A 144,179-nucleotide genomic window follows, 5' to 3' on the forward strand; every position below is an offset into this window, starting at 1 on the left:
TATCTGAACCCCTAATCGTCTTCTTCACCTCTATCAAGTCACCCTTAAACCTTCTTTTCTCCAATGAAAACAGCCCCAAGTGCCTCAGCCTTTCCTCATACGATCTTCCAACCATACCAGGCAACATCCTGGTAAACCTCCTCTGCACCCGTTCCAGTGCCTCCACATCCTTCCTATAGTATAGCGACCAAAACTGCACACAATACTCCAGATGCGGCCGCACCAGAGTCTTATACAACTGCAACATGACCTCAGGGCTCCGGAACTCAATTCTTCTACCAATAAAAGCCATTACGCCATATGCTTTCTTCACAGCACTATTTACCTGGGTGGCAACTTTCAGAGATCTGTGTACATGGGCACCAAGATCCCTCTGCTCATCCACACTACCAAGTATCCGACCATTAGCCCAGTACCCCATCTTTTTGTTACTCTTACCAAAGTGAATCACCTCACACTTACCTACATTGAACTCCATTTGCCACCTTTCTGCCCAGCTCTGCAGCTTATCTATATCCCGCTGTAACCTGCCACATCCTTCCTCACTGTCAACAACTCCACCGACTTTCGTATCATCCGCAAACTTGCTCACCCAACCTTCTAGCCCCTCCTCCAGGTCATTTATAAAAATGACAAACAGCAATGGTCCCAAAACAGATCTTTGCAGAATACCGCTAGTAACTGCACTCCAAGATGAACCTTTACCATCAACTACTACCCTCTGTCTTCTTCCAGTCAGCCAATTCCTAATACAAACCTCCAACTCACCCTCAATGCCATACCTCCGTATTTTTTGCATTAGCCTAACATGAATGAATAATGTCCTTATGCAGCTTCGTTTGTGGGTGTTGGGATGACTGCTTCTGTAGTTCAATATACGGTCCGTGTGTGTTGTTTTCCTGTAGATGCTGGTTTGAAGTTGCCCATTGGCTGTTCCGTCCACTGTGACATCTAGGAATGGCAGTTTATTGTTGCTTTCCTCCTCTTTAGTGAATTTATGCAAATAAGGGTATTATTGATGGTCTTGAAGGTTTCTTCTAATTGCTCCTTTTAGTAATGACAAATGTGTTTCCAAAGTTTGGGTTGGATGGTTGGCAGAACTGTTTGTTCAAGTCTCTGCATTACTGCTTCTGCGAAGAATCCTGATATCAGAGATCCCATGGGTGTTCCTTTGGTTTGTCTGTAGGTTTTGTTGTTGAAGGTGAAGTGTGTGGTAAGGCTTAGGTCCACTACTGTCCTTGCTGATGAAGTTGGTGGTGTTTTGTGTATGTGTCTTTGGGTCTCCTAATAGTGTAGTCAATGTTTCTTTGACCAGGTTGATTTTGATTGATGTGAACAGGGCTGTTGCATCAAAAGAGACCATAATTTCATCCTCTTCTATCTTGGGTGTCTTTGATGGTCTTCAGGAATTCTTGGGTGGAGTCTCCACCTATACAGCGCATTCAAAAAGAATGGATATCCAATGAACATAGTCCGCCAATTTCTCAGCACAAACCCAAGGAAGTAGACAAAACGCATCCCGAAACCCTCGCCACTCTCCCCTACACCAAAGACATCTCAGAAATGATTGCCGGACTACTCAGACCCCTTGGCATCATGGTAGCCCAAAACCCACCAACACACTAAAACAGCAGCTAATGAACTTGAAAGACCCTACACAGGCAACAAGCAAAACTAATGTCAATTACAAAATACTGTACAAGAACACTACATTGGACAAACAGGCAGAAAACTCTCCCCCAGAAAACATGAACATCAACTAGCCACAAAAAGACATGACCCTCTCTCACGAGTATCCTTACGTACAGATAATGGAGGACACCATTTTGACTGTGACAACACATCCATCCCTGGACAAGCCAAAGAGAGGCACGCATGAGAATTCCTGGAAGCATGGCATTCCAACCGGAACTCTAACAACAAACACATTGACTTGGACCGCATTTACCACCCCTTGAGAAGAAGAATATGAAATGACATCACCATTGGAAATGACGTCACCACAGGAAATGAAATCACCAACCCAAGGAAACCCAAATATATTAATCAAAAACAGGAAACGGCAGCAGTGCTTCATCCGAAGGCTCACTGAAGATGTTACCTAGCATGGTGACGAAACGTCTGAAAATGAACCTTCCAGCTCAGCGAGCAATCCTACATCCAGAAGGTAGATAGCTGACAGATTTTCCCCATGGTAGGGAAGTCTAAAACTAGAGAGAAAAAGATTTAAGGTGAGAGGCAACGATATCAAATTTTTTTCACACAGAGGATGGTGTGCATCTGGAATAGGATGCCAGAGGTGGTGGCACAGGCAAACAGAACTGAGGATGGAGTTCCTGTCACTGTGTTTGATTCAGACTTCACCAAGTCCCACCATCACACATGGTGGATCATCGTTTTCATCATTACGACAGGCACAAGTTTCACTTTAACATGAAATACTGAAGGAATGTGTGCGTGTGTGAGATAGTGTGTGTTCAAGAATGTGTGAGAGAGAATGTGTGTGAGTATATGTGTGTGAGAGTTTGTGAGACAGAGTGTGTGCATGTTTGTGAGTGTGTGTGAGAGTGTGTGTGGGGTGTGTAATGATGCGTGCGTGTGTGTGAGTATATGTCTGTGTGTATGTGAGTGTGAGAGATGAAAAGAGTGTGTGTGTGTGGGGAGATGTAATGTGTGTGAGTGTGGGGGATGTAATAATGCGTGTGTGCATGTGTGTGTGGGGGTAATGATCTGTGTTGGGGGGTAATTATGTGTGTGTGGGGGGGTGTAATGATGTGTGTGTGAGTATATGTTTGTGTGTAAATGAGTGTGAGAGATGAAGAGAGTATGTTTGTGTGGGGGTGTAATCATGTGTGTGTAATAATGTGTGTGTGTGGTGGTTGTAATGATGTGTGTGTGAGTATATGTCTGTGTGTATGTGAGAGATGAAGAGAGTATGTGTGTGTGGGGGGATGTAATGATGCGTTTGTGTGAGTATATGTCTGTGTATATGTGAGAGTGAGAGATGAAGAGAGTATGTGTGTGGGGGGTGATGATGTGTTTGTGTGGGGGCAGTAACAATGCGTGTGGGTGTGTAATGATGTGTGTGTGTGGGGGTTGTAATAATGTTTGTGTGGGTGGATGGGGTAATGATGTGTGTGTGGGGGTGTAATGATGTGTGTGTGTGTGCCTGTGTGTGTGTGGGTGAGTATATGTCTGTGTATATGTAAGTGTGGGAGATGAAGAGAGTATGTGTGTGTGTGTGGGGGGGGTGTAATGATGTGTGTGTGTGGGGGGGGGTGTAATGATGTGTGTGTGTGTGTGTGTGTGTGTGTGTGTGTGTGTGTGTGTGTGTGTGTGTGTGTGTGTGTGTGTGTGTCTGATTTTCATGCCATGTTTCCTGTATAACATTCCCACCCCCTCACAGGAGTATTTTGCTGGAAAGCGACTCCGCAGCCCCCGTTATTCACAGAGAGCTTCAGGAAAATTGAAAAAAATGAGAAAATCTGGGCACCACACCTTCAGAAGGAGAGGTTGGCCTCAGAGGGAGTACAGTGTAGGTGTCTCAGAACAACACCTGAACTGCATGGGTGATATGAAGTGAAGTGATTTTAGAAATGAGGCTAGATTTGTCTAGAATTTAGAAGGTTAAGGCATGATCTGATTGCAATCTTCAAGATAATAACAGCAAAAGACAGGATAGGTAAAGATACATGGCTCAGTGGGAAGCACTGCTGCCTCACAGTGCCAGGGACCCAGGTTCAATTCAACCCTCGGGCAACTGTCTGTGTGTGGAGTTTGCACATTCTCCCCATGTCTGCGTGGGCTTCCTTTGGGGGCTCCGGCTTCCTCCCACAATCCAAAGATGTGCAGGTTAAGCAACTTGGCCATAGTTAGCAGGAATGTGCAGGTTATGTGGATTAGCTTTGGGAAACACAAGAATTGGTTAATAGGGTTGGTCTAGGAGAAATGATTTTCAGAGAGTCAGTGAGGGCTAAAGGCGCTGAATGGTCTGCTCCCACACTGTAAGGATTCTATGATATAATATTCCCACTGGTTGGGGAAAATGGAGTCTGAGAATGAGGTCCAGAGTGTTCAGGAGAATTGTTAGGAAGCACTCCCACACACAAAGGATGGGAGAAGTTTGGAACTCTCTTCCACAAATGGCAGTGGATGCTGGATCAGTTGTTAATGAATATATGTTTGTTAAGCAAAGGGATGAAGGGATATGGGCCAAAGGCAGATAGATGGAATTGGACCTTGATCTTACTGAATGGCAGAATACGACAATGAATGGTAAGTGCCTTTTCCCACGGATGGGAGGTTCAATACTGGGTGCACATTTTTAAAGTGAGAGGAAAGAGATTTAAAACAGACAGGAGGGGCAACATTTTTACACAGAGGGTGGATCGGCTGTGGAATGAACTTCCTGAGGAAGTAGTGGATGTGGGCATAGTAACAATGTTTAAAAGACATTTGGATAAGTATGTGAATAGAAAAGATTTGGAGGGATATGATCCAGGAACAAGCAGGTGGGACTAGTTTAGTTTGGGATTATGTTTGGCATGGACGGCTTCGGCTGAAGGGTCTGTATCCATGTTTTATGACTCTATGACTCTTTGAATCACGAACAGGATTGAGGGGATGAATGGCCTTCACCAGTTCCCATGGAATAGACAGAGGCTGGCAGCCTTCAGGGAAGTACAGAGTGAGTGGGTAAACTCAGTTCATCCCATCTACCCCCTGACAGAATCCCGTCACTCACTGTTTGACACCATCCCTACAAATCTTCCAGACTTCATTAATTTTATAGTCACACATTGCCCATATCATCAATGGTCTCGGACCAGTGTTGAAACGCAAGGCTCTGCCTGGTTAACGCTGGTGAAACTTTGTGACACAGTTTGTGAATTTGTACTCTAAAGCAGAAGGAAATAGATTTGAGTTGTCAGTTCAGCGATTTTTATTTAAAAGTCACTTTTGAACAGTGAATTCATAGAACATAGAACAGGACAGCACAGGACAGGCCCTTCGGCCCTCGATGTTGCACCGACCTGTGGAACCAATCTGAAGCCCGTCAAACCGACACTATTCCATTCTCGTCCATATGTCTAACCAATGACCATTTGAACGCCCTTAAAGTTGCCGAGTCCACTACTGTTGCAGGCAGTGCATTCTGTGCCCCTGCTACACTCTGAGTAAAGAAACTACCTCTGACATCTGTCCTATATCTATCACCCCTCAATTTAAAACTATGTCCCCTCGTGCTAGCCATCACCATCTGAGGAAAAAGGCTCTCACTCTCCACCCTATAGAACCTTCTGATTATCTGATATGTCTCAATTAAGTCACCTCTCAACCTTCTCTCGAAAGAAACAGGCTCAAGACCCTCAGCCTTTCCTCATCAGACCTTTCTTCCATACCAGACAACATCTTAGCAAATCTCCTCTGAACCCTTTCCAATATTTCCACATCCCTCCTATAATGCAATGACCAGAACTGTACACAATACTCCAAATGTGGCCGCACCAGAGCTTTGTACAGCAGCAAAATGACCTAATGGTTCCAAAATGCAATCCCTCTACAATAAAAGCTAACACACCGTATGTCTTCTTACCAACCTTATCAACCTGGGTGGCAACCTTCAAGGATGTATGACTTGGGCACAGAGATCTCTCTGCTCAAGTACACTACCAAGAATGTTACTATTAGCCTAGTACTCCGCATTCCTGTTACACTTCCCGAAGTGAATCACCTCACGCTTTTCCACATTAAACTCCATTTGCCACCTTTTACCCCAGCTCTGCAGCTTATCTATGTCTCTCTGGAATCTAAAACCTTCTTTGTCACTATCCTCTACTCCACCGACCTCAGTGCCATCCACAGATTTACTAACCTATCCTTCTATGCCCTCATCCAGGTCATTTGTATAAATGGGAAACAACAGTGTACCCAAAACAGGTCCTTGCGGTACCCCACTAGTAACTGAACTCCAGGATAAATGTTTCCCATCAGCCACCACCCTCGGACTCTTTCAGCTGACCAATTTCTGATCCAAACCACTAAATCACCCTCAATTCCATGACTCCGTATTTTGTGCAATGGAGAACCTTATCAAATGCCTTACTGAAATCCATATGTACCACATCAAACACTTTACCCTCAGCCATCTGTTTGGTCATCTTCTCAAGTAATCAATGAGGCTTGTGAGGCATGACCTACCCTTCACCAAACCAAGTTGTCTATCTGTAATCAACCTATTCCTTTCTAGATTATTATAAATCCTATCTCTTATAACCGAAGTAAGGCTCACTGGTCTATAATTTCCAGAGTTGTCTCTACTCCCCTTCTTAAACAAGGGAACGACATTTACTAGCCTCCAGTCTACTGGCACTATTTCTCTTGACAATGGTGACATAAAGATCAAAGCCAAAGACTTGGCAATCTCCTCCCTGGCTTCCCAGAGAATCCTAGGATAAATCCCATCCGGCCCAGGAGACTTACCTATTTCTACACTTTCCCGAATTTCTAACACATCCTCCTTATGCACTTCAATCCCATCTAATCTAATAGCTTGTATCTCAGTACTCTCCTCGATAACATTGTCTTTTCAAGTGTAAATACTGATAAAAAGTGTTCATTTAGTTGTTCCCCTATCTCCTCTGACTCCACGCACAACCTCCCACTGCCATGCTTGATTGGCCTAATCTTACTGTCATTCTTTAAGTCCTGATAACGCTATAGAAAGCCTTTCGGGTTTGCCTTGATCGTATCTGCCAATGATTTCTCATGTCCCCTCCTGGCTCTTCTTAGCTCTCTCTTTAGGTCTTGCATGGCTAACTTGTAACTCTCAAGTGCCCTAACTGAGCCATCACATCTCATCCTAACTAAAGCCTTTTTCTTCACCTTGAAGAGAGATTTGACTTCCTTCGTAAACCATGGCTCCTGCACTCGACAACTTCGTCCCTGCCTGATAGGTAGATACTTATCAAGGACCCGCAGTATCTGGTCCTTGAATACGCTCCACATTTCAATTGTGCCCATCCCCTGCAGTTTCCTTCCCCATCCTATGCATCCTAAATCTTGTCTAATCGCATCATAATTGCCTTTTCCCCTGCAGTATATACCTATCCCTTTTCATCACTAAAGTAAAACTAACTTAATTGTGGTCACTATTACCAAAGTGCTCATCTACCTCCAAATCTAACACCTTACCAGGTTCATTACCCTGTACCAAATCAAATATAGCCTTGTCCCTTGTTGGTCTGTCTACACACTGTGTCTGGACACCCTCCTACACACATTGCACAAAAATTGACCCATCTAAAGTACTTCAACTTCAGTATTCCCAGTCAATAATTGGAAAGTTAAAGTCCCCCATAACAACTACCCTGTTACTCTCGCACCTATGGAGGATCATCTGTGCTATCCTTTCATCTACATCTCTGTATCTATTTGGAGGCCTACAGAAAATTTCCAACAGGGTAACCTCTCCTCTTCTGTTTCTAACCTCAGTCCTAACTACCTCAGCAGCTGACTCCTCAAATGTCCTTTCTGCAACTGTAATACTATCCTTGACTAACAATGCCACACCAGCCCTTCTTTTAACATTTTCTCTGTTCTTACTGAAATATCTGAATCCCGGAACCTGCAATAACCATTTCTGTCCCTCCTTTCGCCATATCTCTGAAATGCCCACAACATCGAAATCCCAGGTACAAACCCATGCTGCAAGTTCACCCATCTTATGCCGGATGCTCCTGATGTTGAAGTTCGCATTTCAAACCAACTTCTTGCCTTGCTGGAGTCTTATTACGATCTTGGAGTCTGAGTTCTGACCTCACAACTCTCATCCTACCGGATACTTGAACTACAGTTTTGGTTCCCAACCCCTGCTGAATTAGTTTAAACCTACCCGAAGAACATTAGTAAACTTTCCCCCTCCCAGGATATTGGTACACCACCGGTTCAGGTGAAGATCATCCTTTTGTAAAGGTCCCACCAACCCAGAAAGACCCCAATTATTCAGGAATCCAAGAGCCTCCCTCCTGTACAACCCTGTAGCCACGTGTTCAACTCCTCTCTCTCCCTGTTCCTCGCCTCACTTGCACATGGCATCGGCAACAAGCCAGAGATAATAACTCTGTTTGTTCTCGCTCTAAGATTCCACCCTAGCTCCCTGAATTTCTGCTTTAAATCTCTAAATCTCTTCCTACCTCTGTCGTGGGTGCCTATGTGGAACATGACTTGGGGCTGCTCCCCCTCCCACTCAAGGATCCGCAAAACACGATCAGAAACATCATGAACCCTAGTACCTGGGAGGCAACACAGCCACCATGAGTCTCTCTCGTTCCCACAGAACCTCCGTTCTGTCCCTCTCTACGGAGTCCCCAATGATGAATACATTACTGCTAAGATTGCCAATAACAAGAGAAAGATGGAGGAACAGGCTGTGTTAAGGAAGGGGGGAGGCTGCAGAAGGAATTGGACAGGCTGGGAGAATGAGCAAAGAAGTGACAGATAGAATACAAGGTGGGAAAGTGTGAGGTTATGCACTTTGTCAGACGTACAGAGGCATAGACGATTTTTAAATGGGATAAAGCTTCAGGAATATGAAGCAAAAAGTGACTTAATTCAGAATTCCTAATTCAGGGTTCTCTTCAGGTTAACACGTAATATGTGTTTGTGTAAGTGTACAAATTTCCTTGAGTTTGTCAGGGTCCAATCATTTTCAGTTGCTTCATCAATGACCTTCCCTCCATCACAAGGTCAGAAGTGGGGTGATCATCAATGATTTTAATGTATTCATGTGTGAGACGTGGGCATCGTTGGCTGACCGACATTTATTGCCTGTCCCTAATTGCCACCCCCACTTGAGAAGGTGGTGGTGAGCTGCCTTCTTGAACCCCTGGAATCCATTTGTTTTAGGTAGAGCCACAATGCCCTAGGTGGGTGGGTGGGGGTGGGGCGACGGAGGATTTCCAGGATTGTTACCCAGTGACACTGAAGGAACGATGATACATTTCCAAGTCAGGATGTTGAGTGGCTCCGTGGCGAACTTGCAGGGACTGATGTTCCCATGTATCTGCTGTCCTTATGGTCTGCCCTGAATAACCTCAGTAATAAAGACAGATGCAAAGTATCCATTTCACACCGCCGTGATGAATTGGAGATGGAGAGATCCCTTGGAGAAAGTGATGAGGTTAGTTCCTCTCATGGCAGTGGAATCATTGAACCTACATTTCCCCGGGAGCTCTTTCAAAAAGCTGCTCTCTCTTGTTTGTACAAAACTAAACTGACAAAATGCAGTTTTTCAAACCTCAGTCAGAACAAACTGGAGAAGGATTTGAATGTGACTGATACCTGACAATGGGCAGACAGTGAATGGGAGTTGGAAAACACTCTCACAATGTTAATCTCGACTGTACAGTAATTTCATTCCTGATTGTGTTGGTTCATTCCGGATTCCTCAATCTGTGTGTCATTGAGTAATATATCTGTCTTTGAGAGTTGCTCAATTGTTTTTCTGCATCATTTTACAAATCTCACTCCCTGAGGACATGTTCAGTCTGACAACATCATTCCAATTCATTACCGATGGGAACAAATAGCTTCAGACCTGCCCATACCTGTGACAGGAATTGTTTCACTGCTGTGAACTCCCAGGACTTTTACACAATGAGACACTCTCTGGGTGCGAGTGGAGCAAAGATTAGATTGGATTAGATTTATAAAGGCCATTCTTTCCAATGTGCCTCTAATGGCTCTTTACACCGTCAAATTAGACCCGTACCTAACCCCCTTCCTTTTTCCCTCAGCCGTACAAACCTTTTCCCAATTCTCAATTCCGAATACCAGCTCATGGTGGAACTGAGGAATGTGAAGCAATAAATTAGGCAGCTATTAGGCTGATGTAATCTGAATAGTCTACAATAAAATAAAGGTCAGGCGAGTTGGAGATGGGAAGCAATCCGAAAGTGCTGGAGAGAGATGATAGGTCTGGTAGCTGCTGGAGACAGAGAGACAGAGAGTGAGAGAGAGGCAGAGAGAAAGAGAGAGAGACAGAGACAGAGAGACAGAGTTAATATTTTGAGAATAGTGACACTTGTTCCAAAATGACCATCCCAAATCATGCTGGGGAAGTTGACACACCCTGCTATAATTACCACAATCATGTCACAATGTTAGTAAATACATAAAGCACACACATTTCATTACAGGCTCCACGATGGAGATCAAGAGAAATAGTGAGTCCTGGCTTGGTAAAAACAATGATAATTCAATATCAATCTGCTACTGCGTTCCAAAGGGAACCATTTATTCCCACTGCCATAACCTCTCACAAACTATTCACGCGATAGTGGCATCTAATCCCCACCCACTCACTGCATTCACAGAAAGCAGGTGGTGTTCATGTTTTGACAGAGATGCACATTGTACATCTGAGGGATGTGGGAGGTGTGGGTGTTTCTAAAAACCAGCCTCTACCTCCAACCTCATCGTTTACCTCAATCTTTACTCCGAGGCTGTGAGTAATGGGGCAACCACAATAGGCCAGGAGGAGGAACAACACAAAGTTACAGATAGTCCATTCTGTGAGTGAGTCAGTGCTGACGGAGTGCCACACTGTCAGAGGGTCAGTATTGACATAAGAAGTAGGAGCAGGAGTAAGCCACGCAGCCCTTTGACCCTGCTCTGCCATCAATAACATCATGGCTAATCTTTTCGTGGACTTAGCTCCACTTAGCCGTGTTTTCACCATATCCCTGAATTCCTTTATTTTCCAAAAAAGTATCTACCTTAGCTTCAAAAGCAATTGTTGAAGTCGCGTCAACTACTTTCCTGAGCAAGGAATTCCATGGATTAACAAACCTTTGAGTGAAGAAGCTCCTTCTCAGTTCAGTTCTAAACTTGCTTCCTCAAATCTTGAGGCCATGCCCTATCGTCATATTTTCACTATCGGTGGAAACATCCTACGTATTTCTATTTTATCGATTCCCTTCATAATTTAATATGTTTCTGTAAGATCCCCCCTCATTCTTCTGAATTCCAGTGAATATAATCCCAATCTACTCAGCCTCTCCTCATCAGCCAACCCACTCAACTCCAGAAAGAACCTAGTGAACCTCCTCTGCACCCGCTCCAGTGCATGCATCCTGAAGTAAGGAGACCAATTCTGCAAACAGTAATCCAGGTGTGGCCTCAGCAGCGCCTTGTACAGCTGTAACATTGTCTCTCTGATTTTAAACCAAACACCTTTAAAATTCCATTTGCCTTCCAAATTACTTCTTGCACCTGCAGACCTACCTTCTGTGATTCATGCACAACAACATCCAGATCCTCTTCAAATCAGCATGCCCCAACTTTTTACCTGTTGGTAAGCTGTTCAAGTCCATTATTAAGGATGAGCTTGTGGAGAACATGGTAGTAAGGATGAAGTCAGCACATCTCCATCTCGGGGAGGTCATGCCTCCCAAATCTGTTAGAATTCTTTGAGGATGTAATGAGCAAGTTCGACAAAGCAGAGACAGCGCACGTGACATATTACAATTTCCTGAAGGGCTTTGAAAGGTGCCGTACAGGAGTTTATAAATAAGATATGAGCCCATGGTGTTAGGGCAAGGTACTGGCTTGGATAGAGGATTGGCTGACTGGCAGATGGCAGACAGCAATGATAAAAAGGTCTTTTTTAGGATGGTTCTCAGTGACGAGTGGGGTTCCATAGTGCTCAGTGTTGGGATCACAGCGATTGATGTTATACAATAATGATCTGGAGAAAGGAACTGAAGGTATTGTTGCAAAGCTTCTGGATGACACAGAGATAGATGGAGGGACAGGCTGTGTTGTGAAAGCGGGCAGTCTGCAGAAGTACTTGGACAGGCTGGAAGAGTGAGCAAAGAAGTGGCAGATGGATTATAGTGTTGGAAAGTGTGAGGTTACGCACTTAGAACGATGAAGTGAGCCATAGACTGTTTTCTAAATGGGGAAAAGCTTCATAAATATCAATCCTAATTCAGGAATACCATTAGGTAAACATGCAGTATGTGGTCGTGTAAGTGTAATTTTTTTCCCTGAGTTTGTCAGGGTACAATCATTTTCACTTTCTCCATCAATGTCCTTCCCTCCATCACAAGGTTAGAAGTGGGGATGTTCACCAATGATTTTCTTTTACTCATTTGTGGGAGGTAGGCATCATTGTCTGACCAGAGTTTAACGCCCATCCCTAACTGCTCCCTTGGAAAGGTGGTGGTGAGATGCTCTCTTGAACCCCTGGAGTCTATTTCCTGTTGGTAGACCCTCAATGCCCTTGGTGGAGGGTGAGTTCCAGGATTGTGACCCAGCGACATTGAAGGAACGGTGATAATTTCCAAGTCAGGACGGTGAGTGGATCAGAGGGGAACGTGCAAGGAGTGGTGTTCCCATATATCTGCTGACCTGGATCTGGCCTGAATCCTACTCTTTAAGAAAGACAGATGCTAGTATCCATTTCACTGCTCCGTCATGAATTGGCGATGGGGAGATGTCTTTGACCAGCTGAGGATGTTGGTTCCTCCTGTTGTAAGGGAATTTTTGAACCGACATTTCCCCGGGAGCCCTTGAAAAGCTGCTCTCTTGCCTGTACAAAAGTGACCTGACAAAATGAAGTTTTTCCACACCCCAGGCAGAACAGGATGGAGGTGACCAGGATGTACCTGTTATCTGCAGGGTGCAGGTAGTGAATAGCAGTTTGAAAATTGCCTCCGCTATGTTAATCTAGACTGTACAGTAATTTTGTTCCTGACTATATTAGTTCATTCCATATTCCTCAATCTGTATGTCATTGAGTAATGTATCTGTCTTTAAGAGTTGCTCAATTATTTTTCTGCATCATTCTCCAAATCCCACAGCCTGAGGACACGTTCAGTCTTACAACATCATTCCAATTAATTACCAATAGGAACAAACAGTTTCAACTCAGGTTAGTGAGTGGCTTGGAGGGGAACCTGCAGGGGGTGGTGTTCTCATGTATCTCCTGCCTTTGTCCTTTTAGGATCAAAGTGGCTGTGCGTTTGGAAGGTGCTGTCTGAGGAGGTTCGATGAATTTCCCAGCCCATCTTGGAAACGGTACGCACTGCTGCTACTGAGCATTGGTGTGGAGGGAATGGACATTGGTGAATGTGGAGTCAATCAAGTGGGAGCTGATTTGTTCCCGGGTAGTGTCGATCCTCTTGAGTGTTTTGGGCATTTACAGGGTCAACAGGAGAAAGTTAACTTCTTGGTAGAGAGATCAGAAACCAGGAGACATCTTCCTGTGTGTTAGCATTGACCAGAAACCGAAATGGGCTCTTGACATTAACACAGTTGCTACAAGAGCAGGTCAGAGGCTGGAATACTGCAGTGCCCACAGCCTTTCCTGATGGGACACTTGTTAAAGGGAATTGTGAAGGAGCTGTTAATTATCTCACCACGTTAGTTCATAAATAGATAAAGGTGGGACCACTTTAACCAGCCGGTCAGCATGGTTTCAGGGTCTGAGGTTGTTTAGTCTGCTTGCTCAATAGCAGGAAGCTCATGTTTATTCTTTCCTGATGATGATGTGTGTAATTAATAACAAATCACCAATATCCTGCCCCTTATCTCACCCAAGCAGAACTCACTTTATCGAAAAGAGCGTGTGCTCCTGTCCTTCCAGAGATGATATTGTACAGCAGTTGGATTTAGTTCGGTTCAGCTCGTGCCTTGTGTGACACCAAACTTCAGAGCGGTCCCCCCCGCCCCACCCAACCAATACGATTCCCAGGAGTCAGTGTTAGGCATTTTGCTTTGCCAGATATTTATTAATGATTGGGATCTTGCTGTGCAGGGGACAAGTTCAAAGTTTGGAGATGGCACCAAACCAGGAAGAATTGCAAACTGTGACAGGTACAGTGCGGGACTGTAAAATGACTTTGACAATCTGGGGGAGTAGGGTGAGCGAGGGGGAAGATGGGGTTCAGTGCAGAGAAGTGGGAGGTGAAGCACTTTGTTGGGAAGGACATTGAGAGACAATATAAAATGGGGAGGCAATTCTAAGGGAAGTGCTGCAGAGGCAGGTAGAGTTGGGCGTTATGTGTGCACAGATAATTGAATCTGGTAGGACGGTAGAGAGAGCAGTGAATAAAGCACACGATGTCCCCAGTTTTATTAACAGGGGCACAGAGAGAGGGACAGACCCAGAAAGGGAGAGGTTGAAACAGTAAGAGTGACAGAGACACAGACAGTGAGAGAGATACAGAAACACAGACAGAAATAGACAGAGGGAGACTGACATGGACCGAGAGAGTGACAGAGAGAGAGAGCGAGTGGAACAGAGAGAGAGAGAGAAAAACAGGGGCAGACAGAGACTCAGGCAGAGAGACAGACAGAGAGATGGAGTGGAATAGCAGAGAGAGACAAAATACTACAATCTGTGATTTCGCAGGAATCGGTGAATGCTGTGGGAAATTGGTGACATTTTTCATGGAAATTGATAAGATGCATCCTTTGATGAAAAAGCCAGGAGTGTTTCAGAGAGAACAGGACGTCTGGCTGTCTACACCTGGTGCTCTGATATTCCACACTGTATTCGGTGTTCAATACCACATCATGGTAACCCTGGCAATGTTTACCACAGTAACTATACCAGCTCGGGTCTGTGATCAAATAAGTAGGTGGTACCTTAGTGCCAAGGGGAGCTCTGTTCTTAACACGGAGTGATGTGCTGGATCGGAATTATCTCTCAATTAAAATATTCTGTCCCGAGACTATGTTACAATATCAGAGATGAAGGTCATCAGAAATACTTGAATGTGATGCCCATGATACTGGGTGTGATCTGATGAACTTCTCCCTGTTCTGCCTTTCCGTTTCAATATTCCCAAGGCACAGGGAACAAAGCAGAGTGTTTTAACATTGAGGTAAGTCTCTGTCTCCCATCATCCACATCTCACAATCTTCCCTCCTGCACAGACTTAGCTATATAGTACAGTCCGGAAGATCGGGTTTGTAACTGAGTACACAGTCACAGACAACACTGACTGGGTGCTCTTTTAGCCAAGCTCTCCTCATGTTTCACTGAGGCATTTGGACAGGAACGGCCTGACACTCTGTAAACTCTCATGGATTCTCTTCATCCCTGTCTCTCACCCTCTTTCTCCATCGCTATCTCTTTCTTTGTCTTTCTCTCTCTGTCTCTCTCTGTCCTTATCTGTCAAACACTCTTTCTTTGTTCCCATCTCTCATACATTCTATCTCTCTCTGTATCTCTCACACACTCCCTACCCCTTCTCTCAATCCCTTTCTCTCTGTCCCTAACTTTCACATGCTCTCTCTCTGCCCCTATCTTTCAATCCCTCTCTCTCTGTCCCTATCTTTCACATACTCTCCCTCTGTTCTTACCTTTCACACACTCTCTTTGTCCATATCTTTCACATACTCTCTCTCTGTCCCTATCTTTCACACCCTCTCTCTCTGTTCATATCGTTCACATACTCTCCCTCTATCCTTACCTTTCATACACTCTCTCTCTGTCCCTATCTTTCGCATACTCTCTCTCTGTCCCTATCTCCCACACTCTCTTTCTGTCCCTATCTCTCACTCCCTCTCTCTCTGTCCTTACCTTTCACACTCTCTGTTCCACGCTTTCACACACTATCTCTCTGTCCCTCTCTCACTACCTCTATATCTGTCCCTATCTCTCACACACTCTGTGTCTGTCCCTATCTCCTATACTCTCTCTCTCTCCCTGTGCCTTCTCTCAGTACATCTCCCCGTTCCTCTCTTTTGCACACACTCTCTCTCTGTCCCTATCTACCATATTCTCTCTCTCTCCCGGTGCCTTCTCTCAGTCCCTCTCCTTCTGTCCCTATCTCTCACTCCCTCTCTCTCACTCCCTCTCTCTATCCCTTCTCTCACTACCTCTGTCTCTGTCCCTATCTCTCACACACTCTCTCTCTGTCCCTATCTCCCATACTCTCTCTCTCTCTCCCTGTGCCTTCTGTCAGTACCTCTCCCCCGTCCCTCTCTTTTACACACACTCTCTCTCTGTCCCCATCTCCCATACTCTCTCTCCCTGTGCCTTCCCTCAGTCCCTCTCCCTCTGTCCCTCTCTCTCTCTCTCTATGTCCCTCTCTCACACTGGAGAGGGTGGGATGGTAGCTCAGTGGTTAGCACTGTTGTCTCACAGTGCCAGAGACCCGGGTTTGATTCCAGCCTCAGGTGACTGTCTGTGTGGAGTTTGCACAGCCTCTCTCTGCCTGTGTGAGCTTCCTGCGAGTGCTCTGGTTTCCTCCCATAATCCAAAGATGTGCACGTTCGGTGGATTGGCCATGCTAAATTTTCCATAGTTTCCAGGGGTGTGCACGTGAGCTGGTTTCGACATTGTAAATGTGGGATTACATGGTTGGGGGTTGGGTCTCAGTGGGATGCTCTTCAGGAGGTCAGTGTGGGCAGAATGGCCTGTTTCCACACTATAGGATACTCTGCCCCTCTCCATCTGTCTCTCTCCATTATGGCGTTTGGATCATACTTTGTAAGGTTCTTTTAATTCCCAGGATCAGGGACTCAGCACAAATGAAAACGTGACATCACAGAAAAACTGTAAGTTAATTGTTTGCCAAATGTTATGAATTTAACTGTTTTATAATTTCAAATTTCATGTTTATTCACGGAAATATTTACAGGTCACAAAGTAAAAGGTGAGTCGCAAACATTTAAAGGGCTTTTGCCCGAAACGTCGACTTTCCTGCTCCTCGGATTCTGCCTGAACCCCAGCAAATCATTTCTGCACTTTTTCTCGTTTAACACTTTCCTTTCTACTGTAGGGTGACCAGAAATGCACAGTTCTCCAAATGTGGCCTCACCCCGTCTTGTTCAGCTGCAACAAGACATCCCAAATCCTGTACTCAATGCTCTGACTGATGAAAGCTTGCTTGCCAAAAGCCTTTGTCACCATTCTGTCTCCCTGTGAATCCACATTCAAGGAGCTTTGAACCTGTACTCCGAGACTGCTTTGTTCTATAGCGCACCCCAGGATCTTCCCATTGACTTTGTAAACCCTGCCCTGGTTTGTCCCAACAAAATGAAACACCTTACGTTTATCTAAATTAAACTCCATTTGGCATCCCTCAGCTCACTGGCCTAGTTTATCAAGACCTCGCTGCCTTCCCAGATAACCTTCTTCACTGTCCACTACAACATCAATATTGGTGTCATCCACAAACTTACGAACCATACCTCCGAAATTCTCATCCAAATCAGTTATATAAATAACAAATAACATCATTTGTTGTGGTGGTTCTGTTCGCCGAGCTGGGAATTTGTGTTGCAGACGTTACGTCCCCTGTCGAGGTGACATACTCAGTGCTTGGGAACCTCCTGTGAAGCGCTTCTGTGATCTTTTCTCCGGCATTTGTAGTGGTTTGAATCTACCGATCCCGGTTGTCAGCTCCAGCTGTCCACTGCAGTGGCCAGCATATTGGGTCCAGGTCGATGTGCTTGTTGATTGAATCAGTGGATGAGTGCCATGCCTCGAGGAATTCCCTGGCAGTTCTCTGTTTGGCTTGTCCTATAATAGGATGACTTACCAAGGGTATGCAGTGGGGTGCAGTCTCTGGAACCGATTCTGTCCCTGTTGCACAGAAGGGAAGCACGGTAAGGAGGAGAGTGTTAGTCATTGGGGACTCAATGGTGAGAGGGTCAGATGGAAGATTTGTTGGGAACGAAAGGGACTCATGGTTTGTGTGTTGCCTCCCAGGGGCTAGGGTCCGTGATGTCTCGGATTGTGTCTTTGGGGTCATGAAGGGAGAGGGTGATTAACTCTAACTCATAGTCCATATCGGTACCAATGTCAAAGGTACAAAGAGGGATAGGGATGTAATGCAGGATTTAGGGAGCGAGGGTGGAAGCTGAGAACTAGAACAAATAGAGTTGTTATCTCTTGTTTGTTAGCTGAAAATGTGTTGCTGGAAAAGCGCAGCAGGTCAGGCAGCATCCAAGGAACAGGAGAATCGACGTTTTGGGCATAAGCCCTTCTTCAGGAATCTATGGTTTGTTACCCGTGCCATGTGAGACTGAGGCGAAGAACAGGGAGAGATATCAGCTTGACACGTGGCTGCAGGGATGGTGCAGGAGGGAGGGTTTCAGGTATACAGATAATTGGGCTTCATTCTGGGGAAGGTGGGACCTGTACAAACCGGACGTTCTTCACTTGAACCAGAGAGGTATTAATATCATGAGTGGGAAATATGCTGGTGCTATTTTGGTGAGATAAACTAGCTCACCGGAGGTGGGTGTGTGTGTGTGTTCCAATAGACAGGTGGATAAGATTAGGAAGGACATGGACAAGATTTCATGGACACAGGAGCATGCTGGCAGACAGCAAACTGGTTTGAAGTGTATCTACTTCAACACCAAGAGTATCCGGAAACAGTTAGGTGAGCTTGCAGCATGGATAGGTACCTAGGACTTCAATGTTGTGATCATGACTGAGACATGCATAAAGCAAGATCAGGAATGGGTGTTGCAAGTTCCAGTGTTTAGATCTTTCAAAGAAATCAGGGAAGGCGGTAACAGAGAGGGTGGTGTGGCTTTGTTAGTCAAGGACAGTATAATGATGGATAGAAGAACTATTGACGTGGTCTAATCGACATGGGTGGCATGGGCTGAGGATAGAAACAGGAAAGGAGAGGTCACATCGCTGGGAGTTTTTTATAGTCCTCTGCAAAGTTCCTGGAATGTGGAGGAGAGGATTGGCAAATCGATTCTGGGCAGAAGTGAAAGGTACAAGGTGGTCATTATGGGGGAATTTAACTTCCCCAACATTGACTGGAAATGCCACAACTCTATTACGTCGGATGGATCAGCGTTTGTCCAATGTGTGCAGGAGGGTTTTCTGATACAGTACATCGAAGGGCCGACAAGTCGGGAGACCACATTAGATCTGGTGCTTGGTAATGAACAAGGCCAAGTGTTTGCTTTAGAAATAGGTAAGCACATTAGAGAGAGTGACTACAATTCAAAGTTAAAAATCACATAACACCAGGTTATACTCCAACAGGTTTAATTGGAAGCACTAGTTTTCGTAATGCTGCTCCTTCATCAGGTGGTGTAATTTTTAACTTTGTACGCCCCAGTCCAACACCGCCATCTCCAAATCATGACCATAATTCAGTTATATTTAGTTTAGTGATGGAAAAGAATACATACATGCCACAGGGCAAGAGTGATAGATAGGGAGAGGGCAATTATAAGGCGATTAGGCAGGACTAAGGAGGTTACGAATGAGGCAGCAAAATGCAGGGGATGGAGACAATCGAAATGTGGTACTGGCTTAAGGAACAGATATTGTGTGTCTTTGATAGATATGTCCCTGTCAGGCAAGGAGGAGGTGGTAAGAGAACTGAAAAGATGGTAAGGGAACCGTGGTTTAAGAAAAAAAAAGATATCTCTCATTCAGCAGAAGAGAGAGGCTAATGTGATGTTGGAATGAGATGGTTCAGATGAGGCGATGGTGAGTTACAGAAAAGCTAGATAGGATTTACAGGTAGAGTTAAGAAGAGCAAGGAGGGGACATGAGCAGTCTTTAGCAGGTACAATAAAGGAGAACACTAAAATTTACTCCAGATATGTGAGGAATAAAATGATGACTTAGGTAGGAAAAGGCCATGTCAAAGGCAGAAGTGGGAAGTTGTGTGTGGACCCTGTGGAGATTGAAGAGGTGCTGAATGAATATTTCCCATCTGTTCTCACTAAGGAAAAGGAGAATATTGTAGAGGAGAATACTAAGATACACATTATGAGACTTGAAAGGAGCTTAGTAAGGAGAAGGTGTTATTATTTCTAGAATGATTGAAAGTAGGTAAGTCCCTGGGCCAGATGGGATTTTTCTGAGAATTCACTGGGAATCTAGGAAAGAGATGGCAGAGCCTTTGGCCATGATGTTTGAGTCGTCATTGTCTACAGGTTTAGTACCAGAGCATTGGAGGATTGCAAATGTTGTGCCCATGTTCAAGAGGGGCTGTAGAGCTGACCTAGGTAATTGTAGACAAGTGAGCCTTATGTCTGTTGTAGGAAAAGTTTTAGAAAGGATTATAAGAGATAGGATTTATAATCATCTCACAAGCAACAATTTGATTGGATATAGTAGATATGGAATTGTCAAGAGCAGGTTGTGTCTCACAAACCTCATTGATTTTTTTGGGACGGTGACCAAGCGTATTGATGATGGTAGGACAGTTGACATAGTGTACATAGACATCAGTAAAGCTTTAATCGGATTCCACATGGTAGGCTACTGGATAAAATGCAGAGGCATGTGATCGAAGGTTAGTTAGCTTTTGGATTAGAAACTGGCTTTCTGTAAGAAGGCAACGAGTGATGGTTGATGGAAACTATTCAGCCTGGAATCCGGTTACTAGTAATGTGCCACAGGATCTGTTTTGTGACCATTGCTGTTTGCTATTTTTAGAAACGACTTGGACGCTGGCAGAGGTATGTTTGCAGATGGTACTAAGTTGGTGGAATGGTGGACAGTGTGGAAGAATGTTGCAGTTTGCAGAGAAACTTCAGAACTGGGCTGAAAGGTGGCAACTGGAGTTCAATGCAGATAAATGTGAGGTTATTCACTTTGGGAAGAATAACAGGAAGGCAGAATACTGGGTCAATGGAAAGATTCTTGGGAGTGTGGATTTGCAGAGTAAATTTGGTGTCCACATACTTAGATCCCTAAAAGTTTCCTCCCAGGGTTGATAGTGCTGTTAAGAAGGCATACAATATGTTAGGTTTTATTGGTAGAGGGATTGAGTTCAGCAGCTGTGTTGTAATGCTGCAACTGTGCAAAATGCTAATACTGACTCGGAATGCTGTGTATAGTTCTGGTCACCCCATTACAGGAGCGATGAGGAAGCATCAGAAAAGACGCAGAGGAGAGTTACCAGACTGTTTCCTGATCTGAAGCAAAGGTCTTATGAGGAATGGCTGAGGCACTTGGGTCTACAAAGTTAATTTCCAATTAAACCTGTTGGACTATAACCTGGTGCTGTGTGGTTTTTAATTTTGTACACCCCAGTCCAACACCGGCATCTCCAAATCAGGACTTGGGTCTGTTCTCATTGGAGAGGAGAAGGATAAGAGGTGATTTAATAGAAACACACAAGATGGTCCGAGGATTGGATATTGTGGACAATGAGAGTCGATTTCCGAGGATGATGACATTGGCTTTTACGAGCGGATGTAGCTGCAAATTGAGGGGTGATAGATTCAAGACAGATGTCAGAGTCAGGTTCTTTACTCAGAGAGTGGTAAGGGTGTGGAAGGCCCAGCCTGTCACTGTAGTTAACTCAGCCACATGAGGGGCATTTAAACAGTCTTTGCATAAGCACGTGGATGATAATGGGATTGTGTCGGAGAGGGGCTTAGATTAGTTCACAGTCGGCGCATTATCGAGGGCCAAAGGGCCTGTTCTGCCCTGTATTGTTCTATGTTCTATGTTCAACAAAGCCACTTGCAAACATCTGTGTTGGTCCTCATCAGAAACACTCTTTTGCCAGAAGCATTGCTTACCACCCGCTCCCTGAGTATCTCTGATTTGTCGATGAGATGTTTGTGATATTTGAATCGATAGCAGTGTCACAGAATTTCTTGACCCAGTATCACAACCTCCATCGAATGCAGCAAACACGTCAGCTCCCCTTCCACGGAGTGTCAGCTGAGAAATCTCACAAAGGGTTCTCAGATCCTACTCTGCTGACATCCCATGTTCACGGTCAACTTACACATCAGCTTCCCCAGAGTCCCATGTGTTACACCATCTCTTATTGACAACTCATGGAATCTTCCAGAAAACTCCAGACTTGTGCCTTGTTGATGATGGACAGGCTTTGGGGAGTCAGGAGGTGAGTTCCTTGATGTAGTATTCCCAGTCTCTGGCCTGATCTTATAGCTACTGTGTTTCTGTCGTGAGTCCAGTTGAGTTTCTGGTCAATGGTGACTCTCAGGATGTTGGTATTGAGGGACTATATAAAGGTAGCACGAGTGAATGTCAAGAGATGACTTTTCTTATCGGAGATGGTCATTCCCTGGCACGTGTCTGTGGCAAATATTACTTGCCACGTGTCAGCCCAAGCCTGGATATTGTCCAGGGCTTGCTGCCTTTGAACATGGACTCCATCAGTATCTGAGGTCTAGCGAATGGTGCTGAACATTGAACAATCATCAGTGAGCATTCCCACTTCTGACCTTAAGTTGGGGGGAATGTCGTTGATGAAGCAGCTGAAGAAGATTGGGCCCTGGAGAACTCAGAGATACAACCTCCAGAGAGTCCTAAACTCAGACTCATAAGATCCTTTTTGCTTCTTGTTTCTGAAGCTTTTCCCCTTTTAGAATATCGTCTATACCTCTATTCTTCCAAAGTGCATAACTTCACACTTTCCCACAGTGCATTCCATCTGCTACTTCTTTGCCCACTCTCCCAGTCTGTCCAAGTCCTTCTGCAGCCTCCCCATATCCTCGACAGGACCTGTCCCTCCACCTATCTCTGTGTCATCCACAAACTTAGTGACAATACCCTTTCGCCCAGAATGTTAATGTATAATGTGAACAGTTGTGGTCCCGACACTCACCCCTATAGGACTTCACTCGTCACTCAATGCCTTCCTGAAAAAAGACTCCTTTATCCCCACTCTCTACCACCTTCCAGCAGCCAATCCTCTATCCATGCCAGTACCTTGCCCCTAACACCATGGGCTCTTATCTGATTTAGCAGCCTCCTATATGGCACCCTTTCAAATATCTTCTGGAAATTCAAATAGATCACACCGAGTGGCTCTCCTTTGCCTCACTTACTTGTTCCCTCCTCAAAGTATTAAAACAGACTTGTCAGGCATGTCCCCCTCACCCCGATGAAGCCATTCTGACTCAGTCCGATTTTACCATGCACTCTGCAATCTAATCTTTAATAATGCACTCGAAAATCTTACCAATGACCGAGGTCAGGCTAACCGAACAATAGTTTCCAGGCTTCTGTCTTCCTCCTTCCTTCAACAGGAATGTTACATTAGCCATTTTCCAGATCCCTGGGATCCTCCCTGATCTCAGTGATTCCTGAAAGATCACCACCAATAGCTCCACAATCTCCTCAGCTATCCCCTGTTGCAATCCGTGTGGTCTGGGTGATCTATCGACCTTCAGACGTTTTAGGTTCCCCAGTACATTCTCCTTAGTGTTGGCCACCACCCTCACCTCTGCCACTAGCATGGCATGCTGTTGGTATCTTCCACCATGAAAACTGATGCAAAGCATCTGCTCAATTCCCTCTCTGTTTCTTTGTTCCCCATTTCTACTTCCCCAGTCTCAGTTTCCAGTGATCCAATGTCGACTCTTGCCTGTTCCTTTCTTTGTAAATATCTGCAAAAAGCTCTTTCCAATCAGCTTTTGTATAACGAGCTAGCTTACTCTCAGATTTCATTTTCTTCACCCTTATTGATTTTTTTAGTGATGCTCTGCCGCTTTCACAATCCTGTGGCTTCCCAATAATCTTCACTTTCTGTGTGCTTTACCTATAAATATAGACATGTTCACTGAGTCAAACATCAGCATGGAACGTAATGGTGTGCATTTTCAAAAACATATATCTACAAATGTGGACATCTACATTGCAACACACAGACACGTGCAGTGATAAGTGCTCACACACACACACACACGCAGAGATACACACACACACACATACAGGTAGATAGGGTATCTGGCATCTTGCCTTTATTTGTCGGGGAATTGAATTCAAGAGTCAGGATGTCATGTGGCCGTTTTATCAGCCTTTGTATCAGCCATATGTAGAGTACTGTGTTCACGTCTGTTTGTGGAAGCTTTGTAGAGGTCGCAGAAGATGTTTACCAGGATGCCTCAATGAGAGGGCATGCGCTACACGGAGAGACGTGAAAAATCTTGTGTTGTGTTCTCTGGAGCGGTTATGAGCTGCATAGGGTTGGTGTTCAGAACCTTTTTCCCAGAGTTGAAATGTCTCGTACTAAGGGTCATGCATTTAATGTTAGAGGGGAAAGTGTTTTACACAGAGAGAGGTAAGAGTGTGAGTGGCACTGCTGGAGTGGTGGTGGAGTTAGATAAGATAAGGGCATTTAAGGGACTTTTAGATAAGCACATGAGTATGCAAGCAATGGAGGGATATGGACCACTTGCAGGCAGAAAGGATTAGTTTAATTTGGCGTCATGGTCGACAACATAGTGGGTCTAAGTGCCAGTTTCTGAGCTGTACTGTTCTATGTTCTATACACAAAATGTCACATAAACTCACACTCACTTACTCACACATAGAATGCACACAGGCACAAAGATTCTCTCACTCGCACACGCAAGGAAACAAGCACTTCCACAAAGCCATATGAACTGAGACATACACAGGCACAGACGCATACACACAGACACATGGACACACACTCAGACACACTTACATACACACACTCACATACACACACACAAACAATACACTCTCAAAGGCAAAAAAAAGTATACACGCACACACACACACACAGGCACACACACACTCACGTATGCTTACACGCATACACACACACAAACACAGACACATACTCACACAGACACAGAAACACATGCACTCACACACAGATGCACACATGCACACGATAGTCACACACATACACGTACACACACCCACACAGACTCACACACTGAGACACACATGGGCAAAGACTCACAGTCATACACGCACTCACATGCACACACTTAAACAACACACTCTCAAAGGCACAAACACACACACACGCGACACACACAGACACAGACTCTCACAGACACAGAACCATATGCACTCACACACACATGGACACGACGCAGTTACACACATACACACACACACACTCACCCTGAGACAAACATGGGCACCAACACACACACACACACACACACACACACACACACATGATATATGCTCACTCTCCCACACACACAAACAGTCTCAAACGTTTTCCAGTTCTCTGGGAGAAAGTGAGGAGTGCAGATGCTGGAGATCAGAGCTGAAAATGTGTTTCTGGAAAAGCGCAGCAGGTAGGCAGCATCCAAGGAGCAGGAGAATCGACATTTCGGGCATGGGCCCTTCTTCAGGAATGAGGAAAGTTTGCCAAGCAGGCTAAGATAAAAGATAGGGAGGAGCGACTTGGGGGAGAGGCGTTGGAAATGCGATAGGTGGAAGGAGGTTAAGGTGAGGGTGATAGGCCGGAGTGGCACACTTTCCTCATTCCTGAAGAGGGGCTCATGCCCGAAATGTCGACTCTCCTGCTCCTTGGATGCTGCCTGACCTGCTGCGCTTTTCCAGCAACACATTTTCAGCTCCAGTTCTCTGGGACCCTCCCTGATCTCACTGATTCCTAATAGATCACCAACAATGACTCCACAATTTCCTCAGCTATTCCCTGCTGTAGTCCGTGTGGTCGAGGCAATTTATCCATTTTCAGACCTTTTAGCTTCCCCAGACATTATCCTAAGTGATGGCCACCACCCTCACCTCTGCCCCCGAACTCTCTGTCATGCTGTTGGTATCTTCGATTCACATTTTCCAGCGATCTAATGTCCACTCTTGCCTGTTCCTTCCTTTGTACACAGTATATCTACAAAAAGCTATTTCCAACCTCCTTTTGTATAACAAGCTAGCGTACTCTCAGATTTCATCTTCTTCCGTTTATTGATGTTTTAATTATCCTTTGGTGGTTTTCAAAAGCTTGCCATTCCTGTGGCTTCTCAATAATCTTTACTTTCTATTTGCTTCACCCATAAACATAGACATGTCCACCGAGAAAAACATCAGCATGGAACGTAACGGTGTGTATTTTCAAAAACATATATCTATAAACGTGAACATTTTTATGGCAACGCACATATCCGTCAACCCCCCCGCCACCCCCCCCCCCCCCCCCCACACACACACACAACCCCCACACACAGACACAAACACAGACACACACACACAAACAGACACATACATACGTACATAGATAGGTCGGTAAAGAAGGCGTATGGCATCTTGCCTTCATTGGTCAGGGAATAGAGTTCAAGAGTCAGGATGTCATGTTGAAGCTTTATCAGACGTTGTACAGGCCACATGTAGAGTATTGTGTTCATTTCTGTTTGTCACATTCCAGGAAGGATATGGAGGCGTTGGAGAGGGTGCAGAAGAGGTTTACCAGGATGCCTCGATGAGAGGGTATGAGCTACAAGGAATGATGTGAACAAACTTGAGTTGCATTCTCTGGAGCAGTGGAGGCTGTGGGGAGTCTCAATACAAGTTTATAAAGTTATGAGCTGCTTATGTAGGGTTAATGTTCAGAATCTTTTTCCCAGAGTTGAAATATATGATACTAAGGGTCTTGCATTTAACGTTAGAGGGGAAAGCTTTTACACAGAGAGAGTTAGGAGTGTGAGTGGCACTGCTGGGGTGGTGGTGGAGTTCGATAAGATAAGGGCATTTAAGGGACTTTTAGATAAGCACATGAGTATGCAAGCAATGGAGGGATATGGACCAATTGCAGGCAGAAAGGATTAGTTTAATTTGGCGTCATGGTAAACAACATAGTGGGTCTAAGGGCCCGTTCGTGTGCTGTACTGTTCTATGTTCCGTACACAAAATGTCACATAAACTCACACTCACTCACTCACACACAGAATGCACTCAGACACAAAGATTCTCTCACTCACACAAACACAGGGAAACAAGCACATCCACACAGACACGCACACTGAGACACACACACTGGGACATACACTGCCTCGCAAACACAGGGAAACAAGCACATCCACACAGACACGCACACTGAGACACACGCACTGAGACACACACAGCCACAGACATGTATATTCTGGATCAGTGGTGCTGGAAGAGCACAGCAATTCAGGCAGCATCCACTTCGGATGCTGCCTGAATTGCTGTGCTCTTCCAGCACCACTGATCCAGAATCTGGTTTCCAGCATCTGCAGTCATTGTTTTTACCTCACAGACATGTATACTCAGACACACTTACATACACACACTCACATACACACACTCAAACAACACACTCTCAAGGGCACAAATGCATACACACACATGTACACATGCACACGACACAGTCACACACATACACATAAACACACCCATGCAGACACACACACTGAGACACACATGGGCAAAGACACTTACACGTGCACACGCACACACACACACACATGCACACTGAGACACACATGGGCAAAGACGCATACGCGCGCACACACACACACGCACACAGACACACACTCTCAGATTTATGCTCTCTCTCTCTCTTGCGCACGTGCACACACACAAAGACACACACGTGTGTGACGTGTCATTTTAGAGTGGGGAGGGTAGAAGTGACATAGAACAACACAATTATGAATCTTTTGAAACTGTTGGAATATGTTTAGAGAGTTTTCAAAGAAACATATTTATTTCAATTCTTTAATTGGGATGTGGGCATTGTTGACTGGGCCCAGCATTTATTGCTCCATCCCTAGTTGCCCTTGAGAAGGTGGAGGTGAGCTCCCTTCTTGAACCGCTGTAGTCCGTGTGCTGTAGGTGACCCACAATACTCTCAGGAAGAGAAATCTGCAATTTTGTGTCAGCGACACTGAAGAGACGGCGATATATTTCCAAGTCAGGGTGAAGAGTGTTTTCAAAAGGATCTTGCTGGGAATGGTCTCCCCATATAATTTGCGGACACTGTTGATTTATTTGAAAATTTACATTTTGGAGGATTGTGGAAAATATTTCATATTTTGTATAAACACCTCGAGTGGTTTCTTTAAAGGTCATGGGTACTGCTTTTCTAAAAACAAAACTTCCATGAAATGACATGACTTGTGCTCACTGCTCGCTGTGCTGTACACCGTGCTGTGGCTGTTTGTACAGTAACTGGACGGAGATAGTGCTTTGTGTCTGTAATTAGCTGAGGGACATAAAGCCTGTGAGGAAGGGCTCCCCATCTGATCACTCCCATGGTTGGCGAAAGAAACAACCCACTTGTAGAGTTCGGGATGAAACCTTTCCCTTCCTTCTGAAAGAGTGATCGAATGAACTTCTCGATTGTATTTCCCTGAACAAGCTGATAGATACCGGGGACAGCCCTGTGTGTGTGTGTGATTAGTGATGGCCACACGTGTTAGGAGACAGAGGTGATAGACTTTGAAAGATTTTATGCTTCAGACATTCTGTCCTCAATAATGACCTATTGGCCAAAGTGTTCTTGCTTTTAGAAATACAATCCCTGCAGAGAAAATTTGTTTTTCTGTTTTCATGAAGAGTGAGATTGTGTTAGAGAGAACGACAGTAAAGCTCAGCAGGTCGAGCAGCATCTGTGGAAACAAATCAGAGTTAACTTTTTGGGTCCAGAGACCCTTCCTCAGAAGCACTAACTCTTTTCATTTCTCTCCACAGATGCTGCCAAACCTGCTGAGCTTTTACAGCATCTCCTGCTTTTGTTCCTGATTTACAGCATCTGAAGTTCTTTCAGTTTTTGTTGAGGTTATGTTGGTGTGTTTTGGGGATGGTTCGAGGGATAACTATTTATATGTGTGTGTTACTTGACTTTGTGTTAACAAACGATTGTATCTTCAATTAATATTTGGTTTTCATGATAAGCTTTGGTCAGTGCACTGCGTATAGGAGTTGGGAGGTCATGTTGCAGCTGCATAGGGCATTGGTGCGGCCACGTTTGGAATACTGCGTTCAATTTTGGTCACTCTGCTGTAGGAAACATTTTGTGAAACTTGAAAAGCCGCAGAACAGATATACAAGGACGTCGCCAGGATGGAGAGTTTGAGCTCCAGGGAGAGGTTGATTGGACTGGGGCTATTTTCTCTGGAGCATTGGACGATGAAGGGTGACCCTGTAAAGGTTTATTTTTTTCCAGGGTAGGACAAGCCAAAACTTGAGGGCATCGGTTTAAGGTTAAATGGGGAGTTCTGATTAAGTGGGGAGTCATTGGGAGGATATCTCTGATAGCTCTGAAGAATGACTTTACGTGGGACTCTGGGGAGTGAGACTGACTGTGAAGGTCCGCACCCGCTGGCAGGGCCTCTCGTTATCGGGATCGGTCAAAAGAATCACTAGGTGTACGATCTGTTAAAAGCAAGGTTACTGGTTTAATAAATTAAGGCAGCTGGCGCAGATTTGTCCAGCAACACGGAGATTAAAAGCTTCTGTGTTCCGTGGAGAAATGGCACAATTACATTCGAAAATTACACATTATTTATATGTTTATTAAAAGAGATAGTACAGCCTTAATTACAAATGTAATAAAGTGATATGATTTACAGCAGGCTGATCCAATGATATTTCCTTGGAAAATTCTCTTAATTACAAGAAAAATCCAATCAACTGTAATATGGTGACATGATTGACGACAGGCTAATCCAATGATATTCCCTGGGAAAGGGGTCATAATTACATAAATGATCATGTCATGGTCGCAGTTCAAGGTTAGTTTGAATATCAAGTCACCGTCTTACAATTCATACTGTGAAAACTCCATTGTGTTCTCTTATCTCTAAATACAACCAACTCAGCAAAGCATCAGTTCAAGTTCACAGCGTCAAAGAAAAATCTTAAGCCATTTTGTTATGTTATTTTAAGCTGAAAAGTCACTTGTGGTGAATAAAAATCTACAGAAACTTGTTGCTTCTGACAACATCTTAAATTCAAATTTTAAATCCTCAACCGGAAATGCTGTACAAATAGTCGGCATATGCACGATGGGCCGAACAAACTCTTTTATTAGTGCGATGGAGCCAGGGCAGTTCCAGACAGAACTATCCAAATGGAGCTTTCCAGACAGACACGTCTACTATTATGGACCAGAGCAGAACCTTTCAGAATGTATTCGGAAGGTTGCCAAGACGTTCCCTTTCTCTGACTTGAAAGGTAAATGTAAGGTGTTGCATTCGAACATAGAACATAGAACATAGAACATAGAACATAGAACATAGAACATAGAACAATACAGCACAGAACAGGCCCTTCGGCCCACGATGTTGTGCCGAACGTCTAACCTAGATTAAGTACCCATCCATGTACCTATCCAAATGCCGCTTAAAGGTCGCCAATGATTCCAACTCCACCACTCCCACGGGCAGCGCATTCCATGCCCCCACCACTCTCTGGGTAAAGAACCCACCCCTGACATCTCCCCTATACCTTCCACCCTTCACCTTAAATTTATGTCCCCTTGTAACACTCTGTTGTACCTGGGGAAAAAGTTTCTGACTGTCTACTCTATCTATTCCTCTGATCATCTTATAAACCTCTATCAAGTCACCCCTCATCCTTCGCCGTTCCAACGAGAAAAGGCCGAGAACTCTCAACCTATCCTCGTACGACTTCCTCTCCATTCCAGGCAACATCCTGGTAAATCTTCTCTGCACCCTCTCCAAAGCTTCCACATCTTTCCTATAGTGAGGCGACCAGAACTGCACACAGTACTCCAACTGTGGCCTAACCAAAGTCCTGTACAGCTGCAACATCACTTCACGACTCTTGAATTCAATCCCTCTGCTAATGCACGATAATACTCCATAGGCCTTCTTACAAACTCTATCCACCTGAGTGGCAACCTTCAAAGATCTATGTACATAGACCCCAAGATCCCTCTGTTCCTCCACCTGACTAAGAACCCTACCATTAACCCTGTATTCCGCATTCTTATTTGTTCTTCCAAAATGGACAACCTCACACTTGGCAGGGTTGAACTCCATCTGCCACTCCTCAGCCCAGCTCTGCATCATATCTAAGTCCCTCTGCAGCCGACAACAGCCCTCCTCACTGTCCACAACTCCACCTATCTTCGTATCATCTGCAAATTTACTGACCCACCCTTCGACTCCCTCATCTAAGTCATTAATAAAAATTACAAACAGCAGAGGACCCAGAACTGATCCCTGCGGAACTCCACTTGTAACTGGGCTCCAGGCTGAGTATTTACCATCTACCACCACTCTCTGCCTTCGAGACACAACTGAATTTGTCAAACTGCCTGACGTTATGCGGTGAGCTACCAGAGCATCTGGGAGGGATGGGAACAATCTCTGTGTCTGAGAGGAGCACCCTTTATATCTGTGTCAGATCCCTGACAGCTCAGCAACTGTGACCAGGAGGTGGGATCTCAGTGTCCTCTATCTCCGCCTCTTCTGTCCATCTTCCCTCCCACTTATTTACTCCACCCTGCACTCTGATCCATCAGCAACAAGCCGAACCTTCATCTACTTATCACGTTCCCAGCTAATTTCCCCCAGACCCATACCCCTCCCATTTATCTCTGAGACCCCTTGGGCAACCCCTGCCACAGCCCTTATTCCTGATGAAAAGCTTTCGCTCAAAACATCAACTCTCCTGTTAATCGGATGCTGCCTGACTGGCTGTGCTTTTCCAGCATCACACGTTTTGTCTCTGAGCTCAGCAACTGTGACCAGGAGGTGGGATCTCAGTGTCCTCCTTCTCTTCCTGGAACAGTTCCCATCGCTGCTTCTCAGAAACCAGCATCACTGACGGACAGGAACGCACGGTGTTATCACACTCTGGTTTTTGGGGAAGTTTATACAGAGCAGCTCTGTGATGTGGGACTCCATAATCCATGGTCTGTTCCCGAGGATGCACGATTAGACTGATGCTGGAAATGACCAGCAGATCAAGCAGCATCCAAGGAAAATTGGCCTTTTGGGCAAGACCTTCATCAGAAATGAGAATGGGAGTCTCCAGGGTAGGAGGTGAAATGAGGAAACTGGTGAAGTCCACATTGATGCCATGGGTTTGAAGAGTCCTGAGGCAGAAGATGAGGCATTCTTCCTCGAGGCGTGGTGTGGTGAGAGAGTGGAGATGGAGGAGGCCCAGGACCTGCATGTCCTCAGTGGAATCGGAGTCGGAGTTGAAATTTTCAGCTACAGAGAGGCGCGGTTGATTGGTGCGGGTGTCCCGGAGATGTTCTCTGAAGCACTCTGTGAGAAGGTGTCTGGTCTCCCCCATGTAGAGGAAACCACATCAGGTGCAATGGTTACAATAAATGACATGTGTTGAAGTGCAGGTAAACTTTGATCGATGTAGAAGGCTCCTTTGGGTTCTTGGATGGAGGTGAGGAGGGAGGTATGGACGCAGATATTGCAATTCCTGCGCTGGCAGGGGAAGGTGCCAGGATGGGAGGGTGGGTTGCAGGGCATGTGGACCTGACCAGGCAATCGCAGAGGGAATGGTCTTTATGGAAAGCAGTTAGGGGTGGAGAGGGATATCTATCCCTGGTGGTGGAGTCCATTTGTATGTTGCAGAAATGTCGGCGGATGATGCAATTTATGCAGAAGTTGGTGGGGTGGAAGGTGAGGACCAGGGGTGGTTCTGTCCTTTTTGAGTTTGGAGAGGTGGGGTTCGAGGACAGAGGTATGGAATGTGGATGAGATCTGTTGGAGGGCATCTTTAACTATGTGGGAGGGGAAATTGCGGTCTTTAAAGAAGGATGCCATCTGGTGTGCTCTGTGGTGGAACTGGTCCTCCAGGGAGCAGATACTGCGGAGGAGGAGGAATTGGAAATACGGGATAGCTCTTTTGCAGGAGTTAGGGTGGGATAAGGTGTAATCCAGGTAGCTGTGGGAAAAAGTGGATTTTTAGCAAATGTCAGTGTTGAGTTGGTCATCCTTGATGGAGATGGAGAATTCCAGGAAGGGGAGGCAGATGTCAAAAATGGTCCAGATATATTTAAGATCAGAGTGAAATGTATTGGTGCAGTTGATGAACTGTTTAACCTCCTCTTGGGAGCACAAGGTGGCGCCAATGCAGACATCAATGTCAGGGAGGAAGAGGTAGAGAGTGTGGGAAACAGGGACAGAGATAGAATATGAGAGAGATAGGGACGCAGAGAGAGTGTTTGAGAGATAAGGACAGAGAGAGAGAGAGAGAGAAAGTGAAAGAGAGATAGATAACGGTGGAGAAAGCGCGCTAGAGTCAGGGATGGAGAGAATCCATGAGAGTTTACAGAGTGTCAGGCCGTTCCTGTCCAAATGCTCTAGTGAAACATGAGGAGAGTTTGGATAAAAGAGTATTCAGTCAGTGCTGACTGTGACTGTGTACTCAGTTACAAACCCAACCTTTCAGATCAGACCATTTAGCTGAGGATGTGCAAGAGGGAAGATTGTGAGATGTGGATGATGAAAGACAGAGACTGACCACGATGTTAAAAAATTCTGCTTTGTTCCCTGTGACTGTGGAATATTTAAATTGAAAGGCTGAACAGGTGGGAATTCATCAGCTCACACACAGCATCATGGGGATCACATTCAAATGTTTTCTGATGGTCTTAACCATTGATATTGTGTCACAGTCTTGCAACAGAAACATTATAATTGAGAGATAATTCTGATCCAGCACATCACCCCATGTTGATGTCAGAGCTTCCCCTGGCACTAAGGTGCCACCTGCTAATTACTTCATAGACCTGAACTGGTATTGTTACTGTGGGAAACATTGCCAGGGTTACAATGATATGGGATTGAACACCGAGTACAGTGTGGAATGTCAGGGCACCAGATGTAGACATTCAGAGTTCCTGTTTATCTGAAACACTCCTGGCTTTTTCATCAAAGGATGCATCTTAGCAATTTCCCTGAAAAATATCATCAATTTCCCACAGCATTCACTGATTCCTGTGGAATCACAGATTATGGCACTTAGCCTCTCTCGGGCTGTACAACACATCCCCCTCTGTCTCTCTGTCTGAGGCTCTGTCTGCCCCTGTTTCTCTCTCTCTTTGTTCCAGTAGGTCTGTCTCTGTCTCTCTCTCGGAATCTCCCTCTCTCTCTCTCTCTCTCTCTCTCTCTCTGTCCATGTCAGTCTCCCTCTGTCTATTTCTGTCTGTGTCTCTGTATCTCTCTCACTGTTGCGTCTCTGTCATTATCATTGTTTCAGCCTCTCCCTTTCTGAGTCTGTTCCTCTCTCTGTGCCCCACTGTGTGCTTTATTCACTGCTCTCTCTACTTGTTCTGCCACCTTTCGTGATCTGTGCACATATACCCCCAACCCGCCCTGCTCCTGCCTCACCCCCTTTAGAAATGCCCCTCCCCCATTTTATAAGTCTCTCAATGTCCTTCCCACCAAAGGGCATCACCTCTCAGGTGTCTGCAGTGAACCCCCATCTGTCCCCTCTCTCCCCCACTCCCCCAAATTGTCAAAGACCTTTTACAGTCCTGCACTGTACTCGTCACAGTTTGCAATTCTTCCTGGTTTGGTGCCATCTCCAAACTTTGAACTAATACCCTGCACAGCAAGATCTCAATCATTAATTAACGTCAGGAAAAGCAAAATGCCAAACACTGACCCCTGGGAATCCAGGAAGAAACCGCTCTGCAGTTTGGAGTCACACAAGGCACAAACTGAACCGAATTAAATCCAATTGTTATACAAAGCCATGTCTGGAAGGACAGGAGCATACACACTTGGCATTAAAGTGGATTCTGGGTGGGTGAGATAAGGAGCGAAATATTTGTGGTTTGTCATTAATGACACACCATGTCACCAGGAGAGAACGAACATGAGCTTCCTGCTATTGAACAAACAGATTGAACAACCTCAGACCCTGAAACCATGCTGCCCGGCTATTTAAAGTGGTCCCACCTTTATCTATTTATGAACTAACTAATTAACAGCTCCTTCACTATTCCCTTTTAAAAGGGGCACATCAGGAAAGGCTGTGGGACATCATGATGTCAAATCTAGTGTCTATTTTCGAAATAATTTGGGAGACTGGTGAGACGAACATTTCTTGTCGATGGTGGAGATGCTTTGGGGAGTCGGCAGTATTCCAGCCTCTGACCTGCTCTTGGAGCCACTGTGTTTATGTTGTGAATCTAGTTGGGTTTCTGGTCAATGGTAACACACAGGAAGATGTCTCCTTGTTTCTGATCTCTCTACCAAGCAGGAAACGTTCTTCTGTTGACCCTGTCAATATCCAAAACATTCAAGAAACATGACACCACCCAGAGAGAAAGCAGCACCCGCTTGATTGGCCCCACATTCACCAACGTCCACTCTCTCCACACCGATGCTCAGTAGCAGCAGTGCGTACCATTTCCAAGATGGGCTGGGAAATTCACCGAACATCCTCAGACAGCACCTTCCAAACCCACAACCACTTTGATCCGAAAAGGACATGGGCAGGAGATACATGAGAACACCACCCCCTGCAGGTTCCCCTCCAAGCCACTCACTATCCTGAGTTGAAGCTGTTTGTCCCTTTTGGTAACTATTTGGAATGATGTTGTAAGACTGAATGTGTCCTCAGGCTGTGGGATTTGGAGAATGATGCAGAAAAATAATTGAGCAACTCTTAAAGACAGATAAATCACTCAATGACATACAGATTGAGGAATATGGAATGAACTAATACAGTCAGGAACAAAATTACTGTACACTCTCGCTTAGCATAGAGAAGGCATTTTTATAATTGTCATTCACTATCTGCCCACTGCCAGATAACAGGTACATCCTGTTCACCTCCATCCTGTACTGCCTGGGACGTGAAAAACTTCATTTTGTCAGGTCACTTTTATACAGGCAAGAGAGCAGCTTTTCAAGGGCTCCCCGGGGAAATGTAGTTTCAAACATTCCCTTACAACATGAGGAACCAATTACCTTACCTGGTCAAAGACATCTTCCCATCTCCAATTCATGACGGAGCAGTGAAATGGATACGAGCAACTGTCTTTCTTAAGGAGGAGGATTCAGGCCAGTCCATATGGACAGCAGATACATGGGAACACCACTCCCTGCAAGTTCCCCTCTGAGCCACTCACCATCCTGATTTGGAAATTATCACCATTCCTTCAATGTCGCTGGGTCACAATCCTGGAACTCCACCTGCCCCCCACCACTCCCACCAAGAGCATCGAGGGTCGACCAACAGCATATGGCCTCCAGGGTTTCAAGAAGACAGCTCACCACCACCTTTTCGAGGGGGCAATTAGGGACGTTGGTCAGACAACGATGCCCACCTTCCACAAATGAATAAAAGAAAATCATTGGTGAACACCCCCACTTTTGACTTTGTGATGGAGGGAACGTCATTGATGAAGCAACTTAAAATGATTCGACCCTCATTTTCAGGGAAAATTGTACGCTTACACAAACACATACTGCATATTAACCTGAAGGTAATCCTGAATTAGGACTCTTAAGTCCCTTTTTGCTTCATATTTATAAAGCTTTTCTCCATTTAGAAAATAGTCTGTGCCTCTGTTCATCCTTCCAAGTGCGTAACCTCACATTTTCCCACATTGTATTCTATCTGCCATTTGTTTGCCCACTCTCCCAGCCTGTCCAAGTCCTTCTGCAGCCTCCCTGCTTCCTCAATACAACCTGCCCCTCCACCTATCTCTGTGACATCCACAAACATACAACAATGCCCTCAGTTCCTTCCTCCAGCTCGTTATTGTATAACATCAATCGGTGTGAGTCAAGATTAGAGTGGTGTTGGAAAAGCACAGCAGGTCGGGCAGCATCCGAGGAGCAGGGAAAATCAACGTTTCAGACAAAAGCTCTTCACCAGAAAAATCAACGTCGATTTTTCCTGCTCCTTGGATGCTGCAAGTCCTGCTGTGCTTTTCCAGCACCACTCTAATCTTCACTCTAATCTCTAGTATTTGCAGTAACCATTTCTGCCTTATCAATGGTTGTGATCCTAACACTGAGCCCTATGGAACCCCACCAGTCACTGATTACCAACCTGTAAAAGAGCCCTTCATCACTGCTGTCTGCCATCTGCCAGTCAGCCAATCCTCTATCCATGCCAGTACATTGCCCCTAACACCATGGGCTCATATCTTATTTAGTAAACTCCTGTACGGCACCTTGTCAAAGCCCTTCAGGAAATCTAAATATGTTACGTGCGCTGTCTCTGCTTTGTCTAACTTGCTCATTACATCCTCAAAGAATTCTAACAGATTTGTCAGGCATGACGTCCCCGAGATCAAGACCGTTGTTACCATGTACTCTTCAATCTCATCTGTAATAATGGACTCCAACACCTTACCAATGACCGAGATCAGGCTTAATAGCCTATAGCTTCCTGTCTTCTGTCTCCTTCCCTTCTTAAAAAAGGATGTTACATTAGCTATTTTCCAGTTGTCTGGAACCCTCCCTGACGACAGTGATTCCCGAAAGGTATTGTGGAAGACATGGTCGAGTGGTGAATTGTTAATCCAGAGATCCATGTAATGTTCCGGGGACCTGGGTTCAAATGCACCATGGGAAAAGATGGAATTTGAATTCAATGAATATTTGGAGTTAAGAATCTAATAACTCCTATAAATTCATTGCCAGTTGTCGGAAAAACCCAGCTGTTCACGAACATTCTTTAGGGAAACAAACGGCCATCCTTACCTGGTCTGGCCTACATGGGACTCCAGACTCATATCAAAGTGGTTGACTCTTGAATGTCCTCTGGACAATTCGAGATGGGCAATAAATGCTGCCCAGCCAGTGATACCGTCATCATCCTGTGAAAGAATGAAGAAAGAAAAGATCCTCACCAATGCTCCTACTATCTCCTCAGCTATCTCCCACAGAGGGTCAGGGTGTAGTTCATCTCCTTCAGGTGATTTATTCACATTCATACCTTTCAGCTTCCCCAGCACCTTCTTGTTTCATTTGCAAATCATTGGAAATCTATGCCCCTCTCATTCTTTATCCTGTTCCGAGAGGGAACTATTTCTTCCTCTCTCCTCTATCCAGCTCATGATCAGGATTTCGAAAACGTCAATCAGATCTCCCTTTCAGCCTTCTTCTCTCGCAGAGAAAATAGTCCCACCCTCTTCAACCTATCCACATTGCTCACGTTTCCCATCCCTGGAACCATTCTTGTTAATTGTTCCTGGCCTCGCTCCGCTGTGTTCTCGATCTTTCAGATAATGTGGGGCCCACACCTGGACACAATACACCAGCTGGGGTCAAACAAGGGGCTTTTACAAGGTCAGCAACACCTCCTTTCTCTTGTACTCTGTGCCCGTGTTAGTAATGAGGAGGACACTGTGTGCTTTATTCACTGCTTTCTCTACCTGTACTGCCACCTTCAATGATCTGTGCACACATACCCCTAGTTCCCACTGCTCCTGCTGCACCCCCTTTAGAATTACACCCCCACAATTTTACATTGACTCTCAATTTCCTTCCCACCGAAGTGCAACACCTCCCATTTCTCTGCTCTGAAACTTATCCGCCTCCCCTCCTCCCCCAACTCCCACACTTATCAATATGCTTTGAAATTCTGAACGGTCCCCCTCATATTTTACAATTCTTCCTGGTTTGGTGCCATCTACAAACTTTGAATTTGTCCCCTTCACAGCAAGATCCCAATCATTACTAAATATCGGGAAAAACAAGGATCCTAACATCGACCGCTGGAATTCTGGGGGTTCTTCTCCGCAGTTTCGAGTCAAACGAGGCACCAGCTGAGCCCAATTCAATCCCTTCACTGTACAATACCATCTCTGGAAGGACAGGAGCACACACCCTTGAAGATCAGGTGGATTCTGGGTGGGTGAGATAAGAAGCAAGACATTTGTGGTTGAAGATTAATTACTTCCCACACCATCAGGACAGAATTAATGTGAGATTCCTGCTATTGAGCAAACAGATTGAACAACCTCAAACCTTGAGACCTTGCTGCCCAGCTGGTTAAATTGCTCTCTGAGGAAAGGCACCATTGTACCACCTTTACCTCAGTGTGACAACGTGACTCATTCTCTGTTGTTATAAATTAACACAACATTTCCCTTGGTCTCCTATGTCCAGCAGATTAACCCTTGGGCAAAATATATCTCGTCAAACAGGAACCACGGAGAATTCTTAAAATGTTCACCATTCAAACGTGACTTCCTCACGCAATAGTTCCTACAAATCATTGTTTCATCCTGAGTACTCAGTCCTCTGACAGGACAGAGACCCACACAGGTCTATAACATTTCACCAGCTCAGAATACACTGAACATCCTTCTCAGACAAATGAATGAGATCTCTGCAAAGCTCTGAAACAGTATCCACAGTACAGACCCTCTGACAGTTTGGCAATCCCTCAGCACTGACCCCCTGACAGTGTGAGACTCCCTCAGCTGTGACTTTATGACAGTGCGGTGTTTCCTCAGTACTGACCCTCCTACAGTACAGCATCCCTTCAGTACTGACCCTCCAAAAGTACAACACCCTCTCAGTAGTGACCCTCCCATAGTGCGGTATTGTCATAGCATTGACCCTCTGACAGTGCAATGCTCCCTCAGCCAGACTCTCTGACAGTGTGATGGAACCCCAAAGCTGACTCTCCGACTGTGCACTCTCTCTCAGTATTGATCCTGAGACAGTATAGCACCCCCACAGTACTGACCCTTCCACAGTGCGGTATTATCTGAGTATTGACCCTCTGACAGTGGAATGCTCCCTCAGCCATGACCCTCTGACAGTGTGATGGACCTCCAAAGCTGACTCTCTGACAGTACAGCACTCCCTCAGTACTGACCCTCCGATAATGTGACACTCCTCAGCACGGATCCTCCAACTGTGTGGAAACCCCCCAGCACTGAGACTCTGGTAATACAATACTCCATTAGCACTGACCCTCTGACAGTGCAGCATTCCACCAGCACTGAACTTCCAACAGGGCAGTGCTCCCTTAATACTCACCCTCCAAGAGTGCGACACTGCATCAGCACTGATCCTCTGAGAGTGTGGCACTCCGTCAGCACTGACCCTCTCACAGTGCAGCACTCCGTCAGCACTGAACCTCCCACAGTATGGTTTTTCTGTAACCCTGCGCTGTTCCCCTTCCGGGCCTATTGTGGGAGTTTCATCACTCAAAGCCTTGGAGTAAGATAGGGGCTGGTTTATCGATGCCCCACATCCCTCAGATGTGCTGCATGTTAAAACATGAACACAACCTGTTGCCTGTGAATGCAGAGAGTGGGTGGGGATTAGGTGCTGCAATCTCCTGAATAGTTTACGAAAGGTCACGGCTGTGGGAACAGATGGTTCCCATTGGAACTCAGTGGGAGATGGACATTGAATCATCATTGTTTGTACAAAGCCAGGACTCTCAATTTCTCTTGAGCTCGATCCTGGAGCCTGTGATGAAATGTGTGTGCTTTATGTAATTACTAACAGCGTGAGCATAATTAGCGTTAAAACACCAATGTGGTTAATTATAATCGGGGGTGTCAACTTCCTCAGCATGACTTGAGAAGGTCATCATAGAACAAGGGTCACGAGACTCGAAACGTTAACTCTGTATCTCTCTGTAGTATGTACTAGACCTAATGAGTTTCCCCAGAATTTTCTGACATTTTCAGATCTCCTCATAACCCAGATCTTTATTTTATTGTAGACTAGCCAGAACACATCAGCCTAATAGCTGTCTAATTTATTGCTTCACATTCCTCAGTTCTACCATGAGCTGATATTGGGATTGAGAATGTGTTTACAGGGAAAATGTTTGCAGTGCCGAGGGAAAAGGAAGGGGGTGAGGCATGGGACTAATATTAATGGCGTAAAGAGCCATTAGAGACACGATGAATAGAACGGCCTTTACAAATCTAATCCAATCCAATCTTTGTTTCACTGCTGTGAACTCCCAGGAATTTCACAAACTGAGACGCCACTAGATTGGTGTGGAACAAAGATTGGATTGGATTGGACTTATAAAGGCCATTCTACCCATCCTGCCACTGATGGCTCGTTACAACAATGAATTAGTCCTGTACCTCACACTCTTCCATTTCCCTCGGCCCTGCAAACCTTTTCCCAGTAAACACCTTCTCAATTCCCAATACCAGTTCATGTTGGAACTGAGGAATGTCAAGCAATAAATTAGACAGCTCTTAGGCTGATGTGATCTGGATAGTCTGCAATAAAATAAAGACCTGGGGAGTTAGGAGATCTGTAACAATCAGAAGGTGCTGGAGAAACTCAGCAGTTCTGGTAGCTACTACAGAGAGAGACAGAGTTAACGTTTCGGGTCTAGTGACCCTTGTTGCATGATGACCATTGCAAGTAATGCTGGGGAAGTTGACACCCCTTAGTATAATTAGCCACATTGGTGTTTTCATGCTAATTATGCTCCTAATGTTAGTAAATACATGAAGCACAAACATTTTATTACCCGTTCCATGATTGAAAGCAAGAGAAATAGTGAGTCTTGGTTTTATACAAACAATGATGATCAAATGTCAATCTCCCACTGAGTTCCAATGGGAGCCATCTATTCCCACAGCCGCGACCTCTCACAAACTATTCAGGAGATAACAGCACCTAATCCCACCCACTCACTGCATTCACCGGCAGCAGGTTGTGTTCATGTTTTGACAGAGATATACCCGGTACATCTGACAAGGTGTGGGGGTTCTAAAAACCAACCCCTACCTCCAACCTCATTGTTTACCTCAATTTTTAATCCGAGGCTGTGTGATGGTGCAACCACAATAGGCCTGGAAGAGGAACAGCACAGTATAGACCATACTGTGGGAGGGTCTGTGCTGAGGGATTGCCAAACTGTCAGAGGGTCAGAATTGAATGCGCGCCTCACTGTCAGAGGGTGAGTGCTGAGGGAGTACTGCAGTCTCGGAGAGTCAGTGCTGAGGGAGTGCCATATTGTCAGAGGGTCAGTTCTGAGGGAGTGCTGTACTGATGGAAGGTCAGTGCTGAGGAACAGCACTGTTGGAAAGTCAGTACTGAGGGAGTGCCCAGTGACAATAGAGTCACTGCTAAGAGAGTGCAGCATTATGGGAGTGTCTGTACTGAGGGAGTGCTGCACTTTCGGAGTGTCAGTATTGAGGGAACATCGCGCTGTCATAAATTTACTGCTAAGGTAGTACTGCCCTATTGGATGGTCAGTGCTGAGGGATCGCCACACTGTCAGAGGGTCGGTGCTGAGGGATTGCCGCACGTTCTGAGGGTCAGCACTGTGCAAGTGCCGCACTGTCAAGGGGGTCAGCGCTGAGCGAGTGCCGCACTATCGGGGAGGTGGCGGGGTCAGTGCTTAGGGAGTGCCGCACTGTCAGAGGGTCTGTGCTGTCGATACTGTTTCAGAGCTGTGCAGGTATATTGCTAATTTGTTTGTGAAGGTTTTTTTGGTGTATTCTGAGCTGGTGAAATAGTATAGACGTTACAAATCACACAACACCAGTTCTCGTCCAACAGGTTTAATTGGAAGCATCAGCTTTTGAAGTGCTGCTCCTTCATCAGCTGGCTTTCCAAATCATGTTAGAGAGGTGTATGAGTCTCTGTACTGTCAGAGTACTTAGTGCTCAGGGTGAAACAAAGATTTCCAGCAGCTATTGCAATAGGGAGTTGTGTTTGAATTGTGAACATTTCAGAAATTTTCGGTGGCTCCTGTTTAATGAGATATTTTTTGTCCGAGGATTAATTTGCCAGATATCGGGAAGAGCGATTACCCAGAGCAATGTTGTGTTTATTTATAACAACAGATAATGAGGTCACGGTGTCGCACTGAAGTAAAGGTGGTACAGTGTTCCCTTTCCTCAGAGACCAGTTGAACCAGCTGGGCAGCATGGTCTCAGGGTTTGAGCTTGTACAATCTGTTTGCTCAATAGCAGGAAGCTCACATTAATTCTGTCCTGATGGTGTGGGAAGTAATTAATATTCAACCACAAATATCTTGCTTCTTATTTCACCCACACAGAATCCACCTGATCTTCAAGGGTGTGTGTTCCTGTCCTTCCAGAGACTTTGTACAGCAAAGGGATTGAATTGGGTTCGGTTGGTGCCCAGTGTGACTCGAAACTGCGTTATGGATCCCCCCAGATTGTCAGGGATCGATGTTGGGATCCTTGATTTTCTTGATATTTAATTAATGATCGGGATCTTGCTGTGCAGGGGGACAAGTTCAAAGTTTGTAGATGGCACCAAACCAGGAAGAATTCGAAACTGTGACAGGGAAATGCAGAACTCCAAAAGGACATTGACAAATTGGGGAAGTAGGGGTCAAGATCTAAGACCCCTCAAGAGGGGCCTTTTGGTTCGAGATCGGTCAAAAGAGATGACAAATGCGGTCTATTCAAAAAGCAAGGGTCATTAGTTTATCGAATTAAGGTACCTTGACGCAATTCTATCCAGCAACACACAGATTGAAGCTTCTGTGTTCCGTGGTGAAGTTCCACAATTACATTTGAAAATTACACATTATTTCCATGATTTTTCGAGTAATGGTACAACCTTAATCACAAGAAAGACCAATCATATATAATAAGGTGACACGATTTACAGTAAGTTAATCCAATGATATTTCCTGGGAAAGAGTTCTTAACAACAAAAAAGTCCAAACAACTGTATTATGGTGATATGATTGACAACAGGCTAATCCAATGGTTTTTTTTTTGAGAAGGATATCTTATTTACGTAAATTGTCATGCCATGTATCAGTTCAAGGTTAGTTCAAATGGTCAATTAATGTGTCAATATTCATCTTATGAAAACTCTATTGTCCTCTTATCTTCGAACTGCAATTTACTTCTGTAAATCAGCAGTATAGAACATAGAAAAATACAGCACAGTACAGGCCCTTTGGCCCTCGATGTTGCGCCGATCCAAGCCCACCTAATCTATACTAGCCCACTATCCTCCATATTCCTATCCAATGCCCGTTTAAATGCCCATAATGAGGGAGAGTCTACCACTGCTACTGGTAGGGCATTCCATGAACTCACGACTCGCTGAGTAAAGAATCTACCCCTAACATCTGTCCTATACCTACCACCCCTTAATTTAAAGCTATGCCCCCTCGTAATAGCTGACTCCATGTTATTATGTTCAGCAGTATGGTTCACAGGCCATTTTATAGTATTCTTTTAAATCGAGAAACCATTTTGTTAAAATAAAAATCTACATATTTTTGTTGCCTAAAGTCAAAGTTTCGATCCTCATTCCCCCCTTTGGTCATTCTATGACCACACCATAAAGGCATGGATCAAATTAATCCAATTCAATGGCAGCAAAAGACTGCAATACTTCATCTTCCTCCGAAGGGGAACCAAGTGCAGCCAATGATGTTTCCTCATCATGATTTAAGGAAAGAAGAAGCATTTTCTGGATGGAATCAATATTGTCAATAGAATATTGATATTAATAATATTTGATTAATATTAATGATAATATTTTAGCAATAATACGCTTAATTATAGCAATACCAACAAAAAGACCATTTAAAACAATAGCACCATACAAAGACACATTAATTAATCTGTTGTCCCATGAGCCAAAACCCCAATCTTCCCATCCCGCCCCTTCATTCATTTGGTTGACAAAAGTGCGAATATTATCAATATGTCTAGTAATGTTTTCGAAAAGATCAGTGACACTCATAATGCATTTTCCTTTAACAATAGCGCAAAATCCACCTTCCTTCGCAAGTATGTAATGGGTTTTGTTGGGCAAATAGGCGCAATTGTGAAAGCATGTCCCTATTTCTATTAAGGCAGCAATTGTCTCACTCCCCAGAATTGTGAGTCCACCAATGAGATAATAATGGTCTTGATGACTAATAATTCTTAAGGACTCTACTAATGAAAGCACACTGAGAGCTGCATATGCCAATGAGTGTGTTTTACTTCCTGATATGGTCTTTGGATTCTTCCATTCTGCATAGAAGCCAGGAGAAACTGTCTGTTTAAAAGGGAAATTATGATCTCCTTGTCAAGTAATTGGACCAGGAACAGGAGTCGGAAGTAGTGTTTCTACAGCGCTGGCATGAGGACTACTTGCTCTATTCAGGACAGGGGAGTTAGCTGCCTTATTATAACTGAAAAAAAATCCAGGTTTGGCATAGGCAATAGAGGGTCCTTCCCAGTAAGAAGCGGGTCTATCTTGATGACTTCCTCGGGTATGTAGATAATCCATGACTACATAATTTGGCCCTGGGTGCTGAGGGTGAAAATCATCCACTACTAATGAGGTGAGTTTATTGATAAGAAACATGGTCAACATCCCAAAATGGTTCTACCCCTCCAATAACTGGGAAAATATTAGTGCCATTAGGGGTACCGGAATGATGGTGGGTATTGTTACCCTCTCCACATAGAGTTTGAATTCCAGTGATATTAGGGATTCATTTTTCGTTAAGGCATACAAATGAGATGCAAGGTCCTTCAGAAAAGCAGTGATGACTAATACGTTTAATCATAGCACAGAAATAAAAATTAGGCACTCTTACATAACCAGACCCCCATTCCTTACCTTTGTAGTAATTTGGATAGGATATTGCGGATTTATTGGAGGAAGTCCATAAACAAGTAGCAGGTGGGGATAAGTAATAACGAAAAAGATTGTGAATTGGCACTGAACAGACAGTATCATTCCCTTACGTCCTGTAAATACTTTAGTACTATTCCATACCCCCATGTTAGGATTTGGAAGGATAAAAGAGGTCGGGGGTCTCTTACTGAAATAAGGGCGTAACAAATTATTTCATCCTCTCCGATTTATGGGTTTCTAGAAACATCCCCCCTTTGTCTCTTTTACTACGTGATCTATCTGAAAGGGGATAAGGCTTATCAGGGATACCCATGGTACAAATGTAATCAAACTGGCACACAACACCTTTACATAGTAAAGACCATTTAGACTTGTTCTGCAAATAAACTGCTTTTTTTTATGCACTTGCCCACTGCGAAAGTCATTCTTGGCTACATTTAATCTTCCAACAAACAAGGACATCTTCCTGTCATAGTTGGTACACAGTCTGTGTTTGCTCAGGATCACACGGGTAAACTGTCCCTCCTTGTGCACCAATGCTGGCAATGGCAAGTCGACACAGCAGGTCAAGTTCAATCTGTATCATCTCCCCCTTTGCAAGTTTGGAGACCGCGAAGTGCTAATTGTAATAAAGTATATACAGTATACATATATTCAATTAAAATAGGCAGCAGCAAAGAAGTAACACAAACTAATCTGATAGAGGTCACCCATATTCTGGTCTGAGTATTGCGGAAGTACCTTATTTAAGAACATAGTTTGTGCTCTTCAGCTGGCTCGAAGCCCTAAGAGCAATTTTGAAATAAATAATTCTTAAATTAATCAAACTCAAATATCCCACTGGAATATATATTGCCAATACTGGCAAAAAGATCGTTCATTTTAAATTACTCACGAAAGATTCCATTCCTCCCCATTATTTTCTTATTTTATATGGAAAAGCCCAGCCATGGGTGAATTAAGCAAAACCTGTTCTTATAAATCCAGCCTTGCTGGGGTGTAATAGTCATTGAAGTTTTGCTACTAAAAAAATCTATATTATCTAAAATTTAGATTAGTTTTGCGATATATTGTGCTCTCTCTTTAAAATAATAACATTATTCCCAATTAAATGGCCCAATCTACAGCTTTAATTAACAGTAATTAGAATTAAATGTAGAAATCTGGAGATGATTTTGAGCAGAAAAGTTGGTCATAAATATTAGCTGCAGGGCAATGCTGTCCCTAAATTATGGAACATGATACAAAGTTTTCAAACTACACTGAAATCTTTCAAATATTGAGCTAACCCGAGAATTTAGACAGCGGTGCAATCTTAAAATTATAAACCATCACTGTTCAGTATTAAATATCTACATGAAGATAATAGCTCAGCCAGACACTCCTTCTTAGATCTAACAGCCCAATCCAAAAGTAAATCAAATCAGCCAGTGTGTATTCTTACAAGCTCCAGACACAAAGCAAAGATATTCAGGCTGAACGTCCATGCATGAAATCGAATCACTTGATAATTCAGACAGTAGTATATTGTATTACAAAGTGCCTATAATCATTTCAGAAATGGAAATTTACAAATTACTTTCAAATTTCAAAACCATATTTAAAACAATCCAACCATTAAACCCGTGTGATTACAGTCAATAAGCAACAGAGAAATCAACTTCTACATTGTGAATTGGCACTGAACAGACAGTATCATTCCCCCATGATTTTTGCACCTTACCCAGGTCTCGCATACAGGTCCTTATACTCTGTCTAAATGTGTTTTGCTGATGACCCAATGGGATCAGATGTTTGGGGCGTATGGCTGTCTGCTTGGCAGCTGCATATACTTGCCCATTACTTTATAAACTGTATCATTTTCATCAGAATGAGCCAGATATCTCGATAACTGTCAGATTGATTGGACAAAATAGCATCACTGTAACGCTGCCCAAACCCCCACTTGGGAGTTAAAAATCTTCAATGTTCCCACAATGCTCCAATATCATGGATCATATTAAAAGTACAATGAAGAGTCAGTGTATATTAGTAGATTTTCCTTTTGATAGGTTGAAATCCTGTCGATTCTCAACGTCAGCTCCGAGCTAACATTAAAGACACATTACTCCCTATTGGCCACATTTCAACAGTTAAAGCAAGGGCCAGGCATTTGCCCCTGGGTGTTTTTTGATGTCTTGTTGCCAGTCTCAAAGGTGAAATGCTGGGGTCTGCCTGTCCCCATATTCAGGATCCCCTCGGGAAAAGGTTATCCAGCAGTGGTCATTGGGTAGGTACATGAGGTAGGTTCCGCCCCCAGTGGGTATCCTGGTTCCAATTAACCCGATCAGGGCTGGTATGCAGAATTTGGGATCACGAGGACGCAGAATATAATTTCTTTTACCTGCAACGTGCATCATGGTTCAGTCCGGTTCTGACCTTCCCAATAGAAAACCACTGCTCACCTCATTTGTGACTGGAAATTCCTGGATTGGTTAGTAGTGTTGGTCTGGATCATGTCAGTGACTCCTGCCAGAAAACATTGCAAACGTTTAGGGTTAAATAAAGGTAATTGAGGTTCTTGATTATTGTTCAGTTATTTGTCACTTCTGTCAGACAGATAAGCACATCTTTCAGTCTTGTAACACATGCCATTCGTATTCAGGCTACTCAGAGAATTTTACTGCATTTGCATTCGTATCACACTTGGACATATTGAGCAAGTCTGGCCGGTTTGATCTTGCAATCAGGGGCATGCTTCATTAACATAATTCTCATCCCCGGGATGGGACCCGGTTTAGGATGGCGCAAGTCACTCATTCCCATGAAATCGGCTATGATGTCTGGATGCTTCATTTTCAAAAGGAGTAAACGTTTCAACAAGTGGATGGTTTAAATTAAAGCTGGGAAAAATCAGGAGATGAGTTGATTCTCTTCAGTGTGGAAATAGGCCCAACAAGTCCCAACGTTCTCCCCATGTCTGTGTGGGTTTCCTCCTGGTGCTCCGGTTTCCTCCCACGGTCCAAAGATGTGCAGGTCAAGTGAATTGGCCATGCTAAATTGCCCGTAAGGGGTAAATGCAGAGGTATGGTTGGGTTGCGCTTCGGTGGGGCGGTGTGGACTTGTTGGGCTGAAGGGCCTGTTTCCACACTGTAGGGAATCTAAAAAAAAAAGTCCACACCAATCTTACGAAGAATACCCCACCTTGACCCATTTCCCTCTGATCAATGAACCTAACACAATGGGTAATTTAGCATGGCCAATTCACATGACCTGCACATCTTTGGATTGTGGGAAGAAACCGGAGCTCCCAGAGGAAACACACACAGACACAGGGAGAATGTGCTAACCCCTCACAGACAGCCATCCAAGGCTGACATTAAACCCGGGACCCTGGCACCGCGAGGCTGCAGTGCCAGCTACATAGCAATAGGGCTCTGCACGTATACAGGAACAAAATCCCAATTCTCAAAAAGGGTTGGTATGCCAGACATGGGCTCGGGATTCTGAGTAGAATCTAAGTTTTTTTATTTTATGGTATTGTTGCTTTAACCTTGTTTATATGTTCCTCAACCTTAGTGGCCTTATATTGTTTTCTCATGACATGTCTAATTTTTTATACATATATACACCCATTCACAGTCACCTCCCCAGCCTTTGGGAGTTTAATCTGACATATTTATGTATCTATCTCTATCCACAATCATATACAGCATTTCTTCAATTGGTCAGTAATGTAGCTTTACATTCTAAATTAACAACGAATTAATGCAGGGTAAAAACAAGGACAGCAGATGCTGGAAACCAGAGTCTAGATTAGAGTGGTGCTGGAAAAGCACAGCAGGTCAGGCAGCATCAGAGGAGCAAGAAAATCGACGTTTGGGGCAAAAGCCCTTTATCAGGAATGAACTAATGCATATTTTAAATTAACTATGAATCAACATGACATGTCACTAACAATGTGTGACGGAATCCTGCCAATTAATTTTGAATCGGGCTAATACAATAATAAATATTTATAATAATAATAAATATAATAATTATCTGCAATTCAGGGTGGAAACCCAACAAATGACCCAACATTTTAGAACTGTTACTCTGCTGTTTTATCCTTCTTATTGCTTTATTCTCTTCCCTTCTGTAATTGATCTCCTTGCCTCCTTTTTCATTTTAACCTCACTTAACGCATTTATCAATGTTTGCTTGTCTAACTTTAAAGCCTGTTCCGAACTATACATTTTGGAATCTTGATTGTCATAATCTGAAAGCTAGTTTTAAGATTTGAATTTTCAGCTCATCAAAAACTGCAAGAGGAGATTTGTCTCATTCACTTGTCCTGGTCACTGCATCACATAGCTGTGACATTATGGAGCTTTCCAACTCCATGGCAATTGGGCAGTGATGCTACAAAAGAAAGTGATTGATATACCATCCTATTCCTCTATATGTTTGGCTGTCCCTAATTTCCAAAGGTTGGAATGCTGGGTGACAGCAGTGCCTGCATAAGTCAGGCAGGAGTCCTTTTTCATCCATTTGAGACACCTAATGGTATGGATAGAATTCAGTCTGAATTTTGGAGAGAGCACTGAGTGGAGTGGTACCAAGCATACTTTATGCATTACTGAGTGGGGATCCAGCTGAAGAAGATTATGGAAAATAAGTTTTCAATTACTTTTGTGGACATTGGAGAATCAACAGAGCTTACTTCCCATTGTCTTGTTTGAGATCAGATCTCCTCTGTGGTGACATATCAATGGTCACTATTTTTTACAATATATACCTGAATAACATACAACATTTTATTTTCTTATATAATTTATAAATATATATTTATATATATTATATATAAATTCAAAATTCATTTATTCAGTATTTAATATTTAAAATGTAAAATGCATACTGTTCCCAACTTTGAAATCTACTATAATTACCCAGTTTTAGTCCCTTAATTTAAATCCAAAATTATATTTCTTCAGTAGTCCTGACCAGTCATTGCTCAATTTTAATGGTTATAGGTCGTGAAATAACCAGAGGTGCTTCAAACGGATTTGTCTATTCAAGTAGAAAAAAACTTCTAATGCATGAATAATGGCCGAATCCAAGGACACACATATTAACCATGGGATTTTTTTGATGACTTATCACAAGCTAATTTTGGACTGAACGTTCAACTGTCATTGAGGGAGGGGACTTCCTAAATAAAGCTACAGGTGGCACATCATAATCACCAATGAAACATATCAGTCTTAAAATTAAGTGGAAATAAATGAATCTGAATTCACAAAAAAAGGTTATTGTGTTGTTTTCCTCCATATTAAGCTGCTTTGAAATCAAATAAGGCTGGCTTTTATGTAAGGATAAAAGAGATTCGTTAGAAACTGACAGTAAGGCAGTCATGATCTGTAAAAAGAACAGGAGTTAATATTTTAATTCATAATCACTGAAAAATCCTTAACCTAAAAAGAAATCATGTCAAATTTCCATAATAGAAATCAGATTCAAAACAGTCCCGGATCTCAAGCTCCAGGGAACAAAGTACAAACATTCAATCACCAACAAACAAATGTGCATTCAAACCGAATCACAAGAGGTTCAACTTTCTATTAGCTCTACAGCTCTTTTTCTCTCTCTCTCCGGCTCACACACACATACACCATATCTCAGTTTTTAGCTTGGGAGTTTAGTCTGATAAATCCTGGCTGTGGCATCATTGCTTAAACAAGTGTGGAAGAATTGTTACCACTGGCCAGCCTTATCTTTTAACACATCAAGAAAGAACAACGGCCACCCCCTCTATTCCATAAACAAAGAACAGTGACCAAAATGAACAAAAAAGCCACAAAGCAAGACAAGCCAAGCTTGTATTACAGGTACAACAGGTACAACAAACAACAATCCAGCAGATACAGCAGCGAGATTATTATCTTGTCGCTGTTGTTCCTGGACTACAGCAGTAAAGTTAATAAAAAAGAATGAAGTGAAACAGCTGTACATTCCAAAGACTGATCAGCCTGTAAGGAAGAGTTTGAAACGGGAGCCGCAAAAAAAAAGTATAAGAAAAAGCACCACTCATCTAATTCCGAATTATCATTGTCTTTCTCGTTAAAACTAAGGCCAACAACTGAAATGCGCAGCTCTGTTTATTTATCGGTCACTTGTGACTTCTCCTTTTGTTTCTGTAATTGTTTTGCTCGAGCATTTCACTTTTAAGAATCTCAACAGATTTCAGAGCACCATTTGCAGTTAATTCAATCCCCAATTTGGTTGCAGTGTCCCACCACGAGCTCAAAACTGACTCTTTGTGCCTCTCATCGCAAAACTGTCGCCATCGTCCAATTAACTCTTTCGCTCCCATCCCCATGTTACGTTGCCAAATCAATTGCTGAGCTGATTTAACCAACTGAACAGATTTAGGGACCACCTCATAATATTCTTCATCACCCAATGTTTTGTTCTGACCTCCATACAGTTGTCTAAAGGCCTCAGACTTGTCGGGACATTTTCACATTTTTTCACTAATGTTGACGACGAACCATCTGCTCTGTCTATGTAATTACCCATTTTAAAATTACTTCAGTTTTTTCGCAACTAATTTTTTAAAAAGATTACTTACTGATCAGACTTCCACAAACGCTAATCAATTTAACAAACCTTTTTATAAAAAAAACTTTTATTATGGAATATCGCGATATTTCTTTTCTTTTAAAAAATCAACTTATGTATTTTTTATGATTAGTTTATTGTTATTTATTAACTTATCAAATATTATATTTTATTAGATTAATAATAACCTATAATTAAATTCCTGGGGCCTCTTGCTCCCTATAAACTTCAAATACCGGGGGCCTCTTGCTCCCTAACAACTTTACATACCGGGGGCCTCTTACTCCCTATAACTTCAAATACCGGGGGCCTCTTGCTCCCTATAAACTTCAAATACTAGGGGCCTCTTTAATAACTATCTATATTGATTCTTTTGATGCCTCTGAAAACTGCTGAATATACAAGCATCCGATTTTTATAACCCGGAAATAAACCAAGTTTAAGCAGTTGAATTTTTCTTTTAAAGCCGAAAATTAACAAAGTTCGAGAGATTCAATTTTTTTTAAAACTGAAAACAAGCAAAGTTCACACAACCCGAACGCCAAAATAATCAAAGTTTCAGCGATCGAAGTTTGTTTTATAAAAGCCGGAAAATAACAAATCTCGGGAGATTTTTTTTTACTTCGGAAATCAACGAAGCTCGGGTGAAAGAAGTTTTTTTAAAAACCCAAAAGTTAACAAAGTTTGGGAATTCAGATTTCAACCCTCCCCTCAGAGTTCAACAATTTTCAATCCCACTGTCCGTAAGTACCAAAGTACACTCAACTTCAGTTAATCCCTCCCCACTTTTTAACATTTAAAAAGTCGCCCAGACTCAACCCTTGCTAAGACCAATCCTTTCGGGCTGGACTGGCAAATAAACAGCGAGGGGTCACGTCAGACATCACTTGAATGAGAGGAAAACCAAACGTTCTTAAAATACTCACGTCTGGCCGGCCGAATTCCTCAACACTCAACAGTGAAGGACATTTAACTGTTACACTGCTGTTCACAGTCTGTCCGAGCCGAAACGTGTCGCGGCACCAAAATGTAGATCTAAGACCCTTCAAGAGGGGCCTCTTGGTTCGAGATCGTTCATAAGAATTGACAAATGCGGTCTGTTCAAAAAGCAAGGGTCCCGTTCACGTTTTTCCCGCACCATAACATCAAACTGGCTGTCCATGAACTGAACTTCAACTCCTTCATCTTTACCGTTAGCTTTTGCTTCGTGCTGTGACTTATAATAGTGAGATCTTGTTACTACACAGTCTTGGAAAATGCCAGGATATTTCTGTTTTAACTCCTCAGTTTATTGGTCTTCCTTTGGCTTCTCCACAACAGGAGGTAACACTCCCATCTTCGATCCTGCTAAATCATTCCCAAGAACAAACTGGATTTCTGGAACTGATACTCTCTCAATCACTCCCATTCTTGCTTCCCCAGTCTTGAGTAGGCCCTCCAGCCTGATCTTACACAGGGGAATGCGATATTTCTGTCCATCTATCTCACAAGTCACCACACGCTTGGGAAACAGATTAGAATGAGTGCAAGTTCGCTCATCTCTGACTATTAGAGACTGGTTAGATCTTATATCTCTCAGAATTATAAATTCTTGCCCTTCTCCCCTGTTCTGTCAGAGTAAACTTTCCCCACAGAGGTGGATTCTTTATAGAGATCAGGCACTAACCCCATACCCAGCCCCTGCCGAGGCTGTGCACTCTCCTGGGGCTCCTTGGCTTTGCCTTTACTATTTTCACTGATGCCAATGGTAAACCACATCTTCTCCCACAGTGCCTTTCTTTAACTACCAGCACTGTGACTTTACGTGTCCCAATTTAACACAGTGGAAACACGTGAGGCATTTCGGCTCCTTTCCACCCTCTTGGGCTTTTTTGTTCACCTGTGGTAAACATTTACCGGTGTTCTCTGCTCTTTATTTCCAAATGTAGGCTCTCCCTTTCTCCCAACTTCTGTCCCTCACAGGACGAAACTCTGACTGGAAGCTTGTCCTATCCACCAACATGTTGTCATCTGCTAATGCTGCTGCCCTATTTACTTCCTGACATTTCCGTTCCTCCGCGTGAATTCTTATCATCTCTGGAAGAGCGTTTTTAAACTCCTCTAGCAGAATATTCTCTCTTAGAGCTTCAAAACTCTTATCTATTTTTAAAGGCTGTACCCATTTATCAAGATGACTATGTTTATTTCTTTCAAACTCAACATAAGTCTGACCTGGTTCCTTCCTTATGTATCTGAACCACTGTCTATGTGCTTCTGGTACCAATTCATAAGCACTTAAAATAGCCTGTTTAACCTCTTCATAATCTCTGGACCCCTCATCTGACAGCGCGGCAAATATCTCACCAGCTCTGCCGACGGGTTTGGTCTGAATTAGCATTACCCATAAACCCCCAGACCACACCATCTGTCTAGCCAATGTTTCAAATGAATTACAAAAGGCTTCAACATCTTTCTCATCAAAATGTGGCAGAATTTTGATGTATTTGTATCTCTCACTACCTTCTCTTTTTATCTCCATCCCGTTAACTTGACTTTGCTGACAAAGTCGCAACTTCTCAAGTCAAATGCTCTCTCTTTCTGCTTGGCTAAAAACCTTCTCTCACTTTCTTTTTCCTCTCTCACTTCCTCTCTCTTCTCTCTCTTTCTTTCTTTCTCCCTTTCTTCTCTCTCTGTTCAGCCAAGAACCTTCTGTCTCTCTCTTTCCTCTTTCTCTCTCTCTCTCTCCATGTTTATCTTCTAACTCCATTTTCCTCAATTATAATTGAAGTTTTTTCTATCTTGACTGCACTTGTCTGTTTCTCTGACACATCGAAATGCTTGTGTAATTCCCCTACCATTTTAGCTTTACTTTTGTCTTTGATCAAACCCAAATCTAACTGATTTGGTAATTCTAAAAGTATGGCCTTTTTCTTTTCTTCTCAACTTTCTTGGCAAATTTGAGAGTCATCTTCAAATCCCAGAACCTCTTTAGCAATTTTAAGAGACATTTTTCTCACTTTTAATTTAATCAACCACAAGTTACCAAAATTAAACGCATTGCCTCACCTAGGTTTTATTTAAAGATCGAGGACACTAACCTGCAAGTGTTTAAATCTGCTGGGATGCTTTGTCCCATCAAATCTATTAAAATCTGTCTAAACAAGTTCAACTCTTGGATAAAAACCTCCAGATTGTTACAACATGGGGTAAAACCCCCTGCCAATTAATTTCCCCATCACCCATCCCCATCTGTATGGAGCAGCCATCATTTTGTCCTTCTGAGGCTGCACACAGATGGGCCTAGAGGGAGGGGATGGGCAGCTCGAGGTTTTTGTGGGCTCCACCAACTGTTGTAGCTGATCACTGGAGCATTCTTTAAGTTGCTCCACCAAGGTGAACTGGTCCTTCACTTTCAGGGAATCCCAACCAAACAGGTTTCTTCCTCCAGTGGCCTTCAAGACCACATTTAAAACAGTGTCCAGAACATTTATTGGGATTATTCTCAGGTTTAGGGGAGGGTGCTGTCATTTGCATAATCCGCAATCAGTCCTCTATATCCCTTTCCAAATGCCTGGCTTTGTTGGTGAGGGTGGCTACATCTTTTCTTTTTATTTCAAAAATAGACTTTATTCATAAAATATTTTGATGGTCTGTACAGTTGGCCATGCCATACATACGTAAGCATTTACAGACAGAGATCAAAATTTATCATTATTTTTATATTCAAAGTTTGTGCGAAGATTTGTAGCTCAGGTGCTCGTTGTTGTGGTTCTGTTCGCCGAGTGGAAGTTTTTGTTGCAAACCTTTCGTCCCCTGGCTAGGCGACATCATCAGTGCTTGGGAGCCTCCTGCGAAGCGCTTCTTTGATGTTTCCTCCGGTGTTTATAGTAGTCTGTCCCTGCCGCTTCCGGTTATCAGTTTCAGCTGTCCACTGTAGTGGTTGGTATATTGGGTCCAGGTCGATGTGTTTGTTGATGGAGTTTGTGGATGAATGCCATGCCTTTAGGAATTCCCTGGCTGTTCTCTGACTGGCTTGCCTATGATAGTAGTATTGTCCCAGTCGAATTCATGTTGCTTGTTGTCTGCGTGTGTAGCTACTCAGGATAGCTGGTCGTGTCGTTTCGTGGCTAGTTGATGTTCATGTATGCGAATGTGTGTGTGTATGTGTGTGTATATGTGTGTGTGAATGTTTGTGTGTGAGAGAGATTGTGTGTGGATGTGTGTGTGAGATTGTGTGTGTGTGTGTATGTGTGTGTGTGTGATTGTGTGTGTCTGAATGAGTGTGTGTGTGACACTTTGTGTGTGTATGTGCGTGTGTGTGAATGTGTGTGTATGTGTTTGTGAGAGAGATTGTGTGTTCGTGTGTGTGTTTGTGTGTGTGTGAGTATGTGTGTGAGATTGAGTGTCTGTGTGTGAATGTGTGTGTGTGAGTGAATGCGTTTGTGTTTGTGTGTGTGAGAGTGTATGTGTATGTGGGAATGTGTGTGTGGGTGTGTGTGAATGTGTGTGTATGTGTGTGTGTGAGAGATTGTGTGTTCGTGTGTGAATGTGTGTGTGTGAATGAGAATGTGTGTGTGTGAGATGGTGTGTGTGTACGTGTGTGTGTGAATGTGTGTGTGTGAGATTGTGTGTGTGACTGTGTGTGTGCGTGCGATTGTGTGTGTGTGTATGTGTGTTTTGTGAATGCGTGTGTTTGTGTGAGATTGTGTTGTGTTTGTGTGTGAGATTGTGTGTGTGTGAGAGAGAGTGTGTGTGTACATGTGAGTATGTGTGAAAATGTGTGTGTGTGTGTGAGAATGTGTGTGAGATTGTGTGTGTGAATGTGTGTGTGATATTGTGTGTGTGCGTGAGAGTGTGTTTGTCTGTGTGAATGTGTGTGTGTGTGAGATTGTGTGTGTGTCTGTGTGAGTGAATGTGTGTTTGAGATTGTGTGTGTGTGAGATTGTGTGTGTGTATGTATGTGTATATGTGCGTGTATGTGTATGTGTGAGGTTGTGTGTTCGTGTGTGAATGTGTGTGTGTGAGAATGTGTGTGAGATTGTATGTGTGAATGTGTGTGTGTGTGATTGTGTGTGTGTGTGAATGTGTGAGTGTGAAATTGTGTTTGTGTGTGAATGTGTGTGTGTGAATGTGTGTGTGTGAATGTGTGTGAGTGTGTGAACGTGTGTGTGTGAGAGTGTGTGTATGTGTGTGTGAGAATGTGTCTGTGTATGTGTGTGTGAGATTGTGTGTGTGTGTGTGAGACATTATGTGTTTGAGTGTGTGTGTGTGGTTGAATGTGTGTGTGAATGTGTGTGTGTGAGATTGTGTATGTGTGAATGTGAGTGTGAGATTGAGTGTGTGTGAGTGTGTGAGATTGTGTGTGTGTATGTGTGTGTGTGAGAATGTGTGTGTATGTGTGTGAGAGAGATTCTGTCTGTGTGCGTGAATGTGTGTATGTGTGTGTGTGTGAGAATGTGTGAGATTGTTTGTGTGTGAATGTGTGAGATTGTGTGTGTATGAGTGTGTGCGTGTATGTGTGTGTGTGAATGTGTGTCTGTGTGTGAGGTTGTGTGTGTGTATGTGTGTGTGAGAGAGATTGTGTGTGTGTGTGAAAGTGTGTGCATGTGTGTGTGAGAATGTGTGTGAGATCGTGTGTGTGAATGTGTGAGATTGTGTGTGTGAGTGTGAGAGTGTGTGAGTGTGTGTGTCTGTGTGTGTGAATGTGTGTGTGTATGTGTGTGTGTGTGATTGTGTGTGCGTGTGTGAGATTGTGTGTGTATGTGTGTGTGTGATTGTATGTGTGAATGTGTGTGTGAGATTGTGTGTGTGTGTGTGAATGTGTCTGTATCTGTGTGCGTGAGAGATTGTGTATTCGTGTGTGAATGTGTGTGTGTACATGTGAGATTCTGTGTGTGTGTGTGAGTGTGATTGAGTGTGTGTGTATGTGTGGGTGAGAATGTGTGTGTGTGTGTATGTGTGTGTGTATATGTGTGTGTGTGCGAGCGTGTGAATGTGTGTGAATGTGTGTGTGAATATGTGTGTGTGAGATTGTGTGTGTATGTGTGTGTGAATGTGTGTGTGTGAGAGAGATTGCGTGTGCGTGTGTGTGATTGTGTGTGTGTGTATGTTTGTGTGTATGTGTGTGTATATGTTTGTGTGAGATTGTGTGTGTGTATGTGTGTGTATGTATGTGTGTGTGATTGTGTGTGTGTGTGTGAATGTGTGTGTGTATATGTGTGTGTATATGTGTGTGTGTGAGATTGTGTGTATGTGTGTGAGAGAGATTGTGTGTGCGTGTGTGTGTGAGAGAGATTGTGTGTATGTATGTGTGTGTGAATGTGTGTGTGAGATTGTGTGTGTATGTGTGTGTGAATGTGTGAATGTGTGTGTGAGATTGTGTGTGTGAGATTGTGTGTGTGTGTACGTGTGTGTATGTGTGTGTGTGATTGTGTGTGTGTATGTGTGTGTGTGATTGTGTGTGTCTGAATGAGTGTGTGTGTGACATTGTGTGTGTGTATGTGCGTGTGTGTGAATGAGGTGTCTCTGTGTGTGTGAGATTGTGTGTTCATGTGTGAATGTGTGTGTGTGTGAGTATGTGCGTGAGATTGTGTGTGTGTGAATGTGTGTGTGTGAGATTGTGTGTGTGAGTGAATGTGTGTGTGGTTGTGTGTGTGTGAGTGTGTGTGTGTGTGAATGTGTGTGTATGTGTGTGTGAGAGATTGTGTGTTCGTGTGTGAATGTGTGTGTGTGTGAATGAGAATGTGTGTGCGTGTGAGATTATGTGCGTGTGAATGTGTGTGTGTGAGATTATGTGTGACTGTGTGTGTGTGCGATTGTGTGTGTGTATGTGTGTGTGTGTGAATGCGTGTGTTTGTGTGAGATTGTGTTGTGATTGTGTGTGTGTGTGAGAGAGTGTGTGTCTACGTGTGAGTGTGTGTGAAAATGTGCGTGTGTGAGAATGTGTGTGAGATTATGTGTGTGTGAATGTGTGTGTGAGAGATTGTGTGTGTGTGCGTGAGAGTGTGTTTGTCTGTGTGAATGTGTGTGTGTGTGAGAGTGTGTGTGTGTATGTGTGAGTGAATGTGTGTGTGAGATTGTGTGTGCGTGAGATTGTGTGTGTGTGTGTGTGTAAATATGTGAGTGTGAGATTGTGTGTGTGAGAATGTGTGTGTGTGAATGTGTGTGTGTGAATGTGTGTGTGTGAATGTGTGTGAGTGTGTGAATGTATGTGTGTATATGTGTGTGTATATGTGTGTGTGAGATTGTGTGTATGTGTGTGAGAGAGATTGTGTGTGCGTGTGTGAGAGAGAGAGATAGTGTATATGTATGTGCGTGTGTGTGCGTGTGAATGTGTGTGTGTGAGATTGTGTGTGTATGTGTGTGTGTGAATGTGTGTGTGAGATTGTGTGTGTGTGTACGTGTGTGTATGTGTGTGTGTGATTGTGTGTGTGTATGTGTGTGTATGTGTGTGTGTGTGATTGTGTGTGTCTGAATGAGTGTGTGTGTGACATTGTGTGTGTATGTGCGTGTGTGTGAATGTGTGTCTATGTGTGTGTGTGAGATTGTGTGTTCGTGTGTGAATGTGTGTGTGTGAGTATGTGCGTGAGATTGTGTGTGTGTGAATGTGTGTGTGTGAGATTGTGTGTGTGTGAGTGAATGTGTGTGTGTTTGTGTGAGTGTGTGTGTGTGTTCGTGTGTGAATGTGTGTGTGTGAGATTGTGTGTGTGTGAATGTGTGTGTGTGAGATTGTGTGTGTGTGAATGTGTGTGTGTGAGATTGTGTGTGTGTGTATGTGTGTGTGTGAATGTGTGTGTGTGTGACACTTTGTGTGTGTATGTGCGTGTGTGTGAATGTATGTGTATGTGTTTGTGAGAGAGATTGTGTGTTCGTGTGTGTGTTTGTGTGTGTGTGAGTATGTGTGTGAGATTGAGTGTCTGTGTGTGAATGTGTGTGTGTGAGTGAATGCGTTTGTGTTTGTGTGTGTGAGTGTGTGTGTGTGTGTGTGGGAATGTGTGTGTGGGTGTGTGTGAATGTGTGTGTATGTGTGTGTGAGAGAGATTGTGTGTTCGTGTGTGAATGTGTGTGTGTGAATGAGAATGTGTGTGTGTGAGATGGTGTGTGTGTACGTGTGTGTGTGAATGTGTGTGTGTGAGATTGTGTGTGTGACTGTGTGTGTGCGTGCGATTGTGTGTGTGTGTATGTGTGTTTTGTGAATGCGTGTGTTTGTGTGAGATTGTGTTGTGTTTGTGTGTGAGATTGTGTGTGTGTGTGTGAGAGAGTGTGTGGGTACATGTGAGTATGTGTGAAAATGTGTGTGTGTGTGAGAATGTGTGTGAGATTGTGTGTGTGAATGTGTGTGTGAGATTGTGTGTGTGTGCGTGAGAGTGTGTTTGTCTGTGTGAATGTGTGTGAGATTGTGTGTGTGTGTGTGTGAGTGAATGTGTGTTTGAGATTGTGTGTGTGTGAGATTGTGTGTGTGTATGTATGTGTATATGTGCGTGTATGTGTATGTGTGAGATTGTGTGTTCGTGTGTGAATGTGTGTGTGTGAGAATGTGTGTGAGATTGTGTGTGTGAATGTGTGTGTGTGTGATTGTGTGTGTGTGTGAATGTGTGAGTGTGAAATTGTGTTTGTGTGTGAATGTGTGTGTGTGAATGTGTGTGTGAATGTGTGTGAGTGTGTGAACGTGTGTGTGTGAGAGTGTGTGTGTATGTGTGTGTGAGAATGTGTCTGTGTATGTGTGTGTGAGATTGTGTGTGTGTGTGTGAGACATTATGTGTTTGAGTGTGTGTGTGTGGTTGAATGTGTGTGTGAGAGATTGTGTATGTGTGAATGTGAGTGTGAGATTGAGTGTGTGTGAGTGTGTGAGATTGTGTGTGTGTGTGTGTGTGTGTGAGAATGTGTGTGTATGTGTGTGAGAGAGATTTTGTCTGTGTGCGTGAATGTGTGTATGTGTGTGTGTGTGAGAATGTGTGAGATTGTTTGTGTGTGAATGTGTGAGATTGTGTGATTATGAGTGTGTGCGTGTATGTGTGTGTGTGAATGTGTGTCTGTGTGTGAGATTGTGTGTGTGTATGTGTGTGTGAGAGAGATTGTGTGTGTGTGTGAAAGTGTGTGCATGTGTGTGTGAGAATGTGTGTGAGATCGTGTGTGTGAATGTGTGAGATTGTGTGTGTGAGTGTGAGAGTGTGTGAGTGTGTGTGTCTGTGTGTGTGAATGTGTGTGTGTATGTGTGTGTGTGTGATTGTGTGTGCGTGTGTGAGATTGTGTGTGTATGTGTGTGTGTGATTGTATGTGTGAATGTGTGTGTGAGATTGTGTGTGTGTGTGTGAATGTGTCTGTATCTGTGTGCGTGAGAGATTGTGTATTCGTGTGTGAATGTGTGTGTGTGTACATGTGAGATTCAGTGTGTGTGTGTGTGTGAGTGTGATTGAGTGTGTGTGTATGTGTGGGTGAGAATGTGTGTGTGTGTGAATGTGTGTGTATGTGTGTGTGTAAATGTGTGTGTGCGTGCGTGTGAATGTGTATGAATGTGTGTGTGAATATGTGTGTGTGAGATTGTGTGTGTATGTGTGTGTGAATGTGTGTGTGTGAGAGAGATTGCGTGTGCGTGTGTGTGATTGTGTGTGTGTGTATGTTTGTGTGTATGTGTGTGTATATGGGTGTGTGAGATTGTGTGTGTGTATGTGTGTGTATGTATGTGTGTGTGATTGTGTGTGTGTGTGTGAATGTGTGTGTGTGTATATGTGTGTGTATATGTGTGTGTGTGAGATTGTGTGTATGTGTGTGAGAGAGATTGTGTGTGCGTGTGTGTGTGAGAGAGATTGTGTGTATGTATGTGTGTGTGAGATTGTGTGTGTATGTGTGTGTGAATGTGTGAATGTGTGTGTGAGATTGTGTGTGTGTGAGATTGTGTGTGTGTGTACGTGTGTGTATGTGTGTGTGTGATTGTGTGTGTGTATGTGTGTGTGTGATTGTGTGTGTCTGAATGAGTGTGTGTGTGACATTGTGTGTGTGTATGTGCGTGTGTGTGAATGTGTGTCTATGTGTGTGTGAGATTGTGTGTTCGTGTGTGAATGTGTGTGTGTGTGAGTAAGTGCGTGAGATTGTGTGTGTGTGAATGTGTGTGTGTGAGTTTGTGTGTGTGAGTGAATGTGTGTGTGTTTGTGTGTGTGTGAGTGTGTGTGTGTGTGAATGTGTGTGTATGTGTGTGTGAGAGATTGTGTGTTCGTGTGTGAATGTGTGTGTGTGTGAATGAGAATGTGTGTGTGTGTGAGATTATGTGCGTGTGAATGTGTGTGTGTGTGAATATGTGTGTGTGTATGTGTGTGTGTGAATGTGTGTGTGTGAGATTATGTGTGACTGTGTGTGTGTGCGATTGTGTGTGTGTATGTGCGTGTGTGTGAATGCGTGTGTTTGTGTGAGATTGTGTTGTGATTGTGTGTGTGTGTGAGAGAGTGTGTGTCTACGTGTGAGTGTGTGTGAAAATGTGTGTGTGTGAGAATGTGTGTGAGATTATGTGTGTGTGAATGTGTGTGTGAGAGACTGTGTGTGTGTGCGTGAGAGTGTGTTTGTCTGTGTGAATGTGTGTGTGTGTGAGAGTGTGTGTGTGTATGTGTGAGTGAATGTGTGTGTGAGATTGTGCGTGCGTGAGATTGTGTGTGTGTGTGTGTAAATATGTGAGTGTGAGATTGTGTGTGTGAGAATGTGTGTGTGTGAATGTGTGCGTGTGAATGTGTGTGTGTGAATGTGTGTGAGTGTGTGAATGTATGTGTGTATATGTGTGTGTGTGAGATTGTGTGTATGTGTGTGAGAGAGATTGTGTGTGCGTGTGTGAGAGAGAGAGATTGTGTATATGTATGTGCGTGTGTGTGCGTGTGTGTGAATGTGTGTGTGTGAGATTGTGTGTGTATGTGTGTGTGTGAATGTGTGTGTGAGATTGTGTGTGTGTGAGATTGGGTGTGTGTGTACGTGTGTGTATGTGTGTGTGTGATTGTGTGTGTGTATGTGTGTGTGTGTGATTGTGTGTGTCTGAATGAGTGTGTGTGTGACATTGTGTGTGTATGTGCGTGTGTGTGAATGTGTGTCTATGTGTGTGTGTGAGATTGTGTGTTCGTGTGTGAATGTGTGTGTGTGAGTATGTGCGTGAGATTGTGTGTGTGTGTGAATGTGTGTGTGTGAGATTGTGTGTGTGTGAGTGAATGTGTGTGTGTTTGTGTGAGTGTGTGTGTGTGTGAATGTGTGTGTATGTGTGTGTGAGAGATTGTTTGTTCATGTGTGAATGTGTGTGTGTGTGTGTGAGATTGTGTGTGTGTGAATGTGTGTGTGTGAGATTGTGTGTGTGTGTATGTGTGTGTGTGTGAATGTGTGTGTGTGAGATTGTGTGTGACTGTGTGTGTGCGTGCGATTGTGTGTGTGTATGTGTGTGTGTGTGAATGCGTGTGTTTGTGTGAGATTGTGTTGTGATTGTGTGTGTGAGAGAGTGTGTGTATACGTGTGAGTGTGTGTGAAAATTTGTGTTTGTGAGAATGTGTGTGAGATTGTGTGTGTGTGAATGTGTGTGTGAGAGATTGTGTGTGTGCGTGAGAGTGTGTTTGTCTGTGTGAATGTGTAAGTGTGAGTGAATGTGTGTGTGAGATTGTGTGTGTGTGAAATTGTGTGTGTGTGAGATTGTGTGTGTGTGTGTGTGTGTGAATATGAGAGTGTGAGATTGTGTGTGTGTGAATGTTTGTGTGTGAATGTGTGTGTGTATATGTGTGTGAGAATGTGTGTGTGTGAATGTTTGTGAGTGTGTGAATGTGTGTGTGAGAGTGTGTGTGTATGTGTGTGTGGGAATGTGTGTGTGTATGTGTGTGAGATTGTGTGTGTGTGTGTGAGAGAGATTATGTGTTTGAGTGTGTGTATATGTGTGTGTGTGGTTGAATCTGTGTGTGTGAATGTGTGTGTGTGTGAATGTGTGTGTGTGAGAGTGTGTGTGAATGTTTGTGAGTGTGTGAATGTGTGTGTGAGATTGTGTGTGTGTGAATGTGTGTGTGTGTGTGAATGTGTGTGTGTGAATGTTTGTGAGTGTGTGAATGTGTGTGTGAGAGTGTGTGTGTGTGAATGTGTGTGTGTGTGTGAATGTGTGTGTGTGAATGTTTGTGAGTGTGTGAATGTGTGTGTGAGAGTGTGTGTGTGTGTGTGTGTGGGAATGTGTGTGTGTATGTGTGTGAGTTTGTGTATGTGTGAATGTGTGTGTGTGAATGTGTGTGTGAATGTTTGTGAGTGTGTGAATGTGTGTGTGTGTATGTGTGTGTGAGATTGTGTGTGTGTGAATGTGTGTGTGTGTGTGTGAATGTGTGTGTGTGAATGTTTGTGAGTGTGTGAATGTGTGTGTGAGAGTGTGTGTGTATGTGTGTGTGGGAATGTGTGTGTGTATGTGTGTGAGATTGTGTGTGTGTGTGAGAGAGAGATTATGTGTTTGAGTGTGTGTATATGTGTGTGGTTGGTTGAATCTGTGTGTGTGAATGTGTGTGTGTGTGAATGTGCGTGTGTGAGAGTGTGTGTGTGAATGTGTGTGTGAATGTGTGTGAGTGTGTGAACGTGTGTGTGTGAGAGTGTGTGTGTATGTGTGTGTGAGAATGTGTCTGTGTATGTGTGTGTGAGATTGTGTGTGTGTGTGTGAGACATTATGTGTTTGAGTGTGTGTGTGTGGTTGAATGTGTGTGTGAGAGATTGTGTATGTGTGAATGTGAGTGTGAGATTGAGTGTGTGTGAGTGTGTGAGATTGTGTGTGTGTGTGTGTGTGTGTGAGAATGTGTGTGTATGTGTGTGAGAGAGATTTTGTCTGTGTGCGTGAATGTGTGTATGTGTGTGTGTGTGAGAATGTGTGAGATTGCTTGTGTGTGAATGTGTGAGATTGTGTGATTATGAGTGTGTGCGTGTATGTGTGTGTGTGAATGTGTGTCTGTGTGTGAGATTGTGTGTGTGTATGTGTGTGTGAGAGAGATTGTGTGTGTGTGTGAAAGTGTGTGCATGTGTGTGTGAGAATGTGTGTGAGATCGTGTGTGTGAATGTGTGAGATTGTGTGTGTGAGTGTGAGAGTGTGTGAGTGTGTGTGTCTGTGTGTGTGAATGTGTGTGTGTATGTGTGTGTGTGTGATTGTGTGTGCGTGTGTGAGATTGTGTGTGTATGTGTGTGTGTGATTGTATGTGTGAATGTGTGTGTGAGATTGTGTGTGTGTGTGTGAATGTGTCTGTATCTGTGTGCGTGAGAGATTGTGTATTCGTGTGTGAATGTGTGTGTGTGTACATGTGAGATTCAGTGTGTGTGTGTGTGAGTGTGATTGAGTGTGTGTGTATGTGTGGGTGAGAATGTGTGTGTGTGTGAATGTGTGTGTATGTGTGTGTGTAAATGTGTGTGTGCGTGCGTGTGAATGTGTATGAATGTGTGTGTGAATATGTGTGTGTGAGATTGTGTGTGTATGTGTGTGTGAATGTGTGTGTGTGAGAGAGATTGCGTGTGCGTGTGTGTGATTGTGTGTGTGTGTATGTTTGTGTGTATGTGTGTGTATATGGGTGTGTGAGATTGTGTGTGTGTATGTGTGTGTATGTATGTGTGTGTGATTGTGTGTGTGTGTGTGAATGTGTGTGTGTGTATATGTGTGTGTATATGTGTGTGTGTGAGATTGTGTGTATGTGTGTGAGAGAGATTGTGTGTGCGTGTGTGTGTGAGAGAGATTGTGTGTATGTATGTGTGTGTGAGATTGTGTGTGTATGTGTGTGTGAATGTGTGAATGTGTGTGTGAGATTGTGTGTGTGTGAGATTGTGTGTGTGTGTACGTGTGTGTATGTGTGTGTGTGATTGTGTGTGTGTATGTGTGTGTGTGATTGTGTGTGTCTGAATGAGTGTGTGTGTGACATTGTGTGTGTGTATGTGCGTGTGTGTGAATGTGTGTCTATGTGTGTGTGAGATTGTGTGTTCGTGTGTGAATGTGTGTGTGTGTGAGTAAGTGCGTGAGATTGTGTGTGTGTGAATGTGTGTGTGTGAGTTTGTGTGTGTGAGTGAATGTGTGTGTGTTTGTGTGTGTGTGAGTGTGTGTGTGTGTGAATGTGTGTGTATGTGTGTGTGAGAGATTGTGTGTTCGTGTGTGAATGTGTGTGTGTGTGAATGAGAATGTGTGTGTGTGTGAGATTATGTGCGTGTGAATGTGTGTGTGTGTGAATATGTGTGTGTGTATGTGTGTGTGTGAATGTGTGTGTGTGAGATTATGTGTGACTGTGTGTGTGTGCGATTGTGTGTGTGTATGTGCGTGTGTGTGAATGCGTGTGTTTGTGTGAGATTGTGTTGTGATTGTGTGTGTGTGTGAGAGAGTGTGTGTCTACGTGTGAGTGTGTGTGAAAATGTGTGTGTGTGAGAATGTGTGTGAGATTATGTGTGTGTGAATGTGTGTGTGAGAGACTGTGTGTGTGTGCGTGAGAGTGTGTTTGTCTGTGTGAATGTGTGTGTGTGTGAGAGTGTGTGTGTGTATGTGTGAGTGAATGTGTGTGTGAGATTGTGCGTGCGTGAGATTGTGTGTGTGTGTGTGTAAATATGTGAGTGTGAGATTGTGTGTGTGAGAATGTGTGTGTGTGAATGTGTGCGTGTGAATGTGTGTGTGTGAATGTGTGTGAGTGTGTGAATGTATGTGTGTATATGTGTGTGTGTGAGATTGTGTGTATGTGTGTGAGAGAGATTGTGTGTGCGTGTGTGAGAGAGAGAGATTGTGTATATGTATGTGCGTGTGTGTGCGTGTGTGTGAATGTGTGTGTGTGAGATTGTGTGTGTATGTGTGTGTGTGAATGTGTGTGTGAGATTGTGTGTGTGTGAGATTGGGTGTGTGTGTACGTGTGTGTATGTGTGTGTGTGATTGTGTGTGTGTATGTGTGTGTGTGTGATTGTGTGTGTCTGAATGAGTGTGTGTGTGACATTGTGTGTGTATGTGCGTGTGTGTGAATGTGTGTCTATGTGTGTGTGTGAGATTGTGTGTTCGTGTGTGAATGTGTGTGTGTGAGTATGTGCGTGAGATTGTGTGTGTGTGTGAATGTGTGTGTGTGAGATTGTGTGTGTGTGAGTGAATGTGTGTGTGTTTGTGTGAGTGTGTGTGTGTGTGAATGTGTGTGTATGTGTGTGTGAGAGATTGTTTGTTCATGTGTGAATGTGTGTGTGTGTGTGTGAGATTGTGTGTGTGTGAATGTGTGTGTGTGAGATTGTGTGTGTGTGTATGTGTGTGTGTGTGAATGTGTGTGTGTGAGATTGTGTGTGACTGTGTGTGTGCGTGCGATTGTGTGTGTGTATGTGTGTGTGTGTGAATGCGTGTGTTTGTGTGAGATTGTGTTGTGATTGTGTGTGTGAGAGAGTGTGTGTATACGTGTGAGTGTGTGTGAAAATTTGTGTTTGTGAGAATGTGTGTGAGATTGTGTGTGTGTGAATGTGTGTGTGAGAGATTGTGTGTGTGCGTGAGAGTGTGTTTGTCTGTGTGAATGTGTAAGTGTGAGTGAATGTGTGTGTGAGATTGTGTGTGTGTGAAATTGTGTGTGTGTGAGATTGTGTGTGTGTGTGTGTGTGTGAATATGAGAGTGTGAGATTGTGTGTGTGTGAATGTTTGTGTGTGAATGTGTGTGTGTATATGTGTGTGAGAATGTGTGTGTGTGAATGTTTGTGAGTGTGTGAATGTGTGTGTGAGAGTGTGTGTGTATGTGTGTGTGGGAATGTGTGTGTGTATGTGTGTGAGATTGTGTGTGTGTGTGTGAGAGAGATTATGTGTTTGAGTGTGTGTATATGTGTGTGTGTGGTTGAATCTGTGTGTGTGAATGTGTGTGTGTGTGAATGTGTGTGTGTGAGAGTGTGTGTGAATGTTTGTGAGTGTGTGAATGTGTGTGTGAGATTGTGTGTGTGTGAATGTGTGTGTGTGTGTGAATGTGTGTGTGTGAATGTTTGTGAGTGTGTGAATGTGTGTGTGAGAGTGTGTGTGTGTGAATGTGTGTGTGTGTGTGAATGTGTGTGTGTGAATGTTTGTGAGTGTGTGAATGTGTGTGTGAGAGTGTGTGTGTGTGTGTGTGTGGGAATGTGTGTGTGTATGTGTGTGAGTTTGTGTATGTGTGAATGTGTGTGTGTGAATGTGTGTGTGAATGTTTGTGAGTGTGTGAATGTGTGTGTGTATGTGTGTGTGAGAATGTGTGTGTGTGTATGTGTGTGTGAGATTGTGTGTGTGTGAATGTGTGTGTGTGTGTGTGAATGTGTGTGTGTGAATGTTTGTGAGTGTGTGAATGTGTGTGTGAGAGTGTGTGTGTATGTGTGTGTGGGAATGTGTGTGTGTATGTGTGTGAGATTGTGTGTGTGTGTGAGAGAGAGATTATGTGTTTGAGTGTGTGTATATGTGTGTGGTTGGTTGAATCTGTGTGTGTGAATGTGTGTGTGTGTGAATGTGCGTGTGTGAGAGTGTGTGTGTGTGAATGTGAGTGTGTGAATGTGTGTGTGTGTGAATGTGTGTGTGTGAGATTGTGTGTGACTGTGTGTGTGCGTGCGATTGTGTGTGTGTATGTGTGTGTGTGTGAATGCGTGTGTTTGTGTGAGATTGTGTTGTGATTGTGTGTGTGTGTGAGAGTTTGTGTGTGTGCGTGAGAGTGTGTTTGTCTGTGTGAATGTGTGTGTGTGAGAGTGTGTGTGTGTATGTGTGAGTGAATGTGTGTGTGAGATTGTGTGTGTGAAATTGTGTGTGTGTGAAATTGTGTGTGTGTGTGTGTGAATATGTGAGTGTGAGATTGTGTGTGTGTGAATGTGTGTGTGTGAATGTGTGTGAGTGTGTGAATGTGTGTGTGTATATGTGTGTGTGAATGTGTGTGTGTGAATGTGTGTGTGAATGTTTGTGAGTGTGTGAATGTGTGTGTGTATGTGTGTGTGAGAATGTGTGTGTGTGTATGTGTGTGTGAGATTGTGTGTGTGTGAATGTGTGTGTGTGTGAATGTGTGTGTGTGAATGTGTGTCTGTGTGTGTGTGTGAGATTGTGTGTTCGTGTGTGAATGTGTGTGTGTGAGTATGTGCGTGAGATTGTGTGTGTGTGTGAATGTGTGTGTGTGAGATTGTGTGTGTGTGAGTGAATGTGTGTGTGTTTGTGTGAGTGTGTGTGTGTGTGAATGTGTGTGTATGTGTGTGTGAGAGATTGTTTGTTCATGTGTGAATGTGTGTGTGTGTGTGTGAGATTGTGTGTGTGTGAATGTGTGTGTGTGAGATTGTGTGTGTGTGTATGTGTGTGTGTGTGAATGTGTGTGTGTGAGATTGTGTGTGACTGTGTGTGTGCGTGCGATTGTGTGTGTGTATGTGTGTGTGTGTGAATGCGTGTGTTTGTGTGAGATTGTGTTGTGATTGTGTGTGTGAGAGAGTGTGTGTCTACGTGTGAGTGTGTGTGAAAATTTGTGTTTGTGAGAATGTGTGTGAGATTGTGTGTGTGTGAATGTGTGTGTGAGAGATTGTGTGTGTGCGTGAGAGTGTGTTTGTCTGTGTGAATGTGTAAGTGTGAGTGAATGTGTGTGTGAGATTGTGTGTGTGTGAAATTGTGTGTGTGTGAGATTGTGTGTGTGTGTGTGTGTGAATATGTGAGTGTGAGATTGTGTGTGTGTGAATGTTTGTGTGTGAATGTGTGTGTGTGAATGTGTGTGAGTGTGTGAATGTGTGTGTGTATATGTGTGAGAGAATGTGTGTGTGTGTGTATGTGTGTGTGAGATTGTGTATGTGTGAATGTGTGTGTGTGAATGTGTGTGTGAATGTTTGTGAGTGTGTGAATGTGTGTGTGTATGTGTGTGTGAGAATGTGTGTGTGTGTATGTGTGTGTGAGATTGTGTGTGTGTGAATGTGTGTGTGTGTGTGTGAATGTGTGTGTGTGAATGTTTGTGAGTGTGTGAATGTGTGTGTGAGAGTGTGTGTGTATGTGTGTGTGGGAATGTGTGTGTGTATGTGTGTGAGATTGTGTGTGTGTGTGTGAGAGAGATTATGTGTTTGAGTGTGTGTATATGTGTGTGTGTGGTTGAATCTGTGTGTGTGAATGTGTGTGTGTGTGAATGTGTGTGTGTGTGAGAGTGTGTGTGTGTGAATGTGAGTGTGTGAATGTGTGTGTGTGTGAATGTGTGTGTGTGAGATTGTGTGTGACTGTGTGTGTGCGTGCGATTGTGTGTGTGTATGTGTGTGTGTGTGAATGCGTGTGTTTGTGTGAGATTGTGTTGTGATTGTGTGTGTGTGTGAGAGAGTGTGTGTCTACGTGTGAGTGTGTGTGAAAATTTGTGTTTGTGAGAATGTGTGTGAGATTGTGTGTGTGTGAATGTGTGTGTGAGAGATTGTGTGTGTGCGTGAGAGTGTGTTTGTCTGTGTGAATGTGTGTGTGTGTGAGAGTGTGTGTGTGTATGTGTGAGTGAATGTGTGTGTGAGATTGTGTGTGTGAAATTGTGTGTGTGTGAAATTGTGTGTGTGTGTGTGTGAATATGTGAGTGTGAGATTGTGTGTGTGTGAATGTGTGTGTGTGAATGTGTGTGAGTGTGTGAATGTGTGTGTGTATATGTGTGTGAGAATGTGTGTGTGTGTATGTGTGTGTGAGATTGTGTATGTGCGAATGTGTGTGTGAATGTGTGTGTGTGAATGTGTGTGTGTGAATGTTTGTGAGTGTGTGAATGTGTGTGTGTATGTGTGTGTGAGAATGTGTGTGTGTGTATGTGTGTGTGAGATTGTGTGTGTGTGAATGTGTGTGTGTGTGAATGTGTGTGTGTGAATGTGTGTCTATGTGTGTGTGTGAGATTGTGTGTTCGTGTGTGAATGTGTGTGTGTGAGTATGTGCGTGAGATTGTGTGTGTGTGTGAATGTGTGTGTGTGAGATTGTGTGTGTGTGAGTGAATGTGTGTGTGTTTGTGTGAGTGTGTGTGTGTGTGAATGTGTGTGTATGTGTGTGTGAGAGATTGTTTGTTCATGTGTGAATGTGTGTGTGTGTGTGTGAGATTGTGTGTGTGTGAATGTGTGTGTGTGAGATTGTGTGTGTGTGTATGTGTGTGTGTGTGTGAATGTGTGTGTGTGAGATTGTGTGTGACTGTGTGTGTGCTTGCGATTGTGTGTGTGTATGTGTGTGTGTGTGAATGCGTGTGTTTGTGTGAGATTGTGTTGTGATTGTGTGTGTGAGAGAGTGTGTGTCTACGTGTGAGTGTGTGTGAAAATTTGTGTTTGTGAGAATGTGTGTGAGATTGTGTGTGTGTGAATGTGTGTGTGAGAGATTGTGTGTGTGCGTGAGAGTGTGTTTGTCTGTGTGAATGTGTAAGTGTGAGTGAATGTGTGTGTGAGATTGTGTGTGTGTGAAATTGTGTGTGTGTGAGATTGTGTGTGTGTGTGTGTGTGAATATGTGAGTGTGAGATTGTGTGTGTGTGAATGTTTGTGTGTGAATGTGTGTGTGTGAATGTGTGTGAGTGTGTGAATGTGTGTGTGTATATGTGTGTGAGAATGTGTGTGTGTGTATGTGTGTGTGAGATTGTGTATGTGTGAATGTGTGTGTGTGAATGTGTGTGTGAATGTTTGTGAGTGTGTGAATGTGTGTGTGTATGTGTGTGTGAGAATGTGTGTGTGTGTATGTGTGTGTGAGATTGTGTGTGTGTGAATGTGTGTGTGTGTGTGTGAATGTGTGTGTGTGAATGTTTGTGAGTGTGTGAATGTGTGTGTGAGAGTGTGTGTGTATGTGTGTGTGGGAATGTGTGTGTGTATGTGTGTGAGATTGTGTGTGTGTGTGAGAGAGAGATTATGTGTTTGAGTGTGTGTATATGTGTGTGTGTGGTTGAATCTGTGTGTGTGAATGTGTGTGTGTGTGAATGTGTGTGTGTGAGAGTGTGTGTGTGTGAATGTGAGTGTGTGAATGTGTGTGTGAGTGAATGTGTGTGTGTGAGATTGTGTGTGACTGTGTGTGTGCGTGCGATTGTGTGTGTGTATGTGTGTGTGTGTGAATGCGTGTGTTTGTGTGAGATTGTGTTGTGATTGTGTGTGTGTGTGAGAGAGTGTATGTCTACGTGTGAGTGTGTGTGAAAATTTGTGTTTGTGAGAATGTGTGTGAGATTGTGTGTGTGTGAATGTGTGTGTGAGAGATTGTGTGTGTGCGTGAGAGTGTGTTTGTCTGTGTGAATGTGTGTGTGTGTGAGAGTGTGTGTGTGTATGTGTGAGTGAATGTGTGTGTGAGATTGTGTGTGTGAAATTGTGTGTGTGTGAAATTGTGTGTGTGTGTGTGTGAATATGTGAGTGTGAGATTGTGTGTGTGTGAATGTGTGTGTGTGAATGTGTGTGAGTGTGTGAATGTGTGTGTGTATATGTGTGTGAGAATGTGTGTGTGTGTATGTGTGTGTGAGATTGTGTATGTGCGAATGTGTGTGTGAATGTGTGTGTGTGAATGTGTGTGTGTGAATGTTTGTGAGTGTGTGAATGTGTGTGTGTATGTGTGTGTGAGAATGTGTGTGTGTGTATGTGTGTGTGAGATTGTGTGTGTGTGAATGTGTGTGTGTGTGAATGTGTGTGTGTGAATGTTTGTGAGTGTGTGAATGTGTGTGTGAGAGTGTGTGTGTCTGTGTGTGTGGGAATGTGTGTGTGTGTATGTGTGTGAGATTGTGTGTGTGTGAGAGAGAGCTTATGTGTTTGAGTGTGTGTATATGTGTGTGTGTGGTTGAATCTGTGTGTGTGAATGTGTGTGTGTGTGAATGTGTGTGTGTGAGAGTGTGTGTGTGAATATGAGTGTGTGAATGTGTGTGTGTGTGTGAATGTGTGTGTGTGAATGTGTGTGAGTGTGTGAATGTGTGTGTGTATATGTGTGTGTGAATGTGTGTGTGTGAATGTGTGTGTGAATGTTTGTGAGTGTGTGAATGTGTGTGTGTATGTGTGTGTGAGAATGTGTGTGTGTGTATGTGTGTGTGAGATTGTGTGTGTGTGAATGTGTGTGTGTGTGAATGTGTGTGTGTGAATGTGTGTCTGTGTGTGTGTGTGAGATTGTGTGTTCGTGTGTGAATGTGTGTGTGTGAGTATGTGCGTGAGATTGTGTGTGTGTGTGAATGTGTGTGTGTGAGATTGTGTGTGTGTGAGTGAATGTGTGTGTGTTTGTGTGAGTGTGTGTGTGTGTGAATGTGTGTGTATGTGTGTGTGAGAGATTGTTTGTTCATGTGTGAATGTGTGTGTGTGTGTGTGTGAGATTGTGTGTGTGTGAATGTGTGTGTGTGAGATTGTGTGTGTGTGTATGTGTGTGTGTGTGAATGTGTGTGTGTGAGATTGTGTGTGACTGTGTGTGTGCGTGCGATTGTGTGTGTGTATGTGTGTGTGTGTGAATGCGTGTGTTTGTGTGAGATTGTGTTGTGATTGTGTGTGTGAGAGAGTGTGTGTCTACGTGTGAGTGTGTGTGAAAATTTGTGTTTGTGAGAATGTGTGTGAGATTGTGTGTGTGTGAATGTGTGTGTGAGAGATTGTGTGTGTGCGTGAGAGTGTGTTTGTCTGTGTGAATGTGTAAGTGTGAGTGAATGTGTGTGTGAGATTGTGTGTGTGTGAAATTGTGTGTGTGTGAGATTGTGTGTGTGTGTGTGTGTGAATATGTGAGTGTGAGATTGTGTGTGTGTGAATGTTTGTGTGTGAATGTGTGTGTGTGAATGTGTGTGAGTGTGTGAATGTGTGTGTGTATATGTGTGAGAGAATGTGTGTGTGTGTATGTGTGTGTGAGATTGTGTATGTGTGAATGTGTGTGTGTGAATGTGTGTGTGAATGTTTGTGAGTGTGTGAATGTGTGTGTGTATGTGTGTGTGAGAATGTGTGTGTGTGTATGTGTGTGTGAGATTGTGTGTGTGTGAATGTGTGTGTGTGTGTGAATGTGTGTGTGTGAATGTTTGTGAGTGTGTGAATGTGTGTGTGAGAGTGTGTGTGTATGTGTGTGTGGGAATGTGTGTGTGTATGTGTGTGAGATTGTGTGTGTGTGTGTGAGAGAGATTATGTGTTTGAGTGTGTGTATATGTGTGTGTGTGGTTGAATCTGTGTGTGTGAATGTGTGTGTGTGTGAATGTGTGTGTGTGTGAGAGTGTGTGTGTGTGAATGTGAGTGTGTGAATGTGTGTGTGTGTGAATGTGTGTGTGTGAGATTGTGTGTGACTGTGTGTGTGCGTGCGATTGTGTGTGTGTATGTGTGTGTGTGTGAATGCGTGTGTTTGTGTGAGATTGTGTTGTGATTGTGTGTGTGTGTGAGAGAGTGTGTGTCTACGTGTGAGTGTGTGTGAAAATTTGTGTTTGTGAGAATGTGTGTGAGATTGTGTGTGTGTGAATGTGTGTGTGAGAGATTGTGTGTGTGCGTGAGAGTGTGTTTGTCTGTGTGAATGTGTGTGTGTGTGAGAGTGTGTGTGTGTATGTGTGAGTGAATGTGTGTGTGAGATTGTGTGTGTGAAATTGTGTGTGTGTGAAATTGTGTGTGTGTGTGTGTGAATATGTGAGTGTGAGATTGTGTGTGTGTGAATGTGTGTGTGTGAATGTGTGTGAGTGTGTGAATGTGTGTGTGTATATGTGTGTGAGAATGTGTGTGTGTGTATGTGTGTGTGAGATTGTGTATGTGCGAATGTGTGTGTGAATGTGTGTGTGTGAATGTGTGTGTGTGAATGTTTGTGAGTGTGTGAATGTGTGTGTGTATGTGTGTGTGAGAATGTGTGTGTGTGTATGTGTGTGTGAGATTGTGTGTGTGTGAATGTGTGTGTATGTGAATGTGTGTGTGTGAATGTGTGTCTATGTGTGTGTGTGAGATTGTGTGTTCGTGTGTGAATGTGTGTGTGTGAGTATGTGCGTGAGATTGTGTGTGTGTGTGAATGTGTGTGTGTGAGATTGTGTGTGTGTGAGTGAATGTGTGTGTGTTTGTGTGAGTGTGTGTGTGTGTGAATGTGTGTGTATGTGTGTGTGAGAGATTGTTTGTTCATGTGTGAATGTGTGTGTGTGTGTGTGAGATTGTGTGTGTGTGAATGTGTGTGTGTGAGATTGTGTGTGTGTGTATGTGTGTGTGTGTGTGAATGTGTGTGTGTGAGATTGTGTGTGACTGTGTGTGTGCTTGCGATTGTGTGTGTGTATGTGTGTGTGTGTGAATGCGTGTGTTTGTGTGAGATTGTGTTGTGATTGTGTGTGTGAGAGAGTGTGTGTCTACGTGTGAGTGTGTGTGAAAATTTGTGTTTGTGAGAATGTGTGTGAGATTGTGTGTGTGTGAATGTGTGTGTGAGAGATTGTGTGTGTGCGTGAGAGTGTGTTTGTCTGTGTGAATGTGTAAGTGTGAGTGAATGTGTGTGTGAGATTGTGTGTGTGTGAAATTGTGTGTGTGTGAGATTGTGTGTGTGTGTGTGTGTGAATATGTGAGTGTGAGATTGTGTGTGTGTGAATGTTTGTGTGTGAATGTGTGTGTGTGAATGTGTGTGAGTGTGTGAATGTGTGTGTATATATGTGTGTGAGAATGTGTGTGTGTGTATGTGTGTGTGAGATTGTGTATGTGTGAATGTGTGTGTGTGAATGTGTGTGTGAATGTTTGTGAGTGTGTGAATGTGTGTGTGTATGTGTGTGTGAGAATGTGTGTGTGTGTATGTGTGTGTGAGATTGTGTGTGTGTGAATGTGTGTGTGTGAATGTTTGTGAGTGTGTGAATGTGTGTGTGAGAGTGTGTGCGTATGTGTGTGTGGGAATGTGTGTGTGTATGTGTGTGAGATTGTGTGTGTGTGTGAGAGAGAGATTATGTGTTTGAGTGTGTGTATATGTGTGTGTGTGGTTGAATCTGTGTGTGTGAATGTGTGTGTGTGTGAATGTGTGTGTGTGAGAGTGTGTGTGTGTGAATGTGAGTGTGTGAATGTGTGTGTGAGTGAATGTGTGTGTGTGAGATTGTGTGTGACTGTGTGTGTGCGTGCGATTGTGTGTGTGTATGTGTGTGTGTGTGAATGCGTGTGTTTGTGTGAGATTGTGTTGTGATTGTGTGTGTGTGTGAGAGAGTGTATGTCTACGTGTGAGTGTGTGTGAAAATTTGTGTTTGTGAGAATGTGTGTGAGATTGTGTGTGTGTGAATGTGTGTGTGAGAGATTGTGTGTGTGCGTGAGAGTGTGTTTGTCTGTGTGAATGTGTGTGTGTGTGAGAGTGTGTGTGTGTATGTGTGAGTGAATGTGTGTGTGAGATTGTGTGTGTGAAATTGTGTGTGTGTGAAATTGTGTGTGTGTGTGTGTGAATATGTGAGTGTGAGATTGTGTGTGTGTGAATGTGTGTGTGTGAATGTGTGTGAGTGTGTGAATGTGTGTGTGTATATGTGTGTGAGAATGTGTGTGTGTGTATGTGTGTGTGAGATTGTGTATGTGCGAATGTGTGTGTGAATGTGTGTGTGTGAATGTGTGTGTGTGAATGTTTGTGAGTGTGTGAATGTGTGTGTGTATGTGTGTGTGAGAATGTGTGTGTGTGTATGTGTGTGTGAGATTGTGTGTGTGTGAATGTGTGTGTGTGTGAATGTGTGTGTGTGAATGTTTGTGAGTGTGTGAATGTGTGTGTGAGAGTGTGTGTGTCTGTGTGTGTGGGAATGTGTGTGTGTGTATGTGTGTGAGATTGTGTGTGTGTGAGAGAGAGCTTATGTGTTTGAGTGTGTGTATATGTGTGTGTGTGGTTGAATCTGTGTGTGTGAATGTGTGTGTGTGTGAATGTGTGTGTGTGAGAGTGTGTGTGTGAATATGAGTGTGTGAATGTGTGATTGTGTGTGTGTATGTGTGTGTGTGAGAATGTGTGTGTATGTGTGTGAGAGAGAGAGATTGTGTGTGTGAGTGCAAGTGTGTGCATGTGTGTGTGAGAATGTGTGTGAGATTGTGTGTGTGAATGTGTGTGCGTGTGTGAATGTGTGAGATTGTGTGTCTGTGAGTGTGAGAGTGTGTGAGTATGTGTGTGTGAAAGTGTGTGCGTGTGTGAGATTGTGTGTGTATGTGTGTGTGTGATTGTATGTGTGAATGTGTGTGTGAGATTGTGTGTGTGTGTGTGTGAATGTGTATGTGTGTGTGTGAGAGATTGTGTATTCGTGAGAGATTGTGTGTGTGGACATGTGAGATTCTGTATGCGTGTGTGTGAATGTGTGTGTGTGAGATTGTGTGTGTGTATATGTGTGTGTGTGTATGTTTGTGTGTGAGAGAGATTGTGCGTGCGTGTGTGTGTGTGATTGTGTGTGTGTGAGTGTGAATGTTTGTGTGTATGTGTGTGTGCGTGATTGTGTGTGTGTGAATGTGTGTGTGTATGTATGTGTGTATATGTGTGTGTGAGATTGTGTGTGTGTATGTGTGTGTGAGAGATTGTGTGTGCGTGTGTGTGAGAGAGAAATTGTGTGTGTGTATGTGTGTGTGAATGTTTGTGTGTGAGAGAGATTGTGCGTGTGTGTGTGTGAGATTGCGTGTGTGTGTGTGTGAATGTGTGTGTGTATGTGTGTGTATGTGTGTGTGAGATTGTGTGTATGTAAGTATGCGTGAGAGATTGTGTGTGCATGTGTGTGTGAGAGAGATTGTGTGTGTATGTGTGTGTGAATGTGCGTGTGTGTGAATGTGTGTGTGTGAGATTGTGTGTATGTGTGTGTGAATGTGTGTGTGTGAGATTGTGTGTGTGTGAGATTGTGTGTGTGTGTGTACGTGTGTGTATGTGTGAGTGTGTGTGATTGTGTGTGTGTGTGATTGTGTGTGTATGTGTGTGTGTGATTGTGTGTGTCTGAATGAGTGTGTGTGTGACATTGTGTGTGTGTGTATGTGCGTGTGTGTGAATGTGTGTCTATGTGTGTGTGTGGGAATGTGTGTTCGTGTGTGAATTTGTGTGTGTGTGTGAGTATGTGTGTGAGATTGTGTGTGTGTGTGTGTGAATGTGTGTGTGTGAGATTGTGTGTGTGTGAGTGAATGTGTGTGTGTTTGTGTGTGGGTGAGTGTGTGTGTGTGTTTGTTTGAGATTGTGTTGTGTTTGTGTGTGAGATTGTGTGTGTGTGAGAGAGTGTGTGTCTACGTGTGAGTGTGTGTGAAAATGTGTGTGTGGGAGAATGTGTGTGAGATTGTGTTTGTGTGTGAATGTGTGTGTGTGAGATTGTGTGTGTGTGCGTGAGAGTGTGTTTGTCTGGGTGAATGTGTGTGTGTGTGAGATTGTGTGTATGTGTGAGTGAATGTGTGTGTGAGATTGTGTGTGTGTGAAGTTGTGTGTGTGAGAGATTGTGTGTGTGTGTGTGTGAATATGTGAGTGTGAGATTGTGTGTGTGTCAATGTGTGTCTGTGATTGTGTGTGTGTGAATTTGTGTGTGTGAATGTGTGTGTGTGTATGTGTGCGTGAGAATGTGTGTGTGTGAATGTATGTGTGTGTGAGATTGTGTGTGTGTGAGACAGATTATGTGTTTGAGGTTGTGTGTATGTGTGTGTGTGTGGTTGAATGTGTGCTTGTGAATGTGTGTGTGTGAGATTGTGTGTGTGTGAATGTGAGTGTGAGATTGTGTGTGTGTGAATGTGTGTGTGTGAGAGATTGTGTGTGTGTGTGTGAGAATGTGTGTGTATGTGTGTGAGAGAGAGATTTTGTGTGTGAGCGTGAATGTGTGTATGTGTGTGTGAGAGAATGTGAGAGATTGTGTGTGTGTGAATGTGTGAGATTGTGTGTGTGTGTGAGTGTGTGCATGTATGTGTGTGTGTGAATGTGTGTGTGATTGTGTGTGTGTATGTGTATGTGATTGAATTTGTGTGTGATTGTGTGTGTGTGTGAGATTGTGTGTGTGTATGTGTGTGTGTGACAATGTGTGTGTATGTGTGTGTGTGAGAGAGATTGTGTGTGTGTGTGAAAGTGTGTGCATGTGTGTGTGTGAGAATGTGTGTGAGATTGTGTGTGTGTGAATGTGTGAGATTGTGTGTGTGAATGTGTGAGATTGTGTGTCTGTGAGTGTGAGAAAGTGTGAGTGTGTGTGTATGTGTGTGTGTGAATGTGTGTGCGTGTGTGAGATTGTGTGTATGTGTGTGTGTGAGAGATTATGTATTCGTGTGTGATTGTGTGTGTGTACATGTGAGATTCTGTGTGTGTGTGAGTGTGATTGAGTGTGTGTGTATGTGTGTGGGAGAATGTGTGTGTGCGAATGTGTGTGTATGTGTGTGTATATATGTGTGTCTGTGAATGTGTGTGTGCGTGTGAATGTGTGTTAATGTGTGTGTGTGAATGTGTGTGTGTGAGATTGTGTGTGTATGTGTGTGTGAATGTGTGTGTGAGATTGTGTGTGTGTATATGTGTGTGTGAATGTTTGTGTGTGAGAGAGATTATGTGTGTGTGTGATTGTGTGTGTGTGAATGTTTGTGTGTATGTGTGTGTGTATATGTGTGTGTGAGATTGTGTGTTCGTGTGTGAATGTGTGTGTGTGAATGAGAATGTGTGTGTGTGAGATTGTATGTGTGTATGTGTGCGTGTGTGAATGTGTGTGCGTGCGATTGTGTGTGTATGTGTGTGTTTGTGAATGCGTGTGTTTGTGTGAGATTGTGTTGTGTTTGTGTGTCAGATTGTGTTGTGTTTGTGTGTGAGATTGTGTGTGTGTGTGTGAGAGTGTGTGAAAATGTGTGAGTGTGAGAGAATGTGTGTGAGATTGTGTGTGTGTGTGAATGTGTTTGTGTGAGATTGTGTGTGTGTGCGTGAGAGTGTGTTTGTCTGTGTGAATGTGTGTGTGTGAGATTGTGTGTATGTATGTGTGAGTGAATGTGTGTTTGAGATTGTGTGTGTGTGTGAAATTGTGTGTGTGAGATTGTGTGTGTGTATGTGTGAGTGAATGTGTGTGAGAGATTGTGTGTGTGTGAAATTGTGTGTGTGAGAGATTGTGTGTGTGTGTGTGTGTGAATATGTGAGTGTGAGATTGTGTGTGTGTGAATGTGTGTCTGTGAATGTGTGTGTGTGAATTTGTGTGTGTGAATGTGTGTGTGTGTGTATGTGTGCGTGAGAATGTGTGTGTGCGAATGTCTGTGTGTGTGAGATTGTGTGTGTGTGAGACAGATTATGTGTTTGAGTGTGTGTGTATGTGTGTGTGTGGTTGAATGTGTGCTTGTGAATGTGTGTGTGTGAGATTGTGTGTGTGTGAATGTGAGTGTGAGATTGTGTGTGTGTGTGTGAGTATGTGTGTGTGTGAATGTGTGTGTGTGAGAGATTGTGTGTGTGTGAGAATGTGTGTGTATGTGTGTGAGATTGTGTGTGAGCATGAATGTGTGTATGTGTGTGTGAGAGAATGTGTGAGATTGTGTGTGTGTGAATGTGTGAGATTGTGTGTGTGTGTGAGTGTGTGCATGTATGTGTGTGTGTGAATGTGTGTGTGATTGTGTGTGTGTATGTGTATGTGATTGAATTTGTGTGTGATTGTGTGTGTGTGTGAGATTGTGTGTGTGTGACAATGTGTGTGTATGTGTGTGTGTGAGAGAGATTGTGTGTGTGTGTGAAAGTGTGTGCATGTGTGTGTGAGAATGTGTGTGAGATTGTGTGTGTGTGAATGTGTGAGATTGTGTGTGTGAATGTGTGAGATTGTGTGTCTGTGAGTGTGAGAAAGTGTGAGTGTGTGTGTATGTGTGTGTGTGAATGTGTGTGCGTGTGTGAGATTGTGTGTGTATGTTTGTGTGTGAGAGATTATGTATTCGTGTGAGATTGTGTGTGTGTACATGTGAGATTCTGTGTGTGTGTGAGTGTGATTGAGTGCGTGTGTATGTGTGTGGGAGAATGTGTGTGTATGTGTGTGTATATATGTGTGTCTGTGAATGTGTGTGTGTGCGTGTGAATGTGTGTTAATGTGTGTGTGTGAATGTGTGTGTGTGAGATTGTGTGTGTATGTGTGTGTGTGAGAGATTATGTATTCGTGTGAGATTGTGTGTGTGTACATGTGAGATTCTGTGTGTGTGTGAGTGTGATTGAGTGTGTGTGTGTATGTGTGTGGGAGAATGTGTATGTGCGAATGTGTGTGTATCTGTGTGTATATATGTGTGTCTGTGAATGTGTGTGTGTGCGTGTGAATGTGTGTTAATGTGTGTGTGTGAATGTGTGTGTGTGAGATTGTGTGTGTATGTGTGTGTGAATGTGTGTGTGAGATTGTGTGTGTGTATATGTGTGTGTGTGAATGTTTGTGTGTGAGAGAGATTATGTGTGTGTGTGATTGTGTGTGTGTGTGAATGTTTGTGTGTATGTGTGTGTGTATATGTGTGTGTGAGATTGTGTGTTCGTGTGTGAATGTGTGTGTGTGAATGAGAATGTGTGTGTGTGAGATTGTATGTGTGAATGTGTGTGCGTGCGATTGTGTGTGTATGTGTGTGTTTGTGAATGCGTGTGTTTGTGTGAGATTGTGTTGTGTTTGTGTGTCAGATTGTGTTGTGTTTGTGTGTGAGATTGTGTGTGTGTGTGTGAGAGTGTGTGAAAATGTGTGAGTGTGAGAGAATGTGTGTGAGATTGTGTGTGTGTGTGAATGTGTGTGTGTGAGATTGTGTGTATGTATGTGTGAGTGAATGTGTGTTTGAGATTGTGTGGGTGTGAAATTGTGTGTGTGAGATTGTGTGTGTGTATGTGTGAGTGAATGTGTGTGAGAGATTGTGTGTGTGTGAAATTGTGTGTGTGAGAGATTGTGTGTGTGAGATTGTGTGTGTGTGAATGTGAGTGTGAGATTGTGTGTGTGTGAATGTGTGTCTGTGAATGTGTGTGTGTGAATTTGTGTGTGTGAATGTGTGTGTGTGTATGTGTGCGTGAGAATGTGTGTGTGTGAATGTCTGTGTGTGTGAGATTGTGTGTGTGTGAGACAGATTATGTGTTTGAGTGTGTGTGTGGTTGAATGTGTGCTTGTGAATGTGTGTGTGAGAGATTGTGTGTGTGTGAATGTGAGTGTGAGATTTTGTGTGTGTGTGTGTGTGTGTGTGTGAGTATGTGTGTGTGTGAATGTGTGTGTGAGAGATTGTGTGTGTGTGAGAATGTGTGTGTATGTGTGTGAGATTGTGTGTGAGCATGAATGTGTGTATGTGTGTGTGAGAGAATGTGTGAGATTGTGTGTGTGTGAATGTGTGAGATTGTGTGTGTGTGTGAGTGTGTGCATGTATGTGTGTGTGTGAATGTGTGTGTGATTGTGTGTGTGTATGTGTATGTGATTGAATTTGTGTGTGATTGTGTGTGTGTGTGAGATTGTGTGTGTGTATGTGTGTGTGTGACAATGTGTGTGTATGTGTGTGTGAGAGAGAGATTGTGTGTGTGTGTGAAAGTGTGTGCATGTGTGTGTGAGAATGTGTGTGAGATTGTGTGTGTGTGAATGTGTGAGATTGTGTGTGTGAGAATGTGTGAGATTGTGTGTCTGTGAGTGTGAGAAAGTGTGAGTGCGTGTGTATGTGTGTGTGTGAATGTGTGTGCGTGTGTGAGATTGTGTGTGTATGTTTGTGTGTGAGAGATTATGTATTCGTGTGAGATTGTGTGTGTGTACATGTGAGATTCTGTGTGTGTGTGAGTGTGATTGAGTGTGTGTGTATGTGTGTGGGAGAATGTGTGTGTGCGAATGTGTGTGTATGTGTGTGTATATATGTGTGTCTGTGAATGTGTGTGTGTGCGTGTGAATGTGTGTTAATGTGTGTGTGTGAATGTGTGTGTGTGAGATTGTGTGTGTATGTGTGTGTGAATGTGTGTGTGAGATTGTGTGTGTGTATATGTGTGTGTGTGAATGTTTGTGTGTGAGAGAGATTATGTGTGTGTGTGATTGTGTGTGTGTGAATGTTTGTGTGTCTGTGTGTGTGAGATTGTGTGTTCGTGTGTGAATGTGTGTGTGTGAATGAGAATGTGTGTGTGTGAGATTGTATGTGTGTATGTGTGCGTGTGTGAATGTGTGTGCGTGCGATTGTGTGTGTGTGTATGTGTGTGTTTGTGAATGCGTGTGTTTGTGTGAGATTGTGTTGTGTTTGTGTGTCAGATGGTGTTGTGTTTGTGTGTGAGATTGTGTGTGTGTGTGTGAGAGTGTGTGAAAATGTGTGAGTGTGAGAGAATGTGCGTGAGATTGCGTGTGTGTGTGAATGTGTTTGTGTGAGATTGTGTGTGTGCATGAGAGTGTGTTTGTCTGTGTGAATGTGTGTGTGTGAGATTGTGTGTATGTATGTGTGAGTGAATGTGTGTTTGAGATTGTGTGTGTGTGAAATTGTGTGTGTGAGATTGTGTGTGTGTATGTATGTCTATATGTGTGTGTATGTGTGTGTGAGATTGTGTGTTCGTGTGTGAATGTGTGTGTGTGTGAGAATGTGTGTGAGATTGTGTGTGTGTGAATGTGTGAGTATGAAATTGTGTTTGTGTGCGAATGTGTGTGTGTGAATGTGTGTGAGTGTGTGAACGTGTGTGTGTGAGAGTGTGTGTATGTGTGTGTGAGAATGTGTGTGTGTATGTGTGTGTGAGATTGTGTGTGTGTGAGAGAGATTATGTGTTTGAGTGTGTGTGTATGTGTGTGTGGTTGAATGTGTGCGTGCGATTGTGTGTGTGTATGTGTGTGTTTGTGAATGCGTGTGTTTGTGTGAGATTGTGTTGTGTTTGTGTGTGAGATTGTGTTGTGTTTGTGTGTGAGATTGTGTGTGTGTGTGTGAGAGAGTGTGTGTGTACGTGTGAGTGTGTGTGAATGTGTGTGTGTGAGATTGTGTGTGTGTGCGTGAGAGTGTGCTTGTCTGTGTGAATGTGTGTGTGTGAGATTGTGTGTGTGTATGTGTGAGTGAATTTGTGTTTGAGATTGTGTGTGTGTGAAATTGTGTGTGTGAGATTGTGTGTGTGTATGTATGTCTATATGTGTGTGTATGTGTGTGTGTGAGATTGTGTGTTCGTGTGTGAATGTGTGTGTGTGTGTGAGAATGTGTGTGAGATTGTGTGTGTGAATGTGTGTGTGTGTGATTGTGTGTGTGTGAATGTGTGAGTGTGAGATTGTGTTTGTGTGCGAATCTGTGTGGGTGAACGTGTGTGTGTGAATGTGTGTGAGTGTGTGAACGTGTGTGTGTGTGTGTGTGTGTGAATGTGTCAGTATGTGTGTGTGTGAGATTGTGTGTGTATGTGTGTGTGTGAGAATGTGTGTCCATGTCTGTGAGAGAGATTTTGTATGTGTGCGTGAATGTGTGTGTGTGTGTGAATGTGTGAGATTGTGTGTGTGTGAATCTCCTGAAGAAGGGCCTGTGCCCGAAACGTCGAATCTCCTGTTCCCTGGATGCTGCCTGACCTGCTGTGCTGTTCCAGCAATAAAGTTTCAACTTTGATCTCCAGCATCTGCAGACTCACTTTCTCCTGTGTGTGAATGTGTGAGATTGTTTGTGTGTGAATGTTTGAGATTGAGTGTGTGTGAGTGTGTGCGTGTAAGTGTGTGTGTGAATGTGTGTCTGTGTGTGAGATTGTGTGTGTGTATGTGTAAGTGATTGAATGTGTGTGTGTGATTGTGTGTGTGTGTGAGATTGTGTGTGTGTATGTATGTGTGTGTGTGTGAGAATGTGTGTGTATGCGTGTGTGAGAGAAATTGTGTGTGTGTGTGAAAGTGTGTGTATGTGTGTGTGAGAATGTGTGTGAGATTGTGTGTGTGAATGTGTGAGATTGTGTGTGTGTGAGTGTGAGTGTGTGTGTGTATGTGTGTGTGAATGTGTGTGTATGTATGTGTGTGTGTGTGTGAATGTGTGTGCGTGTGTGAGATTGTGTGTGTATGTGTGTGTGTGAATGTATGTGTGAATGTATGTGAGATTGTGTGTGTTTGTGTGTGTGAATGTGTCTGTATGTGTGTGTGAGAGATTGTGTATTCGTGTGTGAATGTATGTGTGTACATGTGCGATTTTGTGTGTGTGTGTGAGTGTGATTGAGTGTGTGTGTATGTGTGTGTGTGAATGTGTGTGTGTGTGAATGTGTGTGTATGTGTGTGTATATGTGTGTGTGTGAATGTGTGTGTGCGTGTGAATGTGTGTGAATGTGTGTGTGAATACGTATGTGTGAGATTGTGTGTGAATGTGTGTGTGTGTGAGATTGTGTGTATATATGTGTGTGTGTGAATGTTTGTGAGAGAGATTGCGTGTGCGCGTGTGTGTGATTGTGTGTGTGTATGTTTGTGTGTATGTGTGTGTATATGTGTGTGTGTGATTGTGTGTGTGTATGTGTGTGTGTGTGATTGTGTGTGTGTGTGAATGTGTGTGTATATATGTGTGTATATGTGTGTTTGTGAGATTGTGTGTATGTGTGTGAGAGAGATTGTGTGTGTGTATGTGTGTGTGAATGTTTGTGTGTGAGAGAGATTGTGTGTGCATGTGTGTGTGTGAGATTGCGTGTGTGTGTGTGAATGTGTGTGTGTATGTTTGTGTGTACATGTGTGTGTGAGATTGTGTGTGTGTATGTGTGCGTGAGAGATTGTGTGTGCGTGTGTGTGTGAGAGAGATTGTGTGTGTATGTGTGTGTGAATGTGTGTGTGTGTGAGATTGTGTGTGTGTGTATGTGTGTGTGTGAATGTTTGTGTGTGAGAGAGATTGTGTGTGAATGCGTGAGTGTGAGATTGTGTGTGTGAATGTGTGTATGTATGTGTGTGTATATTTGTGTGTGTGTGAGTATGTGTGTGAGGTTGTGTGTGTGTGTGAGTGTGTGTGTCTGAATGAGTGTGTGTGTGACATTGTGTGTGTATGTGCGTGTGTGTGAATGTGTGTCTATGTGTGTGCGAGATTGTGTGTTCGTGTGTGAATGTGTGTGTGAGTATGTGTGTGAGGTTGTGTGTGTGTGTGAATGTGTGTGTGTGAGATTGTGAGTGTGAGTGAATTTGTGTGTTTGTGTGTGTGAGTGTGTGTGTGAATGTGTGTGTGGGTGTGTGCGTGCGATTGTGTGTGTGTATGTGTGTGTTTGTGAATGCGTGTGTTTGTGTGAGATTGTGTTGTGTTTGTGTGTGAGATTGTGTTGTGTTTGTGTGTGAGATTATGTGTGTGTGTGAGAGAGAGTGTGTGTGTACGTGTGAGTGTGTGTGAATGTGTGTGTGTGAGATTGTGTGTGTGTATGTGTGAGTGAATGTGTGTTTGAGATTGTGTGTGTGTGAAATTGTGTGTGTGAGATTGTGTGTGTGTATGTATGTCTATATGTGTCTGTATGTGTGTGTGTGAGATTGTGTGTTCGTGTGTGAATGTGTGTGTGTGTGTGAGAATGTGTGTGAGATTGTGTGTGTGAATGTGTGTGTGTGTGATTGTGTGTGTGTGAATGTGTGAGTGTGAGATTGTGTTTGTGTGCGAATCTGTGTGGGTGAACGTGTGTGTGTGAATGTGTGTGAGTGTGTGAACGTGTGTGTGTGTGAGTGTGTGAATGTGTGTGTATGTGTGTGTGAGATTGTTTGTGTGTGAAAGAGAGATTATGTGTTTGAGTGTGTGTGTATGTGTGTGTGGTTGAATGTGTGTGTGTGAATGTGTGTGTGAATGTGTGTGTGAATGTCAGTGTGAGATTGTGTGTGTGTGAATGTGTGAGTATGTGTGTGTGTGAGATTGTGTGTGTGTATGTGTGTGTGTGAGAATGTGTGTGCATGTCTGTGAGAGAGATTTTGTATGTGTGCGTGAATGTGTGTGTGTGTGAGAATGTGTGAGATTGTGTGTGTGTGAATGTGTGAGATTGTTTGTGTGTGAATGTTTGAGATTGTGTGTGTGTGAGTGTGTGCGTGTAAGTGTGTGTGTGAATGTGTGTCTGTGTGTGAGATTGTGTGTGTGTATGTGTAAGTGATTGAATGTGTGTGTGTGATTGTGTGTGTGTGTGAGATTGTGTGTGTGTATGTGTGTGTGTGAGAATGTGTGTGTATGTGTGTGTGAGAGAAATTGTGTGTGTGTGAAAGTGTGTGTATGTGTGTGTGAGAATGTGTGTGAGATTGTGTGTGTGAATGTGTGAGATTGTGTGTGTGTGAGTGTGAGTGTGTGTGTGTATGTGTGTGTGAATGTGTGTGTATGTATGTGTGTGTGTGTGTGAATGTGTGTGCGTGTGTGAGATTGTGTGTGTATGTGCGTGTGTGAATGTATGTGTGAATGTGTGTGAGATTGTGTGTGTTTGTGTGTGTGAATGTGTCTGTATGTGTGTGTGAGAGATTGTGTATTCGTGTGTGAATGTATGTGTGTACATGTGAGATTTTGTGTGTGTGTGTGAGTGTGATTGAGTGTGTGTGTATGTGTGTGTGTGAATGTGTGTGTGTGTGAATGTGTGTGTATGTGTGTGTATATGTGTGTGTGTGAATGTGTGTGTGCGTGTGAAAGTGTGTGAATGTGTGTGTGAATACGTATGTGTGAGATTGTGTGTATGTGTGTGTGAATGTGTGTGTGTGTGAGATTGTGTGTATATATGTGTGTGTGTGAATGTTTGTGAGAGAGATTGCGTGTGCGCGTGTGTGTGATTGTGTGTGTGTATTTTTGTGTGTATGTGTGTGTATATGTGTGTGTGTGATTGTGTGTGTGTGTATGTGTGTGTGTGATTGTGTGTGTGTGAATGTGTGTGTATATATGTGTGTATATGTGTGTTTGTGAGATTGTGTGTATGTGTGTGAGAGAGATTGTGTGTGTGTATGTGTGTGTGAATGTTTGTGTGTGAGAGAGATTGTGTGTGCATGTGTGTGTGTGAGATTGCGTGTGTGTGTGTGAATGTGTGTGTGTATGTTTGTGTGTACATGTGTGTGTGAGATTGTGTGTGTGTATGTGTGCGTGAGAGATTGTGTGTGCGTGTGTGTGTGAGAGAGATTGTGTGTGTATGTGTGTGTGAATGTGTGTGTGTGTGAGATTGTGTGTGTGTGTATGTGTGTGTGTGAATATTTGTGTGTGAGAGAGATTGTGTGAATGTGTGAGTGTGAGATTGTGTGTGTGAATTTGTGTGTGTGTATGTGTGTGTGTATATTTGTGTGTGTGTGAGATTGTGTGTGTGTATGTGTGTGTGTGAGTGTGTGTGTCTGAATGAGTGTGTGTGTGACATTGTGTGTGTATGTGCGTGTGTGTGAATGTGTGTCTATGTGTGTGCGAGATTGTGTGTTCGTGTGTGAATGTGTGTGTGAGTATGTGTGTGAGGTTGTGTGTGTGTGTGAATGTGTGTGTGTGAGATTGTGAGTGTGAGTGAATTTGTGTGTTTGTGTGTGTGAGTGTGTGTGTGAATGTGTGTGTGGGTGTGTGCGTGCGATTGTGTGTGTGTATGTTGGTGTTTGTGAATGCGTGTGTTTGTGTGAGATTGTGTTGTGTTTGTGTGTGAGATTGTGTTGTGTTTGTGTGTGAGATTGTGTGTGTGTGAGAGAGAGAGTGTGTGTGTACGTGTGAATGTGTGTGTGTGAGATTGTGTGTGTGTGTGCGTGAGAGTGTGTTTGTCTGTGTGAATGTGTGTGTGTGTGAGATTGTGTGTGTATGTGTGAGTGAATGTGTGTTTGAGATTGTGTGTGTGAAATTGTGTGTGTGAGATTGTGCGTGTGTATGTATGTCTATATGTGTGTGTATGTGTGTGTGTGAGATTGTGTGTTCGTGTGTGAATGTGTGTGTGTGTGAGAATGTGTGTGAGATTGTGTGTGTGAATGTGTGTGTGTGATTGTGTGTGTGTGAATGTGTGAGTGTGAAATTGTGTTTGTGTGCGAATGTGTGTGTGTGAACATGTGTGTGTGAATGTGTGTGAGTGTGTGAACGTGTGTGTGTGTGAGTGTGTGAATGTGTGTGTGAGATTGTGTGTGTGTGAAAGAGAGATTATGTGTTTGAGTGTGTGTGTATGTGTGTGTGGTTGAATGTGTGTGTGTGTGAATGTGTGTGTGTGAATGTCAGTGTGAGATTGTGTGTGTGTGAGTGTGTGAGTATGTGTGTGTGTGAGATTGTGTGTGTATGTGTGTGTGTGAGAATGTGTGTGCATGTGTGTGAGAGAGATTTTGTGTGTGTGCGTGAATGTGTGTGTGTGAGAATGTGTGAGATTGTGTGTGTGTGAATGTGTGAGATTGTTTGTGTGTGAATGTGTGAGATTGTGTGTGCGTGAGTGTGTGCGTGTAAGTGTGTGTGTGAATGTGTGTCTGTGTGTGAGATTGTGTGTGTGTATGTGTATGTGATTGAATGTGTGTGTGTGATTGTGTGTGTGTGTGTGATTGAGTGTGTGTATGTGTGTGTGTGAGAATGTGTGTGTATGTGTGTGTGAGAGAAATTGTGTGTGTGTGTGAAAGTGTGTGTATGTGTGTGTGAGAATGTGTGTGAGATTGTGTGTGTGAATGTGTGAGATTGTGTGTGTGTGAGTGTGAGTGTGTGTGTGTATGTGTGTGTGAATGTGTGTGTATGTATGTGTGTGTGTGTGTGAATGTGTGTGCGTGTGTGAGATTGTGTGTGTATGTGTGTGTGAATGTATGTGTGAATGTGTGTGAGATTGTGTGTGTTTGTGTGTGTGAATGTGTCTGTATGTGTGTGTGAGAGATTGTGTATTCGTGTGTGAATGTATGTGTGTACATGTGAGATTTTGTGTGTGTGTGTGAGTGTGATTGAGTGTGCGTGTATGTGTGTGTGTGAATGTGTGTGTGTGTGTGAATGTGTGTGTATGTGTGTGTATATGTGTGTGTGTGAATGTGTGTGTGCGTGTGAATGTGTGTGAATACGTATGTGTGAGATTGTGTGTATGTGTGTGTGAATGTGTGTGTGTGTGTGAGATTGTGTGTATATATGTGTGTGTGTGTGAATGTTTGTTTGTGAGAGAGATTGCGTGTGCGCGTGTGTGTGATTGTGTGTGTGTATTTTTGTGTGTATGTGTGTGTATATGTGTGTGATTGTGTGTGTGTGTATGTGTGTGTGTGTGTGATTGTGTGTGTGTGTGTGAATGTGTGTGTATATATGTGTGTATATGTGTGTGTGTGAGATTGTGTGCATGTGTGTGAGAGAGATTGTGTGTGTGTATGTGTGTGTGAATGTTTGTGTGTGAGAGAGATTGTGTGTGCATGTGTGTGTGTGAGATTGCGTGTGTGTGTGTGAATGTGTGTGTGTATGTTTGTGTGTACATGTGTGTGTGAGATTGTGTGTGTGTATGTGTGCGTGAGAGATTGTGTGTGCGTGTGTGTGTGAGAGAGATTGTGTGTGTGTATGTGTGTGTGAATGTGTGTGTGTGTGAGATTGTGTGTGAATGTGTGTGTGTGTGTGAATGTTTGTGTGTGAGAGAGATTGTGTGTGAATGTGTGAGTGTGAGATTGTGTGTGTGAATGTGTGTGTGTGTATGTGTGTGTGTATATTTGTGTGTGTGAGATTGTGTGTGTGTATGTGTGTGTGTGAGTGTGTGTGTCTGAATGAGTGTGTGTGTGACATTGTGTGTGTATGTGCGTGTGTGTGAATGTGTGTCTATGTGTGTGCGAGATTGTGTGTTCGTGTGTGAATGTGTGTGTGAGTATGTGTGTGAGGTTGTGTGTGTGTGTGAATGTGTGTGTGTGAGGTTGTGAGTGTGAGTGAATTTGTGTGTTTGTGTGTGTGAGTGTGTGTGTGAATGTGTGTGTGGGTGTGTGCGTGCGATTGTGTGTGTGTATGTGTGTGCTTGTGAATGCGTGTGTTTGTGTGAGATTGTGTTGTGTTTGTGTGTGAGATTGTGTTGTGTTTGTGTGTGAGATTGTGTGTGTGTGAGAGAGAGTGTGTGTGTACGTGTGAGTGTGTGTGAATGTGTGTGTGTGAGATTGTGTGTGTGTGCGTGAGAGTGTGTTTGTCTGTGTGAATGTGTGTGTGTGTGAGATTGTGTGTGTGTATGTGTGAGTGAATGTGTGTTTGACATTGTGTGTGTGTGAAATTGTGTGTATGAGATTGTGTGTGTGTATGTATGTCTATATGTGTGTGTATGTGTGTGTGTGAGATTGTGTGTTCGTGTGTGAATGTGTGTGTGTGAGAATGTGTGTGAGATTGTGTGTGTGAATGTGTGTGTGTGTGATTGTGTGTGTGTGAATGTGTGAGTGTGAAATTGTGTTTGTGTGCGAATGTGTGTGTGTGAACTTGTGTGTGTGAATGTGTGTGAGTGTGTGAACGTGTGTGTGTGAGAGTGTGTGAATGTGTGTGTATGTGTGTGTGAGATTGTGTGTGTGTGAGAGAGAGATTATGTGTTTGAGTGTGTGTGTATGTGTGTGTGGTTGAATGTGTGTGTGTGTGAATGTGTGTGTGTGAATGTCAGTGTGAGATTGTGTGTGTGTGAGTGTGTGAGTATGTGCGTGTGTGAGATTGTGTGTGTATGTGTGTGTGTGAGAATGTGTGTGCATGTGTGTGAGAGAGATTTTGTGTGTGTGCGTGAATGTGTGTGTGTGAGAATGTGTGAGATTGTGTGTGTGTGAATGTGTGAGATTGTTTGTGTGTGAATGTGTGAGATTGTGTGTGCGTGAGTGTGTGCGTGTAAGTGTGTGTGTGAATGTGTGTCTGTGTGTGAGATTGTGTGTGTGTATGTGTATGTGATTGAATGTGTGTGTGTGATTGTGTGTGTGTGTGAGATTGTGTGTGTGTTTAAGTGTGTGTGTGTGAAAGTGTGTGTATGTGTGTGTGAGAATGTGTGTGAGATTGTGTGTGTGAATGTGTGAGATTGTGTGTGTGTGAGTGTGAGTGTGTGTGTGTGTGTGTGAATGTGTGTGTATGTATGTGTGTGTGTGTGTGAATGTGTGTGCGTGTGTGAGATTGTGTGTGTATGTGTGTGTGTGAATGTATGTGTGAATGTGTGTGAGATTGTGTGTGTTTGTGTGTGTGAGTGTGTCTGTATGTGTGTGTGAGAGATTGTGTATTCGTGTGTGAATGTATGTGTGTACATGTGAGATTTTGTGTGTGTGTGTGAGTGTGATTGAGTGTGTGTGTATGTGTGTGTGTGAATGTGTGTGTGTGTGAATATGTGTGTATGTGTGTGTATATGTGTGTGTGTGAATGTGTGTGTGCGTGTGAATGTGTGTGAATGTGTGTGTGAATATGTATGTGTGAGATTGTGTGTATGTGTGTGTGAATGTGTGTGTGTGAGATTGTATGTATATATGTGTGTGTGTGAATGTTTGTGTGTGAGAGAGATTGCGTGTGCGCGTGTGTGTGATTGTGTGTGTGTGTATTTTTGTGTGTATGTGTGTGTATATGTGTGTGTGTGATTGTGTGTGTGTATGTGTGTGTGTGTGTGATTGTGTGTGTGTGAATGTGTGTGTATATATGTGTGTATATGTGTGTGTTTGTGAGATTGTGTGTATGTGTGTGAGAGAGATTGTGTGTGTGTATGTGTGTGTGAGATTGCGTGTGTGTGTGTGAATGTGTGTGTGTATGTTTGTGTGTACGTGTGTGTGAGATTGTGTGTGTGTATGTGTGCATGAGAGATTGTGTGTGCGTGTGTGTGTGAGAGAGATTGTGTGTGTATGTGTGTGTGAATGTGTGTGTGTGTGAGATTGAGTGTGTGTGAATGTGTGTGTGTGAATGTTTGTGTGTGTGAGAGATTGTGTGTGAATGTGTGAGTGTGAGATTGTGTGTGCGAATGTGTGTGTGTGTATGTGTGTATGTATATTTGTGTGTGTGTGAGATTGTGTGTGTGTATGTGTGTGTGTGAGTGTGTGTGTCTGAATGAGTGTGTGTGTGACATTGTGTGTGTATGTGCGTGTGTGTGAATGTGTGTCTATGTGTGTGCGAGATTGTGTGTTCGTGTGTGAATGTGTGTGTGAGTATGTGTGTGAGGTTGTGTGTGTGTGTGTGAATGTGTGTGTGTGAGATTGTGAGTGTGAGTGAATTTGTGTGTTTGTGCGTGTGAGTGTGTGTGTGAATGTGTGTGTGGGTGTGTGTGAATGTGTGTGAGAGAGATTGTGTGTTCGTGTGTGAATGCGTGTGTGAATGAGAATGTGTGTGTGTGAGAGATTGTGTGTGCGATTGTGTGTGTATGTGTGTGTGTGAGATTGTGTGTGACTGTGTGTGTGCGTGCGATTGTGTGTGTGTGTGTGAATGCGTGTGTTTGTGTGAGATTGTGTTGTGTTTGTGTGTGAGATTGTGTGTGCGTGTGTGTACGTGTGAGTGTGTGTGAAAATGTGTGTGTGTGAGAATGGGTGTGAGTTTGTGTGTGTGTGAATGTGTATGTGTGAATGTCAGTGTGAGATTGTGTGTGTGTGAGTGTGTGAGTATGTGTGTGTGTGAGATTGTGTGTGTATGTGTGTGTGTGAGAATGTGTGTGCATGTGTGTGAGAGAGATTTTGTGTGTGTGCGTGAATGTGTGTGTGTGAGAATGTGTGAGATTGTGTGTGTGTGAATGTGTGAGATTGTTTGTGTGTGAATGTGTGAGATTGTGTGTGCGTGAGTGTGTGCGTGTAAGTGTGTGTGTGAATGTGTGTCTGTGTGTGAGATTGTGTGTGTGTATGTGTATGTGATTGAATGTGTGTGTGTGATTGTGTGTGTGTGTGAGATTGTGTGTGTGTTTAAGTGTGTGTGTGTGAAAGTGTGTGTATGTGTGTGTGAGAATGTGTGTGAGATTGTGTGTGTGAATGTGTGAGATTGTGTGTGTATGAGTGTGAGTGTGTGTGTGTGTGTGTGTGAATGTGTGTGTATGTATGTGTGTGTGTGTGTGAATGTGTGTGCGTGTGTGAGATTGTGTGTGTATGTGTGTGTGTGAATGTATGTGTGAATGTGTGTGAGATTGTGTGTGTTTGTGTGTGTGAGTGTGTCTGTATGTGTGTGTGAGAGATTGTGTATTCGTGTGTGAATGTATGTGTGTACATGTGAGATTTTGTGTGTGTGTGAGTGTGATTGAGTGTGTGTGTATGTGTGTGTGTGAATGTGTGTGTGTGTGTGAATGTGTGTGTATGTGTGTGTATATGTGTGTGTGTAATGTGTGTGTGCGTGTGAATGTGTGTGAATGTGTGTGTGAATATGTATGTGTGAGATTGTGTGTATGTGTGTGTGAATGTGTGTGTGTGTGAGATTGTGTGTATATGTGTGTGTGTGAATGTTTGTGTGTGAGAGAGATTGCGTGTGCGCGTGTGTGTGATTGTATGTGTGTATTTTTGTGTGTATGTGTGTGTATATGTGTGTGTGTGATTGTGTGTGTGTGTATGTGTGTGTGTGTGATTGTGTGTGTGTGAATGTGTGTGTATATATGTGTGTATATGTGTGTGTGTATGAGATTGTGTGTATGTGTGTGAGAGAGATTGTGTGTGTGTATTTGTGTGTGAGATTGCGTGTGTGTGTGTGAATGTGTGTGTGTATGTTTGTGTGTACGTGTGTGTGAGATTGTGTGTGTGTATGTGTGCATGAGAGATTGTGTGTGCGTGTGTGTGTGAGAGAGATTGTGTGTGAATGTGTGAGTGTGAGATTGTGTGTGCGAATGTGTGTGTGTGTATGTGTGTGTGTATATTTGTGTGTGTGTGAGATTGTGTGTGTGAGTGTGTGTATCTGAATGAGTGTGTGTGTATGTGCGTGTGTGTGAATGTGTGTCTATGTGTGTGCGAGATTGTGTGTTCGTGTGTGAATGTGTGTGTGAGTATGTGTGTGAGGTTGTGTGTGTGTGTGTGAATGTGTGTGTGTGAGATTGTGAGTGTGAGTGAATTTGTGTGTTTGTGTGTGTGAGTGTGTGTGTGAATGTGTGTGTGGGTGTGTGTGAATGTGTGTGAGAGAGATTGTGTGTTCGTGTGTGAATGCGTGTGTGAATGAGAATGTGTGTGTGTGAGAGATTGTGTGTGCGATTGTGTGTGTATGTTTGTGTGTGACTGTGTGTGTGCGTGCGATTGTGTGTGTGTGTGAATGCGTGTGTTTGTGTGAGATTGTGTTGTGTTTGTGTGTGAGATTGTGTGTGCGTGTGTGTACGTGTGAGTGTGTGTGAAAATGTGTGTGTGAGAGAATGTGTGTGAGTTTGTGTGTGTGTGAATGTGTGTGTGTGTGAGATTGTGTGTGTTTGCGTGAGAGTGTGTTTGTCTCTGTGAATGTGTGTGTGTGATTGTGTGTGTATGTGTGAGTGAATGTGTGTGTGAGATTGTGTGTGTGTGAAATTGTGTGTGTGTGAGATTGTGTGTGTATGTGTGTGTATATGTGTGTGTATGTGTGAGTGTGCGATTGTGTGTTCGTGAGTGAATGTGTGTGTGTGTGAGAATGTGTGTGAAACTGTGTGTGTGAATGTGTGAGTGTGGGATTGTGTGTGTGTGAATGTGTGTGTGTGTATGTGTGTGTGAGAATGTGTGTGTGTGTATGTGTGTGAGATTGTGCGTGTGTGAGAGAGATTATGTGTTTGAGTGTGTGTGTATGTGGTTGAATCTGTGTGTGTGAATGTGTGTGTGTGAATGTGTGTGTGTGTGTGAATGTGAGTGTGAGATTGTGTGTGTGCGTGTGTGAGTATGTGTGTGTGTGAATGTGTGTGTGTGAGATTGAGTGTGCGTATGTGTGTGTGAGAATGTGAGTGTATGTGTGTGTGAGAGAGATTTTGTGTGTGTGCGTGAATGTGTGTGTGAGAATGTGTGAGATTGTGTGTGTGTGAATGTGTGAGATTGTGTGTGTGTGTGTGAGTGTGTGCGTGTATGTGTGTGTGTGAATGTGTGTGTGTGTGTGATTGTGTATGTGTATGTGATTGAATGTGTGTGTGTGATTGTGTGTGTGTGTGAGATTGTGTTGTGTTTGCGTGTGAGATTGTGTGTGTGTGAGAGAGAGTGTGTGAGATTGTGTGTGTGAGATTTTGTGTGTGTGCGTGAGAGAGTGTTTGTCTGTGTGAATGTGTATGTGTGAATGTGTATGTGTATGTGTGGGTAAATGTCTGTTTGAGATTGTGTGTGTGTGAAATTGTGTGTGTGAGATTGTGTGTGTGTGTATGTGTATATGTGTGTGTATGTGTGAGATTGTGTATTCGTGTGTGAATGTGTGTGTGTGTGAGAATGTGTGTGAGATTGTGTGTGTGTGTGTGTGAATGTGTGTGTGTGTGTGATTGTGTGAGTGTGAAATTGTGTGTGTGTGTGAATGTGTGTGTGGGAATGTGTGTGTGAATGTGTGTGTGTGAATGTGTGTGAGTGTGTGAACGTGTGTGTGAGAGAGTGTGTGCGTATGTGTGTGTGAGAATGTGTGTGTGTGTGAATGTGTGTGTGAGATTGTGTGTGTGAGAGAGAGATTATGTGTTTGAGTGTGTGTGTGGTTGAATGTGTGTGTGTGAATGTGTGTGTGTGTGTGTGAATGTGTGTGTGTGAGATTGTGTGTGTGTGTGAATGTGAGTGTGAGATTGTGTGTGTGAGAATGTGTGAGATTGTTTGTGTGTGAATGTGTGTGTGAGATTGTGTGTGTGTATGTGTGTGTGTGAGAATGTGTGTGTATGTGTGTGAGAGAGATTTTGTGTGTGTGCGTGAATGTGTGTATGTGTGTGTGTGTGAGAGAATGTGAGATTGTGTGTGTGTGAATGTGTGAGATCGTGTGTGTGTGAATGTGTGCGTGTATGTGTGTGTGTGAATGTGTGTCTGTGTGTGAGATTGTGTGTGTGTATGTGCATGTGATTGAATGTGTGTGTGATTGTGTGTGTGAGATTGTGTGTGTGTAAGAATGTGTGTGTATGTGTGTGTGAGAGAGATTGTGTGTGTGAAAGTGTGTGTATGTGTGTGTGAGAATGTGTGTGAGATTGTGCGTGTGAATGTGTGAGATTGTGTGTGTGTGTGAGTGTGAGAGTGTGTGAGCGTGTGTGTATGTGTGTGTGAATGTGTGTGTATGTGTGTGTGTGTGTGTGAATGTGTGTGTGTGTGTGTGAGATTGTGTGTGTGTATGTGTGTGTGTGAGAATGTGTGTGTATGTGTGTATGGGAGAGATTGTGTGTGTGTGAAAGTGTGTGTATGTGTGTTTGAGAATGTGTGTGAGATTGTGTGTGTGTGTGAGTGTGAGAGTGTGTGAGTGTGTGTATGTGTGTGTGTATGTGTGTGTGTGTGAATGTGTGTGCGTGTGTGAGATTGTGTGTGTGCGTGAATGTGTGTATGTATGTGTGTGTGTGAGAATGTGTGTGTGTATGTGTGTGTATATGTGTGTGTGCATGTGTGTGTGTGCGTGTGAATGTGTGTGAATGTTTGTGTGTGAATGTGTGTGTGAGATTGTGTGTGTATGTGTGTGTGAATGTGTGTGTGTGAGATTATGTGTGTGTATGTGTGTGTGAGATTGTGTGTGCGCGTGTGTGTGAGAGAGATTGTGTGTTTGTATGTGTGTGTGAATGTTTGTGTGTGAGAGAGATTGTGTGTGCGTGTGTGTGTGTGAGATTGCGTTTGTGTGTGTGTGAATGTGTGTGTGTATGTGTGTGTGTATATGTGTGTGTGTGAGATTGTGTGTGTGTAAGTGTGCGTGAGAGATTGTGTGTGTGTGAGAGAGAGATTGTGTGTGTGTATGTGTGTGTGAATGTGCGGGTGTGTGAATGTATGTGTGTGAGATTGTGTGTGTATGTGTATGTGAATGTGTGTGTGTGAGATTGTGTATGTGTGTGTGTGAATGTTTGTGTGTGAGAGAGATTGTGTGTGAATGTGTGAGTGTGAGATTGTGTGTGTGTGAATGTGTGTGTATATGTGTGTGTGAGATTGTGTGTGTGTGTTTATGTGTGTGTGTGATTGTGTGTGTCTGAATGAGTGTGTGTGTGACATTGTGTGTGTGTATGTGCGTGTGTGTGAATGTGTGTCTATGTGTGTGTGTGAGATTGTGTGTTCGTGTGTGCATGTGTGTGTGTGTGAGTATGTGTGTGAGATTGTGTGTGTGTGTGAATGTGTGTGTGTGTGTTAATATGATTGAATGTGTGTGTGTGATTGTGTGTGTGAGATTGTGTGTGTATGTGTGTGTGAGAATGTGTGTGTATGTGTGTGTGAGAGAGATTGTGTGTGTGTGAAAGTGTGTGTATGTGTGTGTGAGAATGTGTGTGAGATTGTGTGTGTGAATGTGTGTGTTTGTGTGTGTGTGTGTGTGTGTGAATGTGTGTGTGGGTGTGTGTGAATGTGTGTGTAGGTGTGTGTGAGATTGTGTGTTCGTGTGTGAATATGTGTGTGTGAATGAGAATGTGTGTGTGTGAGAGAGATTGTGTGTGTATGTGTGTGTGTGTGAATGTGTGTGTGTGTGTGAGAGAGTGTGTGTGACTGTGCGTGTGCATGCGATTTTGTGTGTGTGTATGTGTGTGTGTGAATGCGTGTGTTTGTGTGTGAGGTTGTGTGTGTGAGAGAGAGAGTGTATGTGTACGTGTGAGTGTGTGTGAAAATGTGTGTGTGTGAGAATGTGTGTGAGATTGTGTGTGTGTGAATGTGTGTGTGAGATTGTGTGTGTGTGCGTGAGAGTGTGTTTGTCTGTGTGAATGTGTGTGTGTGAGATTGTGTGTGTGTATGTGTGAGTGAATGTGTGTGTGAGATGTGTGTGTGTGAAATTGTGTGTGTGAGATTGTGTGTGTGTGTATGTGTGTGTATATGTGTGTGTGTGAGATTGTGTGTTCGTGTGTGAATGTGTGTGTGTGTGAGAATGTGTGTGAGATTGTGTGTGTGTGTGTGAATGTGTGTGTGTGTGAATGTGTGAGTGTGAGATTGTGTGTGTGTGACTGTGTGTGTGTGAATGTGTGTGTGTGTGAATGTGTGTGTGTATATATGTGTGAGAATGTGTGTGTGTGTGTATGTGAATGTGTGTGTATGTATGTGAGAGATTATGTATTCGTGTGAGATTGTGTGTGTGCGAGTGTGTTTGAGTGTGTGTGTATACGTGTGTGAGAATGTGTGTGTGCGAATGTGTGTGCATGTGTGTGTATATCTGTGTCTGTGAATGTGTGTGTCTGTGAATGTGTGTGAATGTGTGTGTGTGTGAATGTGTGTGTGAGATTGTGTGTGTATGTGTGTGTGAATGTGTGTGTGTGTATATGTGTGTGTGTGTGAATGTTTGTGTGTGAGACAGATTGTGTGTGCGTGTGTGTGTGTGATTGTGTGTGTGTGAATGTTTGTGTGTATGTGTGTGTGTATATGTGTGTGTGAGAGATTGTGTGTGAGTGTATGTGTGTGTGTGATTGTGTGTGTGTGTGAGATTGTGTGTGTGTGAATGTGAGTGTGAGATTGTGTGTGTGAGTGTGTGTGTATGTATGTGTGAATGTGTGTGTGTGCGAGATTGTGTGTGTGTATGTGTGTGTGAGAATGTGTGTGTACGTGTGTGTGAGAGAGATTTTGTAAGTGTGTGTGAATGTGTGTATGTATGTGTGTGTGAAAGTGTGAGATTGTGTGTGTGAGTGTGTGTGTGAGTATGTGTGTGTGTTAATGTGTGTGTGTGTGAGATTGTGTGTGTATGTGTATGTGATTGAATGTGTGTGTTTGTTATTGTGTGTGTGTGAGATTGTGTGTGTGTATGTGTATGTGATTGAATGTGTGTGTGTGTGTTATTGTATGTGTGTGTGAGAATGTCTGTGTATGTGTGTGAGAGAGAGATTGTGTGTGTGTGAACGTGTGTGTATGTGTGTGTGAGAATGTGTGTGAGATTGTGTGTGTGAATGTGTGTGTTTGTGTGTGTGTGTGTGTGAATGTGTGTGTGGGTGTGTGTGAATGTGTGTGTAGGTGTGTGTGAGATTGTGTGTTCGTGTGTGAATATGTGTGCGTGAATGAGAATGTGTGTGTGTGTGAGAGATTGTGTGTGTATGTGTGTGTGTGAATGTGTGTGTGTGTGTGAGATTGTGTGTGACTGTGTGTGTGCATGCGATTTTGTGTGTGTGTGTATGTGTGTGTGTGAATGCGTGTGTTTGTGTGTGAGGTTGTGTGTGTGAGAGAGAGAGTGTATGTGTACGTGTGAGTGTGTGTGAAAATGTGTGTGTGTGAGAATGTGTGTGAGATTGTGTGTGTGTGAATGTGTGTGTGAGATTGTGTGTGTGTGCGTGAGAGTGTGTTTGTCTGTGTGAATGTGTGTGTGTGAGATTGTGTGTGTGTATGTGTGAGTGAATGTGTGTGTGAGATGTGTGTGTGTGAAATTGTGTGTGTGAGATTGTGTGTGTGTGTATGTGTGTGTATATGTGTGTGTGTGAGATTGTGTGTTCGTGTGTGAATGTATGTGTGCGTGAATGTGTGAGTGTGAGATTGTATGTGTGTGACTGTGTGTGTGTGAATGTGTGTGTGTGTGAATGTGTGTGTGTATATATGTGTGAGAATGTGTGTGTGTGTGTATGTGAATGTGTGTGTATGTATGTGAGAGATTATGTATTCGTGTGAGATTGTGTGTGTGCGAGTGTGTTTGAGTGTGTGTGTATACGTGTGTGAGAATGTGTGTGTGCGAATGTGTGTGCATGTGTGTGTATATGTGTGTCTGTGAATGTGTGTGTCTGTGAATGTGTGTGAATGTGTGTGTGTGAATGTGTGTCTGAGATTGTGTGTGTATGTGTGTGTGAATGTGTGTGTGTGTATATGTGTGTGTGTGAATGTTTGTGTGTGAGACAGATTGTGTGTGCGTGTGTGTGTGTGATTGTGTGTATGTGAATGTTTGTGTGTATGTGTGTGTATATGTGTGTGTGAGAGATTGTGTGTGAGTGTATGTGTGTGTGTGATTGTGTGTGTGTGTGAGATTGTGTGTGTGTGAATGTGAGTGTGAGATTGTGTGTGTGAGTGTGTGTGTATGTATGTGTGTGAATGTGTGTGTGCGAGATTGTGTGTGTGTATGTGTGTGTGAGAATGTGTGTGTACGTGTGTGTGAGAGAGATTTTGTAAGTGTGTGTGAATGTGTGTATGTATGTGTGTGTGAAAGTGTGAGATTGTGTGTGTGAGTGTGTGTGTGAGTATGTGTGTGTGTTAATGTGTGTGTGTGTGTGATTGTGTGTGTATGTGTATGTGATTGAATGTGTGTGTTTGTTATTGTGTGTGTGTGAGATTGTGTGTGTGTATGTGTATGTGATTGAATGTGTGTGTGTGTTATTGTATGTGTGTGTGAGAATGTGTGTGTATGTGTGTGTGAGAGCGATTGTGTGTGTGTGAACGTGTGTGTGTGTGTGTAAGAATGTGTGTGAGATTGTGTGTGTGAATGTGTGAGATGGTGTGTGTGTGAGTGTGTGAGATTGTGTGTGTGTGTCAGTGTGTGAGTGTGTATGTGTGTGTGTGTGAATGTGTGCGTGTGTGATATCGTGTGTGTGTATGTGTGTGTGTGTGTGTGAATGTGTGCGCGTGTGTGAGATTGTGTGTGTGCAGTGTGTGTGATTGTATGTGTGAATGTGTGTGTGAGATTGTGTGTGTGTGTATGTGTGTGTGTGAATGTGTGTGTATGTGTGTGTGTGAGATTGTGTTTTCGTGTGTGAATGTGTGTGTGTACGTGTGAGATTGTGTGTGTGTGAGTGTGATTGAGTGTGTGTGTATGTGTGTGTGAGAATTGTTTGTGTGTGAATGTGTGTGTATGTGTGTGTGTATATGTGCGTGTGTGAATGTGTGTGTGCGTGTGAATGTGTGTGTGTGAATGTGTGTGTGTGAGATTGTGTGTGTATGTGTGTGTGAACGTGTGTGTGTGAGAGATATTGTGTGTGTATGTGTGTGTGTGAATGTTTGTGTGTGAGAGAGATTGTGTGTGCGTGTCTGTGTGTGAGATTGCGTGTGTGTGTGTGAATGTGTGTGTGTGTGAGAATGTGTGTGAGATTGTGTGTGTGTGTGAATGTGTGTGTGTGTGTGAATGTGTGAGTGTGAGATTGTGTGTGTGTGACTGTGTGTGTGAATGTGTGTGTGTGTGAATGTGTGTGTGTATATATGTGTGAGAATGTGTGTGTGACTGTATGTGAATGTGTGTGTATGTATGTGAGAGATTATGTATTCGTGTGAGATTGTGTGTGTGCGAGTGTGTTTGAGTGTGTGTGTATACGTGTGTGAGAATGTGTGTGTGCGAATGTGTGTGTATATGTGTGTCTGTGAATGTGTGTGTCTGTGAATGTGTGTGAATGTGTGTGTGTGAATGTGTGTGTGAGATTGTGTGTGTATGTGTGTGTGAATGTGTGTGTGTGTATATGTGTGTGTGTGAATGTTTGTGTGTGAGACAGATTGTGTGTGCGTGTGTGTGTGTGATTGTGTGTGTGTGTGAATGTTTGTGTGTATGTGTGTGTGTATATGTGTGTGTGAGAGATTGTGTGTGTGTGTATGTGTGTGTGTGATTGTGTGTGTGTGTGAGATTGTGTGTGTGTGAATGTGAGTGTGAGATTGTGTGTGTGTGTGTATGTATGTGTGTGAATGTGTGTGTGTGCGAGATTGTGTGTGTGTATGTGTGTGTGAGAATGTGTGTGTACGTGTGTGTGAGAGAGAGATTTTGTAAGTGTGTGTGAATGTGTGTATGTATGTGTGTGTGAAAGTGTGAAATTGTGTGTGTGAGTGTGTGTGTGAGTATGTGTGTGTGTTAATGTGTGTGTGTGTGAGATTGTGTGTGTATGTGTATGTGATTGAATGTGTGTGCTTGTTATTGCGTGTGTGTGAGATTGTGTGTGTGTATGTGTATGTGATCGAATGTGTGTGTGTGTTATTGTATGTGTGTGTGAGAATGTGTGTGTATGTGTGTGTGAGAGCGATTGTGTGTGTGTGAACGTGTGTGTGTGTGTGTGTGTAAGAATGTGTGTGAGATTGTGTGTGTGAATGTGTGAGATGGTGTGTGTGTGAGTGTGTGAGATTGTGTGTGTGTGTCAGTGTGTGAGTGTGTATGTGTGTGTGTGTGTGAATGTGTGTGCGTGTGTGAGATCGTGTGTGTGTATGTGTGTGTGTGTGTGAATGTGTGCGCGTGTGTGAGATTGTGTGTGTGTAGTGTGTGTGTGTGATTGTATGTGTGAATGTGTGTGTGAGATTGTGTGTGTGTGTATGTGTGTGTGTGAATGTGTGTGTATGTGTGTGTGTGAGATTGTGTGTTCGTGTGTGAATGTGTGTGTGTACGTGTGAGATTGTGTGTGTGTGAGTGTGATTGAGTGTGTGTGTATGTGTGTGTGAGAATTGTTTGTGTGTGAATGTGTGTGTATGTGTGTGTGTATATGTGTGTGTGTGAATGTGTGTGTGCGTGTGAATGTGTGTGTGTGAATGTGTGTGTGTGAGATTGTGTGTGTGTCTGTGAATGTGTGTGAATGTGTGTGTGTGTGAATGTGTGTGTGAGATTGTGTGTGTATGTGTGTGTGAATGTGTGTGTGTGTATATGTGTGTGTGTGTGAATGTTTGTGTGTGAGACAGATTGTGTGTGCGTGTGTGTGTGTGATTGTGTGTGTGTGAATGTTTGTGTGTATGTGTGTGTGTATATGTGTGTGTGAGAGATTGTGTGTGAGTGTATGTGTGTGTGTGATTGTGTGTGTGTGTGAGATTGTGTGTGTGTGAATGTGAGTGTGAGATTGTGTGTGTGAGTGTGTGTGTATGTATGTGTGAATGTGTGTGTGTGCGAGATTGTGTGTGTGTATGTGTGTGTGAGAATGTGTGTGTACGTGTGTGTGAGAGAGATTTTGTAAGTGTGTGTGAATGTGTGTATGTATGTGTGTGTGAAAGTGTGAGATTGTGTGTGTGAGTGTGTGTGTGAGTATGTGTGTGTGTTAATGTGTGTGTGTGTGTGATTGTGTGTGTATGTGTATGTGATTGAATGTGTGTGTTTGTTATTGTGTGTGTGTGAGATTGTGTGTGTGTATGTGTATGTGATTGAATGTGTGTGTGTGTTATTGTATGTGTGTGTGAGAATGTGTGTGTATGTGTGTGTGAGAGCGATTGTGTGTGTGTGAACGTGTGTGTGTGTGTGTAAGAATGTGTGTGAGATTGTGTGTGTGAATGTGTGAGATGGTGTGTGTGTGAGTGTGTGAGATTGTGTGTGTGTGTCAGTGTGTGAGTGTGTATGTGTGTGTGTGTGAATGTGTGCGTGTGTGATATCGTGTGTGTGTATGTGTGTGTGTGTGTGTGAATGTGTGCGCGTGTGTGAGATTGTGTGTGTGCAGTGTGTGTGATTGTATGTGTGAATGTGTGTGTGAGATTGTGTGTGTGTGTATGTGTGTGTGTGAATGTGTGTGTATGTGTGTGTGTGAGATTGTGTTTTCGTGTGTGAATGTGTGTGTGTACGTGTGAGATTGTGTGTGTGTGAGTGTGATTGAGTGTGTGTGTATGTGTGTGTGAGAATTGTTTGTGTGTGAATGTGTGTGTATGTGTGTGTGTATATGTGCGTGTGTGAATGTGTGTGTGCGTGTGAATGTGTGTGTGTGAATGTGTGTGTGTGAGATTGTGTGTGTATGTGTGTGTGAACGTGTGTGTGTGAGAGATATTGTGTGTGTATGTGTGTGTGTGAATGTTTGTGTGTGAGAGAGATTGTGTGTGCGTGTCTGTGTGTGAGATTGCGTGTGTGTGTGTGAATGTGTGTGTGTGTGAGAATGTGTGTGAGATTGTGTGTGTGTGTGAATGTGTGTGTGTGTGTGAATGTGTGAGTGTGAGATTGTGTGTGTGTGACTGTGTGTGTGAATGTGTGTGTGTGTGAATGTGTGTGTGTATATATGTGTGAGAATGTGTGTGTGACTGTATGTGAATGTGTGTGTATGTATGTGAGAGATTATGTATTCGTGTGAGATTGTGTGTGTGCGAGTGTGTTTGAGTGTGTGTGTATACGTGTGTGAGAATGTGTGTGTGCGAATGTGTGTGCATGTGTGTGTATATGTGTGTCTGTGAATGTGTGTGTCTGTGAATGTGTGTGAATGTGTGTGTGTGAATGTGTGTGTGAGATTGTGTGTGTATGTGTGTGTGAATGTGTGTGTGTGTATATGTGTGTGTGTGAATGTTTGTGTGTGAGACAGATTGTGTGTGCGTGTGTGTGTGTGATTGTGTGTGTGTGTGAATGTTTGTGTGTATGTGTGTGTGTATATGTGTGTGTGAGAGATTGTGTGTGTGTGTATGTGTGTGTGTGATTGTGTGTGTGTGTGAGATTGTGTGTGTGTGAATGTGAGTGTGAGATTGTGTGTGTGTGTGTATGTATGTGTGTGAATGTGTGTGTGTGCGAGATTGTGTGTGTGTATGTGTGTGTGAGAATGTGTGTGTACGTGTGTGTGAGAGAGAGATTTTGTAAGTGTGTGTGAATGTGTGTATGTATGTGTGTGTGAAAGTGTGAAATTGTGTGTGTGAGTGTGTGTGTGAGTATGTGTGTGTGTTAATGTGTGTGTGTGTGAGATTGTGTGTGTATGTGTATGTGATTGAATGTGTGTGCTTGTTATTGCGTGTGTGTGAGATTGTGTGTGTGTATGTGTATGTGATCGAATGTGTGTGTGTGTTATTGTATGTGTGTGTGAGAATGTGTGTGTATGTGTGTGTGAGAGCGATTGTGTGTGTGTGAACGTGTGTGTGTGTGTGTGTGTAAGAATGTGTGTGAGATTGTGTGTGTGAATGTGTGAGATGGTGTGTGTGTGAGTGTGTGAGATTGTGTGTGTGTGTCAGTGTGTGAGTGTGTATGTGTGTGTGTGTGTGAATGTGTGTGCGTGTGTGAGATCGTGTGTGTGTATGTGTGTGTGTGTGTGAATGTGTGCGCGTGTGTGAGATTGTGTGTGTGTAGTGTGTGTGTGTGATTGTATGTGTGAATGTGTGTGTGAGATTGTGTGTGTGTGTATGTGTGTGTGTGAATGTGTGTGTATGTGTGTGTGTGAGATTGTGTGTTCGTGTGTGAATGTGTGTGTGTACGTGTGAGATTGTGTGTGTGTGAGTGTGATTGAGTGTGTGTGTATGTGTGTGTGAGAATTGTTTGTGTGTGAATGTGTGTGTATGTGTGTGTGTATATGTGTGTGTGTGAATGTGTGTGTGCGTGTGAATGTGTGTGAATGTGTGTGTGTGAGATTGTGTGTGTATGTGTGTGTGAACGTGTGTGTGTGAGAGATATTGTGTGTGTATGTGTGTGTGAATGTTTGTGTGTGAGAGAGATTGTGTGTGCGTGTCTGTGTGTGAGATTGCGTGTGTGTGTGTGTGTGAGTGTGTGTGTGTGTATGTGTGTGTGAGATTGTGTGTGTGTATGTGTGGGTGTGAGATTGTGTGCGCGTGTGTGTGTGAGAGAGATTGTGTGTGTGTGTGAATGTGCGTGTGTGTGAATGTGTGTGTGAGATTGTGTGTGTATGTGTGTGTGTGAATGTGTGTGTGTGTGAGATTGTGTGTCTGTATATGTGTGTGTGTGAATGTTTGTGTGTGAGAGAGATTGTGTGTGAATGTGTGAGTGTGAGATTGTGTGTGTGTGTGTGAATGTGTGTGTGTATGTATGTGTGTATGTGTGTGTGCGAGATTGTGTGTGTGTATGTGTGTGTGAGATTTTGTGTGTCTGAATGAGTGTGTGTGACATTGTGTGTGTGTATGTGCGTGTGTGTGAATGTGTGTGTATGTGTGTGCGTGAGATTGTGTGTTCGTGTGTGAATGTGTGTGTGTGAGTATGTGTGTGAGATTGCTTGTGTGTGTGAATGTGTGTGTGTGAGATTGTGTGTGTGTGATTGTGTGTGTATATGTGTGTGTATATGTGTATGTGTGAGATTGTGTGTGTGTATGTATGTGTATGTGTGTGTGTGATTGTGTGTGTCTGAATGAGTGTGTGTGTGTGACATTGTGTGTGTGTATGTGCGTGTGTGTGAATGTGTGTGTATGTGTGTGTGTGAGATTGTGTGTACGTGTGTGAATATGTGTGTGTGTGTGAGTGTGTATGTGAGATTGTGTGTGTGTGAATGGGTGTGTATGAGATTGTGTGTGTGTGAGTGAATGTGTGTGTGGGTGTATGTGAATGTGTGTGTATGTGTGTGCGTGAGAGATTGTGTGTTCATGTGTGTGTGTGAATGAGAATGTGTGTGTGTGTGAGATTGTGTGTGTGTGAATGTTGTGTGTGAGATTGTGTGTGTGAATGTGTGTGTGAGACTGTGTGTGACTGTGTGTGCGTGCGATTGTGTGTGTGTGTATGTGTATGTGTGTGAATGCGTGTGTGTGAGAGATTGTGTGAATGTGTGTGTGAATGTGTGTGAGATTGTGTGTGTGAAAATGTGTATGTGTGTGAATGTGTGTGTGTGAGATTGTGTGTATGTGTGTGAGATTGTGTGTGTGAATGTGTGTGTGTGTGAATATGTGTGTGTAAGATTGTGTGTATATGTGTCTGTGTGAATGTGTGTGTGTGAGATTGTGTGCGTGTATGTGTGTGTGTGAATGTGTGTGTGTAAGATTGATTGTGTGACTGTGTGTGCGTGCGATTCTGTGTATTTATATGTTTGTGTGAATGCGTGTGTGTGTGTGTGAATGTGTGTGAGATTGTGTGTGTGTATGTGTGTGTGTGAATGTTTGTGTATGTGCGTGTGTGAGTGTGTGTGTGTGTGAGATTGTGTTTGTGTGTGAGATTGTGTGTGTGTGTGAGATTGTGTGTGTGTATGTGTGTGTGTGAATGTGTGTGTGTGAATGTGTGTGTGAGTGTGTGTGTGAATGTGCGTGTGTGACAGCGAGAGAGAGGAGAGAGAAAGGAAGAGAGAGAGTGTGTGTGTATGTGTTTGTGTATGTGCGTGTGAGATTGTGTGTGTGTGAGATTGTGTGTGTGTGTGAATGTGTGTGTGTGTGAATGTGTGTGTGAGTGTTTGTGTGTGAGATTGTGTGTGTGTGTGAATGTGTGTGTGTATGAGATTGTGTGTGTGTGAGTGAACGTGTGTGTGTGTGTGTGTGTGTATGTGTGTGTGAATGTGTGTGTGGGTGTGTGTGAATGTGTGTGTATCTGTGTGTTTGAGAGATTGTGTGTTCGTGTGTGAATATGTGTGTGTGAATTAGAATGTGTGTGTGTGAGATTGTGTGTGTATGTGTGTGTGTGAATGTGTGTGTGTGAGATTGTGTGTGTGTATGTGTGTGTGTGAATGTGTGTGTGTGAGATTGTGTGTGTGACTGTGTATGTGCGTGCGATTGTGTATGTGTATGTGCGTGCGTGAGATGTGTGTGTGAGAGAGATTGTGTGTGTGTGAATGTGTGTGAGATTGTGTGTGTGTATGTGTGTGTGTGTGAATGTGTGTGTGTATATGTGTGTGTGTGGTGAATGTGTGTGTGTGAGATTGTGTGTGTGTGTGTGAGAGAGATTGTGTGTGTATGTGTGTGTGTGAATGTGGATGTGTGAATGTGTGTGTGAGTGTGTGTGTGTGAATGTGTGTGTGTGAGAGAGAGGAGAGAGAGGAAGAGATAGAGAGTGTGTGTGTATGTGTGTGTGAGATTGTGTGTGTGAGTGTGTGTGTGTGAGATTATGTGTGTGTTTGAATGTGTGTGTGTGAATGTGTGTGTGAGTGTGTGTGTGTGTGTGTGAATGTGTGTGTGTGAGAGAGAGCTAGAGAGAGAGAGGAGAGAGAGAGAGAAAGAGAGAGTGTGTGTGTGTGTGTGAGAGATTGTGTGTGTATGTGTGTGTATGTATGTGTGTTTGAATGTGTATGTGCGTGTGTGTATGTGTTTGTGTATGTGTGTGTGTATGTGTGAGTGTATGAGATTGTGTGTGTGTGTGTATGTGTGTGTGTGTGTGTGTGTGTGTGTGTATGTGTGTGTGTATGTGAGTTGTCATCAGATTGGGGAAAGGGCTCACTCTCAAAAGGGAACACCTTGTACACACATATGTCTATTACAGACCAGATTTTGTATAATTCGACACGTAGAACATAGAACATTACAGCACAGTACAGGCCCTTCAACACTCATGTCGTGCAGCATGACCTCATGTGTCTGAGACTCAATCCCTCCACTAATAAAAGCTGATGCACCATATGCCTTCTGAACAATCCCATCAATCTGGGTGGCAACCTTCAGGGATCTATGCACTTGGACACCGAGATTTCTCTGCGCATTTACACTGCCAAGAACCTTACCATTAGACTAGTACTCTGCATTCCTGTTACTCCTTCTAAAATGAATCACATCATACTTATCTGAAATAAACTCCATTTTCCACCTCTCAGCCCAGCTCTGCAGCTTATCTATGTCCCTCTGTAACCTACGAGGAGAAAGTGAGGTCTGCAGATGCTGGAGATCAAAGTTGAAACTTTATTGCTGGAACAGCACAGCAGGTCAGGCAGCATCCAGGGAACAGGAGATTCGACGTTTCGGGCACAGGCCCTTCTTCAGGAATGAGCAGAGAGTGTTCAGCAGGAGAAGATAAAAGGTAGGGAGGAGGGACTTGGAGGAGGGGCGTTGGAAATGTGATAGGTGGAAAGAGGTCAAGGTGAGGGTGATAGGTCGGAGTAGGATGGAGGCGGAGAGGTCAAGAAGAAGACTGCAGGTCAGGAAGGCGGTGCCGGGCTGGAGGGATTCGGCTGAGACAACGTGGGGGGAGGGGGGATGAAGAAACTGGTGAAGTCCAAGTTCATCCCCTGTGGTTGGAGGGTTCCCAGTCGGAAGATAAGACGCTCCTCCTCCGACCGTCGCGTTGTTGTGGTTTGGCGGTGAATGAGTCCAATGACCTGCATATCCTCGGTGGAGTGGGAGGGGGAGTTGAAATGCTGTGCTACAGGGTGGTTGCGTTGGTTCGTCTGTAACCTACAACATCCTTCATCTCTATCCACGAATCTACCGACTTTAGAGTCATCCGCAAATTTCCTAACCCATCCTTCAATGCCCTCATCCAGGTCACTTATAAAAATGACAAACAGCAGTGGACCAAAACAGATCTTTACAGTACACCTCTAGTAACTGAACTCCAGGATGAATATTTCTCATCAACCACCACCCTCTGTCTTCTTTCAGCTCACCAATTTCTGATCTAAATCACTAAGTCCCCCTCAATCTCACGTCTCCACATTTTGTGCAATAGCCTACCATGGGGAAACATATTAAATGCATTACTAAAATCGGACCAACAGATCCACGTCAGATGCCATATCACTTGCCCTTCACTCCTTCCTCGGACACCTTGACACCAAGAATAGCTACGTAAGAATCCTACTCATTGACTACAGTTCAGCCTTCAACACTATTATCCCCTTGAGACTGATTACTAAACTTAGTGATCTTGGTCTAAGTCCCACTCCCTGCAACCGGACCCTCAGTTTCCTGACGCACAGGCCACAATCAGTGAAGTTTGGAGACAATATTTCATCCTCACTAACACTCAACACTGGAGCTCTCCAGGGGTGCATACTCAGCCCCCTACTGTATTCACTGTATATCCATGACTGTGTCACCAAATACCAGACTACTGCCATTTACAAGTTTGCTGATGACACCACCATAGTCGGTCGAATCTCAGATGGCGACGAAACAGACTAGAGACGGGAGGTGAAAGACCTGGTAAAATGGTGCACTGAGAACAACCTCGCTCTCACTGCCAGCAAAACCAAGGAACTCATTATTGACTTTCGGTGGGATGTTACTCATGCCCCCTTCACATTAACAGCACAGAGATGGAACGAGTGGAGAGTGTCAAGTTCCGGGGAATGGTTATCCATAACAACCCTTTTTGGACCCTTCATGTGGCCTAACAACATCTCTTCTTCCTCAGGCAGCTGAGAAAATACCCTTGCCAACTTTTATAGGTGTGCCAACGAGAGCTTTCTGTCTGTATGTATCACTACCTGGTATGGCAACTGTACCATTCCATATCGGACATAGTTACAGAGAGTGGTGATCTCAGCCCAGACAATCACAAAGGCCAACTTCCCATCCATAGAATTCATCTACCAAGCCTGCTGTCAAGGAAAGCATTCTCAAAGATCCATCTACAACCTCTACCATCGGGGAGAAGGTACAGAAGCCTGAACATACGCACCAGCCGGCTTCACAACAGTTTCTACCCTACTGTTGTTAGAATACTGAATGGACTCACAAACTCTTAACATTCGCCGGTACCTGTGTTTTGTTTTTATCGCTATATACTTATTATTTACTATCTGTGCTACTTAACTCTGTGATCTGCCTGTATTGCTCGCAAGACAAAGCTTTTCACTGTGCCTCGGTACGCGTGACAACAGTATCAATTCAATTCAATCCACCTGTTTGGTCGCCTTCTCAAAAAACACAATAAGGTTTGTGAGACATGACCTACCCTTCACAAAACCGTGTTGACTATCCCTAACCAACTTATTACTCTCTAGATGATTAAAAATCCTCTCTCACATAACCCTTTCCAACACATTACCCACAACATCCGTATGGCATCACTGGTCTTCAATTACCAGGGTTATCTCTGTTCCCCATGTTGAACAAGGGAAGCACATTTGCTATCCTTCAGTCTTCTGGCACTATTCCTGTAGACAATAACAACATAAAGATCAAAGCCAAAGGCTCGGCAATCTCCTCCTTGGCTTCCCAGAAAATCCTAGGATAAATCCCATCCGGTCCAAGGGACATATCTATTTTTACACTTTCCAGAATTGCGAACAACTCCTCCTTGTGAACCTCCATCCCACCTCGTCTGATAGCCTGTATCTCAGTATTCTCCTCAACAACATTGTATTTTTCTGCTGTGAATACTGACAGAAAAATATTCATTTAGCACGTCCCCTATCTCCTCTGATACCATGTACAACTTCGCACTACGATCCATGATTGACCTTAATCTTCCTCCAGTCATTCTTTTATTCCTGATATACCTATATAAAGACTTTCCCTGACTCTATCGGCCAACAATTTATCATGTCCCCTCCTGGCTCTTCTTAACTCTCTCCTTAGGTCTTTCCTGGCTAGCTTGTATTTCTCAAGCACCCTAACTGAACCAACACATCTCATCCTAACATAAGCCTTCTTCTTTGTCTTGATAATCGATTCAACCTTCATAGTAAAACATGGTTCCCATGCTTGACAACTTCCTCCCTGCCTGACAAGTACATACTTACCAAGGATACGTAGTAGCTGTTCCTTGAGAAAGCTCTGCATTTCCTGTCTGGGAGCAGCAGGAGAAAGAGTGGAGGTAACGTTGGAGACAAGGAGGTTGCTGGGAAGCGGCTAAACCCGAGATACTACACACGTTATATTTCCCTCTCGCCCACCTTCCAGTAACCACAAGAGAAAATGATTCTGTAAGGTAAGGAGTTTTTTTTATCTTCCTTTCTTTCATATATTCAAGTGCATAGTTTGGTTTTAGTTTGTTGATAAAAAGCTAAGGCCTAAAATGGCAGGGACCTCAGACCTATGGCATATGCCTCCTGCCTGACAAGGGAGCTCAGGGAAGTGGCTGACATCCCTGACTCTTAGAAGTGTGTCCAGCTGCAGCTCTTGTTTGACCGCATGATGGCTCTGGAGCTGCGGATGGACTCACTGTGGAGCAGACATGATGCTGGGGAGATTGTGGATAATAGTTTAGTGAACTGGTCACACCGCAAGTTAGAGTTGCTTAAAGAGACAGTCAATTGGTGACCAAAAGAAAGAGAGAGAGAGTACAAAGGCAGTGCAGGTGTTTCGTCCGGTCATCTCCCTCCAAAACAGGTATATGGGTTTGGATACTGTTGGGGGAGATTGCTCACAAGGGGAGGGCAGCAGTTGCCAGGATCATGGCACCGTGATGGGCACTGCTGTTCAGAAGGGTGGGAAAAAGACTCGTAGGGCCATAGTCATAGGGGATCCTATTGTGAGGGGAGTAGGTAGGCGGTTCTGTGGCCGAAAAGGAGACTCCTAGATGGTATGTTTCAGGTGCTGGAGTCAGGGATATCATCGATTGGCTGCAGAGCATTCTGAAAGGGGAGGGTGAACAGTCAGTTGTCGTGGTGCACATAGGCATCAATGATATAAGTAAAAAATGAGATGAGGTCCTGAAAGCAGAATTCAGGGAGCTAGGAGAGACGTTAAAGAGGAGGACCTCAAAGGTAGTGATCTCAGGATTAGTACCAATGCCACGTGATCACCAGGGTAGAAATGAAAGAATAGGCAGGATGAAAATGTGGCATGAGGGATGGTGTAAGAGGAAGGGTTCAGATTTGTGGGACATTGGGACTAGTTCTGGGGAAGGTGGAACGATTACAAATTGGACAGTCCACATCTGAACCAGACTGGAACTAATGTCCTTGGCTGTGTTTTTGCTACTGCTGTTGGGGAGGATTTAAACTAATGTGGCAGGGGGCTGGGAAGCAGAAGAGAAGACAAGTAGACAGTGAGGTGGAAACTGGAGACTGTAAGGATCATGAAGTTAGCATTGCTGGTCAGGGATGATATCACGGCTGTGCTAAAGGAAGACACGATGGAGGGTTTGAGCAGTAAGGTCTTATGGGCGAAGCTGGGAATAAGAAGGATGCAGTTACATTGTTTGTTCTGTACTACAGGCCTCCCAACAGTGAGGGCGAGGTAGAAGAACAAATAGGTAAACAGATTATGGAAAGATGTAGAGGTAACAGGGTGGTGGTGATTGGAGATTTTAATTTTCCCAACATTGACTGGGATACACTTAGTGTCGGAGGTCTGGATGGGGCAGAATTTGTAAGGAGCATCCAGGAAAGTGTTTGAGAGCAGTATGTCAATAGTCCGAGAAGGGAAGGGGCCATATTGGACCTGGTGTTGGGGAATGAGCCAGGCCAAGTGGTAAGCATTGCAGTGGGGGATTTCTTTGGGAATAGTTACCACAATTCTGTGTGTTTTAGAATACTCATAGACAAAGATGAGAGTGGTGCAAAGGGAAGAGTAGTAAACTGGGCCAAGGCCAATTATATCAAAATTAGGCAGGCTCTGGGAAATGTGGATTAGACACAGCTATTTGAAGGAAAGCCCACTTTTGATATGTGGGAGACTTTCAAAGATAGGTTGAAGATAGTGCAGGATAGGCATGTCCCTTTGAAAACAAGGGATAGGAAAGGCAAGATTCGTGAACTGTGGATGACAGGAGAAATCATGCAAATAGCCAAGAGGAAAAGGGAACAGGCCTTGGAAGAATACCGGGAGAGTAGGACCATTCTTCAATGAGGAATCAAGGGGTCATGAAATAACTTTAGTGAGCAGAATTAAGGAGAATCCAAAGGCCTTGTATTCTTATATGAGAAGCAAGAGGGTAATGAGAGAAAGGGTTGATCCGCTAAAGGATAAAGGAGGAAGGTTGTGTGTCGAACCTGAGAAAATGGGTGAGATTCTCAATGATTACATGATATCAGTGTTCACTGAGGTACGGAAGATGATGAATGCTGAGATCAGAGATAGATGTTTCTTTACTCTGGATCACATTGCCTTAAGGAGGGACAATGTGTTGGGTAGTGTAAAGAATATTAAGCTGGACAAATCCCCAGGAGCAGATGGGATCTATCCCAGGTTGCTGAGGGAGGCAAGAGAAGAAATAACTGGGGCCCAGATACATATCTTTGTAACATCCCTAAACGCAGATTAGATGCTGGAAGACTGGAGGGTTGCTCATGTTATCCCCCTGTACAAGAAGGGTATAGGGATATTCCAGGTAACTACAGACCAGTGAGCCTGACGTCAATGGTGGGAAAGTTGCTGGTGAAGTACTGAGGGATAAAATCTATTTATATTTGGAAAAGAATGAGCTTATCAGTGATAGGCAACTTGCTTATGTGGGGGGAGGGGTAGATCGCACATTACCAATATAATAGAGTTCTTTGAGGAAATGATCAAGCTGATAGATGAAGGAAGGTCTGTAGATGTCAGATTAGGGAGAACCCCAAAGCATTTTACTCATACGTGAGGAATAAGAGAATGATCAGGGAGAAGGCAGGGGCTCAAGCGACTCAGCCAACGTTGTCTCTCTCATATGCTGCAGGTAAGGATGCCCTGAGGCATGGTACATTGGTGAAACCGAGCAGAGGATACAGCAATGGATGAATGGGCACCGCACAACAATCAACAGACAGGAGTGTTCCCTCCGAGTTGGAGAACACTTCAGCGGTCCAGGACATTCAAACTCGGACCTTCGGGTGACCATCCTCCAAGGCGCACTTTAGGATACGCAGCAGCGAAAAGTGGCTGAGCAGAGGCTGATAGCTAAGTTGAGTACCCATATGGAGGGCCTCAACTGCGACCTTGGGTTCATGTCAGACTAAAGGTGGCCACCATTGCAAAATACATACACGCAAACACTCCTATGCACACACACACATACACACATACGCGCACAGACGCACATGCACAGACACTCACACACACTCCTACAGACACACACACCCACACTCACACATGCACCCTCTCACAGACTTAGATACTTTTACACTCACACACACATATACACTCTCTCTCACACTCACAACCCCCCGATAAAGACACACACAAACCTACATGCACACATACACATATGTTTGTGGGGTGAATTTGTACTTACAGAGTTCGATTGTACTTTGCTCAAAAACTGCATGAATCCATGTAAGACTTTGTTGACTCACTTTTTAGATTAGAATCAGTCTAAACATTCTGGCACAGACAGGGAACACAGAGGGCTAACACCTTCAACATCTTAACATCTTATTTGGCTGACAACAATTGTTATAGTTAACCTGAGAAGGTAACTTTTAAAAAACTTTGTGATTTACATATGAAAGAAGTGAAACTAACATGGTCATTCTAACAGATGAGAGATTTAACAAACAATCAAGGTATTTTTCAATGTATAATTTCAGTTCCATCACACTGGAAATTTCTGCTATAAATTCTGTGTCTTACAATTGTGTACTCCACAGCCACCTGATGAAGGAGCAGCGCTTGAAAGCTAGTGCTTCCAATTAAACTTGTTGGACTATGACCTGGTGTTGTATGATTTTAACTTTGTACACCCCAGTCCAACACCGGCATCTCCAAATCCTGATAAGGGAGGAGGGAGGGCCGGTCAGGGAATATATTAAATATCTAGAATGAGTTACAAAGTAAGTTTAAGATTAATGGGCCATCTTAGAGAAAGAATAAATGAACAAAGAACAAAGAACATCTAGAGCCCAGGAACAGGCCCTTCAGCACTTGAAGCCTTAGCCGATCCAAATCCACCCAATTCCTAAGCATCTGTATCCCTCTGCTCCCCACCTACTTATGTATCTATCCAGACACATCTTAAATGAATCTTCCATGCCTGCCTTTACTACCTCTGCTGGCAATGCATTCCAGGCACCCACCATCCTCTGTGTAAAGTACTTGCCGTGTATATACCTTTAAATCTTTCACCTCTCACCTTGAAAGTGTGACCTCTTGTTATTGAACCCCTCACCCTGTTGAAAAGCTTATCTCTATCCACCCCGTCTGTAACCTTCATGATTTTATAGATCTCAAATAGATCCCTCCTCAACCTCCATTTTTTCTAATGAAAACAATCCGAACCTACTCAACCTCTCTTCATAGCTAGCACCTTCCATACCAGGAAACATCCTCGTAAACCGTCTCTGCACCCTCCCCAAAGCGTCCACATCCTTTTTGGTAATGTAGCGACCAGAACTGTACACAGTATTCTAAACGCAGCCCAACCAAAGTCTTGTACAACTTTAAAACGACCTGCCAGCACTTATACTCAATGCCCCGTCCAATGAAGGCAAGCATACCCTATGCATTGTTGACCTCTCTATCCACCTTTGCAGCCACCTTCAGGATACAATGGACCTGAACTCCCAGATCTCTCTGCTCATCAACTTTCCCCAAGACTCTTTTGTTTACAGTATAGTTCGCTCTAAAATTAGACTTCCCAAAACGCAACACCACACAATTGCCTGGATTGAACTCCATCTGCCATTTCTGCGCACAACTCTCCAGTCTTTCTATATTCGCCTGTATTCTTTGACAGTCCTCTGTGCTTGCTGAACCTCCACCAATCTTTGTGTCATCTGCAAATTCACTGACCAGACCAACAGTGCCATATTCCAGATCATTTATGTAAATTACAAGCAACAGTGGCCCCAGCACTGATCCCTGTGGAACATCATTGGTCACCTTTCTCCCTTTCGAGAAACTCCTTTCAACTACTACTCTCTGTCTCTTGTTGCTCAACCAGTTCTTTATCCACCTTGCTAGAATGCCCTGCACACCATATACCTTTAAACCTTTCACCTCTCACCTTGAAAGTGTGACCTCTTGTTATTGAACCACTCACCCTGTTGAAAAGCTTATCTCTATCCACCCCGTCCGTAGCATTCATGATTTTATAGATCTCAAACAGGTCCCTCCTCAACCTCCATTTTTTCTAATGAAAACAATCCGAACCTACTCAACCTCTCTTCATAGCTAGCACCTTCCATACCAGGAAACATCCTCGTAAACCGTCTCTGCACCCTCCCCAAAGCGTCCACATCCTTTTTGGTAATGTAGCGACCAGAAATGTACACAGTATTCTAAATGCAGCCCAACCAAAGTCTTGTACAACTTTAAAACGACCTGCCAGCACTTATACTCAATGCCCCGTCCAATGAAGGCAAGCATACCCTATGCATTGTTGACCTCTCTATCCACCTTTGCAGCCACCTTCAGGATACAATGGACCTGAACTCCCAGATCTCTCTGCTCATCAACTTTCCCCAAGACTCTTCTGTTTACAGGAAAGTTCGCTCTAAAATTAGACTTCCCAAAACGCAACACCTCACAATTGCCTGGATTGAACTCCATCTGCCATTTCTGTGCCCAACTCTCCAGTCTATCTATATTCTCCTGTATTCTTTGACAGTCCTCTGTGCTTGCTGAACCTCCACCAATCTTTGTGTCATCTGCAAATTCACTGACCAGACCAACAGTGCCCTATTCCAGATCATTTATGTAAATTACAAGCAACAGTGGCCCCAGCACTGATCCCTGTGGAACATCATTGGTCACCTTTCTCCCTTTCGAGAAACTCCCTTCAACTACTACTCTCTGTCTCCTGTTGCTCAACCAGTTCTTTATCCACCTAGCTAGAATACCCTGCACACCATGTGACTTCACTTTGTCCATTAGTTTACCATGGGAACCTTATCAGACACCTGACTAAAGTCCAAGTATATGACATCTATCATCCTTCATCTATCAGCTTGGTCACTTGCTCAAAAAATCTAAGTTAGTAAGGCACGATCTGAACCACACAAAACGATATTGTCTATCAGTGATAAGCCCATTCTTTTCCAAATAAAGACAGATTTTATCCCTCAGTGCCTTCTCAAGCAACCTTCCCACCGCTAACATCAGTATGAAGTTTGTTTTGCCTGAATCAAACAGAAATGTTTGACTTTTGTTTCAAAACATTCTCCAATAATTTACCATGTGCCACAGATCCCTTCAGATGTCTGGGATTAGACTGGCAGTAATAATGAAATAGCAACAGTGGATGAGATTGAACAATTGGCAATGGAGAGTGGTAGCTGAAACAAAACAATTTGGAATAATGGGTTGTAATGACAATTGAAGTTAATGTGTATTTGAGTGAAAAGGAAGTTTTGGTGAGAGTATTAAACTGACAGCTTTCTCTTCGTGATGTTTGTGTCCTTGTCTTTCCTGGTGAACTTGGTGATCGAACAGAGTCACATCGTTCTGGACTGGATCTTGTCTGAGAAAGGTGGCACCTGTGCCCTCATAGGTCAGAAATGTTGCACCTACATCCTTGATAACTCCGAAGAAATCACTAACCTGGCTGAGCATATCCGAAAGGAAATGGTCAAGTTACGTGAACTCAATGATTGCTGGGGATTTGTTAGTTGGTTGAGCAGTATTTTTGGAAATTGGGGAAGCTCAATTGTTCAGTGGGGTCTTGGGATCCTGATCCTGATTTTAATTGTTTTGGTTCTAGTAGGGTGTAATGCAGTTACGGTGCAATGCAAGCTACAGTCAGCGCGATGGTCCAACGGTGATAATCCTGGAGGATGAGGATATCGAATCCCAAAGACTGGCTCAGATTGACATTTAAGGTTGTCCTTTCAGGGCAAACGGGGGGAGTGTGGAAAAAGTTATATTGAAACAGAGAAATGTACAGATGAATCCTTGTGCTGCTGTGCAGGTATTTACATATGTTTACCACTGGTCACATAGGCATACCCAGCCTGTTACAGTAAAGCAAGAAAAGAGAAAACTCTAAACCACACTCAACTGCAGGAGTTTAATGCAGATGACCTATTAAGGGAATAACTGTTATTAAGGTTCGTGATCAAAAAGTAATTGGTCAATAAGAAGAAATGAAATATGATTGACCTGGGCGTGTGTATAGTAATGTGATTGTAATTGTGGGGCTCAATATGCTTGGGACCTTGCTGGCTGACTCTCATTACCTGCAATAAAAGGAACTGTGTGTGAAATGTACTGTCGTTTGGCTGATCACTTCTTCAACAATGTAACCCCTACATCCTCAACACTTTCCAATATCATCCCATGGATCCTCCCAGTCAAGAGTTTGAGTCTCCTCATCACTATCATTCTGGACTGTAGGTGTATTTAAGACCATGATTTTATCACTACCTACTCTATTGAGCATTATGACTTTCCTCTTAGTCTCTTCGACTTCTCTGCTTTTCCACACTGAATCCCTCTGTTCCTCCACTCTCTTATTCGACTTCGCCAGCCAAGAATGATAAACTGACCACCAAATTTCAGTCTTTTTCTCCTTCTCCCTTTGTCATAGGACATCTGCTGGTTGTTTCAGACAATTCCAATTAAAGGTAACATCAGGGAAAACAGTTTCCCAGTGTTAGAACATGGAACATAGAACAGTACAGCACAGAACAGGCTCTTCAGCCCACGATGTTGTGCCGACCATTGATCCTCATGTATGCACCCTCAAATGTCTGCGACCATATGCATGTCCAGCTGTCTCTTAAATGTCCCCAGTGACTTTGCTTCCACAACTGCTGCTGGCAACGCATTCCATGCTCTCACAACTCTCTGTGTAAAGAACTCTGCCTCTGATATCCCCTCTATACTTTCCTCCAACCAGCTTAAAACTATGATCCCTCATGTTAGACATTTCTGCCCTGGGAAATAGTCTCTGGCAATCGACTCTATCTATGCCTCTCGTTATCTTGTATACCTCAATTAGCCTCCCCCCCTCCTTTTCTCCAATGAAAAAAGTCCGAGCTCAGTCAACCTCTCATCATAAGATAAACCCTCTAGTCCAGGCAGCATCCTGGTAAACCGCCTCTGAACCCTCTCCTAAGCATCCACATCTTTCATATAATAGGGCGACCAGAACTGGATGCAGTATTCCAAGTGCGGTCTAACCAAAGTTCTATAGAGCGGGAACAAGATCTCACGACTCTTAACCTCAATCCCCCTGTTAATGAAAGCCAAAACACCATATGCTTTCTTTACAACCCTGTCCACTTGGGTGGCCATTTTAAGGGATCTATGTACCTGCACACCAAGATGCCTCTGTTCCTCCAATCTCTTATTAGACTTCGCCAGCCAAAAATGAGAAACTCACCACACAATTTCAGTCTTTTTCTCTTTCTCCCTTTGTCATAGGACATCTGCTGGTGGTTTCAGACAATTCCAATTAAAGGTAACATCAGGGACAACAGTTTCCCAGTGTTAGAACATGGAACATAGAACAGTACAGCACAGAACAGGCCCTTCAGCCTACGATGTTGTGCCGACCATTGATCCTCATGTATGCACCCTCAAATGTCTGTGACCATATGCATGTCCAGCTGTCTCTTAAATGTCCCCAGTGACCTTGCTTCCACAACTGCTGCTGGCAACGCATTCCATGCTCTCACAACTCTCTGTGTAAAGAACTCTGCCTCTGACATCCACTCTATACTTTCCTCCAACCAGCTTAAAACTATGACCCCTCATGTTAGCCATTTCTGCCCTGGGAAATAGTCTCTGGCTATCGACTCTATCTATGCCTCTCATTATCTTGTATACCTCAATTAGGTCCCCTCTCCTCCTCCTTTTCTCCAATGAAAAAAGTCCAAGCTCAGTCAACCTCTCTTCATTCGTACTATCATCTCATCAATAAGCCTGACCTTGCATTCAGACACAAGTGGGGACTCTAACCCCTTTCCCTGGGGGACTCTAATCCCTTTGCCCTGAGGGGACCATGATCTATTTTCCCTGTGGAGACTCTAATCCTGTTTATTATCCAATATATTCCAGCATGCTGGAGCAATATTCACTCATATCACACATTCAAGTCTGGACCATTGTCACTCCTGATTGGCTTTCTTCAGTCCTGGAACACAGGTCACAAACCTCCTTTCTCACCGGTAATCAAACTAAAGGGATACAGTCGCTACCTTTCATATGCTGCAGCTGGTTTGTTTATCGATGAGACACTGTCTCCAGGACCGTACCTCAAGCCAAAGGGTTCGCCGTCTTGGTGCACTCTCTAAGAATTGTCGAAGAAATAGTCAGCCAAACGACAGTATATTCCACACACAGCTTCCTTTTATTGCAAACAACGAGAGTCAGCCAACAGGGTCCTAAAACCCTCGCATATTGAACGCTCCACATGCTGTTACAATCACAGTTTTTTTGCAAGTCCATGTCAATCAAAAATTGGTTTCTTCTTATTGACCGAAAACATATCAATTTCAAGCCTTGGCAACACTGCAGACCAATCACATATTGCTTTAGCAATATGTCATTGAGCTGTAGCTCATTTGCCTTAAATTCTATTTTGCAGTTTGAGTGGGATTTAAAACTTCCTCTTATTTTCTACAGGATGTACTGGCACTGGAGAGGGTGTCGAGGAAGTTCACTAGTTTGATTCCAGAATTGACTGGTTTTGCTTAAGAGGAGAGACAGAGTAGACTGGGATTATATTCAGTGGAATTGAGAAGAATGAGGGGGAATCTTATCAAAAGGCCTAAAATTATGAAGGGAACAGATAAGATAGAAGCAGGGAGGATGTTCCCAACAGTGGGAGATAATAAGACTAGAGGGCATAGCCTCAAAATTAGGGGGAACAGATTTAGGACTGAATTGAGGAGGAACGTCTTCACCCAGAGAGCTGTGAATTTGTGGAGTTGCCTGTCCAGTGAAGTAGTTGAGGCTACCTTGTTGAGTGTTATTAAAGTTAATCTAGATAATTTTTTGAACTATAAAGGAATTAAAGGTTATGGTGAGGAGGTGGATAAGTGAAGCTAAAAGATCAGCCATGATCTTAGTGAATGGCAGAGTTGGCTCCAAGGAGCAGATGGCCTATCTCTGTTCCTACGTCTGGTGTTCTTACCTGGTTTATCTGGAACACGTTGTGATAAACACATCTAAGAAAAGGTAACTAATTGCATAACAACACCAGTTTTTATCTGTACATTACTGTCTCAATGTGGTTTATAATGTCTTATTATCTAACTGAAGGTGATAAGGATTAAGGTGTGGTGAGACTATGTGACGAGCTGCATGACTTTGTGCTTGTCAGTCTTGTTTCTTCAGAGTTATCAGGGATGTAGGTGCAACATTCCCGACCTTCGAGGGCACACGTGTCAACGTTCTCAGATAAGATCCAGTCCAGAGTGATGTGATTCTGCAAAGAGGCGACTCGTTATCATCATGCATGGACTCAAAATTCCCCAGTTCTTATTCCTGAGGTATCTGTAAATGATTTCTTTTTTGTTTTGTTTTACTTCTTTCAATACAGCTGACTATCACTGCTTTAAGTCAACTTCTCTATGGATTATGTGTCAGTGTCTTATTGTTTAAACCATGCTCTTCCAAGCCACACTAACCTGTTTGTCAAGTAAATGTACATGTCTGAGGCCCATTCTTCAATGTAATCTTATTTTTAAACCAAGCATTCACTCATATTTATTACTTCACTTCTGCACACTTACATCAGCATTCCAAGACCACGTGACACATTTTTGACTCTCACGTGATCTAATCAAAAGATATTCGAAATTTGACTGATCTCTCCATCTGTAGTCGCGCTGCCTCAGGTAGTGGCTCGATCACCACATTCACCAGAAAAAACATGGAAAAAAAAATCACTGAGAGAAAGCTGTCAGTTTAGGACTCTCACTTAAACTTCCTTTTCACTAAAATACATGACCAACTCAACACAGACATCCACTATAAACCCACGGACTCCCATAGCTACCTGGACTACACCTTCTCCCACCCTGCTTGCTGTAAAAATGCAATGCCTTACTCCCAATTCCTCCATCTCTGCCACACTTGCTCCCAGGAGGACCAATTCCACTGTAGAATAGCCCAGATGGCCTCATTCTTCAAAGACCACAATTTCAGCTCCTACATGGACGACGGTGCCTTCCAGCGTATCTCCTCCACTTCCTATATCTCCGCCCTTGAACCGCACCCCACCAATAGCAACAAGGACGGAAACCTCCCTGACCCATATTCTATCCCACCAACTTTTGGACACATCGCATCATCCTCCACCATTGCCACCACGTGCAATCAGACCTCACCACCCGGGATGTATTTCCCTCCGCACACCTATTTGCATTTTGCAGAGACCATCCTCTCTGTGACTCCCTTGTCAGACCCATGCCACTCACCAATCCCATCCTACCCTCCTGGCACATTCACTGTCATTGCAAGAAATGCAAACCCTGCACCCACATCTCCCGCCTCATCTCCATCCAAGGCCCTAAAGGATCCTCCCACATCCATCAAAAATTTGTCTGTACTGCCACATAGGCCAGCTACTGCATACGTTGCATCCAATGTGGTCTCCTCTTCACTGGGGAGACAGAACGCCAACTTGCGGATCATTTCAGGAACATTTCTGGGACACCTGCACTAACCAACTCCATCGCCATCTGGCTGAACGCATTAACTCATCTCCCACTCTACCAATGATATGCAGGTCCTGGGCCTCCTCTATCGCCAAAACCTAACCACCTGATGCCTGATGGAAGAACACTTCATCTTCCACCTTAGGACGCTGCAACCACACAGGATCAATGTGGTTTTTTCCAGTGACTCCATTTCCCTCCCCCCACCTTATGCCATTCCCAACCTTCCAACTTGCCACCGCCCTCTTGAATGGTCCTACCTGTCCATCTTCCTTTCCACCTATCTGCTCCTCCATCCTCTCTGACCTATCACTGTCACCTCCGCCTTCATCCACCTACTACTTTCACAGCTGCCTATGCTCCCGGCCCCACCCCTTCCCTTTTGTCACTCTGCGCCCCCTCCATCCCAGCCCACAAGCCTCATTTCTGATTAAGGGCTTATGCTGAAACGTTGACTCTCCTACTCCCCACTGGCTGTGTTTTTCCAGCATCATACTCTTCGACGATGTTACCTTTAATCAGCATTTTAACCCATTATTCTGACTTGCTTTTCTTCTGACACTTCTCTCTGTCCCTAATTGCTTAATCACATCCAATTTTGCCATTTAATTATTACCACCAATCTAATCCCAGACGTCTGGAGACATCTGTGGCCCAAGGTAAATCATTTTATAATAGTTAGAAATGAAGTCAAACATATCTGTTTGATTAAAAAAAATACTTTGGTTTTTTTCTAAGATGACCCTAAATCTTAAACTTCCATTCTAGCTCAGTCTAGCGATTTGATATATTTCTGTGCAAAATTATCCAAACTCAAATTCTGTTATGAGATCCCTTACAACAGCAGTTCTTTTATTTTATTTTATACATTTTTAATCATTTGCTCAACAACTTGTGGAGGTGTACCGAGATGGCGAAACAGGGTTGTGACCTGTGTTGGAGTAATGGTAAACCAATCAGGAGAGATGATAAAATAAATTTGAATTTGTAGTCAATGTAGGTCCAGAGTGTCTGAATATTTATGAATTAAAGGAAAGCGCTTTGAGCCGCCTACAGGAACCAGAGAAAAGGGGTCAGAGTCCATCCAGAGAGAATGGGTAAGAGTCCCCCAAGAGGAACGGGGTTAGAGTCATCCCAGAGGGAATGAGTTAGAATCCTGACAGAGAAAAGGGGAGAAAATCCCCCAGACAAAAGGGATTAGAGTCTGCTCAGAAGCGTGTGTGTGTTTGTCAGTCAGTAAGATTTTCTACATCAGCTGGTAACATCAACAATTCAGTCATAGAGATGTACAGCACGGAAACAGACACTTCAGTCCAACCCATCTATGCCCATTAGATATCCTAACCTAATCTACTCCCGAGAATTGTGTGTTTCTGATTGTGTGCTAGTGTGTGTGAGGTCGTCTGTATGTATGTGTGTGTGCATGTCTGGTTGTATGCATGTGTGTGTGTGTGAAGTTAAAAATCGCACATCACCAGGTTATAACTTGGTGTTGTGCGATTTTTAACTTTGTACACCTTAGTCCAACACCGGCATCTCCAAATCGTGTGTGTGTGTGTGTGTTTGTGTTAGAACACAAGAGCATAGGAATTGTCAACAAAATGGCGAAAGACGTCTCTCATAAAGTCTACTCTCAGAAGGGACCACCTTGAACACACGTGAATGTCTATTACTGCCCTGATTCTGTCAAACCTGTCAACAAATGGGTGAAATGGCCACAGAAAACCCGGAAGCCATTTCCCCGAACGGTATGTTTAATTGCATTCACTTCAAACAAATAGTAGATTTCCCAAAACAGAGACAGAAGGAGAAAAAGAAAGAAATGAGGTTATCAGTTTATCCTCCATGGCTGACCGCATCTACTCAGAAAGAAAGGGGAGTCAGTGCGGAAAAGTTGAAAGGTCCAGGAGAATAGGGAGAAATTTGAAAAGGACAAAAGGGGAGAGTTAACATTGGACTGTGATAAGATCATGGTCTCTAATCAATCCAGTCTCATAAATGATAATGCCGAAGTGACTCAGACCTGAGATTGGGAGCACTGGTATCAATGGTGCACTGTCAGGCAGGGCCAAGATCAACAACCCACCACCACCCCTCCTGGCCCTGCTGGTTTCTGAGAAGCAGAGATGGGAATTGTTCCAGGAGGAGGAGGACACTGAGATCCCACCTCCTGGTCACAGTTGCTGAGCTGTCAGGGATCAGACACAGATATAAAGGCTGCTCCTCTCAGACACAGAGACTGTTACCCTCCCTCCCAGACTCTCCACTGGATCACCGCAGCGATGAGTGCGATCACTCTATACGCGGATGAGGACTTCACGAGCAGAAAGGAAACCTTCCACAGCAGCCAACCAGACCTTGGAAGGTACTTCTTCGATGACACTGCTCGCTCCCTGAAGGTGGTTGGGAACCCCTGGATGGCTTACACTGGCAAGAGGTACACCGGCGATTCCAAGGAATTCACGGAGGGAGAGTATGAGAAACTGGGGCTGTTTGACCAAAAGATCAACTCCGTTAAGCTGCTCAGTGCAGACACGGTCACCCCTCCATCTGAGTGTAAGAAGACAGTGACGTCCCAGAAGATTTGACAGTCTGACCTCAGACAAGGAGGTGTGAGGCCGTCAGCCCCAGGGGGAGGGGGAAATGGTGGTTTAATCTCCCCCCAGAATCCTCACTATGCTCCCACTCCCTCAAAACCCCAGCTGTGGGGGTCAGTCTTTCGCTAAAATCCTGAAGCTGCTCCACAAAACTCTGGCAAAGTGATGGGCCGGCTGCTGCAACACGGAATGAGACCCTTCGGCCCGTCCCGAAACCTGCTGCTGTCCCCGCTCCCGGTCTGCTCCCTTTGCTTTGCTCTGTCTGATCAGCGATGAAATAAAATTGATGTTTGCAAAGTTATCTCCTGTGGTTTGTCCTGAGTCATTTCTCAGTCCTGTGTGATATTTAATGAAAGGGAATCGACGTAGTTTAAGGGTTTGGTTATGAAGATATTTGTCCCAGTGGGAAGGCTGTAGTGGGGTGATGTTGTGGTTTCTGTGCGAGAGAGATTGGGGGACTGGCGGCACACAGTCGATCAGAAGATTAACAACTTGTGAGGCCTTGGGGATTTTACTTTTAAAGTTAACATTGTTCGGTTAAGTTTTCCAATAGAGTTGTTATTCCACATTCTTCTTTCTTTTGTTGTATTTTAATGGTAGCGTTTGAATAAATTGTGTTTTGCTTCACATCGGGCAGTTTGACCAATTGAGTTATATCTGGAACAGAACACTTCACAGTTACCTTTTAAATCAGATAAAGTCAGGAACCAGGCTAACTTCCCAATATATTCTGAAGGGGTCTGCTCTGGTCGGTAACAGAAGACGTGTATGAAAGGCTCCATTTGGCTAGTTCTGTCTGGCTGTGCACTGGAACCACTGCAGTAATGAAAGGAGTTTGTTCGGTCCATCGTATCTGTGCTAGCTATTTGTATAGCATTTCCAATCAGTCCCACTCCCCACAGTCTCACATAAAGTCATTCCTCAGAGCTATCAGAGATCTCCTCCCACTGACTCCCCACTTAACAAGAACTCCCCTTTTTAATCAGAAATCCCCACTTCACCTTAAACCTAAGCACTCTAGTTTTGGATTCCTCTACCATGGAAAAAAAGACTTTGGCTCTTTACCCTATCCATGCCCCTCTTGATTTGATAATCCGCTATAAGATCAACCCTCACACTCTGACGCTCCATGGAAAATACCCCCAGCCTATTCAGCCTCTCCATATAGCTCAAAGCCTCCAAACATGGTAACATCCTTGTAAATGTTTTCTGAACCCGTTCAAGTTTCACAACATCTTTCTTACGGCAGGGTGACGAGAACTGAGCACAGTATTCCTCCAGTAGCCTCACCATTGTCCTATACACCCACAACATGACCTCCCAGCTCCTATAGCAATGCACTGACCATAGTTTATTATCAAAACCAAATATTAATTGAAGATACAATCATTGATTAACGCACAGTCAAATAATGTGCATGTATAAATAGCCAATCCTCTAAACAATCGCAAAACACACCAACATCAAAATGAGAAGAACTGCAGGTGCTGTAAATCAGAAACAAAAGCAGTGTTGCTGGAAAAGCTCAGAAGGTCTGGCAGCTTCTGTGGAGAGAAATAAAAAGAGTTAGTGCTTCTGAGGAAGGGTCACTGCACTCGAAATGTTAACTCAGATTTCTGTCCACAGATGCTGCTAGACCTGCTGAGCTTTTCCAATAATTTGCTGTTTTTCTCTCTAACATAATCTCACTCTGAATGAAAAGAGAAAAGTGAATATTCTCTGCAGGGATTGTATTTCTGAAAGCAATAACACTTCAGCCAATAGGTCATTGTTGAAGACAAAAGGATGAAGCAAAAAATCTTTCAAAGTCTATCACCTCTGTCTCCTGACACATGTGGCCATCACTAATCACACACACGCAGGGCTGTCCCCGGTATCTATCAGCTTGTTCAGGGAAATACAATCGAGAAGTTCAATCGATCATTCTTTCAGAAGGAAAGGTTTCATCCTGAACTCAACAAGTGCGTTGTTTCTTTCACCAACCATGGGAGTGATCAGATGGGGAGCCCTTCCTCACAGGTTTTATGCCCCTCAGCTAATTACTGACACAAAGCACTCTCTCCATCCAGTTTCTGTACAAACAGCCACAGCACGGTGTACAGCACAGCGAGCAGTGAGCACAAGTCATGTCATTTCATGGAAGTTTGGGTTTTAGAAAAGCAGTGCCCGTGAAATTTAAAGAAACCACTCGAGGTGTTTCCACAAAACATGAAATATTTTCCACAATCCTCAAAAATGTAAGTTTTTAAATAAATATTAAATCAACAGTGTCTGCATGTTAAATGGTAATACCATTGCCTGGAAGATCCCATCCAAGCTACACCTCTTTCTGACTTGGAAATATATCACTGTTCCTTCGGTGTCACTGGGTCAAAATCCTGGAACTCCCTCCCTAAGGATCTTGTGAGTCTACCCGCAGCACATGGACTGCAGTGGTTCAAGGAGGCAGCTCACCCCCACCTTCTCAAGGCTAACTAGGGATGTGGTAATAAATGCTGGACCAAATCAGCAATACCTATATCCCAAATAAAGAAACAGAAGAAATATGCTTCACTAAAAACTCTCGAAAAATATCCCAACATTTTCAAACCTCCAGGTCCCACAGTTTCTGCCAATGATTCATAATAGTGTTGTTCAATGTCACTTCGATGCTCCCCACTGTAAAATGACGCAGCAGGTCAGGCAGCATCCGAGGAGCAGGAAAATCGATGTTTCGGGCAAAAACCCTTCATCCCGATGAAGGGCATTTGCCCGAAATGTCAATTTTCCTGCTCCTCGGACACCAGCACCACTCTAATCTAAACTCTGGTTTTCAGCATCAACAGTCCTCACTTATGCCCACTTAAAATGTTACATCTCATACTAAATGTGCAAGTGTGTGTGCGTGTGTCTGTGCCTGTGTGTGTCTCAGTCTGTGTGGGTTTTCACGTCGGTGTGTGCATGTGTGTGTGCATAAGTGTGAGTATGTGTTGCTGTGTGTGTGTCTGTGTTTGTGTGTGTGCGTCTGTGTGTGAGCAAATGTGTGCCTGTGAGAGCATGTGTTTGTGCTTTTGTGAGTGTGTTGTTTGAGTGTGTGCATGTCAGTGTGCGTGTGTGGTTGTGCGTGCGCATATGTGTGTGAGCGTATGTGTGCTTGTGAGTGTATGTGTTTGTGCTTTTGTGAGTGCGTTGTTTGTGTGTGTGCATGTTTGTGTGTGTGTGGGTGGGTGTGAGTGCGTTGTTTGAGTGTGTGTGTGGGTGTGCTTGTTTCTCTCTGTGTATGTGCAAGTGAGAAAGTATTTGTTCAGGATGTAGGTTTGCTCGTTGTGCTGGAAGATTCATTTTCAGCTGTTTCGTCACCATACTAGGTAACACCTTCAATGAGCCTCCGGATGAAGTCTTTGTGTCTTTGCGTTTAAGTGCATTTTGTGTGTCTGTGTGTGAGTGAGTGTGAGTTTGTGTGACAGGTTGTGTATAGAACATGAAACTATACAGCACAAGAACGGGTCCTTTGGCCCACCAAGTTGTCCAATGTGACACCAAATAAAACTAATCCCTTCTGCCTGCCATTGGTCAATATCCCTCTATTGCTTGCATACTCTCGTGCTTATCTAAAAGCCCCTTAAATGACCTTATCTGCTTCCACCCCTTGGCAGTGCGTTCCACAGTCCTTTCTCTCTCTTTGTAAAAAACCGGCCCCTCACATTCCTATTAACCTTCCCCCTCGAACATTAAATGCATGACCCCTAGTATTAGACATTTCAAATCGGGGATAAAGATTCTGACCATCAATCCTACATATGCAGCTCATAATATTATAAACTCCTGTCAAGTCTCCCCTCAGCCTCCACCACTCCAGAGAATACAACACGATTTTTTTTATATTCTCTTCTTAATCCTCATACTCTCGAATCCAGGCAGCATCCTGATAAACCTCTTCTGCATTCTCTCCAAAACCTCCATATCCTTCCCGTTATGTGGTGCACAGAATTGAACACAATACTCTACGTGTGGCCTTACTGAAGTCTGATAAAACTGCAACAAGACGTCCTGACTCTTGAAATCAATTCTCTGACCAATAAAGGCAAGGTGTCATACACCTTCTCTACCACCCAATCTACTTTCATGTGTGTGCGTGTGTATTTGTGTGTGCTTGTGTCACATTTTGTGTGTGTGTGAAAGAGAGTGTGTGCATGAGTGCCTGTGTGTGTCTGCTGCCCGTGAACATGTCTACATTTGTACAAATATATCTATGAAAATGCACACCTTTACGTTCTTTGTTGATTTTATCCAAGTGAACATGTCTATATTTATAAGTAACACAAACAGAAAGTGAAGATTATTGGGACGCCACAGGATTGGGAAGGCTTTGAAAACCAGCAGAGGACAACTAAAACAGCAATAAGGGGGAAGAAGAGGAAATCTGAGAGTCAGCTGAGTTGTTACATAAAGGAGATTGGAAAGAGCTTTTTGTCAATATATACAAAGTAAGGACAGTCAAGAATGGACATTGGATCGCTGTAAAATAAGAATGGAGAAGTTTTCATGGGGAACAAAGAAACAGAGCAGGATCTGAACATATGCTTTGCATCAGTTTTCATAGTGGAAGATACCAACAGCATCACTAAGGAGAATGTGGCCATCACTAAGGAGAAGATGCTGGGAAGCAGAAAGTTCTGAAGGTGGATAAATCACTCAGACCACATAGACTACACCAGGGGCTAACTGAGGAGATTGTGAAGCCATTTGTGGTGATCTTTCACGAATCACTGAGATCAGGAAGAGTCCCAAGGATCTGGAAAATGTCTCATGTAACATCACTGTTGAAGAAGGGAAGGAGGCCGAAGCCAGGAAACTATAGCCCAGTTAGCCTGATCTCAGTCGTTGTTAAGATTTTAGTGTATTTTTTGGTTGAGATTGTGGAGTGCATGGTAAAATCAGACTGAGTCAGCATGGCTTCATCGAGGTGGGGAATGGGGTCGGGGGGATGAGTTGGTGGGGGGGTAATGCCTGATAAGTCTGTTTTAATACTTTGAGGAGGGAACAAGCAAGTGAAACAAAGGGGAGCCAGTCGGTGTGATCTATTTGAATTTCCAGAAGATATTTGACAGGGTGCCATGTAGGTGGCTGCTAAATCGGATAAGAGCCCATGGTGTTAGGGGCAAGGTACTGCCATGGATAGAGGATTGGCTGTCAGGAAGGTGGCAGAGGGTGGGGATGAATGGGGTCTTATTCAGGATGACACTGAGTGACTAGTGGAGTCCTACAGGGGTCAGTGTCGGGATCACAACTGTTCACATTATTCATTAACAATGTGGGTGAAAGATTTGAGAGGCATAGATAAGGAAGATAGCTGACATATTTTAAAAAGGACCTCGGGGTAAACACAGAGGACAGAACATGTATGGATCAAACTTCCTGTGGAAGTGGTGGAGGCAGGTACAATTCCAAAATTAAAAAGGCATCTCGATGGGTATATAAATAGGAAAGGTTGAGAGGGAAATGGGACAAGTGCTAGCAAATGGAATTAGGTTAGGTTAGGATATCTGGTCGGCATGAACCAAAGGGTCTGTTTTTATGCTGTACATCTCTGTGACTATAATTAATGGATGTCATAGTTCGGGATCCTCCTGGAAGGAGCGATTACAGTGTGGTGGAATTTCAAATACAGCTGGAAAGTGCAAAGATAAAAGCCAATACCAGGGTCCAGTGTTTAAACAAAGGAGACTGCAATAGGATGAGGGTGGAGTTGGCTAAATTAGACTGGAAGCAAAGACTTTATGGTGGGATAGTTAATGAACAGTGGAGGATTTTCAAAACAAATTTTCAAAGTGCTCAGCAAAAGTATCTCCCAATGAAAATGGAGGACTGTCGGTAAAGGGGTTATCTGCCATGAGTGTCTTAGAAATAAGGGAAACAATCAAAATGAAAGACAAGGCATACAAAGTGGCCGAGATCAGCAGGATACTGGAAGACTGGGAACGCTTTAAAGCTCGACAGAAAGCCACAAAATGAACTATAAAGAAAAGTCAGATAGAACGTGAGAAAAATTAGCACAGAATATAAAGACAGATCGGAAAAGTATTTATAAATATGTAAAACGAAAAAGACAGGCTCAAGTCCTTTAGAGGACGAGAAGGGGCATTTAGTAATGGGATCGGAGGAAATAGTCGAGGCATTGAACTGGTAGTTTGTGTCAGTATTCACAGTGGAAGACACAAATAACATGCCAGTACATGACAAAGAGATGAAGATAGGCGAGGAAACAATCATTATCACAAAGAGCTAGTGTTGGGCAAGCTAATGAAGATCTGGATAGACAATTCTCCTGGCCATGATGGAATCCATCCTGGGGTACTTAGCGAGAGAAGGTGGGAGAAATAACCGATGCACTTGAGGTAATTTTCCAAACTCCACTGGAATCTGGGGCAGTTCCAGCAGATTGAATACAGCAAACGTGATGTCACCGTTTAAGAATGGAGGTAAACAAAAGATAGGGAATTATGGATGAGTTAACTTAACTCAGTAGTGGGGTAAATGCTTGAGCAAATTACCAAGGAAGAAACAGCAAGGCATCTGAATAGAAATTGTCCCATTGGACAGATGCAAAATGGGTTCATGAAGGGCATGTCATGCTTTACTAATCTAACGAAATTCTATTAAGACATTACCAGTACGGTAGACAATGGGAACACAGTAGATGTGGTGTACCTCTATTTCCAAAAGGTTTTTAACAAGGTGCCAAATAAAAGGCTGCTGCATAAAATAAAGATGCATGGTATTATGGGTAAAGTATTAATACGGAGAGAAGATTAGTCAATGAACAGGAAGCAAAGATTGGGGATAAATGAGAGCTTTTCTGGTTGGCAATCAGTGACTAGTGGTGTACCTCGGGGATCAGTAATGGGACTGAAATTATTCACAATTTACATCACTGATTTGGAGTTAGGGACTATGTGTAGTGTGCTAAAGTTAGTGGATGACACTAAGATGAGCAGTAGGGTAATGCATGCAGAGGATTGTAAAACTTTGCAAAGGAACATAGCTACTTTAAATGAGAGGTCAACGGCTTGTCAGATGGAATGAATAAGTCATCCACTTTGGTAGGAATGCTGGTAAAAATGACTGTTACTTTAATGGCAAGACATTGCAGCATGCTGCTGTGTAGAGGGACCTGGGTGTCCTTGTGCACGAATCACAGAAGGTTGGTCTGCAGGTGCAGCAAGTAATGAAGAAGTCAAATGGAACTTTTTCCTTGATTGCTAAAGGGATTAAGTTTCAAAGTGGGAAGGTTATGTTGCAGCTGTATAGGGTGTTGGTGAGGCTGCACCTGGAGCACTGTGAGCAGTTTTGGTCTCTTATCTTGGGAAAGGATGTATTGGTGTGAGAGGGGGTGCAGAGGAGGTTCACTAGATTGATTCCGGAGATGAGGGGGTTGGCTTATTAAGAGAGACCAAGTAGAGTGTGATTATAGTCATTGGAATGTTGAAGAATGAAGGGGGATCTTATAAAAACATGTAAAATTATCAAGGGAATAGATAAGATAGAAGCAGAGAGGATATTTTCACTGGTGGATGAAACTAGGACAAGAGGGAGGAACCACAAAATTAGTGGGAGCAGATTTAGGACTGAATCGAGGAGAAACGTCTTCAGCCAGAGGGATGTGAATCTATGGAATTCCCTGCCCAATGAAGTAGTTGAGGCTTCCTCAGTCGGTGTTTTAAAAACAAAAATAGACAATCTTTTGAACAGTAAAGGAATTATCGTTGTGGTGAGTGGGTGGGTAAGTGGAGCTGAGGCCATGGAAAGATCAGGCATGATGTTATTGAATGGTGGAGCAGGCTGGAAGGGTCAGATGGCCTACTTCTGATCTTAGTTCTTATGATATTATGTTCTGATGTGATCAGATATTGCAGCAGGATCTTGATCAGTTGGGAAATGGGCTGAGAAATGTCAAATGGAGTTTAATCGAGAGATGTGTGAGTGTTGCAGTTTATAAAGTCAAATCAAAGTAGGAGTTTCGAGTGAATGGTATGGCCTTAAGGAATGTGGAGGAACAGATGAACCTTTGAGTTTAGGTGCACATCTCTCTGAAAGTGGAGTTAGAGGTAGACAGGCTGTGAAGAAGGGCTTTGGTTCATTGGCCTTCATCGGTCAGATCATTGGTCAGAGTATTGAGTACAGGAGTTGGGAGGTCATGTTGTGGTTGTACACGACATTGGTTTGGCCACGGTTGGAATATTGTATGCAATTCTGTTCTCCTTCCTATCGGAAAGATGTTGTGAAACCTGAAAGGGTTCAGAACAGATTCACAAGGATGTTGCCAGGGTTAGAGGATTTGACCTATAAGGAGAGGCTGAACAGGCTGGGGCTGTTTTCCCTGGAGCATCAGAGGCTGAGGGGTTACCTTTTAGAGGTTTACAACATCATGAGGGGGATGGATAGTGTAAATAAACAAAGTCTTTTGCCTGTGATGGGGGAGTCCAGAACTAGAGAGCATAGTTTTAGGGTGAGAGGGGAAAGATATAAAAGAGACCTAAGCAGCAATGTTTTCACACAGAAGGTGGTACGCGTTTGGAATGAGCTGCTAGAGAAAGTGGTGGAGGCTGATACAATTGCAACATTTAATAGTGATGTGGATGGTTATATGAATAGAAAGGGTTTGGTAGGATATGTGTCGGGCGCTGGCAGGTGGGACTCGATTGAGTTGGGATGTCTCGTCGGCATGGACGATTTGGGCTGAAGGGTCTGTTTCCATGCTGTCCATCTCTGTGACCCTATGTTACATTTGTACCGGAGGTTGGTGAGGCTGCACTGACAGTAATATATTCGTTTTTGGTCACGCTGCTATAGGAAGGATGTAATTAAAGTGGAAAGAATGCAGAAGAAATTTACAAGAATGCTGCCAGGACTCAAGGGACTGAGTTATCGGAAGAGGTTGGAGAAGCTCGGCCATTTTCTGTACAGTGTAGGAGACCGGGTGGGGTATCTCGTAAACGTGTATGAGATCATGAGGGGGATGGATTGGGTGAATGCACTCAGTGTTTATCCAGGTTGGGGAATCGGGGCTTGGAGGGCATGAGGTTAAGGTTCGAGGGGAAAAATAAATTGAAACCTGAGGGACAACTTTTTTATACAGAGTGTGGTACACATATAGAATGTGCTGCCAGTGGAAGTGGTTGATGCTGGTACAATTACAACATTTAAAGGGCATTTGGACAAATACATGGATCAGCACAACATGTCAGACAGCATCTGAGGAGCAGGAGAATTGGTGTTTTGGACATAAAACCTTCATCAGGAAGGGCTTATGCCCGAAGCATCAATTCTCCTGCTCCTTGGATGCTGCCTGACCTGCTGTGCTTTTCCAGGACCACAGTCTCGACTCTGATCTCCAACATCTGCAGTCCTCACTTTGTCCGTCATGCATGAATAACAAGGAGATGGGCCAAATGCAGGGAAATGGGGTTTGTGTGCATTTAAAATAAAAGAGATAACCAGGGTCCAGGGGCAATATCTTCTTGTCAGAATAAAACATAAGAATGGTCGGTGTTGGGAATGCTGGATGACTAGAGAAATTGAGGTTTTGTTTGAGAAAATGTGGAAAGTATTTCTCAGGTATAGGCAGGAGAGATTGAGCGATAACTTAGAAGAGTATAAAGGAAGTAAGAGTACACTAAGAGGGAAATCAGGAGGGCATAAAAGGGGACATGAGATAGCTTTGGCAAATAGGGTTAAGGAGAATCCAAAAGTATGTTAAGGACAAAAGGGTAACTAGGGAGAGAAGAGGGCCCCTCAAAGATCAGCAAGGCAGTCTATGTGTGATACCTCAGGAGATGAGTGAGGTACTAAGCGAGTATTTTGCATCTGTATTTACTGTGGAGAAGGATTTGTAAGATATAGAATGTGGATAAATAGATGGTGACATGTTGAAAAATGTCCATATTACAAGGAGATGGTGCTGCATGGCTTGAAATGCATAAAAATGTATAAATCCCCAGGACCTGATCAGGTATACCCTATAACTCTGTGGGAAGCTAGGGAAGTGATTGCTGGGCCACGTGCTGTGATATGTGTGTCAACAAGAGTTATAGGTGAGGTTCCAGAAGACTGGAGGTTGGCTAATGTGGTACAACGATTTAAGAAAGATGGTAACGAAAACCAGGGAACTATAGACCGGTGAGCCTGTCATCAGTGGGGGGCAAGTTGTTGGAGGGAATCCTGAGGGATAGGATTTACACGTATTTGGAAAGGCAAGAACTGATTAGAGATAGTCAGAATGGCATTGTACATGGACAATCATGCTTCATAAATCATGAGTTTTTTGAAGAAGTAACCAAGAGGATTGATGAGGGCAGAGCCAAGGATGTAATCTATAGGGATTTCCGTAAGGTGTTCGACAAGTTTCCCCATGCCAGGTGTTCGACAAGTTTCACCCTGTTAGCAAGGTTCGATCTCATGGAATACAGGGAGACCCAACCATTTGGATTCAGAACTTGCTCAAAGGTGGAAGACAGAGGGTGCTGGTAGAGTTTCCTTTTCAGACTGGAGTACTGTGACCGTTGGAGTGCCACAAGGATTGGTACTGGGTCCACTACGTTTTGTCATTTATGTGAATGATTTGGATGAGAGGAAGTACAGTTAGTAAGTTTGCAGGTGACAACAAAATTGGAGGTTTAGTGGACAGTGAAGAAAATTACTTCAGAGTACAACAGGATCTTGTACAGATGGACCAATGGGATGGGGAGTTGCAGATGGAGAGTTGCAGATGGAGTTTAATTTCGGAAAATGTGAGATGCTGCATTTTGGAAAAGCAAATCAGAGTCGGACTTATACGCTTAATGATTTGATTAGATTCCCCACAGTGTGGAAAAAGGCCCTTCGGCCCAACAGGTCCACATTGACCCTCCAAAGAGGAGTAGCCAATCCAGATCCATTCCCTACTCATGCACCTATCACTATGGGCTTTTATCGGGGCGAATTCACATGAATTGCACAGCTTTGGACTGTGGGAGCAAACCAGAGAATCCGACGGAAATCCACACAGTCACGGGGGAAAGTGCAAACTCCACGCAGATCGTCTGCCCGGGGCTGGAATTGAACCCGGGTCCCTGGTACTGCAAAGCAGTACTGCGAACCACTGAGCCACTGTGCCGTCCAGGTACATTAGCTAATGGTAAGATCCTGGGAAGTGTTGGGGAACAAAGAGACCTTAGGGTGTAGGTTTTTAGTTCCTTGAAAGTAGAGTCGGAGGTAGATAGATAGTGACGAAGGTGTTTGGTCTGCTTTCCTTTATTTAGTCAGAGTATAAAGTATAGGTATTGGGAGATCATGTTGTGTCTGTAAAGGGCATTGGCCAGGCCACCAAGGGAATATTGCACACAGTTGTGCATCCTTTCCTATCGGAATGATGTTGTGAAACTTGAAAGAGTTGAGAAAATATTTGCAAGGATGTTGCCAGGGTTGGAGGATTTGAGCTACAGGGAAAGAATGAATAGGCTGGGGCTGTTTTCCCTGGAGCATCGGAGGCTGAGGCGTGAACTTATAGAGGTTATAAAATCATGAGGGGCATGGATAAGATAAATAGACAAGGTATAGGAGTCCAGAACTAGAGGACAGTGGTCAGGGTGTAAGGGGAAAGATATAAAAGGGATTTAAGGAGCAACCTCTTCATGCAGAGGGCAGTGCGTGAATGGAATGAGCTGCCAGAGGAAGTGGTGGAGGTTGGTACAAATACAGCATTTGAAATCGATATTGGATAGTCATATGGATGAAAATGGAATAGTGTTGGTTGGATCGGCTTCAGATTGGTTTCATGGGTCGCGTAACATTGAGGGCGAAGGGTCTCTACTGTGCTGTTCTATATGTTCTAAAGGCTTCTGGCGATGGGTGTATAAAAAAGGAAGGGTTCAGAGAGATATGGGCCAAGTGCTGGCAAATGGGAGTTGATTAGGTTGGGATATCTGGTTGGCATGGATGAGTTGGACCGAAGGGCCTGTTGTCCGTGCTGCACATCTCTGTGACTCTGAGACCAGTTTGGGTGGAAGGGCCTGTCTCCGTGCTGCAGGACCCTATGCATTTGATTCAAGAAGCCAATATACCCTGCCCCTCTCCCTGGGTTTCCTTCCCCATCAGAGACCAGAGGCTACACTGTTTTCCCCGAGAGTGAAAGTTCTTGTTTATTACAGCCTTGCCCCGGGATGTGAACCATCCTCCTTTCTCTGGCCCCGGAAGCTGCCCATTGTGCAGGTTCTGTGGGTGTATATACACACACAGGCACAGACAGACAGACACACACGCCGAGAGAGAAGGGACGGGGGTGTGGTCAGAGAGAGAGTGAGATAAACACACACAGATGGGGAGAGAGAGAGATAAACACACACAGACGGAGAGAGAGAGAGAGAGATAAGCACACACAGAGACGGGAGAGAGAGAGAGAGATAAGCACACACAGAGACGGGGAGAGAGAGAGAGATAAACACACACAGATGGGGAGAGATAGAGAGAGAGCTAAACACACACAGACGGAGAGAGAGATGAGCACGCACAGACGGGGCTGGGGGGGGGGAGAGAGAGAGAGATAAACGCACACAGACGGAGAGAAGAGGTGGGTGGAGAGATGCCGAAGCCTCCCACTGCGAATGTGACCAAGTGGTGTCCGGGTTGATTCGCGCAAGTGCACTGTATCTCACAGAACAAATGATAGAAGGGATTCCACATTCCTATGCATGATAGGTAGCAGGACTACCATAGAAACCTGGAGCATGGCCATGAATACACACGGATTATGATGTTGTAGATATAACGTTTTGGGAATTAATGGTGAAGCGGAGTTACAGATATAGAAAACAATATCGCCGAGTCCTACACATACCAGCGATTTTAGCTGGAAGAGCTCCAGCAGCCAGATGTTAGCTTAGAGATGCCCCAGAATGTGGCGTGGTTTAGGAAATATTTCCTGTGAGAAACCTTCAAGATCAGATTGTCATCGAGATTCCAGGGCATGTATTTCATTTCTGCTGGTACGTGAGGAAAGAGCAGGGAGTTCTTTGGACACATGGCATAGCCATTTTTAATCCATTACAGGGTTCAGTTATCACCGGCCAGACCTCCTGTTATTGGCATTCCCAATTCCCCATGAGAAAATTAACATGAAGCTATTTTCGACCTATTTGCTGTATTCCAATTGGATTGTAGTTTTTCCAAGTGATTTGTACACCACCACTGCAGGCAGTTAGAAATTAACCACTTTGCTGCAGCTTAAACACCTGGAGGACATTGTGAGATTAGAATGGCACGGTTCCTTTCTGAAACAAAGTCAGAAATGCTGAGTGTGCACATGGATTTCAGACAGCAGGGAGAGAGCTTGACCGAGGATTTAAATTGTCCCATTGACTGGATTTCTTCACCGATTTGGTTATACTGGAATATTGACACAATTTCTGCGGCTCCTGTATCACCCAGAGTTGGGAAAAGCAGCAGATGAACTCCTGCCCAGAATGTAACAGGGGTTTCTGGATGTAAACTTGAGGTTAAATCATGCCATAGTGAATCTAGCCAAGGAAGCTCGAAAATTAAATCAGAATCCTTAAGGAAATAAAAGGAAATATCACTGTGAGGAAGGTCAGGTAGAACTGAAGGTGTTTTGTGAAACTGACAAGAAATTGATCTGTGTGAATTGTGTAGAATCGCAGGGACACAGAAAGTACTGCTTTATCCACGTTCTCATCACTGCCTCAATAAACCCCCTTCACCTGAAGTCCCCATTTCATTTATTTGTCACCAAATGTTCACAGATCCAAATGTTCAGCCTTCTCAGAAGGGGAAACTCTTCACCGAATCGATCGGATTGAGCCCATTCATAATTTCAAACACCTGCATCAGATCTTCTGATTTCTTGAGTGAAGTAACGTAATGTTTTCTGAAATCCCTTGAAATTCATGTAACTTTGAAAATATTTTTCTGCTGTCTCAGTATATTTTATGCAACATCTGTTTTCAATTCCAAATCAGCAGAATTGCAGAATCCAGTACGACGAAGCAAATTGAGTTCTGGCATTTATACCTGAAGGAATAGAAAGTAGGGGAGTGTTGCTGTAACTGCACAAGGCATTAGTGAGACTGTGTCTGGAGTATTGCGTGCAACTTTGTTTCCCTTACTTGAGAAGGGATATAGTTGCATTGCCAATCGTTCAGAGCAGATTCATTAGATGAACTCCAGAGCTGAGGGGTTTCTTTCATGAAGAGAGATTGAGCAGTTTCCGCCTATACTCTCAAGAGTTTAGGAAAATAAGAGGAGATGTAATTGAGGTCTACAAGATGCTAAAGGGGATTGACAAAGTAGATGATGAGGGGATGTTTCATCTTTTAGTTTAGAATGGAAGGTCATCACTTTTGGGTTCGGAGTAGCAGGTCTAAAACAGATGAGGAGAAAATACTTTTCCCAAAGAATGCTGAATTTGCGGAACTCTCTACCTCATCGTGCAGTGATGCCAGGACAATGAATTTAAAGAGGGGATAGACAGATTTTAAATTGGTAATAGGTTGAAGGATTATGGAAAGCGAGAGGAAAGTGGAATTGTTGAAATCAGCCACGACCTTATTGAATGGTGGAGCAGGCTCAAGGGGCTCAATTGCCTTCTCTTGCTTTTAGTTTTGATGCTGCAATCTGAATTAGCAAACTCCTATAATGTGATTTGTAACTGCTGCTTTCTGGATAGAGACAGTCATTCTCTGTCAATCATATTCACCCCCTGTTTATTCCAGGAGGAAACATCTTGGAAGAGAAGGTAGAACAAGCCGTTTCAGTGCAAATTGGTGAAATTACTCAGGAAAATCTTTCTGGTGCAATTTATGATCAGCTCTTTATTGTTTACAGGGTAAGCAATGAAACTTTTAAGCTGCTGTCACTAAAGGAGGGTGTCCTGTCGACTGAAAAACTGAAGATCCTTTTACCATTTCCAGTTTGGAGAGAAATGATGGAGGCCATTAAACCTGGTAGAACACAGGTAAGTCTCCTTGTCCAAATTTATATTTTACAATTTGGATTCTTATGTATGCAAACTTCAAAGACAGGATAATTAAGCAATGAAAGAAATAAATCTGGATTTAATGGTTCTGATAGTTCTTGACATCAGTATAGCATTTGACATGGTACAACATAACAGAGACCTAGAAAAGCCAGTCAATGGGAATTTGGGAAAACACTTCACTGGTTTGAGTCATACTGCACACAAGGGGTGATGGTTATGATTATTGGAAGCCAATCATTTCAGCTCGAGGACATTTCTGTCGTTCTCACACGCAGTTAGTCAGGTTACTTTGTTTCATTCATATATTTTTCCAATCCACCTGTTCAGAAATGTTATTCCATCCCTGTGGGGCAGATGGAAGTAGAACCTTGGTCTCTTGATCTAGTGATAGGGACACTGCCACACCACCACAAGAGCAGCCCTGCAATTCGTGAGGGAGCGCCTTGGCACAACTATCTACAACTGCTTAATGAATCAACTCCCCTCCATCCAAGGTGGAGTTTGGAGGAGGGGACGTGACTGAATGTTCAGTGATGGTTATATGGTTTTTAGCACATTTGTGTCTCCCAAAATAGGCAAACATATCCTGTATAAATGCAACAAGACCTGGAAAACATGCAGGATTGTTCTGACAAGTGTCAAGTAGCATTCATGTCACACACGCCATACAATGAACATCTCCAACAAGTGAGAATGCAGCCATCACCCTCGACATTCAATAGATATTCCATTCATTAGCATTGGTGCAAACCCTACTCTCAGTATATAACCTGAAGGTTATCATTGACCAGAAACTGAAGTGACCAACCATACACATACTGCAGCTTCAAAAGTAAGTCAGAGGCTGGAAATTTTCCTGCCAGTAACTCACCTCCTGACTCTCCAGTGCCTGTCCTTCATCTCCAAGTCATAAACCAGGAATGTGATAGCAGACTCTTCACTTGCCTGAATGAATTCAACACTAATAAAACTCAAGGTGATCAACACAATTCAGGAGAAACCAAGTTGCTGTAATGGCACCCCTTCCATCAGCTCGAATATTAACTCCCTCCACCAGAGACAGACTGTTACAGATATATGGGCCATTTAAAAGATGCATTGCAGAACTTCATGAAGGCTCCTTGTACACCACCTTCCACATGTACAATTTCAACCACCTCGTTGGGCAAGGGCAGCAGGTACATGGGAACATTACCACCTGTAAGTTCTTCTCCATCCTATATACCATCGGGAAATTACAAATATATGGCTGTTCCTTCCCTGTCACTGTGTCAAAAAGCTATAAATCCAGATGGACGACAAAGGTTCAAGAAGGAAGCTCCTGGCTTGGTAAGGTTTGGTCATAAATGCTTTTCAAGCTGGTAATACAAATATCTCCTGAATGAATAACAACAACAAAATCTATGCACCAATTCGATCTTCTAAAAAGCATCACTTTTAGCTGTTCAGCTGAAATTGCCAGATCCCAAAACGTCACCAGTACAGGACCCACTTGCCCTCATTGCTCAGACTTTTGAGTATCGGAGTTGGGACATCAGGTTGAATTTGAATATGACATTGGTAAGGCCTCTTCTGGAGTACTGTGTACAGTTCTGTTCGCCCTGCTGTAGGAAGGATATTATTGGATTAGAAAGGGTTCCAAAAAGATTGACCATGACGTTGTCTGCAATGGAGACATAGAGTTATAAAATAGATTGAATAGGCTGGGCCATTTTATACTGGAACATAGGAAGTTGAGGTTTATAAAGGTTTATAAACCTTATAGAGGTTTATTAATTCAACATGGGCAGAGTTAAGTAATGGTCTTTCCCATTGTGTGTAGTTTTAGCCCAGCCAACTGACTGATTAAAAACCTCAAGAACTGTGGATGCAGGAAATCTGAAACAAAAACAGAAATCGCTGGAGAATCTCAGCAGGTCTGGCAGCATTTGTGGAGAGAAATCATAATAAACGTTTAGGACCCAGTGACCCTTGTTCAGAAATGTGTGACTATGTGGTTTACAATTCCATTTCAGGCTGCAGCTCTGAGTGGTAATGGTGGAAGCTCCAATTCCACGTCCTGGAATCTCAACTGCAAGTTGATCCTGAACCTTTTTGGTGAAATATCAGCGCAACGTCCTTGGCCATCGTTTCTACACATGCGACTTGACCCAGGGACATGGACACTTCTGATAGTCCACAAGGCCCCCACTTCTCCGGGATAGTTGCACGATTCCTGTTTCCAGTTCAACACTTTTATTTCATTTTAAAAATATTCGGCGCAACATTGCTACCCTCCAGCGGTGAGCAGTACTGCAGGGAACAGGTGGCGTGGGGATTGCTGAACAGCGATAATATACGTGGTGCCGGACCGCGACTATGTGGCGGCAAAGGATACTGCGACCAAATATAATTCAGGGACCATCAAAGTGAATAACTCCTGCGGATGCTAGACATTGGAAATAAAATCATAAAAAAGACTACAAATCCTTAGCAGGTCAGATAACATCTGTGGAGACAGAAGCAGAACGAATATTTTGAGTCCATTATAACTCTTCAGAATGAGTCAGTCTCAACCATTTTCTCCCCAACAAACTGTTTGAGGGTTAATGAAAAAGCAGGGAATAGCACCACCAGGTGTCTGCAACCGGTAATACAAGGGGAAATAACATGTGGATCCCCAATCATAGCCACCAGGTGGCGGTGAAGGTCCACGGAAAATACTTGTGAACTTGACACAATTCTTCCTCGCCCGCATGGGCCCCAGCTACGCCTGCCTCTTCGTAGGATATGTGGAACAGTCCATCTTCTGCAACTACACTGGCCCCACCCCCCACCTTTTCCTCCGCTACATCGATGACTGTATCGGCGCCGCCTCGTGCTCCCACGAGGAGGTTGAACAGTTCATCCACTTCACCAACGCCTTCCACCCCGACCTCAAATTCACATGGACAGCCTCAGATTCCTCCCTCCCCTTCCTCGACCTTTCTATTTCTATCTCAGGCGACCTAATCAACACGGACATCTACTACAAACCGACCGACTCCCACAGCTACCTGGACTACACCTCCTCCCACCCTGCCCCCTGTAAAAAACGCCATCCCATATTCCCAATAGCTTCGCCTCCGCTGCATCTGCTCCCAGGAGGACCAGTTCCAAAAACGTACAACCCAGATGGCCTCCTTCTTCAAGGACCGCAATTTCCCCCCCGACGTGGTCGACGAGACCCTCCACCGCATCTCTTCCACTTCCTGCTCCTCCGCCCTTGAGCCCCGCTCCTCCAACCGCCACCAGGACAGAACCCCACTGGTCCTCACCTACCACCCCACCAATCTCCATGTACAGCGTATCATCTGCCGTCATTTCCGCCACCTCCAAACGGACCCCACCACCAAGGAT

The sequence above is a fragment of the Chiloscyllium plagiosum genome, unplaced genomic scaffold (assembly GCF_037043375.1).
Source record: "Chiloscyllium plagiosum isolate Xiang-an unplaced genomic scaffold, Cpla_swu_hap1 HiC_scaffold_35, whole genome shotgun sequence".
NCBI lineage: Eukaryota > Metazoa > Chordata > Chondrichthyes > Orectolobiformes > Hemiscylliidae > Chiloscyllium > Chiloscyllium plagiosum.